This window comes from Humulus lupulus, chromosome 1 (genome assembly GCF_963169125.1).
Source record: "Humulus lupulus chromosome 1, drHumLupu1.1, whole genome shotgun sequence".
Classification (NCBI taxonomy): Eukaryota; Viridiplantae; Streptophyta; class Magnoliopsida; order Rosales; family Cannabaceae; genus Humulus; species Humulus lupulus.
The window spans coordinates 308,114,032-308,238,100 of record NC_084793.1 but is presented as its reverse complement, the minus strand read 5'-3'; the positions used below and the strand labels follow the sequence as shown (position 1 = coordinate 308,238,100).

Sequence of the window (124,069 nt, the reverse complement as noted above, 5' to 3'; positions counted from 1 at the left end):
CCGTACTCATGGCTGGTTGACTTTTTCTTTGCCCTTACCTGCAAAACAGAGCACCCGTGAGCTGAAGCCCAGCAAGAAAACTCATACAACACATAACATATGCATATCATATCATCAGTATATCAGATAATCCATAGACAAACAAACAGTCCATCAGCACATACGGCCATGCCGTCCCAGAAGCATTACCAGAGTCTGGGGTCTTAAATTAATCTAAATTTATAAAATAAACTAAAATATAAATTAAATAAAAATAAAGATTTAATAATTTTCAAATATTTTTAATAAACAATGAAGGATCTATTTGAGCACAATTTTATAACAAATTCTTTATATTTAAAGATTTCTCTATTTTACAACAACTATTGTGTGTGCTCTAAGTTTGGAGGGTAGAATCGCCCATCTTTTTTTTAATTTTATATGTAAATTATTTTAAAAAAATTATCCAATTTTAATATAAAATTATGGGGAAATTACAATAAAGCCATTCTCAACAAACTTACCATGCCATTTTTGCTGGCTTATATATATATATATATTAGGTAAAAATATTCTGCAATACATGTTTACTTAGTCTCAAAATTATAAACATGTCTATTCAAACATATATTTATTTTTAATTATCATATAAATTTTAATTAAATAAACAATATCATAAAAATAAATAAAATATGTTTAATATAATGTATGACAAAAATGTATTAAAAAATTAGGACAAAACATTGTCTATAATTTTAATTAAAACCGGTTCATTTTTTTTCTTCAATATATAATAGAAAGAATTACAGTTCTATAGTACATATAAATATTTATATCAATAATATCTACATATATGACATCCAAACACAACATTGACATAGATATATATTTATATGACTACGTGATATATATATAAATTACAATAATATTTAAAAAGAAATTAATAATAGAAAAAAGTCATAGTGTAGAGTAGTATACTGATAACTCTTGAATAAAGAGTTATTTCATGTTCTTTTGAGCTTATAATTGTGGAAAAATCGTGGGTGATGTTAGTGTATTTTTAGCTTTTGCAGCTAACTTTGGTGTTTTTATGATCTTAGTTAAGTTTAATTATTTTTGTAGTTTTTAATAGCTAATGGTTTGAAGATAATAGTTTCATGAATAAATATTGTATAAAGAATGAACTAACATGTGAAACTATCTAAATGAAAATTTTGATGGCTGAATTATCAGGTTTTGCTGCAGCAAAGCAGATTTGGCTGAAGCATTTTGATCAGGCAGTTTTTGGGTACCTAGAACACGTGGCAAGTCAATGGGTGAGCTGGAATATTGGCTATGGTGGCAAGTACAGAAAACACTTGTGAAAAATTGGGAGAAAATGACAAAAGAAAATAGGAGACTCACATTTTTTACAAGGAGGGCAATATTGTACTTTTGAGGCAAAAATGAGAAAACCTAGAAGATACTTAGAGAAGCATCAGCCAAAAGAAAAAGGAGGCAGCCATTTTTTGAAAGAAAAACCAGCAAGAAGAAGAAAGAAAACCCAGAAATCAGCTAGAAGGAAGGGGGACGAAAAAGGAGAAGCTCAAGCATCAATTGGATTTGTTCCTTCTTCCATTTCTATACTTCATTTTTATATTTTCTGGGTTGATTTCTAAATCTGAATATTATGGGCTGTTTTGATTGTGGATTAATTTTTATTAACTCAGTCATGAACTAATTTTTAGGTGGCTTGAATTGTTGATGAACCCTATGTTATAGTCTATTAACTTCTTGCACTTTATTTTAGTAAAATCTCTCTTGTTATTCAAGTGTGCTTATATTAATTTCTTGTTGTTGGTTGGCCAGTAATAGCAAAATATTTAATTATGTTTAATGTTGGAAATGTTAAATGTAATGGGAAGAACTTGGATGACACAAGTCATAATCTAGATTATATTATGTTAGTTAGTAACATAGGGATGTGTTATTTGCCTTGTGTAACTTTTGAGAATTAAACTTTGAATTTGCATTTTTAAATCTGGTTTTGCATAGGATTATGTTTAGTTAGGTAAAATAATTAATGTCATAAAATTTGGGAAAATTTTATGAGTGTTTAAATGAATTATTGTTAACCTGTGAGTTTTGCTAGATGTAATGACCCAACTATTTCTAAGACCTTGGACCATTAGATCTACTATACATAGCTACTATTTTGGGAAATGTACATAAGAAATAATATAACTTTATTAAATCTCAAAATATTGTATCAACTACATAATAATAGAAAATATGGCATGGGTACCCATTGTTTAAAACATAAAACATAATTTTAAACTAAAGAAAATTATTTACAAAACTAAATGCGGAAAAACATGATTTAAAAGAATAAAAAAAAAAAAACTTCATCCTCGATCGACACGCAGTCCACACATTCCATCCATCCTCAACACACAAGCCAAGCTACCAAGAATCCTTCCGTCTTCCATATTCATTTTCCTGCATCACACTAAAAAATAAAGGAATGAGCCTAATGCCCAGCAAGGAAAACATACTAAAAACATACATTATATATCATAAGCATAAAACTACAACATATACTATAAAACACAATACTATCTAAAACATATGACTATAAAAATATATACCATATATCATAATCATACACTATAAAACATATGGCTATAAGAACATATACCATATAGGACTACAATATTAATGGTCATTAACTCATTAACATGGCATGCGATAAACCATCTAGGTCCTCTGTCTAATATCTGAGGTAGGGTAAACCATAACTCTAAACCATGAAAATGATAAACTAATATTGGGGCTTGCTATCTAAGCAAGTCATATGCCCAAGCGACTAGAAACATAATCTTGGGGCTTGTTATCTAAATAAGTCATATGCCCAAGGACTACAAAACATATTATACATATACATATTATAGCATAAACATATCATAACATAAACTTATCATAACATGAACATAACATATTATACAAACATACAAGATCTATCCTATTTTCCTTACCAAAATACCGGGATGATGAGAATAAAGTCGGGATTTTGGAACACTCCTAAAAACCATTAATAGAGAGGTGAGTTTTCTAAAAGAAAGAGATGGAGAGGAATGAACTAAACCATCGAGAAGATACTTACCAACAAGAAATCACAAGTTCGAAGAACTTAGATGCCTAACCAAGAATAGAGAAGATTGGGTTAGGAATTGAGTAGAGAGAAACTATAAGAACTAACAATACAGAAAATGAACTAAGAATAGGAATACCTTTGAAATTGCTATGACCGAACTACACCTCAAAACTGAAATACACTCTATGAACCTTACTTCCCAAGTGTCTAATAAGCTTAGAATGACAAAGCTTATAACTCCAACCCAAGTGTTTATCACTCTATAGTCTCACTAGCACCTAGAAGGCTCTGATCAATGCTTGAAGAATGAATGAAAAAGCTTGGTGCTAGGTCCTATTTATAGAGTTCTAGGAATAAAAATCTTCTAATTATAATCCAAATTTAAATTTTGTAAAATCTTTTATTGGCATATTTGACAATAATGACAAAATTAATTAAAAGGGTATTTTCGAAATTAGTAGTTTCCTGTTTTGTAATATTTTGGTACATTTAGAAAAATGGTTAGTTTCCTGTTTTGTTGTGATATGTTTTCTATAAATCAGATTATTCTATAGATGATTATAAAATAAATATATAATTTCCCATAAAAGAATATCTTTTCTTGAAATTAGTTTATATGGAAATTATTAGTATTTATTTTTATTTGTTGATTTGATTTGGTTGCCCAGAAATCGTGTACAGCTTGTAGTGATAATGTATATATTGTTTCCTTATTTATTTTAGGAAACTGGGTTGAAAAACTGTCCAGGTTCAATGAATCTGTTTGAACGGATTGCCAGTCTGTTTGAACAGATTCTGACTTTCCTGTTTTGGAAGATTTTCCATTTATTGGTTGTTTGATTTCTGATTTTTTTTCCACGACCTAAAGGGGTTCTAAAAAGTATATAATCATCCTTAGGTCGTTGGTTTTTAATCATCTCTCTTGGTGTATTATTTTCCAAATATTTTTCAAGTTTTAGAGAGACTTTTTATTATGTGAAGAACTTGAGTCCAGCAAGTTCTTAGTGGTTTATTACAGTGTACTTTTGTATTGTTTTCTTTGTGTTAATTGTGCAGGTTGAACACACTTGGACATTGGTCATCAAGCTTCGGGAGAAGTCTTGTTCGTGAGTCACTTTTCGGGAGGAAAAGTGCAAGTGTTATGATTTGAAGGGAGTTCAAGATCTTAGCACTTCAGAAATTTGATTAGGAGTTTAGATTACAACAGTTGCGACAAATTCAAGAGGAAGTCTTAATTTGTATAAGTCAATTTGGTTTTGTAATCGTTTAGATATTCTTCTAATAAATTCCATTCTCTGGGCGTGGCCTCGTGGACTAGTAGCAATCTGCAAAGATTGCTGATACCACGTAAAAATTCGTGTGTTCTTTACTTTATGTTCGTTTTTATCTTCTGGTCACAAACTGTTTAAACATATCTGGTTTCTGTTCAAGCAGTCTTTGTGTCTGTTTAAACATTTCTGTAACAGTTCAACAATTAATTATTTAATTTGAATAATTAAGTTGGTAATCTTAAAAAACGGAATTACAAATTTAAATATAAAATAGAATCCTAACTTCTAACTTTCTAAATCTCGTAACTCTAAACTAACCTACAGTAAAATTAACATATCTGGAGCTGTATGACTCTGATTTAGAATATCTTTATACCGTTAGAAAGTTAATTAAATTATCTACAACTTTTTAGAAATACTATTTTTCGAAATTCATAATATAACTAGGTCAAAAATAGGTCGGAAGTTACAGTACCCTAAAGTTACGAAAAAACTATTTAATTATCTAAATCACATATAAATAAAATATCTAAATCACAAATAAAATTGTGACAAATGTCAAGCTCCTAACAAATTCTCGTGAAGACTAAGTCTTATATTTTCCTTATTTTATCATTAAAATAATAATTCCTTAATAATCATACATATGACAAGTGTCATATTCCTATTAGCTCTATCTAAACTTTAGGAATAACCATGCTCATGACAAGTGTCATATTCTTATTAGCTCTATCTAAATCTTAAATTATAATAATTATCATATTAATAACAAGAAATATTAATCAAACCTTATGTTATAATTAATATTCTTAAACTATAGGTTAAACTTATAAAATCCATAACTATTGCTAGGAGTTTCCAACTAAGTCCCGGCTTTAACCAAAATCCACAGTAATGAACATACTATAACTAATACTAGCTATTACTACTACTACTACTACCACTACTACTATCTAACTAGCTAAGTAAATTCTGGGACTCTACACTAGAATATTGCTGCCGCAATTTGTTCGCAATTTGTTCAGGATGATTAATATAAGGGAAATCAATAATTCAAGTCCAATTTGCAATCCAGATATCTATTTCAATTTTCTTGTTTGATTCAGTTTTAATTTCAGTATTTCCATCTTTTTAATATTTTGTTCAACCTATAAACAACTCATCTGATTTTTAGCACTTTTAAGTTGTGTAGTAATTATTTTGCTTATTTTTCTATTTTACAATCCATGTGGAGACGATTTACTTATCATTGTATTACTTGTGTGACTACGTGCACTTGCGTATTTAAAATCATATATTAAATTTATCACAACATGTTTTTGGCGCCGTTGCCGGGGAGAAACATTTGATTTTAAATACGCAAGTGCACGTAGTCACACAAGTAATACAATGATAAGTAAATCGTCTCCACAGAGATTGTAAAATAGAAAAATAAGCAAAACAATTACTACACAACTTATAATGTAGGCAAATTGTTAACTGGTCCGAGGCTTGGTTTGGTGTAGACTTGGCTGTGGCTAAGAGGCGTTTGAACAAATCAGGCACCTGGGCTCGGACAAGTGGTGAATGGGCGAGACCAACAGGACTTCAACTTGCCAAGAAACAACTTCAAGCGCGAGTTGAAGAGTAATACTTTCTGCCCCTTTTCAAAGTTAATATATGATTAATTAATATATGATTTTAAATACGCAAGTGCACGTAGTCACACAAGTAATATAATGATAAGTAAATCGTCTCCACGGGATTGTAAAATAGAAAAGTAAGCAAAACAATTACTACACAACTTAAAAGTACTAAAAATCAATTGAGTGGTTTATAGGTTGAGCACAATATTAAAAAGATTGAAATAATGAAATTAAAGCTGAATTGAACAAGAAAATTGAAAAAGATGTATGGATTGCAAAATGGACTTGAAGTATTGATTTCCCCTATATTAATCATCCTCAACAAATTGCGAACAGATTGCGAAAGCAATATTCTAGCAAAATTCCCAGGTTAACAATAATTCATTAAACACTCATAAAACTTTCTCAAATTTTATGACATTAATTCTTTTACCGAATTAAACATATTCCTATGCAAAACCAGATTTAAGAATGCAAACTCAAAGTTTAATTCTCAAAAGTTACACAAGGCAAATAACACATCTCTATGTTACTTACTAACATAATCTAACCTAGATTATGACTTGTGTCATCCAAGTTCTTCCCATTACATTTAATCTTTTCAGCATTAAACATAACTAAATATATCTTGCCATTGCTGGCCAAACAACAACAAGAAATTAATATAAGCACACTTGAATGAACAAGAGAGGTTTTACTAAGATAGAGTGCGAGAAATTACTAGATTATAACATAAGGTTCATCAACAATTCGAGCCACCTAAAAATTAGTTCATGGCTGAGTTAATCGAAATTAATCCACAATCAAAACAACCCATAATATTCAGATTTAGAAATCAACTCATAAAATATAAAAATTAAGTTTAGTTATGGAAGGAACTTGATGAGCGCGACATCCCGCTGTTTAGCGTACTTCTAGTAGTTATGCTGCTGAGTTTCCAGGGACACCAGTTGCCCAGGAATTTCCCTCTGCTGAGCAATGAGGTTGGTGAGAGCAGGAGCAAGGGGCGGAGCTGGTGGAGGCATGGTGGATGGCCCAGGTGCTAAGGCATACGCACGACTCTGACCAATGATAGTGAAGTCGATGTCCCAGCGCTCAAAGAGTACATCCTCTGCGGAGGCAAAAGGCACCCTAGCTCGAATGCACAGCTGTGTGATGAATGATGGAAATAACAACTTTCCCTTTTTCTTCTTGTCACAGCTAACAATCTGTCTGGAGATCAACTGGCTTACATTGATACTCAAGCCAGTCAGCATACAGTATATTAGAAGCACCCTCTCCTTGGACACTGTAGTGTCATGAGTGGTGGGTAGCAAGCGACATTTGAGAAAATTTAACCACACTCCAGCTTTAGGCAAAATAGAGGTGTGCAATAAGATGCGCACACCACCAGAAGAGATACACCACTGAGCGCGGGGGAATACGACATGTTGCAGCGCCTTGTCAAAGTTTTCTGGTGAAGGGGCCAAAACCTTCTCATTATATGCAGCACACTCAACACTGGCCAACCCAAAGAGTGAATTAATTGCCTCACTAGAAAATGAGACAACCTTGCCTCAAAAAATCACTTTAGAATTCTCAGAAGAGGCTATATTGGCATAAAACTCTCGCACCAATGGGATGATATCATGCTCCGGCTTTTGACAGAAAACCTCCCAATCGTGCTGCTCAATGACACTACTGATAAATTATGGCACCTCAATAGTGGTGGGTAAGAATTCTTTTTCTGGGAGACACTTTGTAACACCCCAATTTGCTAATAAGGTTTAGGGCCTTGATTAGCATGCCTGGAGGGAAATAAATGAAATAGCGTGTCAATATATGAATTTAAATTAATATGTAATTAGAATGCATGTTTAGGTGGAATAAATATGCATGTGGGCCCCGTTTGTAAGTCAGGGGTAAATTGGTAATTTTAGCCGCTGATGGCATAAATGTAATAATAGTGTTATGTGAATTAAAACCACATGTGGGTGGTGATATTATTGTGATGCACGTGCCGAGACGGTCCTAGGGAGCTAAATAGTTTAAAAGACACAACGGGATTAAATACCCGGCTCGGGAGGAGCCTAGGGGTATTTTGGGAATTTTATAGTTTGAGTTTGTGAGTTAATGGTTAATGGTAATTGAGTAACTTGAGTAACCATTGGTAATTGTTAAGGGTAACAAGTTTAGATGAGAGAAATGGTAGAATTGTAAGAAAGGTGAAATGACAAAAAGGCCTTGAGGTTTAGTTAGGAAATGATCTTTATAGAGGGGTATAGTGGTCATTTGGCAAGGGTTAGACAGCTTTAGCTGAGGAAAAGGGGTCATTTACGTTCAATACTTAGCCAAATTTAGTTCTTGCTGAAATTGGTTGGGAGCCTAGAGGAGAAAGAGGGAAAAAAACTAAAGGCAAATCTCTTGGGATCAAGAAGGGAATTAAAGCTAAGAAACTTGGAGGATTATTCAGTGAATTGAGGTAAGGAAATTCTGTGTATATGTTGTAGAATTTAGCTAAGAATATCATGGAATTGAGAATTGAGTTATGTGCTTTGTTTGGTAAATTCTTGGGATGAATTGAGGTTAGATTCATCAGGAGGTTGTGATTTGAGCTTGGAACTTGATTGGGAAGAGCAGCTCAAAGTTGAATTCTTGATTGAGGTAAGAGTTTTAAACATGTTTGAATTTTCGTATCTGATGTGGTTTAAGAATCTAGAAGTCTGGTTTACATTTTTCAAGCCCTGGTTTAAGTTTTAAAAGCTATGGTTTAAGTTTTTGAAATCTGAAACTCAAGTGTGGATTTTTGGTGTGATTGTGTGTTTGAGCTTGTTGTTGGTGTTTATAGGTTGTTAAATGGTTCATTTGGGGTTTTAAATTGATTTTGGGGTTTAGGTATGTGTTTGGGTTGAATTGGAGGTGTTTTGGCTCGGGGAAAACCCAGAATTCTGGGTTCGCGAAGGGGCGCCGCAGCCCTGTTCTTTGGCGCCACGGCGCGAGGTTGTATCAGGAGCTGGGGGTCTTTCTGACTTGCTGGGCACCACGGCCCTTAGTGGTAGCGCCGTGACGCTAGGCTATTTTCAGGACAGGGAAATTTTGCATTTTTGGGCATTTGTCCCAAGGGCTCGGGGGATGTTTCCGATACATTGTTTTACGGAAATAGGGGTCCCGAGAGTACGGGATTGGTCCCGAGAAGTGGTTTTGGATTGATTAGTATTAAAGAGTGTTTTATATGTTTTGTGACTAGGTTTTCGGAGAGGCTCAAGATAGAGGACCGTGCTCGTAACTTTGGTGCATCGGAAAGCTCGGGATACAGGTAAGAGAACTGTAGTACCCGTAGAGCAGGGCATGGGCCCATAGTGTTGTTGCAGAGCACGACCCTAGATTGAATTTCTTGTTAGGGTGTAGCCCTTGGTTAGGTTATTAGATGCTTAAATGTTGTTTAAGTTATACTATATGTGATTATAGTTGAATGAACGGCAAGGAGCCGAGAACGGCATAAGGGCCGAGAATGGCGAAGGCCGAGAACGGCAGTGGAGCCAAGAGTAACACTTAGCACGTGGAGTGCATAACGTTAGGGTGAGACCCCAATTGATACATAGGATATCCTTACGGTGGGGACCCTCAGTGGTACCCCAATATAATTATATAACTTTATATATGGTTATATATTGTAAATATTAAAAGATATGGAGATATTATTGATATTTAGAAAATATATTTGAAATAAATAAAATATATTAAAAAATATAATATTTAAATGATATAGGGAAAAATATAGAGAATCTGATGTGTGGTGCAATGTAAAAATTTGATGTAAAATAAAGAAAGTAAGGTTTTGGTGATGTATTTTGAAAAATAAAGTAGAAGAACGGCTAAGAGTGCTCTTAATGACTCTCTCCATCACTTAATATATATTTATGGAATTCTAGAGTTCTCGTAAAGCTAAGCATGGAACACAAGGCCTAAAGGATACCAAGCTCGTTATTAAGAATATTCACTACAAGAAAGGGAATTTTTAAAAAATATAGCTTTTATACCATCAATTGGAAAAATTATGGGAATTATACTTTTCTTAATTTGTATGGGAAAATTTATTAAAGAAAAAATTAAAATATGAAAAACACAATTAGTAGCTAACTAAAATATGGAAATATCACATTTTTTATCATAGTTATGTTTTCTTTGATTTTGAAGGTAATTTTTTTTTCAATTTTTTATTTTTTCCTTCATTTTTAAATTAGTTTTTCACTTATTTTTTTCTTTTTTTCCTTACTTATTTTTTTTTTCTACCAATTTTTTCTTTCATCTTTTTTTTCTTTCAATTTTTCCATTCTTCTTCTCATCTTTATTCATTAATCTATTTTTTTTTCTTTCATTTGTATTGTTTTATTTTTTTATTCATATTTTTTTTCAGTTTTCTTTCTTTTTATTTTTTTTCCTTTTATTTTTTATTCATTTTTGTATTTATTATTTTCTCATTCCATTTTTTTTCACACATATGAGCTTTTTTTCCACAATTTTTTTCATTTATATTTTTTTCTTTCCATTTTTCATTATTTTTCTTCTTCTTCTTTTCATTTTTATTCATTCATCTGTTTTTTTTCCTTTATCATTTCTTTTGTTTTGTTTTTTTTTCCTTTTTTTCTTCATTTTTTGTATTTATTTTTTTCCCATTCCATTTTTTTCACGCAAATTTCAACATTACATAATTATTTTACTATTTTTTTATTTATTATCTTTTATTATTGTAATTTTTTTTACAGTTTTTTCCACTAGTAAAAAAATTCAAATCAATTTTTTCAGCATTTTCTTTTTACTGTAACCCTTATAAGAACACAAAAATTTGGAAATAAAACTAATAAAAATATGAAATGTGAATGGGTAACCAGTTACCATGATGGGAACATTCAAATCTAGAAAAAAAATTATATGAAGAAGATGAGAGAGAAGAAAAAGGGGGTGGATCTAATTTTTTTTTCCTATCTTTAGATCTATGGTTACTGGTTACCTTCTCATTCTTTGTGTATATTTCTAGGGGTAACTAGTTACATTCACGTTCTTTGTGTGTATATTTATGGGGGTAACTGGTTACCTTCACGTTTTGATGTGTGTGTGTATTTCTGGGTTCTTTATGGTAACTTGTTATCTATGTTACTAAAATCATAGTTACTTCTTCTCCCTTTTTTAATGAAGCGTTATTCCTCTTTTTCCTTCAAATTTGATGTTTCTTTTTATATTTAATATAGTAACACGTCACCCCTTTTATGGTAACTGATTACCCCTCTTATGACAGAAAGTTACTCCTTTTAGGATAATTGGTTACCCTCTTGGTACATGTTATTTAACTTGCTCTATGATTTTTTATTACATAATTGTTAAAGATCAATCAAGTAACTAGTTACTTTACCCAGAATTTGAAAAAATAAACTGTAACGACCCAAATTCACTAATAAGGTTTAAGGGCCTTGATTAGTGTGCCTGAAGGGCATAATGGAGATTATGTGTGAATTTAATGATTAAGATGCATGATTATGAGTTAAAGCATGTTATATGAATCTTTGAGTATTTGAGATGCATGACTATGTGTATTAGTATGCATGTAGGCCCTGATTAGGTTAGAAGGGCATAATCGTAATTTTGGTCAATATGGGCATGATTGTATTGATATATGTGATAATTGTTGAGACCACATTATTATGTGGATATATCTGAGATCTGTGACTCGAGACGATCCTAGTGAGCAAAGTAGCGGAAAAGTCATGGCGGGGATTTATACCCGGCTCGGGGTGAACTTAGGGGTATAAATGGGAATTTAGCGAATATATTGGAGTCTATTTGGACATTGAGGAACATTATTGGTGGTTAATTAGGTATCGGAAATTAAGTGGGAAATATTAGAGACACTCGAGGAGTTAGCGGGAATTGGGTAAAATGACTAAAATGCCCTTAAGTAGACTAAAGGTTTAGAAATAAAGGGAAGGGCATTAGGGTCATTTAGCATGTAAGGAATAGATATGCTGAGGCTTTATGTTAGTGGGATTTGTAGAATATTATAGAAGTCTAAAAAAGAAGAAAAAGGAAGGAAAAGAAAGAGAGAAAACAGAGGGAGTTTTCTGAGTCGGTTCATGTATTTCCTTCACCTGTTTCTTGAGGATTTATGGAGTAAAGCTCAGAGGAGAGCTGGGATAATTAAGCATCAAGGATCATAGTCTAAGATTGAGAAATTGGCAGAGGTTTAGCAAGGATTCATCAGCACTTGAGGTAAGACTCTAGAGTTCTTCAATTTCGGTTTCTGGTTTTTGAGCTATGGTGCTTAAGGCTGAGGAGAAGCAAGCCAAGAAGGTCTAGAGACAGCTTGTGGTCGAAATTCTATCAAAGGTATAAAGCCTAAACTCTAACTTTGTTGTTCAGCTGGTTTTTACTGAGTTTTGGAGCTTGGGAGTGGTTATGGTGAATTCTGAGTTTGTGGATGCATGTGCTTGAGTTCTAGGTGTTTGGGGTGCTTGGGATGAGTGGAGTATGGTCATGAGGTTGTTTTTGAGTCTGGGAAAGAGTTGGAAGAGTTTTGGTTGAGGTTGGTTCGAGAAAATCGCAGAAGAGAAAAATTGGTATTGGGCTGTCTGTGACTAGCGCTACAACGCTAGCCTTTGGGCGCTGTAGCGCTAGGCCATAATGCTGAGGGGATTTTGGCTTCTGTCTGTAGCGTTGTAGCGCCCTTCCTTGAGCGTTGTAGCGCTACCCTGCATCCTGAAGGGGATTTTAGGGTTATTTGCAAGGGTTTTTGACCTAAGGTTTGGGGTTTGTTTCCACCACCTTGTTTGGTGGAACTAGGACTTCTCGGGGGCTCGGGATTAGCCCTGAGGTTAGGTTTTGGACTTGAGGTTCGATAATGACTTTGGCCATGATTGTGTTTAGGTGAGCACTAGGGCTCGAGGGGGATCGTGCTCAAGGAGTCAAGGGATCAAAGCTAGTGAATTGAAAGGTAAGAAAACTGCACCCGATTATATGTTTGTGATGGGACTAAGTGCTCCCGAGAATTGTATCGTGTCAATGATGGTATTACGCCATGGGACATGTAAAGCGGCCTAAGAGTGTCGTACATAGTACTTGCGCACAGGGCGCGGCTTGGCCACTGGTAGTCGAGAATATTCCCTAAGCTCGGCTTAATTATGCCGGAGTCAGTGGGATAACGGAGGGAGCAGCCTGAGAGCGCTAGCCCTAATTATCATTTGTGCAGTGATATGTGGTGTGAGTTGATATGCTTAACATGTTGAATACTTGGTCATGCTGAATGATTACATGGTTGAGAACTTGTGACGCAATGTGGGTTATGGATTTGTCTGTTGATTGCTTATGCTCTGTTGTTGTGTTTTCTTGCTGGGCCTTGGCTCACGGGTGCTACGTGGTGCAGGTAAAGTCAAAGGCAAGCTGGACCAAGCCTGAGATGGAGAGCTCCGAGGTGGAATGTACATGGCCAACCGTTCGATCACCATGGTCGAGTAGTGGATCAGGACAGGGATTACCTAACCGCTTGTTTTGCCTTAGTATGGTTGGTTATTGTATCTAAATCTTGTGACTTTTGTAAACGATCTTTAAACTTGTATTTTGGGATCCCGTGTAAACATATAACGTTTCTTAATGTAAAAATGGCTTTTGAGACCAAACCATTTTAAACCCTAGTTCCTTTATAGTTTTAGTAACACGATTTTAACTAGACGGCTTGATTAGCAAGTCTGGCAATTCATAAACACACAGTGTAACGGTCTTGGCTATCCAGGGCGTTACATAAACACACAACCTAAAAAAAAGAAAAAAAATGTTTATAATAAATAAAAATAATTTTAAACACAATTCATATTACAAAAAAAAATTATAAAACAACTAAAGAAAAATTTATTATAAAATTACTAATATAAAAATAATATAAGAAAAACAAGCTAAAAAAATAATAATCAAATTACAAATATACCCTTTAATGGACCCAAAACGGGTATGTTTTAAATATTTATACTCGCAAGCGCACGAATCGTATATGGAATATAGTGTTCGTGTAAACACGAGATTGAACCCAAATGAGTTGTCTAAAATCGAAAAGAAAACTATTTTAAACCAAAATTAATAAATTCTAACCTAGCTCCAAAGATTGATGAGATTTAATGTCATGAACATAAAATAAAAGATTTAAAATAAAGATATTAAAGACAATATATATTACTAAATTAATAATTGTAAACAAGATGTTAAAATAAAGATTATTAGGGATTAGAATCCACAAAATATAAGTTCAATAATATTTATAAGTACATTGATTCCCAAGTTTTAGTGATAGTTAAAATAAATCAAACTATCATTTCTCAAATAGATTTATAATTTTAATCACAAATTACTTCTAAAAATATAAGATTTTTCTTCACTTTTCAAAATTATAATTTCAAAGCATTTAGTGTAAATCAATCTAATGAAATAACAAATAAATCAATGAACATTATTTAAAGGCAAAACATAATATTTTTGTTCTAAGCATGGATGTGTACAATTTAATGACACATCTTACACAAAGAATATTATGATTTTGCACTAATGAAGAACAAAGTGTAAATATGTGCTAACAATTCAAAATACATGATATTTAAGATGAAAGAAGATATTTGAAGAAGAAAATTTCATAAACTTTGTTGCACAAAATGAGAAATCAACATACAAAATAAATACTATCTAGTTACAAATTATTTCATCATCACCTTAATAATCTTAAAAAGATTAGAAACTCATAACTAGAATAGTAAATACAAACTAAAAATTACAAACATAAATAGGAAAATTTGGAGGAGAAACCCCCAAATTTTTCCTCTAAAAATACATAGAAAATCACCAAAAAGAAGAAGAAAATGAAGAGAATAGAGAAGTTTTGAAATGTGTAGAATTTATGGTATGGTAACCTCTCCCTCAAATTGACACCCTAAATGGTCTTCAAAACTCCATATTTATAGCCAAAATGAGGTATTAAAATAATCAATTTAAATTAATTAAATTGATTAAATTAATTTAATTTAATAATAATATGGAAAATATGGGTAAATTATAGGGTGTAATAATGATGTTTTGGGGTAAAATGTGTAGAACAGTGGGGGAAAAATATTGGCATTTTTGACAAAGGGGACAATGGTATATTTTGCTTTTGTTGAACTCAAGAAAACATTGCTTTGTGGCTACTTTGCTTAGGGGCAGTTGTGCTGTGCTGGGTCGAATGGGGTGCATAGGCCTGGCTTGTGGAGAAAAGCTGCTGGAGGTGTGTTAGTTGAAGCAAGTTGATGGTTGGCGTTGACAGATGCTTGGGAAGGCTCGGCTGGGAGGATGGCTGAGTGGATTGGTGTACTGAAGGAGACCTTGGGACTGAGGAGTGATATGTGACTTGGGTGGAGAGAAGCTTGGACGTGGCTGAAGAGGTAGGGAGAAGCTTGGTGTCTTCAATTGGGCCTTGGTTGTGGGCCTTTTCCTAGGCTTATGGCATTTTAAAAATGTCATATTTCCTTTCTTTCTTTAGCTTTTTATCATTTTTCCAAACACAAACATACCCCAAATTCCTTAACAAAATAAACATAAAATAAATCATAATAAAATATTTTTACTATAAAATAAATCAAGTTAATTCTTTGAAAATATTAATTATAACTTAATTTATATTTAACATTTAAGCTCAATAATACAACATTTTTTTTACCTCAAATTAAACTACAATAATTCAAATAATTAACTACAATATTTTACAACAAAATAACTATAAAAACTCACAAAAATATATAAAATCAAAGTAAACCCAATAAATTCAAAATTACTTTAAAACTTAATAAATCAATTAAAAACTCAATAATTAAGCAACAATTAGCACATAAAAAGTGATAAAATAACTCTATTTTGTAGAGTTATCACCCTTCAAAATTAATAAAACCTTATTAAGAGAAAGACTATAACATAAACTAACTTTTATACAAAAATATGGACAAATAAACCTATAAAAGTAAAAATTCTTAAAAAAAAATAATAAATAAATTAAAAAAAAAACTATATTTTTGCATACTCTAGTAAAAATCTCATATAAAATGTAATTTTCTCTGCAAAGAATCTAGATAATCTCGACATCTCTATCAAAGCGGACTTAGCGGGCTCTATAAGCCCGTTGAGATAGATTGTGGAATATTTTATTCAATTTTTTTTTATATATATAAATTTTTATAGCGTAAATGGTGATGTAATTTAAAACATATATGGGATAAAAAAAGTCATTAAAAGTGCTTTTACACCAAAAATTGCTTCTTAGATTCTTTGCCTACTTGATTAATAAAAGCACTCGAGATCCCAATCAAAGATATTCTGTTGGGTTTCAATCAATCAAAGCCTTGAAGTGGGCAAAATAACTGGTTTTGAGCAACTATTTTGGATTCAATCACTGCTGTGAAATCTTTAGCTGAGTTTTAATCCTCTAGATTGGAGACCATGGAGTATATAAGTCCCTAGATATTCTTCAATCAAGGAGACAAGTTAATTACTGTTTTTTCAAGTTATATTATTATAAACTGTTTATGTTTTTTTGGACTTTGTATTTTGACTTATTATTTATTTGGATTTTGTGTTTTGACAAATTATTTTTTGGACCTCATATTTTTTAAAATAGTTCAAAAAGACCCATAAACCCGATTTTGATCAAAGTTTTTTGAACTAAAATCACAAATCAAACTAACAACTCAAAACAAAAATACAGTCATTCTGCCTAAAAAATGTGTTGTTATATTCAATTTTTTGTTCATCAAAATCAGGTTTAGGGGCTTATTTGAACCATTTTACAAAACACAGGGTCCAAAAAATAATTTGTCAAAACACATAGTCAAAATAGATAATGAGCTAAAACACAAGGTCTAAAAAGTATAAACCCTATTACAAATACTATTACTACATTTGTTATAAGTTCTTCAAAATAGTTTTTATTATTATTATTATTATAATGGGGAGTGAAATAGAAATAACATCATTCTCTGTAGAGTAAGTAGTTGATGAGAATGATTTTTTTTAAAGCTATTTTGTACTATGATCTAGTTTTGATAATATTTTGTAAAATGACCTATGTCTAAAATTTCGATCAGCTATTTAAAAAATTTCAACTAACTGTCTAGAGTGTCATATGTTATTTTGCAAAATATTATCAATACTCGATCAGAATGCTTAATATTTTAAAATATATGTCATTTTGACAAAGGAGGATTTTCAGTATTCTCTCTCCAAATTATTTTTATTAATTTTTTTATATAAATTTGATCTTTTTATATGAATTATTTAATAATAAAATAGAAATTCAAATTTATAAAAATAATTATAAAATTAAGCTTATGAGCTAAAATAAGGAGTATAAGTAAAGTTGAGTTACTTTCTTTTTTAAACTATTTTAATTAAAATTTAGTTAAAAATAATAAATAATATTTTTGGAGTTAGCTCTTGCACAAAGGGAGAAACCCTCTTTTCTAAATTATTTTTCGATTTAATATAATCAGACAAGGCATTAATTTTCATATATTCTGTGGATGAAACTCTTAAAAAAAATAATTATATAAATATGTAAATACATATATAAATAATTAAATATATATGACCAATGGAAATCTTTTCATTATTGGTTCCAATCGTCAGTAAAGTCGGTGGAATTGTCTTTTTTTGTAAAGTCCATAAATTGGGCTTCTCTTGTCTTTAAACAAGAATATACCAAACAGACCATATATTATAATAATAATATTAATTAATTATTATTATTATTATTTATGTATTATTGTTTTTCTTCTAGAAGCTAATTATAATTATGTTCTAGAAGACAAGCTAGGTAAATGGTCTATTTTTCTTTTTCATTTTTTTTGGGATATTTTAATTTTCCTTAGGTCACACTATAACAAAAAGTTGAGACCATATTTATTATAGGAGCTTCTCCATTGTACCTCCTTTGGTGTTTTTTATTGGAAAAGTATTTTTATTGAATTTATTTTTTATGATTGTGTATATTGTAGTTATTTAGAACATGCTGTATATTTTCTAAAAATTTCTAATAATTTATAATACCGAAGATAATGTTCAAATAATTTGTTGCACACGTGACTGTTATTTTAATGCGTGTGAAATGTAACATGTTTGAACCTTATTTTCGACACTGTAAATTATTCAGAATTTTTTAAAATTTGTAGGATGTTTTAAATAACTACAATATACAAAATCATATAAAAATAATTTACCAAAAATATTTCTCGAGTTTAAAACACCAAAAAATACACCAGTGTGCCTCGGAGTCCAAATCCAACTCCAAATCTTCTACTATTTGTGAATATCACTTTTGGGTGTATGTGAATCTTAATTTTCCATTTTCATTTTCACCTAAAAGAATGAAAAAGTCCAAACAAAGCTTCTAGAAACCTATAATGGAAATTTAGAAGAAAGTGTGTATAACACTCACACCACAATAACATTAATAAATAAATCAAATAAAAGTCACCAACTTGATGAGAAAATTATAAACGACAATGTAACATTTTTTAAAAAAAAAAAAAATAGTGCCTCCACGTAAACAATTTTGTGCCCATCTCAAGTGGGTTCTACAAAATAAATAAATAAATAAAATGTTTTAATTATTTGTGGTTCGAGTTGGGCATACTTTTAATGAAAAAAAAAATACTAAAAAGGAAGACAGACGAATCAAAATTATTTGGGTGTATTAACGTTTGCCTTGCCTCAATAAAAAAATCAAATGTTTAATATTAATTAATTACATAAATAATGAAACTGTCTGGAACATTAATTTGTCTCTATATTCTCTTTTAAGAATATTTTTTTAATCGACCAATCAACTTGTGATTTGTTACATAAAGTTTGGTCATGATCACTATTTAGGATACCTAACCTAACATTATTTTTATTTGTCTATGATTCGAATTTTCCATGGTAACATGATTGATTTATCTATCTGTATTCCTAATCCAATAATTTTTTTTTTAAATAAATTACATTCCATTTATTGAGGGAGCTTAACGACCTAGGTCAACTCAAACCAAAAATTAATTTATATATAATTATTAATTTACCCCAATTAAGTTAGAGCATCTCTAATGAAAATATAAATTTATAATGCATTATTAAAATATAACTCATTCCAAAAAATAATTTTTCTAATAATATGTTAAATTCTATACTGAATTTGATACATGCTAAAAATTGATCTAAATTTGAATTAAAATATAATATGATTCAAATTTTTATTACTAATAAATATTCACTTTTTTGTTAGTACTTATTGTTTTATTATATTTTTTGATATCTTATTTGATATTGATATTAAATGTTCATTTTTTTATTATTTATTATTTTATTGTTATTATTAGTATATTATTTTTTATTAGAATTCGTGCTAGATATGTCATTAATTAAATTTTTAGATTAAATTTAGTATTATTTTTGCATCTTCCAACGAAATGGAGTTCATATAATATGTAATTAATCAACCAATTAATAATCATATATAAAATATTTCAGACCATTGACTTTAAGTACTAATTATTTTGTTATCTTGATCGACAACTAGACACATGTATCAATATTATCAGAAGAAGAAGAAAAAGAAGAATGTATAAGCTAGCTAGGGTTTATTATTATATAGATGGAATATTCGTTATAGTAATTAATAATTTATTACTATAGCTAATAAATTCTAATTAAATACATAACATATTTGAACATTGAAATAAGGATAAGAAGAAGGGGGAAAAATTGAAGAGTTCAACACAAAGATAGACTTTTCTTTTCTTGATCAATATATTTGTGTCATTTTCTTTTATTTTCTTTCATAATTAACTAGAAAAGACCTCCATCTTGGATTATAACACGTATACAACAAAAAATATTTATATATATATATTTGAATTGGAATTGGAATTTCAAATATATATATGTGATAACTTTTAGTAGAGGAAGATTTTTAATAGAAGCTTAGAGCACCGAGCACTTCCGACCCATACTTTAATCTATTTTTTTAAATATCTTACTAAAACATCAACTTTTTATTTTACCTCTAACTTTTACATTACACCATACATCAGTTTCTTTATATTTTCTCTCTACATTATTTAAATATTATATTTATAAATATCTTTATTAATTAAAATAATAGAAAATGAGATAAATAATAAAAAAAATAATTAATTTACAAAGAGGGAGAATAAAAAGGACTAAAATATAAAAAATGTTTGAAGAAGAGGTAAACCTTAGCTACATATAAAGTTGGAAATATGATGAACTAAAATAAATGAGTGGTTTAGCTCATCCAATGGCATGTGTTTTTTATGATTTTGAGCTAAATTTTATAACTTTAGCTATTAGAACTCATTCATTGTGAGTGTTGTGGATGAGGTAAACTGACTAATTTTGTATAATATAGTGAAGAATAATAAAATTGAGTTTCCATTGAGTGAGTTAAATTTGAGTTATTTTATATATTTTTTATCTTAATGAATAATATTACTCTACATATCTGTAGAAACAACTATTTATTGAGTTAAAATTATTTAATTATTTTTTTCTTTCTTTCTCTTTCATAGTAATTATATTTTATTTTGTTTATTTCACTTTCGTTTGTTAGTATTTTAATGAATAAAAAAATTTAAATTTAAATGATGAAGAGAAAATATAGAAAATAAATAAAAAAGCGGATGTATGATATAATGTAAATGTTTGATGTAAAATATAAAAAAAAATAAAATTTTGGTGATGTATTTGAAAAAATAGAGCAGAAGGACAAACACATCATTCAAAAGTTGCTATTTTAAGTTGGCTATTTAGGATTTTTACCCCTCCGAACTATTACCACTACCGTATCGTGCCCCCTAATTTTTTCAGGCCGTTAAAAATTCTCCCCGAAATATTCACAATAATGTAAAGAATGACTTCCGTTAACTTTCAACACATGTGGCTAACAGAATGTTGACATGACTCTTTACATGATGATGTGTCTTGGCCATGTCAGCGCCATGTGTGTAATTTTATTGTTTTTAAATATGGTTTTTATTTTTTTTAATGTATAAAAAATGGTTTAATTTATTAATTCTATTTTTTAGTGTTTAATTCATTAATTTTTAATATGATTATAGATTTTTTAATTTTAAAATTATTTTTAATTTAAAATTACACACATGGCGCTGACATGACCAAAACACATCAGCATGCAAAGAGCCATGTCAGCCTTCTGTTAGCCACATGTGTTGAAAGTTAACGGAAGTCCTTCTTTATATTACTGTGAATATTTCGAGGAAATTTTTAACGCCCTGAAAAAATTAGGGGGCACGATACGGTAGTAGTATAGTTCAGGGGGTAAAAATCCTAAATAGCCTTTTAAGTTTGACGGACATCCAAAATAATTATCGTATATATATAAATTTATAATTGAGATTTCTTCGTATTTTTTAAACGATGATATATATACCCTCAAAAAAAAATATATGCACCCTTAATTTTAATCATTTTTTTTATCTTACCTTCTTAATTTTCTAAAAAATAATGTATAATTTTTTTTTAATTTTTATTCTAACAAGTTTTCATATATATTTTTTTGTCTTAATTTTTTATGTACAAATATTAAAAATATATATTGTTTATATGTATATATTTAGAATATGAAAAAAAAGAAAAATAGAAAAATGTGAGCATTAGTTAAAAATATATATTTTATGTTAATTTTTAATAATATTTTGGGGTGTCTTAATAAAATTTTAGTTCTTAAAAAATACAATTTTTTATTACAAAAATATATATCTCCTAAAAAAATTGTAACGTCCTATACTTCAGGGACCGTTACGGTGCGCATTTTAAACAGTGTTAAACTCGCTAATCAAGTCATTTGGCTATAATCGTGTAACTAAGTATGATTAGCGGTTTAGGGATTAAAATTTTTGGGTAAGATATAACGTTTCATTAGAACGGTTGCTGTATACATTAAGATCCCAAAAATATAATTTAAAGGTCTGTTACAAGAAAATATTTACAACTAGCCGATCTAAGCGGTAAAACAGGGTTTAACCCTAGTTCCTTTTTCAACCCTCGGCCGTGGCGGTCGAGCAGTTGCATATGTATACATTGTCACCTAAGCTTTCCAACTCAAGGATGGTCCAACTTTCTTTTGCCTTTACCTGCACCACATAGCACCCGTGAGCCGAAGCCCAGCAAGAAAACTCAATATGCTCATGAACAGTAATAACATGTCATCAAATCATAAGGTGCATGCCTAGCAATAATATCCTTAATCACGCATGCAAATAAGTTTTGATAATGATGGGTATATAACATCAACCGATGATCACAATAATCATCCAGGGCTTTTAGCCCCAAATAGAAGAGTGACAGTTGTAGTAGTCACTAAGGTGGGTTCCGTTCCCATTAGCCATGTGACGATACGGTCACCTGGGCTTTACAAATAAGTGATCCTTTCACTAGCTTTAACAAGATAGGTATTTGATGAAATAGTCACCAACATAAACCTACCGAGTGACCATAGAGTCACTACTATGGGTACCGCTCCCTTAGCCATGTGACGATAGTCACCTAGGCCTTTGGCCCTAGCTCTGAGTAACTAATCATAGACTAGTTAAGCGCATATAATTTTCATCGAACTTAGGGTCGGTCTGGCATCAATGCTCCATATCAGTCATTCAATGCAGAAGTCGATTAGATCTAATCTTTTATCGACTCTACGTTCATGACGTTTATGTCGCTCCTGACTCTTAGGTTAGTAACACACGACCAGTGGTCAGTACCGTTGATGAAATTGACTAGTAAGTCAGTGCTTCACAGACGGATCTGACACCATTGCCGATTCTGACTGGTAAGTCAGTGCCACGCACAAGTAAGCAATGCTACCAGGCATATATCATATGTCAAATATCATAATATAGGGCATTTAACATGCTTACTTAATAATTGCTAGCATAATTAGGATCATGCACAAACACAGAGAATCAAGCTCTGATCAATCTCATATTTAACATTCATGGCATGCCCTAACCACATATTTTTCGTGCATCACAAATAAGCAAGATTTGCTTAGCATTTAATATGCAATCAATGTCCACATTTAAATGTTCAACATGTCTCAATAATAACCACGCGTGTCATATATATAGGGTGCAATTTTCTTACCTTTGGTCCAAGCACAGATTACCAATAAACGAGCCACAAGCACGATCCTGATTTCAAGCCCCTAGTGATAACCTCGTCATAACCATAAACGGTGATCCAATGAGTTCAAGTTCTAAAACCAATCCCGGAACCATGACCTAGCCTCCGGGGCATCGAATCCTACTAAACCGAGTAGTAGGAACGATCCCGAGGCCTAAGGTTTGAGTTCCCATGCTTAAAACATTATTTTGGCCATAAATGGTATCAAGTGCCGCGACCCTACTAACCAAGCGTCGCGGCCCCCAGGCCTAACAGAAACCTCCACCTGCTTCATCAAGCCTGGGCCACGGCACCCAAGAACAGGGTCGCGGCCCAACCACAAACCAGCCATTTTTCCCCGATTTTACTATTTTAAAATCTTCCAAATACCTATCAAAACATCTCCAAACTCAAAAATCAAAGTTCACAAACATCCCCATGATCCAAAACCAACAAAACCCAAGCCTCAAACTAAATCAAATTCAAAAACTCATCAAAATACAAAATCCAATTTAAGCTTAAAAACTTAGAACTTAAAACTTGGATTACCTTCGATTAAGTCGTTTCCCAACTAAATCCTCAAGCTAATAAGCTTCTAATCTTCCCTAGGATTCCATGCCTCGATCCTCGCTTGAATTTGAGTCCTAGAACTCAAGTTTCATTCGAAAATGCGATTGGGAGACGAAAATGGAACTTAGAGGGAAAGAGAACTTACTGAACATTCTTTTTATTTCTTAATAGGTTACTTCAAGCTTAAGTAGCCTCAAACAAATCCTAACGTTCCTGGTCCCGAAAACGTCCCCGGGGCAAAATAGTCAAAACCTCCAGAATTTTCCCCTGATCTTATTAACTCCCAATTTATCATCAAATATTTATTCTCATTGCCCAATAACCCAGTAATGTGCTAAATACCCCTTAACTCACTCCGAGTCAAGAATAAATCTCGTTGTGACTTTCCCACTAGCTTACCTCCTAGGATCGTCTCGTGTTGAGTAACCCTAGCATAACCAAATAATAATAAAACACCACACACATATCATATATATGCCAAATATGTCCGAAATGGCCAAAATATGAAAATCACCAAATTAATCAAAAATGGGTTCACATGCATATTTAATACACCTAGGCATGCATAAAATAGTTTAATAGCATAATAAATCAATTATGGTCCTCCCGGCCTTCCAATCAAGGTCATAAACCTTATTAGAAAATTTTAGGCATTACAAAAATATACATAACCTTATGTATATTTTAATACATATCCAACATTTACTATAACATATACTAAAAACTTAAACAATTTATTTTTAAATAAAAATTATTATGGAGGTAAATTACACTATATAATATAGAGTGATGAAGATGAATAATAATATGTTATATATATTTATATATATATACATACATGATGAGTTTGATACCTTGGGAATCACTAACATCCCTATCTTTCTGGGCAGGGCCATGATTATGATAGCTGATCTACTGTTTTGTATACACATAACATATTATATATAATTTTGTTAAATTAGGAGGAAAGAGTTCTAATTAACAATAATTAAGATAATAAATAATTAATATTGCTGTCTTTTTGTTTGTTTAAGATTAATATCATAAAAACTATTTTCAAGTTTCTATAACTTATAATTAATTTCCATGGACGTGCTTGCACGGTTCATATAATATTGGCACCGATCTAGATCTAGATCTATATCTTATCATCATAAAATTAATATAATCTCTCTAATTTTACAATAGGGACATGCATTTTGTCCCACCGATAGGGGTGTTTCTGTTTTTAGTACGTGAATAAATTATAACTCAAAAAAAATTTATATGACGATGTTCACTGTAGTTATGGTTGACATCTATCAATTTTCAGGAAGTTCTGAATAATTTACGGTGTTAAAAAATACTTCAAAATAATTTGTTTCACACGCATATAAAACATGCTAAAAAACAACTTGTTTTCGTATTTCAATATATGGATAAATTACAATTCAAATTTTTTTTATATGACAGTGTACAATGTAGTTATTTAGAATCCCCACAAATTTTTTAAAAATTCTAAATAATTTACCGTGCTGAAAATAAGAAATAAGTTGTTTCGAAGTTTGTTTTATATGTGCGTGAAAGAAGTTATTTTGAATCTTGTTTTTTGGTATAATTAATTATTCGAAATTTTTTTAAAACTGGTGGAAGGTCGTAAATAACTACAATATACATTGTCATATAAAAAAAATTAGATTATAATTTTTCTACATGCCAAAAATAAAAATAACCCTAATGGTGGAGGTAAAAGACATACCCCAATATAATTGTCCCATATAGATATATACACAGAAGGGGGAGACTTCGGTGCAGCCAAGGCACGGTTCGGGTATTTAGATAATTTTTTTTCTAATTTTTTTTATGACAATATATATTGTTGTCATTTAAGACATCATGCAAATTTTCAAAAAATTCCGAATAGTTTATGGTGCCGAAAACAAAGTTGTTGCACTCGTGTCTGTTTTTTATATGCGCGTGTAAAATTCAACTGTTTGAACCCTGTTTTCGGCACCTTAAACTATTCGGAATTTTTTGAAAATTTGCAGGATATCTTAAATGACAACAATATACACTGTCATAAAAAAAATTGAAAAAAAATTATCTAAATGCCCGAACCGTGCCTTGGCTGCACCGAAGTCTTACCCTATACATATATATATATGACAATTCTCACATGGGCTTCACTTTGAGGTTTATCAGTGAGGCTCTTTAGTGTTCTCGACCCATAAACAGTTTTTGGCATAATTTTTTATGACCGTGTATATTGTAGTTATTTAGAACATTATGTAAATTTTCAAAAAATTCTAAATAATTTACAGTACTAAAAACTAAATTCAAACATACTATTTTCCACGCACATAAAAAAAATTAGTCTCGTGTGCAAATCATAAAGTTTATCGATAGAAGAAGAAAGGTAGCTATGAAAGTCCCTAGAGTAGAATTGCCCTTTATATTTATATAAGCTTTTGGTATTTTGTTTTAGTGTGTCGATCGCTTTGACAAATCGTAAAGTTTATTGATAGAAGAAGAAAAGTAGCTATGAAAGTCGGGCACGTGACCCTCAAAATAAGACTACTAAAGAGATACCATTTTCTAAAGGGTCTCTTGTCAAAATACTTTTTTATTTTATTTTTTCATAATTTTTTGAAAATACATTTCAAAACTTTAAATAGTTTGTCCAAATTTTTAAATAATTAATCGAAATTTTTTAAAAGCCAGTCAAATTATTAGCCAAAGGATATTTTGTAAAAAAATTATTAAAACTGAAGTAAAGTGCAAAATCACTTTAAAAAAATAATCATTTTATCAATTAATTTATTCCTAAATATATTCTAGATTTATCTTCTCCTATGCTTATTCTCTCTTACACCACTCATGGATCTATTATGGTTTATTTTTATTATTAGATTTATAATTTTCTAGTCAAATATATATCAACAAAGAATTATAATTACTTATTACATGAAATTTCAACTCTAGTAATATGGTCGTTAAAATTAATGACTGATCTCAAGTGTCTATTGTGATATGGATTGAAGAACTCAACTATTAGTCCTGGTTGGCAGGGCTTTTAAAAATTGTTTTTGGGCGTATGAAGCAGTGCTGGTTGAATAATCACTGAGTTTCAGCTTTTGTTTTTAAAAAACTCTTTTAACAGTCATTAATTTTAGCAGTTTTTTCAAGAAAAGCATCCTAAAATGTTAAAAAGAGAAACTCAGCCAAACAGGGCCTAAGCTCATTTCAAATAGATTTTTTTTGTTAAGATGAAAAATATAAATTATATTGTTGTGGGATGTAGTAAGTACTAAGCATAAGTTTATATATTTGAATATTATTTACATCTCTGTAAGCAAATCAAAAAAATCAATATTGATAAGCTTGTTAGTCTATACAGTTAAATAAGAAAAATGTTTTATACAATTTTAGACCATGTGATTTGTAAAATAATTCAAATAGATCGTAATCTAATTTTAATCAAAGTTTTATGAACTAAAATTACAAATAATTTACTAAATTAATAACTCAAAATAAAAACACAATCATTCTTCCTAAAAATTATGTTGTTATATTAATTTTTTTTTCTTTATCATAATCGAATTTAAAGATCTATTTAAATTATTTAACAAAACACCGAATCTAAAAGGTAATTTGTCAAAAACACATATCCAAACAAATAATAAGAAAAAATACAAAGTACATGAGAGTATAAACCCAAATAAAAATAAAAATAAACTACATTTAATTTTTTATAAATAAGAGTATAACGATTTTTTTATATATGTATATATTGTTATTCTCCATTTTTGTGAATAAAGTTTGATTTTTAGACCGAAATACGTTTAAAAATAATTATTACAAGAATAATTTACATTTTTCTATTTATGTTAATCATGTTACAAAATTCTAGTTGATAAACCTCCATCAACAATCATTAACTTATTATTATTATTATTAATCATTCGTCTTAATTTTGTAGTACTTGATTAAAAGATGCATCTCAAAACAACACGTTATGTGAGAAAACCAAAATCATTTATTTAATTTATTTATACAAACAACAACGAAATAATAATGAAAATATTCTCCCAACCAGTTCTAAATTATGTTAAACAGCTGTTTTTGAGAGTATATGTAGATAGAGCCAGAAATATCATTATCTTTATCACATATATCTTTCTCCCAAAGAATAGAATATATATATTGGGAATTTTTTTGATGCAAATTATAGTGTACAAAAAGCGATTTTTTTTATAACTATGTATATTATAGTTATTTAGAGTATTTTATAAATTTTTCAGAAAATTCTGAATAATTTAAAATACCGAAAACAATGTTTAAATATATTGTTTTCTACACACATAATAAAATAGTCACGCATGCAACAATCTGTTTGAACATTGTTTTTTGTATTGTAAATTATTTAGAATTTTCTGAAAATTTGTAGAATGCTCTAAATAACTACAATATACACGGTCATAAAAAAATTTCATACCGAAAACTGTTTATGGGTTGCAAACAAAAAAAAGTGCACCGGTAAACCTCTTTTTGTGTTTATGCGATTTTATTTTTATAATTATGTATATTATAGTTATTTAGAGTATTTTGTAAATTTTTCAGAAAATTCTGAATAATTTAGAGTACCGAAAGCAATGTTCAAACATATTGTTTTTTACGCACATAATAAAATAGTCACGCGAGCAACAATCTGTTTAAACATTGTTTTTAGTACTGTAAATTATTTAGAATTTTCTAAAAATTTGTAAAATGCTCTAAATAACTACAATATACACAGTCATAAAAAAATTCGTGTCGAAAACTGTCTATGAGTTGCAAACAAAAAAATGTGCACCAATAAACCTCTTTTTGTGAGTTGCACCGTATAAATACCCTTAATATTATAATAATTATCTAAAACTACTTTTAAAACACTAAATATAACCAAATGAACATGATTCATATAATGGCAATAGACAGAAAGGAACCCACTTTTGAACATTACACTACAAATAATATTATATGAATATATAAATATCATATAATACAAATGAGATGACATAAAGTACTAATCTTTAGTTTGCATGAAAAGAATAATAGGTATTTATATATATATATATGTATATATACATATGGGAGACTCACTGTATAAATAGAATTTCATTAATGTTAGTTGCCTTATATAAAATAAATCATAGGTCATGACACCACCAAACTAATTATTTTATATTGTATGGTTTTATTAGTATAATGAAATATATAATACATTAAGATTGCCGTAGAGCAACAAACATTGGTACAGATACTTCTTCATCTTCTTCTTCTTTTAAGTAAGGAATAACAAACATCCATATTATACAAATATACATAAGGTTTATATTTTTTTGACAATATATTTTGTCTCTTTACCTGTTTAGATCTTATATTTTGACAAATTATATTTTTGATATTATGTTTTGTAAAATAATTAAAATAGAATCCTAAACTCAATTTTGACGAAGAAAAAATTGAATATAATAACACAATTTTAAGCAGAATGCTTTTATTTTTGTTATGAATTGTTAGTTTGGTAAATTATTTGTAATTTTAGTTGAGAAAACATTGACCAAAATCGAGTTTAGAGTTCTATTTTAATAATTTTACAAAATATTGAGTCCAAAAAATAGTTTATCAAAATACAATGTCCAAATAGATAAAAAGAAAAAACACAAAATCCAACCAAAAAATATATATATATTACCTATATATAGAGGGTATTTGACAGCAGTGCCTCAAAATTATACTTCTTTTTTTTTCTCAAGATTTAGTCCTAAAGCTTAATTAATTTTAACAAATAAGTCCCTCTCTCTAATCATCAGTTTCTTGATTAGCTTAATTTTCTATAAGAAGTTCAATTTTAAGTCTTTTATTTGAAAATTTAAATTTGGAGGGTATAAAGACTTGATATTTTGAAATTTTTTTTTGAAATTTTCTGAATTTAGGACCAAAATTATGGGTTTCTCCGAGTTCTAAAAAAATTGAAACAAGCCAATTGTAAAATTTATAGGAATTGCACAAAATAAGCTCTCAATTCTCATAAATTAATTTTAGTCATTATAGATCATATCAATTATGTGTAAATTCCAAGAATCTTTACAATTACTCATAAAATAATTAACACTTAATTCGAAGCAAACAAGAGTACTTAATTTTTGAGTGTTAACTAAAAAGCCATAAATGAGTGTCTTTTTTATAACTTAATAAGTTAAGGACTTGAATTACACATAAAAATTGAAACCCATTAAAATACTGAGCCCCAATTTGCTAAATATTGTTAATTAAAACTGAGCCGAAAAGTAAAAATTATACAATAATTTGTATTTTTAATATTGAAGAAGAGATATTTTTTTTGCTGTAATTACGCAAGGAGACATAATCATAGAATTTATGCATAATTTAAGCCTTTTGACATTTTCGCGCGATTTTCTTTTCTTTAACGGTAATACTGACGGCGACACCAACGGAGTTTCCATCTCCGGCGAGGGATGATGATGATCTTGATCTCGATCTTGATTAAATTGAACGGCTCCGATCGCTCCTCCTTGGCGCGTGTTAAAAACACTCTTAATATGTACATACTTCAATCATTTCTGATTCTCTGTAAAACTCTCGAGTTTTTAGTCTTAATCTTTTTTCCTAATTCGAAGCACGAATCATCGGCTGAGTTCGAAATCGGAATCGGCCGAATCGACTCGTTACCAGCACTGATCGGTCTCCCAGTTTCGGCGAGAGTAACCGTTGAATCCAGACGCCATGGTGAGCGGACTCTGACGCCTCAGAAACCTCCGATCGTAGTCGGCGCGTTTCGTCGGATCGGATAGAGTAGAGTAAGCGGCGTGGATCTTCATAAACTCATCGGCGGAAGAATCCTTCCGATCTATCGTCGCCACGTCCGGATGGCAAACCCTAGCCAATTTCCGGTACGCCGCTTTGATCTCCTGACAAGTTGCGGCGGTAGGGATGCCGAGGATCTGGTAGAGCGACGCCGCCGTGTTTCGTCGCGCGTTCAGGTACGATGTCGTCGTCTCGCTCTCCGCAGAGGCGTAAGACGTGGAAGCTGCGGAGGCGCGTGTGGTGGCGAACCTAACGGACGTCGGAGAAGGCGGTTGAGAAGATCTCGGTGAAAGGCTCGAAGGGGAGAGAAACGAGGTGGACGACGGAACAGAGAGCATTGTTGTACGGTCTGGTGTGATTGTGAGGTTATGGTCGAAGAGAAAGAGAGAATCATTGGGTTTATATGGAGTGGGCTTGGGCCCACTTTGGGCTTCTTTTTTTTGTAAATAAAAAAACAACTAACCATGGTTAAGAGTGCGGTGCGTGCTTCTTCTGTCATTTTATATTGTTTTATGTGTTTATGTTAACCATGGTTAAGTTAGTGATGAGGTTGAACTTGAATCTGACTCACTTGTGCTGTGTAAATATCAGATGTCTATCTTATTGGGTCGACATGGTGATTGATTCGGACAATATCCTAAACTTTTGCCATATCAAGATTGAAATTTATATTTTATTACTCGAAACTATTTTTTTATTTTTTTATTATTTGGCCCATGAAATTATGGAAATTGAGACATAAAGTGCAATCCAAATCATCATCATTATTATTAATATTAAATGATAATTATGGAATAAAATTGATACAAAAATATAGTTTAGATTAGCATGTTAATATATTTAGGAATAGTAATTATACTCTTAAACCTATCTATGTGTGGGTATCATATTCTAATGGGTAAAATTAGGGTATGGATATAAAAATCTCTTACTTTACTCATTTCGCTAAAAAATTATATTTTTATGGACTCATAAAGTTTTTTTTTTTCAATATTACGATTTTGCATATTTTTCTTCTTTTGTGTTAATTTGTGTAGAGGTTAAAATTTGGCTCATGCCTAAGCTCGATTAGGCCCAAAACTATAGCGTCAAGTAAGACACACTAGCAATACATGCAACTCGACATCATGTCATCTAAGATCCGACGCATATTCAATATCAAGTCTCGTCAATTATTAACTAACTATTAAAGGTCAATAAAGTGAATCACAAAAATAAAATAATGAGTAATAAGGTAAGGTGTGAGTAAAACTTTTCTAATAAAGTAAGTTTGTGGAAAAATCTACCTATACCATACTTGTGGCCATCTTGTAATATATTTTAAAGTTTATGTCTCAAATTAAGATTAATCTTTTATTTAGGAAAAAAAATGTAAATAGGATAGTATTAAGTGAAACAATGTTCATATAACGCGAACTAAAGCGATGGTATGTTGTTGTTAGTTTATAATTTCAGGAAAATTCTGTAGTAGGGGTACTAGTTTTGCTCTTACTGGTAGGAGTGTTTCAGTTTTTGGCATTTATGAAATTATAACTCAATTTTTTATACGACGATATACATTGTAGTTGTAGTATGCATCCTACCAGATTTAAAAAAAAATTGAATACTTTACAATGTCGAAAACAAAAAATCAAAATGGTTAACGTGCATGCAATTGAATATTTGAACCCTGTTTTGACATTGTAAATAATTCAGAATTTGCTAAAAACTGGTGGTATGCATGCTATAACTAAATATACAGTGTCATATAAAAAATTGAGTTATAATTTCTCTTCTCATGCCGAAACAGAGACGCCCCTAGCGGTAGGGCCTAAATTGGCACCCCTATTATAAAATTGCTCACTTTCTAATCAAGTAGTTTGCACATGGTTAGCATGTAATACTGTTAATATTAAGTATAACCTTTTTTTTTTAGTAAAACATTAAGTATAACCTTGATTCTATGTAAAAAATTGAATTATATAATTGAAGTTTTGTGTAATGTTGGTATTATTAGTAACACTATACAATTATAATTTTATGAGAAAATATTCATAATTTTTTTATCTTCTTAATAAATATATTTCTTGTTTGTATCTTTTTGCCCTATTTTCTCTTGTTTGATTAGTGGGGATTAATTATTTCTTTCCTATTTAGTTATAAGAAACTCGTTGGTCTGTGCTACTGATTTATCTTTAATTTTTGTGATTAAAAAATCATCTCCAACATTACAAAGATGAATTTAATCTTTTTTTTTAAATATATATATAAATTACTTGAATATTTTGGTAATAAATATTTCAAAGTCTTATGTGTTTGTAACGCACTAACATAGTGTTATAGACCTTTTAAAAAAAACATTATAGTGTCGAACAGAAATAAATTTGTTAGTTTTAGATGGTGATTTGATCAATGAGATTGGTTGACTCTATATATTGATATTCAATAAAGTGTCATTAATTTAACTTTTTGTTTTAATAAAAATCATAAACAGCAACAGGTGTTAATGGATGCCGGCCTATATATGTCCACAAAATTATAATAGGTGATAAACATAAACAATACTCTTTATGTGTATTCACAAGTTTTTTGATAACCATTTGGCTCACATGGGCACCATTTAGCCTTATTGGAATGACTTTTTTTTAAAATAATAATAATAATTGCTTAGGAGGACTAAATCTAGATATTATATATGTGTTTTGGACTATGTGTTTTGTTTCAATGGGTGTTTGTTTAACTATGTGTTTTGACCAATTAATTTTTCGACAATGTACTTTGTAAAATGGTTCAAATGATACTCTAAACTCGATTTTGGTCAAAGTTTTCTGAACTAAAATCACAAATAATTCACCAACCTAACAATTCATAACAAAAACAAAATCATTATGCCTAACAACTGGGTTGTTATATTCAATTTTTTCTTTATCAAAATTGAGTTTAGATGTCTATTTGAACAATTTTACAAAATACAGAATCTAAAAAGTAATTTATCAAAATACATAATCCAAAAATGTATAAGCTCATTTTAAATATCTTTTCATAATAATGGAGACCAAAACCTTATTACATGTTGGTGCTGACATCATCACTTTTTTGTCTAATGATGTATAAATGTGTGTTTTTTTATGAAATATATTTATAAGTTCCTTTCTTTTTTAATATGTACTTAAGGAGAAATAAAAATGGTACACAATGTAACGTCACAAATTACCTGATAATGCTTAGGGCCTTGAGTAGGGCTAAGATGATAAATTATGGAAATTACATGTTTAAGTGTTTTATATGCGTGTAATTATGTGGTTATGTGAGTGATATTATTATATGACTTGATATGCATGTTTATGTGTATTAATTAAGCATGTGGGTCCGTTTCTTATTTGAAGGGCAATTTTTGTAATTTTGTCTGTTATGGGTATATTTGGCATATATGTGATATATGTGTGGGACCACATTATTACGCGGATATATTTGGGTTACTCGGCACAAGGCGATTGTAGGGAGCAAGTTAGCGGGAAATTCACAACGAGACCAATACTTGACTCGGGGTGAGTCAAGGGGTATTTTGGGTATTTAGCACATTACCGGGTTATTGGGTAATAAGAATGATTATTTGATGATACATTGGGAGTTAGTGAGATCATGAGGAAATTCTAGGAATTTTGATTATTTTACCCTTGGGGGCGTTTTTGGGACCCTGAGTCTTGAGATTTACTTGAAGTTACTTAAGCTCAAAGTAACCTGTCAGAAAGAAAAGTACGTTCAAAACACTGTTTATCTCTCTTTCGTTATCCCTTTTTATTGTTCGTCGAATTTTCGAAAGAAACTCGAGTTTTAGGACCTAGATTCAAACAAGGATCGAGTCATAACGATTCTAGGAAAGATTAGATGCTTATTAGTCAGATGATTTAGCGAGAAACAACACAACCAGAGGTAATTTAAGCTTTGAATTTCCGAGTTTCCGTTTCCTGAAATTTCTTAAGTTTTGAATTTGGATTTTACGTTTTGAAGAGTTTTTGAATGATTTAAAGTTTGGGTTTTGAGGATTTGTGCCATTGAGGTGATTGAGAACTTTGTTTTTGAGATTTTGGTATGTTTGGATAGGTTTTTGGAATGATTTCAAGTGGGAAAATCAGATTTTTGGGTTGTGTTCGTGGTTGGGCCGCAACCCTTTTATTGTGTGCCGTGGCCCAAGCTTGAAAAATGTGGTTTTTTGGTTGTTGAGGGCACCTTTGGCCGCTGCCCCTTTTTGGCAGGTCGCGACCCACGGTGGAGGTAGTAAAGGGATTAGCCCCTATTCTTGAGCAGACCGCGGCTTAGGTTTTTGGGGCCACGACCCAAAAGGGCAGAAATGGCCAAAATGAGTTTTTATTGATGGGAACTTAAACCTAAGGGCTCGGGATCGATTTTACTACCCGGTTTGGCAGGATTCGACGTCCCAGAAGCTAGGACTTGATCTGGAAGCCTTTATTTACTCATTATTGACGGGATTCTATACTTGGTTGTGACTAGGTTATCGCTAGGGGCTCGGGGTCAGGATCGTGCTCGAGGGTTGTTCTTATTTTTCATTACACTCGGACTTGAGGTAAGAAAACTGCACCCATTATGTGACATACTTGATTAGGCCTTGGCTCGAATGATGAATATGGTTTTGATTGGGCATTGGCCCCTGTAAATGCGCATGATTATGATTATGCCTATGATTATTGATGAAACATGTTAAGTGCTTTATATATGGATATTTGTTATATGATGAATGCTTGTTTGCATTATATATTTGAGAAAAGCATTGACTTATCAGTAAAGGATGGCAATAACACTGAGCCCTGGTCGTAAATCATTGACTTATACGCTCGTTCCACCCAATGGTCGTAGAAAACCAAAGCACTTGACTAGCTCTATGGCTAGTTACTCAGAGGTAGTGATTTATGGTCACATGGCTAGGGCAAAGGATCTCAGGTTGACTCTATGGTCATTTGTAACGCCCCACGTCACTATGGCTGCTTCATGGAATGACGACTAGCCCTACAAACCAACACGAGTCTTTCCAGCGTGCTTTGTCCTCACTCGCACTCTTCCTGGGAAAACTTCCCAGGAGGTCACCCATCCCTAGATTACCCCAGGTCAAGCACGCTTAATTTTGGAGTTCTCAAGTGATGGGCTACCGAAAAGAAGATGAATCTTGTTGATATAGGTAGTACCCATCAATCTATTTAAGCCCTCTTCAACTGTGTAGTCCCATACCTACACAGTCTTAGAATCATCACACTTGACCTTCCCCAGGCGGTGTGGGATTGCACAACTTACCCGGTCTTTCCCCTTACGGATCACGGGATTTTGACTGTCACATCATCTATTCAGGGCAAGGACCCCGGATTAACTCTATGGTCATCTATTCATGTCAAGGACCCCAGGTTGACTCTATGGTCATCTGATTAGGGTTGCGAGCCCCGGAATGATTCCATAATCATTTATTTGTACCTGTATGCAAGCATGAGTAGGTTATTACTACTAGGCATGTTAGATATATATATATATATATATATATATGAATCTGTATATATTGTTCATGCACTTGTATTAAGTTTTCTTGCTGGGTCTTGGCTCACGGGTGCTATGTGGTATAGGTAAAGGGAAATGAAAGCTAGACCAACTATGAATTGGAGAGTTTGGGTGGTGATGTGTATATATGTGGCCGCTTGACCACCACAGCCAAGGTTTCTCAGAGGAACTAGGGTGTAACCCTATTTTTGCCGCTTAGGTCCACGAATTGTAACTTATGAATTGTGATGACCTTTTTGGAATTGTAAATAACTTTGTAAACGTTATTATGAGATCTCATGTACAGTTTAATGTTTTTAATGAAACATCCATTCATTTTGACCGAAATTTTTAATCCTGGACTAGTAATCACACTTAGATGCACGTTTATGGTCTAATGACTCGTTTAATGAGTTGAGCACTATTTAAAATACACAGTGTAACGGTCTTGGCTAATCAGGGTGTTACACACAATATTTGGCATTTGCTTATGGTTGCTCAAGATCACTATGAGGTTTTGATTTGTACTGTTGTACATGTTTAATAAATACACGAAATATGTTATATTTAATTTTTTTTTCCATTGAAAAATGCTAAATATTATTGACAAATAAAAATTCAATATTTACTAATTCTACACCGTGTCAAGCAAGTTATATTTTCAACCAGACTAATCACAAAGATAGAGTTCTAAGAGTCGATCCATTAATTCAACCAGACTTGTTATTTTATAAAATAAAATAAAAAATCAGCAAAAACATATTTATTTATTCCTTCCTCTGAAAATGCTGCTCTTGCTTCTCTTTACTCTTAAAAAAAATTAGAGTTTGTATAGAATAAAGCTCTCAATTTTTGCACAATCAATCACTCAAGTCTTTATTTAATATTTTTTGTCACTTAAGTCTACTAACAGTGTAACGTCCCTAAGGTAGGGTACGTCTGCCACATACTCGTAATTCTAGGGTTTACGAGTATGTAAGGCACTTGACCAAAAGAATTAAATAAAATGATACGAAGAAATACAGAAAAATTTAAAACTTTTATATAAACTTATTAGAAGAAATTATTACACGTATGAATACTTTTAAATTTAAGGCAGCCATATGAAAACTCTAAACCATTATTGCATTGCTACTGAGTCCGTGCTCCACAAGTTGCTCAACAGCTAAAGCCACACCTGGAAAAATGTTGGAAAATAACATAATGAGCTAACGCTCAGTAAGCAAATCTCATGCATACACATACACATGAATGTCGTGAGTTTGTAGTGCACATATACTAATATGCTGACTTATATACTTATGCATTTCATTTATTGCTCATGCACTTTCAAACTTTACTTTTACGCTCTTTCTTTTAGTTTCACATTTTTATGGGCCCAATATCACTTGTGCACACTGTTTGATTCAGCCAATGCCTGCAGGGCTTGTTACACATATCATACAGAATCCCATGGGTTCTCCTCCGGCTAGCCATCATCTCAGCTAGGCTCATCATAACACTCATTTCATCGTTGCCATAGCTGCCATACTTATTACACATATGGAGGAGAAAGACGGAAACATGGCAAACATATCTGAATGGTCAACTCTGACCTAGCCCACACTAGTGGGCAGCCACTATAAGTCTTATAGACTTCCGTCTTCTTTACTGAACTTACTTGATTGCTTCATCAAAACAGTGGCACCCTTTTTAAACATCTTATTATCACTTTGCTTAAGCCTTGTGTCATTAAAATGTTTAACTTTACATAAGACTTTTCAAGACATTTCATAACTTTTCTCATATTCATATGCATGGTCTTATATCACATAATAATGTATCACATAACTGTACATGCCATGCATACATGCTGATGCTGAAATGCCAATGTTCGTGTTCATGACTGATGTTGATGGTATTCAATCAAGGCATTGTATCACATCTCATATAACTCAAAACATCTTTAGTCATAATACATGAAGCTTTGGGTTGGTGGCGTTGTTATACCTTATCGTAGAGCTATGGCTCAGGTCTAAGGTTTCCAGCCTAAAAACTTAAACGCTTCATATATCATAACATATAACAAATCATGAACATAGAGTAATCCACATATCCATCAACATAAGAACACATACTTGCACATAATTCATATCATTCTTAACCAAGTAAGACATCTTTCACATATCACTGAATTCATCAATTACATATCACACAACACCCTTATGGTGTTCATATAACCATTCTTCACATACTTATCATATGCATCATCATCATACCATACTTAACTCATCAGATGTACACAATCAATGTAGTCATGCATCTTACACTTAAGCACAAAAGGTGAGATTTACTTACCTTAGGTCCTTAGCTTATTTTAAAATTCCTCACCAAGAGTCAATCAATCAAATCCATACAAATCCTATTCAAGGCACATCATTTATTAAATTCTATCAAAATCATAAATATACACTATTGATAGTGTATATTAATAATACCAGAAACTATATAAATGATAATAATAAATTATTATCAACGTAATGCAAATAACTCTTCATATAAAACCATGCTTTAAACCTTGCTCATAAGATAATGTACCCTTATGATAATAATAATAATAATCCCAACAAAAATAATAATTATCGTCTATAATTAAACTTATTTCGATATTAATAACAAAATACTTCAATAGCAATACGTATATGGATGTATATATTCAAATAGTCATTTTATAAAAGAAATCATATTTGTAACATAAAGTTGTAATAATCAATATAATGATAATAATATAAATATAAATATTTATATTATTATTAATTAGTCATAATATCAATTCCAGTGATATAATAAATATACTTTCTCCAAACTTCACTGGTCTTACAAATATCAATAACTGTAGGAAACTAATATTTGATATTATTTTAATATTCAAATATTAATATACAATAATAATGGTTAGATAATAGGTTTACTATAAATCATACTTTTCATATATATATATATATGAATCTGTATTCTTGATTTACTTAACAAAATAATAACAATAATAATTAAAATTACTTAATCATAATAATTTCCATATTAATATAAAATCAATTAAATATGTATTTTTATACTTGATTTAATATCTAATATTTTCTAGAAAATTAGACAGCACAACGGCTATAAAGTGGACAATTCCAAAATCAAAACCTGTATCAAAAATATATATAATCCCAGACAGCCAGTAAATTACAGAAAACATTCCATATATCAATAATATATAATTATATACCATAAATACACATAATAACAATTACTCTAATCAATCACAATTAAATCACAATATATAGGTTAAAGAAATTATACCAAAATGATCGGGTTCCACAATAAGTCAAACGATGATTTTCTGAGACTCAAAACGTACTTCGGAACCTCGAACACTAAGTTTCGACCGTCGGTCTACGGTGGATCGCGGTGGCACGTGGTGGGCCCACCACCCAACTATGGTAGATGTAGGAACAAGTTATTGGGTTTTGAAGCCCACAACACGAGGAGCACGATGGTGGTGACGGATCGGCAAACGGATGCCCGAGGTGGCCGAATCGCAACTTTGAAGTCGCGGGGTGGCCGAACTTAAATCGAGTGGTTGAGGCGTTTAATCGGCGAGTGAGCTCTAGATTCCCGCGTGGGTCGATAGTTCGGAGGCCTCTGAATCCAACGGTCCGGCGCGTGGCTAAAAATGGTGGCCGGAAAGTACTCCTGCGTCGTCGGCAACAGTAATACGCAGAGGAGAGAGAGAGAGAGAGAGAGAGAGAGAGAGAGAGAGAGAGAGAGAGAGAGAGAGAGAGTTTCTGAGGAGAGAGAGAGAGGGGCTCGGGTAAAATGAAAGGCTGAAGCCTTTTATTTTATTTTATTTTATTTATTTATTTATTTTTAAAAATTACACTTGGACCCAAAATACTAAAATTCTTTTCAAATAAGCCCTTTAGCCAAACTTTCTTAATTTTATAAAAATCCCCAATTAAAATTATATGAAATTTGGGTCCAATACTTGACTACTCAAGTTTCTCTTTATTTAATCTCATTAAAAACATAAAATCATATTTTAAACACTATTTTTCCATTACTATTTCTTAAATTTGTAAAGTTGTACATTTTATGTATTAAAACTTTGATTTATAATAAATAAATGTATTATGAAAATGTTGGATATTACAAACAGATTTTGTTCAAATCAAATGTTAAAAAATGCCACCTATATGGGGACTATACAAAGAATATGAATTATTCTTGATAAAATGTTTTTTTTTTCTTCTAAAAACAATAATGCAAATATTTTTCTTTTCTTTTCAAGAATAATTTTTAGCCAAAAGACATGGGTTTAAAATAGTATAAATTTCACTTTATAATTCTTGAGTGTGTATTTGATTTTTCTTTTTGTAGATTTATCATTTTAAAACTTTTTTTTATAATACAAAATGGGAATATCTATGGCACCATATATTTTTTTGTTCGGTATTATACCAAATTATGTATTTTTACGCACATAAATAAGTTATGATCCTAATTTTTTTACATGACTATGTTCATTGTAATTACAACAAACCTCATGTATATTTTCGAAAAAGTATAAATAATTTAGAATACTAAAAATAGGGTTCCATGCTATTAGTACCACTACGCACGTAATATTATATTTGTACACTACTTTCGGTACCCTAAACTATTAAGAATTTATTGAAAACGTGTGGGAGGGTTGCTTTAACTACAATGAACACCACCATCTAAAAAAAACAGAGGTCATAATTTATCTACATGTGTGAATTGAAGCGTGTAGAATGGTACTGGTTCCATACCATAGTCGTTCCCTAAAAAATATACCCAAGTTATAAATACAATAATATAATTAAAACTATTTTTGTATAATTTTTATCATGAATTCCAATGATTTTCTATATATATATATATATATATATAAAAGCTTCATTTTTTTTTCTCTCTAACTTTTTATAAGAAATATTTATATGATGTACATGTATCCTAAAATACTATACAGTAAAAAATATTATTATATAAAAAATCATTCTTATAAATAAAAGAAAAATATGATTATTTTTTATGATGAAATAGTAGAGATTTTAGTGGAGTAAAAATAATAAAAGAGAAAGGAAAAAAAACCTATAACGGAGACTTAATATTATGAAAAGAATGATGATTGCATTGCACAAGTTAAAAACTTTGTGTGTGCTTATATAATATATATATATATATGTAATTGGAATAAGAAGCAATTGGAGTAATGGAGTATGGAGTCCTAATCATGTTTATGATCAAAAGTCAATTAAAAAACAAATGGATTAATATAGAGAGCCTGCTAATTAAGGTCTAAATGGTATTAATTAACTTACCCCACAAGGCACAAGTAGGTGCATGCAAAAAAAAGAACAACACTACTGCCATTTGGGCAATTTGGTAGCAAGTGACTCACTAAGTCTTCTCCATCTTTCGTTGACCTTATATAAAGTTGTATATATTTATCAATAAAAAACAATTATAAGAAAGAGGAGCAGGTTGATTTATGAGGTGGTCCTCTCATTTGGATATATAGTTGGTTTTTTATTATTTTTGGGTTTCTCCTATTCTAAACTGCCATTATTATCTCAGCAGTTGAGAAGTTGAAGCCTTCAAAATCATACGTTACATCTTATTACTACTATTTATCTCGGGTGCACAAAAAAAAATGAGTTCATCGGTGCACTCTCTTTTTAGATTTTGGCTCGGGAAGTATTTTCGGCGCAAATTTTCTTATTACCTCGTATATTGTAGTACCGAAAAATAATTTTTTTTAGTTATTTAAAGCATCTTGAAAATTTACAATATACTTTAAATAACTACAATATATACTACCATAAAAAGAATTACATCAAAAATACTTTCCGAGCAAAAAAACTAAAAAATAAGGGTGCACCGATATATCCATTTTCACCATTTATCTAATGCTGCTTATTTTAGTTTTTATAGCTCTAGACACAACCAAAGGGCCATACTGATAGCGACTACAAAGGTTCTAGTCCATTGGTTATTTTATTTTTTATTTAAAAAAAATGAATTATAATAATAATAATATTAAAAAAAGACTAACGCAAAAGGAAGTGTCTGGCCATAATGACTACATTTTATTTCATTATTTGAAGTACTCTGCTCTAAGCACTCTCATTCTTTTACAATTGCGCCTCAAAAAATATCTTCAATTGTATTAAGACGACAAAGTTAATGCATCCAATTTGCCAACTTGCTTTGTGAACTCTTACATAATCGAAATCCAGGTAGGCCCCTTACCCACTCCAACACTATCCAATATATCTATTTATATAACATCTTCTATGTAATTTTATTTATTACTAAAACGATTTTTAAATTATTTATAGCATAAGCATGCAACATGATCAATCCAAAAGTGGGACTACATTTAAAGGCTATATTATATTATTATATAGAAAAAATAATACAATTACAAAATATATAAAGGATTCATTATTATTTTTTAGATTTTATTATCATCTATGTACAATACATTCACATATATATATTTTTTAATGTTGTTATCACCATAAATAAGTTTCAATATATATATATATATATATATTCATTTTAGATTAGAAATCTCAAAGTGCACTCAACACTATCTAATAAAAGTAAAATTTTCTTACAAAAGGTGATATGTTCAATTCTTTCTAATATTAATATTTGAGTATTGCTAAGAGACACTTGTTGTGTCCATCATCATAATAAAGTATCATATTGCTATTGATACAATTCAATATCAAATCATATATATTTTAACTTAATAAGTGTTATGAGATGTTGCTAACCAACTAAATAACAACACTCTTAGTATACGAGACAACTAGGACAAACCCCCCGTTACACCAGAAACCTATGAAATTCGAACAAATGTGAGCAAATTAGGGTTACCCCAATAAAAACAAAATTAAAGAAAAAAAAGACCACCACAATGAAGTGATAACACTTCTAGATACCAAATAATTCACAATCCGATTAGAGAGTTAAATTCACGTGGGTAGCATTTTGGGACTCTGTTAGTTTTAGTAGCTATCACTGTCTTAAATGAGAACTTTCATAGTTCATTGGCCAATGGATAATAACGTTTGAGAGTCTAAAATCGTGTGTACTTCGCTATCACACCATATTTTCTTCCACAATGCTCGGCTGGTATCAAAATGAAATATAAAATAAAGATAAGTATCTATTGGGTTTCGTTATCTTCTTTTTGACAAAGACACCAATAAATAGTCATAATTATAAATTGCCTAATTGACGACGATATGAGATTAAACAAAACACCTCACGTTCATAGTTCTAGAGATTTAATCTTTGCCAACTCGACAACACGTTTTGACATTATCCTTTGAAAAAAGAAAAAAACAATTAGAAGACTATCTTTAATTACTTTTAGTTATTTGTAAGATAACAAAAAATTTAGTGCATGAACCAAAAAGCATATTAAATTAGGAAAATAAAAACAATGAGTTAACACTTGAAGTGACCATTCAAGGTGGTGAAACAATACTTCATAATTCATCCTAGTGGTTTATTATAGCATATTCTTCTATTAGAAAATGGAAACATTATATAACATTTTTTATTGGTAATGCTTCTTATATGATTACGTTGATCCAACATGCGTAGTCGCATTCATAAAAACTGTATTATTTTCTTTGAATTTTTTTATTGCACTGTTCAATTCAAGTTACGATATTGAAAAGGAAAGCTAAGCAATGCCATACCCATATCCCTATTTTTGGCCATAATTGAAGCAAATCAACGACATTATAAATTACAAGGGACCCACCTGAACCTAAATCAATCACTAGACTAAATCTTAAATTTTGGTTCACCTCTCCTACGTATGATCTTCTAAGACTTTAGCTGTTTGAGATGAAAACTAAACAAAAGTGATTGGTTTACAGATCAATTTTGAAGGTTCACTTGTCCCTTTTTAAAAAAAAATTTAAGATTTCTTGTGTTGAAGATCAATCACTTTCACTTCTTTAACTTGTATATTTCATATACGTGAATAATTTACTCCATAGAGAATACAGCAAGAACAAATTTAAAAGTTAATGTATTCATTATATAAATATATATAATGTGGTCAATTAACAAAGTTTAAACTGTCAATGACCAAATAGTGAAACACGCATACTTGTGAGAGTTATAATAACACAAATGGGATTATTATAAACAACAATGACATCAATGACGGTTGTAAATAATTGAATTCAAAGCATGTTGTGTCTTAACTACGAGTATATTACTTGAAAGAAAGAGCTAGTAATATAATTACCAATTAGATTATTCCTGTTTATTTTGAATTTAGACATGAATAAGTCGTTAGAAGTATCTGTAAGAATTTAAAATTGATTTTCTGGCCTTAGAAGATGCAAAAAATTTCATAGTTTAAACTCATATTTTAATATAGAAAATCTTACTTGAAATCTTCAAAATTCTCTGTGAAAAATGTAGAGGGTATGCTGGGGTTCATCAAAGTGTCTTCTTCCTAGGATCAATTAAGGACAACAGTCAAAACTCATATTTTCGATGAATCATCTCATAAACCTTGCTGAAAAGTATTTAAAATCTTATGTGCTTGCAAGAGATATAGTATCATAAATCAAAAGGGTATGCTAAGCTTTGCCAAAGTGTATAAGATCGTTAGATAACCAGTGGAAATCTATACTAGTAATCTAGCTCTGCACAACTTGAAACAATTTCATCAATTAAATGGCTTTAAAATTGACTTACCAGAAAACATTCCCAGCAAGTGTAGTCCTGGATGAAACTGAGTCGAAGGTAAGGTACTTGATAAATGAGAGATGAGCAATGAATGAAAATCGAGATAATATATAATAAATATCACATTTACAGAACATGGTTGTTAGCATGAGTAGTGCACCGTAAGAAATACTGAAAAATAGAAGACAAAAAAGAGAAAAACAAGAAAGAGAGCAGCTTTTAGTAAAAATGAAAACTCAAGTTATTAATCACTATCATCATTTTCCTCGTGATTTTGAAGCAGCCCATTTAAAATAACCACAATTTGCTTCAGGATTAGATGCAGGTCCCTGCAGAAGAACAAAAACAGGCCTCTGGTTAATGCATGTATTATTCAGGCTCTTCTTCAATTAGTATGTAATGGAGACGAATTCAATTTGTGAGTAATCAGTAAATAAAACAAGTGCCAAATCCTACATCTCTAATCTATTGTGGCCTATGGCTACTAGCTTCTCCCACACAAAAACCTCTCATTGCAAATAAAATCCTCACAATTTCCTTTTTTCTTTTCTTTTTCCCCATTTTCTGAATTGTATTACAAGCAAAGGCATCACAGACGTGGAATACAATACCTCAGCTCGTACGCAACAATAAAATCGATGACCGAAATTTGGCCCTTGTTTCTTCACAACTCGAGCAACACAAGGTTCCTTGTGACCCTTGCAAAGAGGTATGCTATTCTGCATCCTCTGCTGTATCCTTTGCCACTCCAATAGAGCAACACTATTCTTCTCTGAAGAACAAGTATTCACTTCAATCTGATCCAAAGTTGGTTCATTTGACTCCAACTCAATCTGCTGAGGACTATCACTCTGACTGAGGTTCTGAGTTTGACCATCCCCCAACAGAGACTCATTTGACAGATCACTAGTCTCAAAAATATCTTCCTGATTAGTTGAACTATTTACACCAACACCATTGCTAACGATTGAAGTTTTATGGAAAAATGACATAATTGAGAGTTGGGAACGCTGGTTTTTCTTCGCTTTTTTCTTTGTCTCGTTATTAGAAATTGATCTGATGTATTTACTCCCTGGTGTAATTGAGGTAATAGAAGCAACTTTGCCACCAGGAACTCTTTGAATCTTATCTCCTTTTGAAATGAGAACTTCAGATTCTTGGCTTGAAGAACAAAGGTTTCCGCAGGGTACACCAGGTACATCACATTGATCAAAAGATCTTTTCTCTCTATCAGCACAGCTTCCAAGAATATTGTCTCCATCTGGAAATGAACTTGATACTTCGGAAGGCTTAATTTCTTTTGCAACTTGTCTTTTCATTAATGTGGACACTGCACAAGGCTGAGGGCTCAGTCAATTTGGAATATTGTAAAAAAAGCAAGATGCAGGAATCAGTAGGGCCAAGTCTTCAAAACTGTACAAATTGAATATATCAGAGCAAAGAATCGTGTAGAAAAATTAAATTCCTCGTACCAAGAGTTTGCTGGATACCGTAAACCATAGGTATGTATCTGGCAGATAAAGATGGGGTGCTGTGTTTAGGAATGTTAGGTAGTTGCAGTAAACTTGTATAAACAGGAGCATGATCAGAGCCTTCTAGCTTGATGCGCTGTCCCCCTTTCCATCTGTCATTGGGAAGAAATATAATATCACATCCTAGCATTTAGGTAAATATGCATTTTTACAAAGTGAATCTACGGATAATGCAAATTTGAGACAATTAAAGTGTTGTGCTGCTCTACCTGAGTGTATTTCCCGGTTTCCATCGTTTATACTGTGTCAATATGTCACACTCCTCGAAGTGGCAAGTTACAAAGCTGTGGTCTTGCCGGTCCTGCTGTTGGTGCAAGCATGGTCCAGCACAAAGAATATGGTCAATTCTTGTCCCATAATTGAATTCTTCTGCACCCGTATTCTGTGGCCAGCATGTGTATGCTTCCGTCCTGCAGAATAATCAGGATAAAGAAAAGATCAACATAGTAAAAACAACCATACTTTTAAATATAGATATGATGGTGGAATTATAACCATGAGATATTAAAGTGCAGAAATATTCACATTTCCACTTTCTTACAAGTTTCTTTGATCAAAAAATAAAATGCAAAGAAAGAGAGAACTCATGTTTTCTGAGTCAAATCCAACTTCATTTAAAATGTTGCATGGGAGGCTATATGTTAAAAAAGAGGCAGGCGTCGTCAAGGTTTAAAATTATTCACAAGTTATGGCCTCAAAAGTAAAATCAAGATTTAATATCACACAAGAACAGAATTTAAAATTATTCACAAGTTATGGCCTCAAAATCCTATAATCTAAGTTTTATACCTATCAGGATGTTTTGCTCTGAAAACATCAGAGAAAGCGCCTCCATTATCCACTAACATGGATCGAAACCATCTTCTGAATCTACAAGTCAGTTAATATCTAAACATTAGCCTCTTCCATAAAACTGTGAATAAAATAATTGTGCACCACTAGACAGTTCAAAACTTAATCATGATCACATCAGACACCACTCCATAGAATTTGGGCGGCAGCTTACTCATTGTTTTCAAAATCTGGTCCTGCTTCACAGCGATCTAAAGAAGTGGGTGCAATGTTTAGATCACCAACAACAATTATCCTCCTTCCCTCACACAGCAAAGACTCCCATCTTTTCTAACAAAAAGAAAAATAGTTCACCAATATCATAAAACCAAGTATAAAACTAGAACCACATTATGTTAAAGATAGATGACATGCCAAATCCTAATTGCACGTAATTGTACTTATAATAATCTAAATAAATATTCGAGTACCCCATAGCAAAAGTAGAGATTACCCACAAGAAAGTAAAATGGGATTGGGAACACTTCAGATAGGAGGAATACAATAAAAATAAACTTAATGCACACAAACACATTTTCTCATAAAGAGAGAGAATTTCATAAACAGGGAAAAGAAACCTACGAGTGCAATCAAGAATATCCAATTAGAAAATAACAAGGAAGATAGGTTTTTCCATACTTATGATTAAAGGTAGTCTTTATTATAGATCACATGTAGTAAACTATATTAACTGTCTTTCAATAGCCTATATGCAATAAAAAAGGTCCACAGTCTATACAACATAATTGATCTTCTTCTAACATAATTAGGTCAACCACTAAACCCAATCCAGAGGTTTCTCCTACCTGCAATATCTTGTAGAAGTTGAGCTTAAACTCGATCCTTTCCGCATCGTCACATTGAGCTCGAGGCCCATACAAATTGAACAGAACTGACCAAAATCACATCGTAAATCCCACATTCCAACGCCATAATCAAACGCAAGAAAAAGTTTCAAATTTCTCCCTACATATTTCATAGTTGGTAGAAGTAGTAGTAGTAGTTAAAGCCTAATCAACGTCAAAGGAAGTGATAAACTCACCAAAATGACCATGATCAGTCATAACACAACGTCCTTCGCCATCAACCTTAAGAAGCTCATCTTTCTCAAACTCCTCAAGTCCAGCAGCAACCACGTGCGTCTCTCCTCTCCCCAAACGAGAACCCCCAAGAACACCCGTAAAACCTTCCTCGGCCGCTAATGGCAACGCCACTTCGGTACTCGAAAACGCCGAATTCACGCGGCAAAAAGTAGCAACACCTGAAGGAAAAACAAAGTAAAATTGAGACAATGTGCGAGCTGGTGTTGGTTGAGGCATTTCATCAAACACCTTACCGGAATAGCCAGTTCGGCCTCGTTCGGAGGTGCGAGTGCAGGAAAAGAATGACTCGTAACCCTCGGCCATAACCAAATCGGCAGTGAGTTCCTGCCTTCGGAGCTTGGTCTCCTGGAAGCATATGATGTCGGCGTCGAAGGAGTCGAGAAGTTTGAGCAGAGAACCATATTGTGAGATTCGTGGCCTCAGGCCATTCACGTTGTAGGTGACGATCTTCATATAAAATACATATAATTATATATATATATATATACACGGAATTTCTCCGATCTAAGGTCGCCGGATTAGAAACTTTTCCGGGCAGATGAAAGAGTAAAAGGAGAGACTTTGATCATCGCCTTCGCCGTAGTGGTTGGTTGGTTGGTTGGGGACTTTTGTGTTCTCTACGCAAAGACCTTCATGAACGACATGTCGTTGTGCCGTGGTGGTATGTGGTCCGTACTCGATTACCTCAGTAAACGACAGGTCGTTCTGATTTTTAAAATAACACAAAATTGATTTTTTTTTATAGACAAAATTGATGTCGTTATTAATGTTTCCTTTTAAGAATATAAATACATAAAATGATATTCCATCTTTTATAATTAGTTATAATTTTTATTATTTTCATAAGGATTAGAAGAAGAAGAAAAAAAAATCACATTTCTAGTATAATCTTGAGAACATGTGCAACCTCCTATTTGTCTATGTGACCATACTTAATTTATTGGTGTTGGAGATAATCTAAGAATTGAGAGCAATCTCACGATTTATCTATAATAGGAGCTCAATTATCTTATTTATTTCAAATTGAAGTTTAAAGTTTAAACTTTCCCAATTTTTTCTTTAGGAATATTGGCGACAAATATACTCAATTTTTTTCAATTATTACACTTTAATAATAATTTTATTTTTTATAGTAATAATACCTAAATCAAAATTTCATTGCGACAAAAAAAAAATTAGTGTGACTGTTAGTATGCAATGTTAACTGCTCGTTAAATATCTACGTGTCACATTTTCATTTGGTCTAAGTAAGGTGTTACGTAGATACTTAACATATAGTTAACCGTGAGTACCAACATTACATCAAAATGTGATATTTAGATTTCATTACCATTAAAAACATTGAGTGTTAAAGTATAACAATTAAAAATGTTTGATTATGTTGGCTGCTAATAAACTTTTTTTTCTTTATAATTACTCAATTTCATTATTATCTTTAATTTTTTTTATCAACTAGAATGTTGAAAAAAAAAAATTTGTAAGACAAATGACATATCTATATTGTAAATACATATCAATATTTCTTCTAAAAATTCAAAATCAGAATCATACTATTTGAATTATGTTTTCTTGGAGGACAATTTTGAATCGTTCTTGATAAAAATAAATAATTAAATAAAAATGACATGATTCTTTAATATAATCTCAAATATAAATTTATTAAAATGTATATAATAAAAGGATAATTTTATAAATACATATTTTTTATAATTTTTTTACTTTTTTCGACCCCTAATTTTTTTTTTTGCAATTTAACTAATTTAATTTTTCAAAAATACTATTTTCAAAATTTTTTATTTACAAAAATACAGTATAAAAAAATTTAAAATCAACGAGATATCAACCTCAGAACAATTGTAAATCAACTCGACATGAACACATTGTATCAATCCAAAATCAACGAGACATCAACCTTACAATAACTACAAATTTACAAATTAACTCGACATTAACACATTGCATCAATCCAAAATCAACGAGACATCAACCCCACAGCAACTGCTAATCTACTAAACATTAATATTTGCATCAACCCAAAATAAACTAATATATATATAAACCACCTCGAAAAACTTATGGCTGCATTTTAAAATTGATGGACCCAAAATAGGTATGTTTTAAATATTTATACTTGCAAGCGCACGAATCGTATATGGAATATAGTGTTCGTGTAAGCACGAGGTCGAACCCAAAGGAGTTGTCTAAAATCGAAAATGAAACAATTTTAAACCAAAATTAATAAATTCTAACCCAGTCCCAAAGATTGATGAGAATTTGTGACAAGAAAATAAACTAAAAGATAATAATAAAGATATTAAAGATAATATATAAATATAAATTAAAAGTAAAAATCAAGATGACAAAATAAAATTATTAAGGATTAGAATCCACAAAATATAAGTTCAATAATATTTATAAGTACATTGATTCTCAAGTTTTAGTGATAGTTAAAATAAATCAAACTATTATTTTCCAAGTAGATTTATAATTTTAAGTACAAATTACTACTAAAAATATAAGATTTTTTTTCACTTTTCAAATTATAATTTCAAAGCATTTAATGTAAATCAATCTAATGAAATAACAAATAAATCAATGAACATTATTTATAAGGCAAAACATAATATTTTTGTTCTAAACATGGATGTGTACAATTTAATGACACATCTTACACAAAGAATATTATGTTTTTGCACTAATGAAGAACAAAGTGTAAATATGTGCTAACAATCCAAAATAAATGATATTTAAGATGAAAGAAGATATTTGAAGAAGAAAATTCCATAAACTTTGTTGCATAAAATGGGAAATCAACATACAAAATAAATACTATCTAGTTACAAATTGTTTCATCATCACCTTATCTTAAAAAGATTAAAAACTCATAACTAAAATAACAAATACAAACTAAAAATTACAAACATAAATAAGAAAATTTGGAAGATGAACCTCCAAATTTTCCTCTAAAAATACATAGAAAAATAACAAAATAGAAGAAGATGATGAAGAGAATAGAGAGGTTTGAAAGTGTAGAAAATTTGTTGTATGATAACCTCTCCTAATTTTCACACTTAATTCACTTATTTATAGCCAAAAAAATGTGTTTAAAATAATCAATTTAAATTAATTAAATTGATTAAATTAAATTTAAAATAATGAATAATATGACATATAGGGGTAAATTTGTAGGGGTGATGGGTAAAATGTATAAAAAATTGGGTAAAAATGTGGTATTTTTGGCAAAGGAGACAAGGGTACAAAAGTGAGCATTTGTTGGGCTCAAGGATAAAAATGGCAGCTTTGTGGCAGTGGCTGGGCAAGGCAAGTGGCGGGCCTGGTTGGGCCTAGCTGGTGTGGGCTGGGTGAAGGACTTGGCTGGTGCGGCTGGAAGGGAGCATTAGACGTGATTGCTGAAGGAGTTGGAGCGTGGAGGAGCATCAGGTGCTTCGGATGATGCTGAAGGAGGCAACCGTGTGTTGGCTGGAGGGAGTGGAATGGTGAAGCTGATTGGCATTGGGCCTTGGCTGGTCGTGGGCCTGGCAGCTGAGGCAAGAGGCTTGGGCATGGGCCTGGCGTGGGCCCAAGGAGAAAAATGCCAACTTTTTTTTAAAATGTCACATTTTCTTCATTTTTCTTTCTCCTCGAGAGCAAAAATGCATTATTTTTCCTACAAAATAAATATAAACTAAATCATAATAAAATATTTTCAACTATAAAATAAATCAATTTAATCCTTTGAAAATATTAATTAGCATTTAATTTTAATAATACTGTTGGGCCCAAAATGCTCGGCCCGAAAACACTTGCCTCATTTATCAAATATTCAAAACGGAGCGTTTATACACAGGAATGATCCGAAGGCAAAAGTTGTAGGTCAGAGGCAATCCGCGCCTTTGACCTCTGAGCGAGACATTTTAAAAGTTGATATTTTTGGAGGGAAATATAGTTGTTCTCCTTCCTCCTTTTCAGGGTCCACTTGAACCAACTAACTGTTTTGTATATTTCATCCTATAAATATGAGGTTTTAAGAGGAAGAAGGGATCGAACTTTGAACTGACTTAAGCATCGGAGTGTCTTTCTTGCAGGAAATCCCGACGAGTCAAAGGCAGATTTCATCACCGGAGAAGGAGCAAGTCGCCAAACGTTGTCGGGTCTTTACCTCCATATATAGAAAGACAAATTGTTGCCCCAACAATTGGCGCCGTCTGTGAGAAACGATAAACGTATCGGCCTTAGCCACGTCTTCGAACCAAGAAATCAAGATCCACTGCAATCCCAGAAGTTATGCCACCCAAAGGCAACGGAGTTTCGGGCCCAGTTGCGCAAAGCGTCCCTCCGACGGACATGAGCGACCAGATCGAAAGGATGTGTCGTCTGTTGGAGGCAAGCCAGCAGCGGTCCGACGAGGCAATCAAGACATTAACCGAAGCCCAAGCTAGGCTCGAAGCAGAGATTGTTGAGCTGCGCAGATCCTCTACAACTCGCAACACCCAAGCCCACGAGAATCTTGATTCTAACAGATCTGACGTTCTAGTCAACCGTGTTAATTCCCCACCTCACAACATGAACCCGGGTAACGGGCAATCACAAGCCATCCCCCCATCCTCTGGGACCGACGGGCGACAAGCCCCAACCTCTGGCACGCAAGGGTGGGCCGAAGCAGAACCCACTGGACCCGCTCAGCCAACAACCGACGTCCGGCCTCAACACACCATACCTCAAGTCGCACACGATTCTCCCTCTGAAGGTCGCGTTCCCTCGATCTGTTTCTTGGACAGCTGGAAAGAAGACATGATGAGGGAAATGATGCAGAAGTTCTCAGATGGGCGATCCGCCTACGCCACCGACCATTTGGATCTTGTATCAAGAACCACTGAAAAATCGCCTTTCTCGGAATGGATTCTGAATGAGCCAAAGCCTCGGGACTTCATCATCCCTTCCCTGCCTGCATTCAATGGAAAGGGAGACCCGCTAAACCACCTATTTCAATTTCAACAAAAGATGGCGTTAGAAGCTAATAACGAAGCCATACAATGCAAAGTCTTTTCAACAACTTTCTCTGGGCCGGCTCTGTTATGGTTCCGAAAATTAAAGGCTGGATCACTCAACAGTTTTAATGATCTCCGACGGTCCTTCTTACAGCAGTACAGCGCGAACCGAGAGGCTCCCAGAACAATGGTCGATCTCTATCGAATTGAACAAGGGGAGAATGAACATCCAAAGGCATACTTACAACGTTTCATTGACCTCGTGCATCAAATCCACGACGTCGACCCACTCACCGCAGCAAATCTCTTCGTCAAAAACTTGCAGGTAGGGTCACTCTTGCATGAGAATCTCACCATGACACCATCATACGACATGGCAGACGTGCAGACCCGAGCCGAGGGCGTCTTCAGGGTCTTAGAATTTCGAGAGCGCGCACAGAAGAAGACTGCACTCATTTCTGCTCCCCCAGCGAATAACCCTCCACCACCTGCCAGGGATGACAAGAGGAAGCGGAACCAAATAGATCATACAAAGGAAGGAAAAAGGCCAAGACAGGATCGACAGCCATCGCGGTACCCATCCTTCGAATACACCGTCCCGCACGAAGTCATTTATGAAGAAAATAAAGATAGGCCTATCTGGCGAGAGCCCTGCAAAATTAACACTCCATCTGACAGAAGGGATAAAAGCAGATACTGTCTCTTCCACAAAGATCACGGTCATACGATCGCTGAATGCCACAATCTGAACAATCAGATCCAAGCCCTCACGAGGAGTGGACGACTTACCCAATACATCAAGGAGACAGGCAGACCAGGCGCCTCGCGGCAGAACACAGCTTCTGCCCCCACTCCGCCGGCGTCAGACCCCGTACACACAGCCTCTAACAGCACCCCGGAGCCTCTTAAACAAGTCCCTATGATCCACGGGATCGTAGAACCCACCGATAATCAAGAGCACGCGACTAAAATCCATAAGAGGATGGAAGAATGAGTGAAGCGGTACAAATCATTAGGCCACGTAGTCAATCTCGTCACTTCAGAAGAAAGAAGCTACACAGCCTCTGCTATCACCTTCATTGACGAAGACCTGAAGGGCGTCCACCTGCCTCATGACGATCCACTCGTCATTTCCTTACAAGTTGACCACTGCCAGCTGGGCAGAGTTCTGATCGATGGGGGCAGTGGGGTCGACATCCTCTTCTGGGAAGCCTTCCAGAAAATGGGACTAGAGGAGAATCAGATCCGACCCTCCACCATGCCCATTCTAGGATTCAATAGCCACAGAGTCTATCCGAAGGGCGTCGTTCGATTAACTGTGGTAGCTGCAGAACGCGCCCTTCCAGTAGACTTCCTCATTATAGACTCCACCACAAGCTACAACGCCATCATGGGGAGAGGTTGGATCCACCGGATGCAGGGGGTAGTATCCACTCTACATCAGGTGATGCGGTGTCAATCACTCAACGGCCGATACACCGTCGACATCAAAGGCTGCCAGAAGCAGGCCAAAAAGTGCTTCCTTACCTTAAAAGAAATAAATAGCTCTGCCTCCCATGAAGACTCTCTTGAAAAATAGCAATTACAGCAGTACCTACCAGTGTGCCTAAAAGGAATGAATCTAGAAGAAGACCAAGAAAAACCCCAAGTTACACTAGATACCTTAGAACAAGTGGGTCTGGACGACGCTGACCCTACAAAAACGGTCCTGGTAAGTACCAAGCTCTCTGAAGATGAGATGCAGACCCTCGTACGATTTCTCCAAACCAGAATGAGAACTTTTGCCTGGACACCACACGACATACCCGGAATAGACCCTTCTGTCATGAGCCACAGCTTGAATATCTCCAACTACTTCCCACCCGTCAAACAGAAGCAGAGGAGATTCGCTCCAGAGGTGAATCAAGTCATACAAGAGGAGGTCCAACGGCTCCTGAGCACGGGGGCAATCGAAGAATGTTTATACCCCAGTTGGCTTGCCAACCCCGTCGTGGTCCCAAAGAAGAATTGGAAAAAGAGAGTATGTGTAGACTACACAAATCTAAACAAAGCCTGTCCCAAAGATAGCTACCCTCTACCAAAGATCGATCAGATGATAGATGCCACGGCAGGATATGAAAGGATGAGCTTCCTCGACGCCTACTCTGGATACAATCAGATCCCCATGAAATAAGAGGATAGGATTCATACAACATTCATAACAGAAGATGGTTTATATTGCTACAAAGTTATGCCCTTCGGTCTAAAGAATGCAGGCGCGACATATCAGAGGTTGATGCACAAGCTGTTTTCCTCATTACTCGGGAGAAATATGGAGATTTATATTGACGATATGGTCATCAAGTCCAAACAAAGCTCTTCACATATAGACGACTTGACGGAATGTTTCGATATCCTTGATGCTTATAAAATGAAATTAAACCCCACAAAATGTGCCTTTGGGGTGTCCTCCGGACAGTTCTTGGGATACATCGTCAGTCAGAGGGGCATCGAGGCGAGCCCAACACAGATTGCGTCCCTCTCAGAAATTAAGGAACCCCGAACCATCTGAGACATACAGGCTCTGACCGGCAAAATAGTAGCATTAAGTCGATTCATATCACGAATGTCAGACCGCTGCCAACCCTTCTTACAGTGCATAAAGAAGTCTACAAACACCACCTGGGGACCAGAACAACAAAAAGCATTGGACGAGTTGAAGACTTATTTGAGCTCTCCTCCTATATTGAGCTCTCCTATTGCTAATGAAGATTTATTCTTATATTTGTCTGTCTCACGATTCGCTGTAAGTTCCGTCTTTTTCGAGAAGAAGCCAATCGTCAGAGGCCAGTGTTCTACTGCAGCAAGATGTTGTTAGATGCTGAAACCCGATACAGTATGATGGAAAAATTGGCACTCGCACTCCTCACGGCCAAAAAGAAGTTACGACAATACTTCGAAAGCCACACGATCATCGTATATACGGACTATCCATTAAAGCAGGTACTGAGTAAGCCCGACCTTTCTGGAAGATTATCTAAATGGGCCATTGAGCTTGGGACATACGATATTCAGTTTTTGCCACGAAAAGCTAAAAAGGGGCAGGTACTCGCTGACTTCCTGGTTGAAATTCAGTCATTCACTCCTGACGCCCTGCCAGAATTACTAGAATCAAAAGATCAATGGCTGTGGACAATGTACACTGACGGAGCATCCAATTCCCAAGGGGCTGGTATTGGCGTTGTATTAGAAGCTCCCCCAGGACTCAAAATTGAAGAAGCTATCCGTTTAGAGCAATCCGCAACGAATAATGAAGCAGAATATGAGGCACTAATCTATGGTTTGGAACTCGCACGAGAAATGGGAATCCAACGTCTGAACGTCAGAGGCGATTCGCAGCTTATGAAAGAACAAGTGGCTGGAAATTTCGACACCAAAGCACCCCATCTGGCTAGCCTTCTACAGAAGGTAACTGACTTACGATCGCATTTTCGCCAGTTTGAACTCATACTAGTACCTAGGGAGCAAAATCAGAAGGCCGACGCTCTTGCCAAATTAGCTTCTGCAGGAGGATGCACACGCCAGTCCTCCATATCCATAAGCCGATCAAGCAAAGATATGGAAGTCTATTCCACCTCGTCAGAACCTGAATGCTGGATAGATCCGATCATCAAGTACTTGACCACCTCCGAGCTCCCACCCAATCCAAAAGATGCAAAACTTCTGCGACTTCGGGCACAACGCTATTCCATGATCCATGGAACGTTGTACCGAAAATCCTTCAATGGCCCATACCTACGATGTTTGCGCCCATCAGAAGCTAAAAAATTGTTAGAAGAAATACATGAGGGGACATGTGGAAATCACACAGGGGGACGGAGCTTGGCACACAAGGCACTTACAGCAGGGTATTACTGGCCATACATGATGACAGAAGCGCGGGATTATGCCAAAAAATGCGACAAATGCCAACGATTTGCACCCACCATCCATCAACCTGCTCAAACCCTACACTCCATCGTTGCACCTTGGCCATTTGCAAAATGGGGTATGGATGTGGTAGGTGAACTACCTAAGGCTGCTGGAGGACGACGGTATGCTCTTGTAGCCACTGACTACTTCACAAAATGGGATGTGGCAGAGGCGTACGTCATGGTCAGCAAAACAGACACTATGTCCTTCATCTGGAAGCATATTATATGTCAATTTGAAATACCCTGGGAGATAGTCGTCGACAACGGCACTCCATTCCAAAATGCAAAGGTGCAAGCGCTATGCGACACATACAAGATCAAGCTAAGCTTCGCCTCTGTCACTTACCCACAGGGCAATGGTCAAGCAGAGGCTTCCAACAAAGTCATCTTTGCCAACATTAAGAAGAATTTGGAAGACAAAAAAGGAGCATGGGTAGAAGAATTACTGAAAGTGTTATGGGCTTACAGAACAACAAAAAGATCCTCCACGGGGGAATCTCCCTACGCCATGGTTTATGGAACAGAAGCTATCATCCCAACAGAAGTCGGTCTGCCTACACTTCGGACAGAGATCGCATCTGACCCAACAACGAACACCATTCAATTACTGCACAACCTAGACCTTCTAGAAGAAACACGTACAATGGCACAACTGCGACTGGAAAATTATCAGAAGGTAGCAGAACGCTACTACAACAAAAGGGTCCACTTACGCACATTTCGAGAAGGAGATTGGGTTCTGCGTAAGGTCACAGGCAATAAAAAGAAGCTAGAGCCTAACTGGGAAGGGCCTTTCCAAATCATTAAAGTATTGGGCAGAGGGTCTTACACTCTAAAGAATGTACGTAGTGGGAAAATTGTACCCCGTACTTGGAATTCAATGTCTTTAAAGCAATATTATTGCTAATAGTTGTACTGTGCAATTCAAAAGTAATACAACAACTTTCCATTTTTTCACATTCTTTTAAATTTCTCTTATGTACTCAATTCCTTGGCATTATTGTCAACCATATTTCACCAAGTCAGACGCGTGACAATTAACTTTTTATTCGAAAGGGTTCCTCAATAATATCCTCACCTAACTTTGTAGCATTATTCACGTGTACTCAAACACCACCTACCACAATGACTATAAATAAACAATCATCTAATGTTTGAAGTTGCCAACACACCCTGGCAATACACCGTATGTCTTTGATCTCAAAACATACACCTACAATTCAGTAGACAAAGAGCAATGATGAAATATAGCGAGGATCACGCCCCACACGTTGGAACCAGGCTGAATCTCAACAGTTCGTGGCAACAAGGCCACTACACATAGTCTGCGTGCAAGATCCTATCGCTTCTGCATGCACGTTTCATTGGGTTTTATACCGCATTCTAATCTGACTTGACTAAACTCACAGGAAACTACGGCCAGCCATTTTGCAGTCTAATATGCCCTGACTACACCGATCTGGCCGTCCAACGGAGGTGCACTGCAAACCCTACCCTCTTACCCGCATAAGAGGACCACCTCCTGCAGTCTAATCTGCCCTGACTATCACAGCAGAACCATCTGCTGTCATGCTTCGGATCCCCCACCGATGTACACCAGCTGGTTTGGCAATCCAAGGCTGGGAGGAACTTTTCCCGCAGTCGCACCCATATCCTGCACAATGGGTGCCTCTGAGAGAATGCGTGACAGCCCAAACGACCCCCACCATACTATACGGTATGGGTGCATTGGAAAGATACCTGCCTCACAACCCTCAGCTCTTTGCATCTGCTTCGATGCCCTGCTCTACGCTTTGTCCTTCGCGTTCGGTCTGGATCACATCAATCCCTCTACCCTAATGGAAAAATTTCCATCCCCGGGGGTCGGACCAGTCCCGAACAAGACCACTACAACAACTCCACGTGCGTAAGAAGGACTGCCACCCAGCAATAATGGCAACATCGCAAGAGTAAGACACACCTATCACAGCAACTTAAATTGACGGATGCTAAGTACGCACACACATATTTACTCAATTCCTCTCTCAATATTTGTATAGTAACTTAAATTGACAGATGCTAAGCATGAATTAAAAGGCAATGTATACTAAAAAATAGCAATAAATCAGAAGTTGTTATTTATAAGTTATATTACATTGATTGATTTTCACTCCTGATTTTATAATTGATCTATTTTCTTGCCCATAATTAATTCCACTCAATACGACGCATGTACTCTGCCATCGCACTCTCTAGCTTCGGATAACCCAACCCATAGCGTTCACACGATATATAGTACGGGATGCCGCTTCTGATAAGCTCTTCCATCGCCCACGTTGAGTAAAGCCACTGTGGGTTGTCAAAGATTCTCCTCAAAAAAGGAACTTTCGTCCACTCACGGTGCTCACCTGCAACGACAATGTTGTCAGCCCCAACCCATCACCAAAACACAAAGATGGATCAATCATACAACACTTAACTGGGCATCCTCTCCCACCATCTGTATAATCTTTCGCTGTATTTCGCACGCAAAGGCCTAAAGGATCTATGAAGCTTCTGATCCAAGTACATCATACGACATACACCTGTCATCACACGTTCAATTAAGCCCTAAACGACAACAAACCCATACAGTACACACACCAAGACAACTAACAGGAAACAAAGTTCTACTTGTATTAACAATGTGTTCTATTACAATCAATTACAAACTAACGGCCTGAAGAGCCCAAAGAATTTATATACAAAAGTTAACAAAACAAAAGTGAGTCGTTCATTCTACAGCACCTCTTTCACCCTCTGACTTGCCCTCAGCTACAGAGGCAGAACCTGATGCTTTTTTATCAGAAGCCACGTTGGCAACAGTATCTTCAACGGCTTCCCCGTTGGCATTATACATCGATCCCAGCGTATCGCCCCTCAGCTTCAACTTCTCCAGATGACACGGCGGATAAGAAATCTGCAAATCCCCAAGCTCGGTCAAAATACTTGTCGACGTCATACTCTCCTATCTTTACATCAACGTTCTTACAATACATCTCTAGTTTTGCCCATTTCTCCTCTGGGGTCTGCTTCTTATTACGTAATACCAAATCTAGATACTTGGCGGTATCTACCTCAGCCACTCTCGCAAGCTTGCGTTCGGTGATCTCTCGATCTCGAATACGCTGCCTAGTGGCTTCAACAGCTGCCTCTGCTGCCCTCTGCAAAAACAAAAACAAAAAATCCATCACGGAATCAACACACGTGTTTTATGGGCCCATTAACTTTCTAATGCATTAATAACAAAAGAAGAGTCACATACCTCTTCTGCTTCTTTCAACTTCTTCCCTAAGAGGAGATCAGCCTCCAAATTTTGCTTCTTGGCCTCCGCTGCGCTGGCCTCAAGACTGTTCGCCCTTTGCTCCAGCTCTTTTTTCTCCTTCTCTAAGGTCTCCTTATCAGTCTGCAACGACACAATATCTTCTTCAAGGTCGCTCATCATACTGCTAAGCTTCTCCATGCGGGCTTCATGCTGAACGCAGAATTGGCTTTTCTCCATCCACTTATTGGTCATATCCACCAAGTCAGCTTTCAGTTTGTCTCGCTCTACTTCAAGCCCGACAGTGCTTACCAGCTTCTCCTCAGTGGCGGACACCCTCTTTTTCGCCTCTGCCAACTCTGTTTCTAACCTCTTGATGGCCTCCACCAGCACATCTCGGTTCGCCTCAGCCATCTTTCTCCCTGACCGCTCCTCTTCTAATTTCGCCATCTGCTCTGCCAGTTTGGCTCCATTCTGCATAGCCGCCGCATACTCTCGTCTTGCAGCCGAAGCACATACATAGCTCTGTGAAAAATCGATTATGCCCATTACAAATAACATTACACACATATAACGAAATGCAAAAAGAGCCTAATTTTTTAATTAACTTACCATCCAGATATGGTCTGATACTTGCTGCAACAAATCGCCTTGTCCACTTAAAGATCTAATTGCTTCCGTAGGTAGATGAGGTCTGCTTATACGTAGCATTTCCTCCATAACTTCATTAGACGCAGAAGGGCCATATTCCAACATTACTCCTGTTCTGTCACTTGCTTCTCCTCCTGCAGATGCAGCCGCAGAAGCAACAGGGGCAACTGGCTTCTCACCTTCTGCTAACATCGATACCATAATGCTATCAGACGCCAACGCAACTGTCCCCGTGCCAGAAGAATATGTCTTCAAAGGGCGTACAAACAAGCTATCATCCTCACCCAAATCATTAGGGAGGTACACTGACGTCTGCACGGCAAAAGACGTGAGCTGCTCCAAGAAAGCGCTAGGAGATTCAAAAGAGTTAGTACCCTTCGGAGACACAGCAGTGACATCTCCTGGATGAAACTCAGAAGCGGTAGGTAGCAATGAAGAAACGTCAACACTAAGACTGTCAACACTTGTTACTTTGACAGCCCCTGATTCCTGGCCCCCAGGGATAGTTTCGGGCTCAACGACCTTACTTGCCTCAACTGGCAGAGGAATGATATCCGCAGATTCAAAACCCTCCCCGAAGGCATCCTCTAGAAGCTTGTTTTTACGAGAGGCAGAGGAAGGGCGTCTCCCCTCTGAGCCACGTTTATGGCCAACGGCAGACCCTACAGCTAAATCAGAAGCAGAGGTCAATGCCTCTGACAGCTTCGCGCAGATAGCAGAAGACTTCACCTCCATCGGTAAGCCATCCTGCACTCCTTCTCCAGTCACCTCTCCTGGTAATTTGGAAGGAGAAAAGGAAGCGCCCTCTACATGAGCCACCCCTTCTGAGCCCGTTGCCAAGAAGGATCCAATTGCAGGAGTAACAGAAGATGCCCCAGGTAAATGCCCAACAGAGGCAAATCCCCGTGGCTTTTTGCACAACGAGAGGGCCTGACCTATTGGTAATTTACCGGGGGAAATTTTGGGGATTACTAGAGCAGATCTTTGAGGAGTGGCGGCAGAGCCTTTCGGGATCCGAAGCTTCGACGAAATGCACTTCCCGTTGTCCGAATCTTCGGAAGAGGACTCCTCACGCTCCTTTCTTTTTCCCAAGGCATCTGTAGGCAAAGGAACTTGCTGAAGAGGCTTAATTTGCAGAGCGTCAGAAGGCATGGAAGATCGCCCTTGGATGCGAGAAGACCTGCGCGATAAGCCGGATTTGTCAGGGGAAGACTCTGCAGCCAGGCCAGAACCCTCCTTCTTTTTACCCTCTGGGACCCCTTGACGCTTGGCACATGCAGCGAAGGTTTCGGTGCACGCCCTTTCGAACTCGGCTTTCGTCAGTGACAGAGTTGAAGGAGTAGGAGGAGATTTCTTTAGGAAAGCTCCCAGCTGCTTCGCGCATGCTGCAGTAATCTTGCCTAGGGTCATATCACCCTTCTGCGATCTAACCCGCACAGCTCCAGGATCGACTCGATCCACGAAGCAAAGCCGAGTCATAATCTGCATACAGTAGGAGTTCAGTACACCCCTGATGCTAATGGCATTCTCCTTAGATTCATGAAGGAGCCCCTTCTCTGTCAGCTTGATCTGTCGCTCAGAACTCATGCTGACCTGAGGCCAAGAAAAATCTGGTACGAAAAACCGAAGCAGCAGTTCAGAAAGTTAAACTACTCGACAATCATCCAGATATGATTAATTCACATTAAATTTACTGAAAAACATGACTCACCTTTTATAAACACCCTGGCCATAGGAAAAATTTCTTGAGGCACGTACTCAGGGTACCATGCTCCTCCAACAGCAAAGAAGTATTTATCCCAATTTCAATGGGAGCTATCGAAATCGGCGAAGATTGTCCGATCCTTTTTGGGAGAGAGGTAGAAAGTTTTCCAAGGCTTTCCCTCTATCACCTTGTTCGTAGACTTGGTGAAGCATGCATAAATGTCATCCGATTGGATATTGACATTCCTAAGGCTCCCTATCATTTGAGCCCCGACTATAGACTGAATGGCATTTGGGAGAAATTGCGAAATGTGAGCCCCGGAGTTTGAAATTATCTGAACAAGCAGAGCTGGGAGAGGGAAACGAAGCCATTCGATGTGTCTCAAGCTCATGACTATCTCAGTAGGCTTCACTACGTCCTTAAATCGCCATTCTCGAAGTTCGGCCTCCGAGAGCATCCTCACTGTGACATTATCTGGAATGTCGAACGATTTACGCATGCGTTCGAACGCATTTTTGTATCCATCGCGATCCTTAGGGTCAGGAGATGAACGAGAAGACATTATCAAAGGTTTGAGCTGAAGAAAATCTCTAGGGTTTCTTTGAAGCTTCTCTATGGAAGATGGAACAAAGTTTGGGAATCTGAATGAGAATTATTTTGAAACGGAAACTATTTAAATGAGAGGTGAAATTTTGAGCCAAACATTTTACTCGATAATTGTGTACGCATTAAGTATAACTTGTCAGGTAATCAAGTAATCATGTACCTACGGATTGCCTCGGTTTACGGAGAATGACGGCTTTAGCCGAACCTTTTGGTATTGAAGAGTCGGCCCAAGATTCTAACAGGTTAACATGCCACACTTGTCCGAAGCTTGGGCCAGGGGGCATCTGTTGGGCCCAAAATGCTCGGCCCGAAAATACTTGCCTCATTTATCAAATATTCAAAACGGAGCGTTTATACACAAGAATGATCCGAAGGCAGAAGCTGTAGGTCAGAGGCAATCCGCGCCTCTGACCTCTGAGCGAGACATTTTAAAAGTTGGTATTTTTGGAGAGAAATTTAGTTGTTCTCCTTCCTCCTTTTCAGGGTCCACTTGAACCAACTAACTGTTTTGTATATTTCATCCTATAAATATGAGATTTTAAGAGGAAGAAGGGATCGAACTTTGAACTGACTTAAGCATCGGAGTGTCTTTCTTGCAGGAAATCCCGACGAGTCAAAGGCAGATTTCATCACCGGAGAAGGAGCAAGTCGCCAAACGTTGTCGGGTCTTTACCTCCATATATAGAAAGACAAATTGTTGCCCCAACAAATACAACATTTTTTTACCTCAAACTAAACAACAATAATTCAAATAATTAACTACGGTATTTTACAACAAAATAACTATAAAAACACACAAAAATATATAAAATCAAAATAAACCCAATAAATTCAAAATTACTTAAAAATTTAATAAATCAATTAAAAACTCAAGAATTAAGCAACAATTAGCACATAAAAAGTGGTAAAATAACTATATTTTATAGAGTTATAAAAAATATGTCAAAACTAAACTAAAATATACATCATAACAACTGAATATAACTCATAAATTAACTGAAAAACAACTAGATATTTATCTAGTGTAATTCGATTCATAAAAGCAACTACAAATAACCTAGATATCAACCTCACAACAATAAAGTGTTAAAAATACAACTTAAAATCAACTAGATATTAACACTATAACAATACAATGTTGAAAAAGCAACTTAAACGATATCAAAAATATACTTGAATGAAACTTAAATCTACTATATAAAAAAAATACTTAAAGTATACATTAAAATAACTACACACTTACCCACAATAAATTTAAAAACTTAGAGCACTCCCAATCGGTAAGACATATTACAAAAAAACATGAAAAAAAATAACTAAAACTAAGAAAAAGATGTATACATTGGATGATTCATTTTACAAATATTTTTAAATTGCTATAGTAAAAAGTTATATCTAATATATATTATTCATCCTTCAACACAATATTTTATTAATTTTCACTTCTCCCATTTTTCTCAATCTTTCCAAAAATATTATATTTAAATATTTCCAATGAATACTCTCAAAATATACTTTGATAATAATAAATTTCTTATTTGTAATTTTTTTTAGATTTATTGATATTTTAGTTTATCTTATAAAGTTGGATAAATTTAAATTATAATATAATTACGTGATATTACATATGTATAGATATTGTAAACATTAAAATATATAATGATATTATTGATAGTTATAGAAAATATTTCAAATGAATAAAAAAATGTTTGAAAATATAATATTTAAATGATATAGAAAAAAAATATGGAGAATTTGATGTATGGTATAATGTAAAACTTAGAGATAAAATAGAAAAATATGTGTTTTGGGAAAGTATTTTAAATGATGGAGTAGAGCACCCATTTAGTGATGCACATTTTTCCCATAGGGAGGGGCCTTGCGGGGACCCACCCCTAATGGGGCAGGGAATCCCCATCTAAATGGGGAATGGGGCGGGGACGGAGATAACTTTCAATCCCCGAATGTTAAATGGGGCGAGGACGGGGATAGCACCCCTCGTTCTGACAGGGCCCGTTTAAATTTTTATAATATTTTATATGTATTTTATATATTTCTTTATATGTTTTTGTAGTATAGTAGTAATTTTTTTAATATTTTAAAATTTATTTAGGATAGTGTTCAATATTTTAAATAATAAATATTGTGCAATATTTTAATTTACATATAATTTAAAATTTTATTTTAAAATTGATTTATTAAATAAATGAGTTTCCCGTATGGATTCCCCACTCCATTCCCGACGAGGAATAAGCAGGAATGGGGCGGGCAGAGACAGAAATTAAAAATATAAATAGGGACGGAAATGGGAGGAGCACTCCCTGCTAATTCTCCGCTACATGTGCATCACTAGATCTATTAGGTGTGCTCTTATACCCTAAATTAACTCTAATTCATACGTGATTTATTGGTGCTAAAATGATCTAACCGTTGAGAGCACTTTCTTGATTTTTCTACAATAGGAAGCTCAAGTATGTCATTTATTTTAAGTTGAGGCTTGAAGTTTAAACTCTTCCAAATTTTATTTAATCTCAAACATTACATACAGTGACATTACAATTTTTTTAAATAGTAAATATTAGTTTTGATAAATATAATTAAATAGACTAAGATGTTATCACATGAGTGAGTTTGATGTTTAGTAAAAGAGAATTGCTAAGGGGCACCATTGGTGCCCAACACCATAAGTAGGTGGCATACCGCTATTGGTGTAATCCAATATCGGGTCCCACTTATTTGAATTTAATAAGGGTTATGGGATATCGCTAACCAATCATGAGGTGACACCCCATGTAGTGTTGGACACCTTAAGGTGCCAAATAACAACACTCTTAGTAAAATGACATCGGTGAGATTGCGGCATAATAATGAGTTTTCCAAAACTCATTGGATAAGAGGAAAGTGATATGGTGGTCCACAGACCACGAGATCACCTCACTCTCCACCCATGACTCAAGTCCCAATAACTCTCTCTCTCTCTCTCTCTCTCTCTCTCTCTCATGACCTCATCTCACACTGACATTTTCACAAATAAATAAATAATTATGGGTTTTTGTTGTTCTTCTTGTTCATGGATCATCCAAAACCTTTAAATTTAAATAATAAATTACTTGCTTTCGCTTTTGGGTTTTGCTTTTTCCCCAAATTTTTCTATCTCAATTCTCAAATTTGGGAGAAGCAAAGCCCTAGACCCCTAACAACGCTGGCTATGGAGCAATGGAAACCCGGTGATTACTCTGCTCATTCAGCTCCATCTTCATCTCATCTTCTCTCTGTTCCTACCTCCCACTCTGATTCTAGGTTTTTCTTTTTATTTATTTATCTATCAATATTATTATGCTTTATGCCTGATGGAATATACATGATTAAACTATAACTTTTCAAGTTTTACAGTAAAGATGAGATTTTGGTGAGTGAGTTTAATTGGGTGTGCTTCTTGTCACCCGTTTTCTTTTTGGGTTTTTCTTAGAAATGAATAATTGTTTTATGAGATTTTGCTATTATCTATAGTAGTTCCTTCTCACTGGGTTTTGATGGTCCTACACTAGAGTGAATTATTTATGTGAAATTGGTTTGTTTTGATTAGATAATTGAATTTGCTGACACTTTTCTGTAATATGAATTTATGTGGGCATGTGAAAGTTGTTAGGTAGGATGATGATGAGAGGGACTTCTTTGATTGTTTTAACAGATAAATTTCTTGGTGAAAGTGAATACAAGGCAAAGTTTAGAGACTGTTAAAAAGGGAGTAGTAATCACCTAGTTTTTGAGCTTTCAATTCAGATGAAAACTTGTTGATGATGACTGGAAACAAAAGGCTTTAAGTTAGATCATTGTGTAGTTACATACTTTTTGGCTGGTGTTGTTGATACAGACAAAAGACAGATGTGGAGGTGGATCCAGTAGCTGCAAGAAAAGTTCAGAAGGCAGACCGTGAAAAGTTGAGAAGAGATAGACTAAACGAGCACTTTCTTGAGCTGGGAAACACATTAGGTATGATACAACTGAGGCTAAAATAGTTTTTTTGTATGCTGTTGAATAATGCATTGTGAAACAAGGGTGAATAAGGATATTAACTTTTGGTACACTTTTTTGGGACTTTGGTACTAGTGAAGGGCTTGTTGTTTGAATATTTACTTTGTTATACTTGAAATGAAGATCATGATAGGCCGAAGAATGACAAGGCAACAATCCTTACAGACTCAATTCAAATGCTAAAGGATTTGACTGCTGAAGTTAACAAACTGAAGGCAGAGTATGCATCACTCTCGGAAGAATCACGTGAGGTGAAATTCTTCTTCTTATGTATTCTCTTTCTCTTCATGGTTGCTGAGGCTTTTATCTGCCTATGTCATCAATTATTGTTTGCCACAAACAGCTGACTCTGGAGAAAAATGAGCTGAGAGAAGAGAAGGCATCTTTAAAATGTGATATAGAAAATCTCAATGTTCAGTATCAACAGAGAGTCAGGGTTATGTTCCCATGGGCTGCAATTGATCCTTCTGTTGTTATGGGTCCAACTTACTCATATCCAGTGCCTGTACCTGTTCCCCAGGGTTCAATTTCCTTCCATCCGTCATCGCAACCATTTCCATTCTTTGGAGCTCAGAATCCCGTTGCTATTCCGAATCCCTGCTCAAATTTCATCCAATATCCAACTCCAGCCTACCTTCCAGTTGAACAGCCCACATCTCAATATGCATCTACTTCACATATTTCAAGCAAACAAGATTCCAGAAGCAAATCATCCGATCAGCGAAAGGGCAGCAATGCGGAAAGAGGTGATGGTTCCACCGATGTAGCAACAGATCTTGAACTAAAGATGCCAGGTTCTTCAACTCAACAGGTTTGTTTCTAGAGTTGTTGAAAACAACTATCTGAAGAAATGAAGAGCACTTTAAAGATGGCGACTTGACTGAATGAGTATTTGCAGGACTCGTCTTGTGGAGTTAGTAGGAAAGGCAAGCAATCGCAGAGGAAGGAAAGAACTACCACAAATGGAAGCTCTACAAGTAGGTATTCATCCCAAGTTCACCAGGATAGCTCCTCCAACAGCGTGGGCGACGTTCGGAAATCTAACAACTGAGGATATTCTAACTGCCTCTTGCTGCTAACCATATAGAAGAATGAGCTTCAACACCTATCTTGAAGTTGTGTTCTAACCAAATTCCAGTATAGGAGAAAGGGTTTCTTCGTTGCCATCAAACAAAGGCAAATTGAGGCTCTTGGCTTTCGGTTTCCTTAAGAGGAACATGAGAGGTGTCTAGCCCAATTTTCATTCAGTTAGCATGTCTAGTTGTTCTCTCATTCATTCCAGGTTTGCATGAAAAAAAATGAATTGCCATGTCAAATTTATATATGCCCAAGAACCATCTAATAGTTGGATCTCTTTGTAAATTACCTGTACGATAATGTTTACTGATCTAGCTGTATATTCCTCTTCCAGGTCATGATTAGTATATAAACTATCAAAATAGCATTTTGTCTTCGTTTAGTTCAGATGATCCCAATAACTAGGGCTCACACAGCCTAGTTTGTAACTCTAAATTGTTAACAAAAATTTAAGAAAGAACTAGTGCTGAACATGAAGCATTTCATTCCAATTTTCACTTAGAGACCATTTGATTGAAATTCTAAGAGAATAAACTATATGCAGTACATTAAATCCATCGCATTTTCATTGTACTTTTTTTTCCTTTCTTTTTTTCTGTTTTTTATTTATGTCACACATTACAATTTGTACGGTACAACAAGAAAAACCCCAACACTCCAAAAAGATGTATACAAGTAATAACCACAACACATGGAGTCACTCTCTGTCAAGATCCATCTGCATTCCACACCAGCCCTAAATATAACCGATGGTCTGTCAATTGGATTCACAATCCAATTCAGAAGAGTCCTATCATTGAATTCCTAGCATTTGACAATGTTCCATGGCAGAAGAAGATAAGGGCCTTTCTTGACTTCAAAAGTAGATAACGAGGGATGGGGAATTAACTTCCCATCTCTTTTACTATCTTTCTCATTTCAAGTTCCAAAAATTTTCAATTTTAATCTACAGCTTTTTAAAGTTCCGAGGACCACCGGAGGAGGGGCTAGGAACATTTCGCGAACTCAGACTTGCGGTTCTGAGAAGTCTGCGGAATTCAGATAAGCTTATCTTCCCATCTCTGTCAATATCAGCCTCCTCAAGAAGGGGGTCAATGGAGCCTCTTAAACCAGTGTGCTACAAAAGAAACAAAGGAAAACTTAGGGGGTGTTTGGTATGGGGTAAAGTAAAGGTGGGAATGAGAATCTAAAACCATTTTTATGTTTGGTTCAAATTTTAAGAGGGTAAAGTGATTAATTTGTGTAGGTCTCACATCTATTTTAAAGGTAAAGTGAAACACTTTGTACACAAGAGTTTAATATTACTTCCATCCTAAACCCATCTACACTTTTCAAGGCAACTCAACTACTCAAAACAAACACCCCTTACTAACAGCAACAAAAAATAAACCTCTAGATTCGAGTCATATGCTAGGCAAGCAAACTATCTCCTCAGATACAATGGCACTTACCATTCTAAGTTCCTCTGTAGTTATAAACCCGTCTTTATCTAAATCAAATTTGTGGAAAGCCGCTTGCGAACGTTCCTGCCATTTGTCAGAGTCATGTTCTTCCAACTGATGAACATGGAGCGTGGCAGCAACGAACTCGGAGAAATCCACAAGCCCATCTGTGTTGCTGTCAATCTGCATCAAAAATACAAAACAAAGAAACCTCTTTAACAGCAGAAAGGAAACATCAATCATAAACTGAATTCTAATACAATTGAACAGGTAAACAAGGGAATTTGAAAAAATAACGCTCACATAAAAGAAACAATTAAGCATCTTGGAAATATCAAAATAAACCAGTATTACTCATGGCAAAAAATTTACAAAACCTACAGCTTGCAGTATCTCTAGGACACGCGAGTCTTTCAGTTTCCAAGGAAGATCTTTCGCAAGGGCCTGCAAGAACATAATATTTGTTATAAAAACAGTACAGTGCATGATAGTGATTGCACATGTTTTATCTTGAAGAGATCTAAATGTGGCAAAAAATTGTACCTGTCTCATTTCTTCCAGACTAATAGCACCATTTTTATCCACATCAATTGCATCAAATTGATCTTTGAGATCCGAAAGCTCCTCTTCATCAAGTGTGCTAGCCAATGCCTGCAAGGCCATTAAACACAGTCAATACCGAAAGAGCTTTTCGTCGTCTTCTTTACTGAACGAATAGTTGACAAAAACGCCTTACCCTTAGAGCAAACTGTTTCAAACGACTGTACTTCACAAACTGCCGCATGTTATTCAGAACAGATATATCAATTGGTATATCTGATGATGCAGTTCCTCCTTCTCTGACCCAAGGGTGAGCTGTAAAGTTGAAACAAATCATACCAATCAGATCAAAATACTATAATTTTAACCTATTTTCTCTCCATTAGATCACTAGCTAAAAAATCAAAGCAAACACCATGTTTTCTAAGTTGGCCATTTCTGCTAGCCAAGCCTTAAAACTGAAAGAAACAAGAGGAAATCACAAGCAATATTTGTGTTACTACCATTAACCCAAAATGTTTGGAAAATAGCTTAGCATTTCTGAACCACCAAAACAACCAGCATCAATTTCAAAATGAATAAATAGAGAGTAGGCACATACATAGGGCCTGAGCAGCAGTTAGTCTTGCTCTAGGATCCTTCACCAATAACTTCTTTACAAAATCTTTAGCACTGCTACTTATACTCGGCCATGGCTTACGGCGGAAATCAGGCTTGTTTCTCAGAACCTAAATAGATGAAAAGCAGTGGATTAAGTATAAAATAGAAACAATTACGAGCAAAAGGTGCCAACAAAGATTGGAAATCCAGTAAATGATGATATGCATGTACTTTTTTTTCACAATAAGGGCTTTGAAGAGGGTAAAAAAAGTGTCTAGCTCTAGCTCTCCTGTTATGAAAATTGGAGTTTTTTGTTATCAATTCTTTGGACACAAAACATGAAAACTATAGATTGGACAAAAATAGTAGCAACCCTCTAAAAGAACAAATAAAACTTTGGTATATTAATATTGGTGGCTGGCAAGTGATACACAGTCCGAACATGAGCAATTGAAAGAAAAAACGAAAAATAAGGGTTGCGATTGTAACAAAATTAAGAACGTACTACACCTCCTTAAATATACCATCCTCGGTCTTATCCCAGAAAGGGCGCCTCCCACAGAGCAAAATGTAGGTGATCACACCAATACTCCAGACATCAGATTCAGGCCCTGACTTGCGTTTCAATACTTCAGGAGCAACGTAGTAAGCACTGCCCACAATATCTTGGAACTTCTTTTCTGCATATTATTCATGAAAACACAGTTATAATGGCTTCAAATGTGAAAGGTCAGAAAATCCTAACACAATAAAATCAGACTAACCTGGTTTGATGAAGTCTGACAGACCGAAATCCGTGGCTTTCAGAGACGAGTCTTCTCGGTTTGACTTAAATAGAAAATTCTGCAAGCAAAGAAGAAATGTCAGGGAACCATTTGCCTAACAAGAATGACTCAAGATTGTAACACTTGACATGCTAAGCATTCCAATAAGTATGAAAGTACCTCTGGTTTCATGTCACGGTGTACTAAACCATGTAAATGACACTGCGCAGCAACCTTAAGCATTTGACGGACAACTACTGCTGCATCCTTCTCAGTATAACGGCTATCCTTCCTGATTAGGTAATGACATAATAGCAATTTGTGGTCATTACAACTGTTCTAATCAAATGATGGAGACAGAAGAACTACACCATATAAGACAGAGAGTAATATTTTATCAGGAAATGTTCTTACTTGGCCAAGATACGATCCAGCAATTCGCCACCCTCACATAACCTAAAAACAGATTAGTCAAAAGAACTTGCATGAGTACACGAATGCGAGAGGTGCGTTAATACATAAGAACAAAACTAAGCAGAACATACAGCACAAACTAGTTTAACACTTACTCCATAACTATATACACGTAAGAATCATCCTCAAATGCGTTATAAAACTGAACCACATTCTCATGGCCGGTAAGTTCTTGCAATATCTTGACTTCTCGCTTAACATCCTCAACAGCTATAGGAAGAACCATCTGCCACCAAATCCACTCGGTTAATTTTAAAGACTCCAAAGACTATTTGAAGAGACAAAATAGAAACCAATCATCCATGTCATGAGTATATAAAATGATAAAGCATATAGGTAATAAGACAACAATCCCTGTTCAACGATATGAATCACTATTATAATAATTAAGCTAGTAAAGGGTATCCTATGCCCCAAATTGAGAGTGGGAAATCTACAGGAAAGTCAATAGAAATTTGGGTTAAAACATTCATTTCAAAAATGCCAACTTTTAGAAGTAGAATATACAGTTGGAATCAGAAACTCCTAAAAAAATTCAATATTCCCTACCTCAAAATTATTCTAAACTCGTATCTTAAATCATTTAGTCAGCTCATTCGCAACCCAAATAATCACCAGAAACCAAAACAGATGAGATAAAACGAAACAAGATAACATCCCACAAACCCAAATTTCAAAATGATATGAAAATAAAATACAAAATCCGTCAAGAAAATGATCCAAAAAAAAAAAAAGCTAAAAAACCCAACTTCACAAATAGAAAGAAGAAACAATACCTTGCTCTTCTCAATTCTCTTAACCGCAACTCGATCCCCATTAGCCTTGTCAGTAGCAACAAAGGTATACCCAAATTGACCATGACCCAACAATTTCCCGATCGTGTATCGCTCATCGAAATTCTTATCGTACCCAAAATCCGTACGCTTCCCACACGGAATCAGCCCCCCTGGTCGCCTGGTACTCTGCTTATCTTTAGGGTTATTATTATTAAGCTGCTGGGGATTCCTATTGTTCTTCTGGGTCTCATTCCGCTTGTTCTGTTTGCGTTGCTGATGGTGGCGCGTGGCTCCTTGTACGGTGGTGGCAGCGGTGGTTTTGGTTTGGGCTTTGGTCGTCTCTTTACGATTTTGATTCACGGTGGTGTTATTGTTGCTGTTTGAGCCACTAACTCTGGTGTTAGATAGACAGCCACCCATGTTTGGAAGAAAGGAAAATAAGCAAGAAAAATAGATGAAGCTGTAGAGGTTTTAGGACAGAAAATCATAACATATATCTAATAAATACTGATAGCCATGGAGACCCATGAGAGAGAGAGAGGTAAGGAAAGACTGGAGCAGATAGGAGGAAGAAGAGAAGAAAGAGAGGAAGGATCAATGGTGGTCAAAAAGAGACTTTTGAAGAAGAAGAAGAAAAAATAATAAATAAATAATTAAGAGAAAAATAGTAATAATATTTTGGTAATGAAATTGTGAAAATTGAAAAATTCAGAATCTCCTTCTCAACCCAATCAATCAATCACTCTCTTTTTTTTGTTTTGGGAACGGGTATTTCTGTTATTCATTTTTATTAATGTCAAAAAATACTTAAATAAATAATTACGTGGAAAATAGAAGTGAAAATATACAAATGATTCTTTATATACATTTTTGGCAAAATAAATTTATTTTTATAAGAAGATTTAATAATTTTTTTGTAAAATGATATTTCACACCACAAATTTATAAAAAATCATAGTAAATACATATAATTCAGACACAAATTTATAAGAAATCATAGTAAATACATATAATTTTTTTATAGTAGTCATTATATATTAAATATATATGTGTATATTTTTTAAATATATATATATAAATTTTAAAGTGAAGGAGAAGAGTTTGAGGGGGTCATGATCGCCTTAGTTCTCTATCTCACTTAGTGTAGATACTCTTGATAGGGCTGCACATCGAGTGAATTTTTAGGTTGTCAAGTTCGAGTTCGGATGCACGAAAATGGTGTCGAACCCATCCGATACATTTTCGGACTTCGGGTTTGGGCCTTAAATGTGGTTTGACAACATTTTTTAAGTTTTTTTTTAAACTTTTGTCATGTATTTTTACTAAAATAAAATAATTTATAACAACATGTCAACATTCAAAAGTATAATTGTTGAATTATTTTTTGTTAGACAAGTGTTTTATTTCACACAAAAATTATAAAACAAAAATCTATAAAAACATAATATCAAAACATAATTTTGGGTTCTCTTTTAGGTTCGGGTTCCTACACACCATAAGAAGTTTAAACCCGAATCCGAATGTATTCAGATCGGTTCGGGTGCACCCGAAATTTTCAAATTTTGGCTAAAAACGAGTTTTGCGGGGTCGGGTTGATCGGGTTAGTCGGATTTTCAGGTTTTGTGGGTTAAATGTTCAGCCCTAACTCTCGATACTAATTGTCATATTGTCAAAAAATTTCAACATCTCTGTAGAGATTTTTAATTTAAACATTTTCGATACTATCATTTTGAAAAAAAATTATCATTTTATAAGTTGAGATTATAAAATGATACATTTTTATTAATTATTCTTCTTTTTATAATTATTGTAGTAGAGTGTACTTATGCCAATGTGGTTAGGTGTTGTATGTAGAATTCAATATGTGGGGTTTGGTTTTTACTTATTCAAGACATTTCTATCATATATACCTAATGGTCACATGAGATTATTCAAACTTATATAAATAAGTAAAACTAAGAAATGTAATAAGAAAAATATTACACTTATAAATGCAACCAACCCAAATAATTTTCATAAATAAATAAATAAGATTGTGGGGTTAGATTATGTGAGACTTCCAATGTTCAAAAGGCAAGTTGTCTAATGATAATGCATCAAAATATTATCCTAACGTGGCATTGTTTTTTTAAATAATAAATTACTGTAATATTTTAGTCCACATATCATTAATCATTTATATAACACATTTAGTATTAATTTAATTTTTCATGACCAAATAATTAGTTTTTTTTTTCTTGTTTAATCTTTCATTTTATATATATATATATATATATATATGTAAAAATCATAACAATTTCATTATGTGTAGTGTAGATCTTAAATGTTTTCATGCATATTCTTCTACGTGATTGTGTTCAAATGAAATGTTGGCCAAAGGACAAATTTTTTTTGGTTTTCTTTCATTTTTATTTTAATTTTAATGCAAACAAGAGAGTTGGTATAAATTGAAGCATGCATTAATAATATTCAATTGAAAATAATAATAATAATAATAATAGTAGATGGAAATTTACGGAAGTGATGAAGTAACTATTGTTGTGGTCCAAATATGAAAATAGATTGAAATAATAAAATGGATATATAAATAAATAATAATATTAGTATATTTTTTGGCCCCTTGGGTGGGGAATTGTCCTCTTCAAAATATATATATGTAAATTGTATGAATTTTGTATCCATATTTTTCTTAAAACATTTATTTTATATTTATTTAAAATTTTAATTTTCGATTTATGTCCCTACTCTTTTTTTTTAAAATAAATAAAAAATAGATCCCCTAAATATTGGTCCTAAATCTGCCCTTGATATTTTTTAGAATAGCTCAAATAATTTGTTTGAGTTTAGATATTTAGAAAATTAATAATCTTATATTAATTCTATTATCTTTAACAATATGTCAAAACCAAAACTAAACATATGAGGTAATAAAGACATTATTATTGACTACCATATAAATTAAAAATTAGGAAATGTTTTTCAATATAATTTCTTGATATAATATATATAAACCAACCAAAATGTGGAAGAATTAAAGAGATGTATGTGTAATTTTTATTTACTCAAAAATTTATTTTAAATAGAAATATTATTTTATTAATTTTAATAATCATGACAACGGATAAAAAAATTAAAATACATATAAAATAGAGTACTTTGGCAAAATTATTTATTTTTTAAAATTATTTTGCACTTTAGCCTAGTTTTAATAATTTTTTGCAAAATGACTTCTCATAAGCTAGTCGAAAACAGGTAGTCGAAAAATTCAAATAGTCGGTCGAAAATTTTAGACAGCTAGTCGAAAAATTTACACAACTAGTCGAATTTTAAACAGAGATCATTTTACAAAAAATTATTAAAAATAAATCAAAGTACAAATTCACTTATAAAAAGATGTCATTTTTTCCAATTTCTCCATAAAATATAACTATGAGAAGTTCATGAATCAAATATATATATATATATATATATTAATTAATGGCCATACACACAAAAAATGCACAAAATGTAAATTACGTGCATGCAAAAATTTATGATAAAAATTAAGGTCAAATCACCCATACCACTAATTAATTAGCTTTTATTTATTTATTTGTACAATAGATCTTTTATAGTGAGTTATTTTTAACAAATCTAAGTAAAATAGATTATCGACAAAAACAAACAAACAAAATATATTCACACTCATACAATTATGTCGGTCGTTGCAATAGACTACTCTTACTACGTACTCTTATTTTTTTCCTTAAAAAAATACAAAATTAAAAAAAAATGTAACAAATATATCTCCCTTTTTTCCTCCTTTTTCTTCTAATAAACTTTGTATTTTTATTCATATTGTCTCATATTTAAACAAATAACTAATAATTATAGTAGGGGTTGACAAAAATTTTATTTTATTTTTTAATTAATTTATATTTAAAAATCAATTTAATATAATTATTTTATTTATTTTTTTATAAATTTTTAATTTAATAGCATTATATTAATATTACTAAATAAATTTATTTATAAAACTATGAGTATTTTGGTCATATTAAAAAATAGTTTGATCGAAATTTGGCTTAGAGTATTAATTTGTTTTATTTTACAAAATACATGGTCCAAATTATCATTTAACAAAATATAAGATCCGATCAATAATTTTTACAAAAATACAGTATCCAAAATAGTATTTATTCTTAAATAACTGCTTATTAAAATTAAAATAGCTTGAAAATAATAAATAAAAAGTTACCCACCAAAAAAATTATCGTCACACATGTCCACATATATAGAATTTTATACAATTCTATGTTGGAATAATGATGTTATATATACTGAAGATGTGATTAAATTTTAAGGAGAAGTTAATAGTAAATAATTTATTTTATAATTAAATTTAGAATTAATTATATTGATACAGAGATACTAATCTTGGTAGTAGTAGTGTTTTTTTTTTTTAAAAAAAAAAAGAAAAGCTAATAGCAAATAATATTATAGAATCTCTAAATTTTAACAAAATATTTTGTGAGATTTTATGCTGTTTTTAAACGAATATATATAACTAACTTTAATACTACACCATAAACATAATCTTTTTATTTGTCAGTAATCAATGTTCTTGATTATATTGTCATTCTAGTATTGATTTTCAAAAACAAAATAATTTTGTCATTATATCATCTCAAAAAAAATTGTTATTATTTTAGGTTATCAATTCAATATAAAAAAAATTAAAATAAAAGAAAGAGAGTTGTCTAGTAGTGTCAAGTGTGTGTGTGGACACATAATCAAAAGTCGACGTCAAAGGTTCCCAGTGTTGACTTGGTCTTTGGATATTTTACAAGAAAGTCAAATATTAAACTGCTAATATGCCACCTAGTATTGAACAAGTATTTAAATATATTTATTAACACGTTGTGAAAAAAAAAATAGAGTTATAATTTTTTCAAATACTGAAAATAAAAAATATTCTTACGATAAAGGCAAAAACGATGTCCTTATCTAAGAAAATTACTAGGGAGCTTCTTAGGTAGGGACATCATTTTTGCCTCTACTGTAGGAGTATTTTTTATTTTATTTTTTGTATTTGAAGAAGTTATAACCCAATTTTTTTTGCATGATGTCGTATATTATAGTTATAACAAGTACCCTGTCAGTTTTTAAGAAGTTCTGATGAATTTACGGTGCCGAAATTAGAGTTTAAATAGTCTGATTTTCACGCGTGTAAAAAAAATCAAGCATGTGTGCAACTGATTGTGTTGAACTCTAATTTCAGTACCGTAAATTATTCAAAATTTCTAAAAAATTGACAGGATGTCTGTTATAACTATAATGTACGTCATTATGCAAAAAAATAAAATTATAATTTCTCCAAGTACCAAAAATAAAAAAAATACTCCTACGATGGGGACAAAAATGATGACCCTACCTTAAAAAATTCATATAAATATTTATATATATATATATGCATTTATACACATTCACATCTCCAACTGCTTCCTCCTCTACTAACACTCCTCAAACAAACATAACTTGTAATTTAAAAAATATATATTATATTTTTTTCTAATTTTTATTATTATAATTTTAACTTGTAATTTTGGTCACCTAAATATATTGTAAAGAAATTAACAACTCAAAAAGATAAAATTTAGAACATATATTAAAAAACAAAAGTGTGTTGTTTCTAGTAATGTTATTGAAGAAAAAAAATAATTGTTTCAACCAATTTAATATTAGTTATTTATGAAGTTTGTTTAGAAAAATCCAAAACGTACTAATTTATTTATTTAAAAAAAAAAAAAAATAGGACATATACCAAACCCTAGAACATAACTAAAAAAATAAAGTCTTATCATTGATATTGTAATAACATTGGATTTATTGCGTAATTCAATAATGATTTACAACAAATAAAATAACAGTACAATTTATTTTTGTTAGTTAGTTTATTTATTTATTTATTTTTATTTTTAATAATAAGTTGTCTATCAATATCAAACTAATAATTAAATAGTTTTTTTCCCAAGATTGTAGCCCTTCTTAAATGAAATCAAGTTGACACACAACCCTTAATCAATTCTATAATAACAAGCCAACATAAGCAATAAATCATAAACCAAGACTTCAAAATTGGCAATCATAATTATGATTAAATTAAAAAAAAAAAGACTTTAAAACAATAGAACTTTATTTGAAACATCTAACAGTTTACCAAGTAATTATGTTTGATTTGTCTAACATATAATAATTTCTAAAATAGTTTTTAGGGTTTATACTATTTTATACCTTTCAGTATTTGTAAAGATACGGAGCTTTAGTTTGAATTTTTTTTTATTAAAATCTTAAATTAAGTTTTAATCGAATTATAATTAAATGATATTATGTATTTATATAGGGAAATTTCACTTTTTATCTCTAATAATACCTAATATTACCAAAAAATCCCAACATTAATAATATTTTCAAATTAATGCTAAACTTTCCTCCCATACCCAAAATACCCCTCCCATTATATCAAAAATTCACAAAACCTTCTCTTCCACTCTCCTCCCTCTCTCTCTCTAATTCTCACGAAATCTCCATAAAACCTACAATTTTGTATAATTTTCTTGTCAAAATCATTGTTAGTTATCTCCATTGTTTCTGTGAATTCGTTAATATCAAAGGCAACATCTATTTTGAGAGTTTTTGGAGGAGAAAAACCATGGGTAATGAGATTTTACATTTTGTGTTGGGTATTATTTGTTTACATTTTTTTTGGCTATTTTGAACAGATCTGAGCCTATATTGGTGTATTTTTCGGGATTTTTTTAGAGATTCCGCGATCTGTGTTTTTCTGGGTTTTCTGCAATTTTTTTGCTCGATAGAAGCTCGATAACGGTTCGATAACGGTTCGATGGTATGTAGAAGAAGGTCTTTGTAAGAGCTCGATGTTAGCTCGATAATAGCTCGATAATAGCTCGATAGGTTCGGTTTAGTGCTCGATGGAAACTCGATAAGGGTTCGATAAGGGGTCGAATGGATCTATAATATGTGAGCTCGATAGTAGCTCGATATGAGCTCGATAGGGTTCGATTGAGGGTTTGGTTGTGTTTTATGGTCGGTTTTGAGAAATGATAGCTCGATGCTAACTCGATAATAGCTCGATATGGGTTCGATGGAGGGTTGGTTAGGTATATGTTCTGTTTTGAAAAATGGTAGCTCGATGATAACTCGATAATAGCTCGATAGGGGTTCGATGGAGGGTTTGGTTAGGTTTATGTTCTGTTTTGAGAAATGGTAGCTCGATTCCAACTCGATAATAGCTCGATAAAGCTCGATAATGTTATTTTTTATTGCATTTCTGGAAAAATGACAGTTTTCCTGACAATGTTAATGTTTTTTTTTCCAACACAGGCTCTATTGTCTACGTTTTTGTATCCTACAATGGTGTTTGGGAATTACAAGGGAATAAGTGGATTTTCAAGGACCCTCAATGCACGGTGATACCGATGGAGGATACTGTAACGTACTTGCAACTTCTTGACATATTGCACAAGGAACTTAAAGTTGATAAACAGATGTATGAGTTGAAATTGGAGGTTCCTTACACTTGTGGCGACCAACCGTTTACACCCGTTCATGTTGAAAGTGATCTTGGTGTCCGTGCATTCATAGGAGTAACATCTAAAGAAAGGTTGGCCTTGTGTGCCACTCCTGTTAAAAAGATTGTCATTGCAGACCCATATTCCACTCCCGGACCTGAGGGAGCAGCCAGTACTTTAGGATTTCCTATTGGTGACCTGAGGGACAACCAGTATGAGTACAACCCCTATGTGAATGACGATCCGGTAGCCGAACACAATGAGGAATTAGGAGACAATTCGGTGGATGATGATCTATTAGCTGAACATTTGCTAGTAGAAGAAGCACAAGAACAACCAATACATCTTATTGCACGGACGAACCCACCAAGTCAAGGACGCCGAACACCTGGCACCAGCTCTAGTCGTCATGGTGGAACAGAATATAACTATACAGGGAACATTTCAATATGTTCAACAGAAGATCACAGAAAATGGAGTGCTCCCATGTTTACAAAAGAAGATATCATAGCTTGTAGTCGTTCTGAATCACCCTCATCCGGTATAGCGTTGGGGGAATTACATCTTGGGAAGACATTTGAGAACAAGATGGAATTGAAAACCAAAGCGGCTCTCTTTGCAATGAAGAATAATTTTGAGTTTATGGTTAAGAAGTCTGGTACTGATGTGTTGTATATCACCTGCAAGGATCCTGATTGTGGTTGGAGAATAAGAGGGAAAAAAGTAGCGCGATCAGAGATGTTTGAGATCACTGTTTATAATAGTGTACATACTTGCTCACTAGAATTGCGACAAAAAGACCACCGTCAAGCAGCACCTTCTGTCATTGGGCACCTTATCAAGAACAAATATGCTACTGATGGCACTAGCTATCCACCAAACAGCATAAAGGAGGATATGAAGAATAATTTTGGGATCGATATGAGTTATATTAAGGCTTGGAGATGCAGAGAGAAGGCACTCGGTTATGTTAGGGGGACACCTGAAGAATCGTACTCCAAGTTACCTTCTTACCTGTACATGCTGCAGCAAAAGAATCCAGGTACAATTACTGATTTTGTCACAGATGACGGTCGCTTTCTTTACTGTTTCTTCTCACTCGGAGTTTGTAGAAGGGGATTTACATCATGTCGTCCTGTTATATGTGTGGACGACACTTTCTTAAAGTCAAGGTACGGTGGCCACATGTTGTGTGCTGTCGCATTGGATGCGAATAACCACATTTATCCAATTGCATTCGCGATTGTTGACAGTGAGAATCATGCTTCTTGGAAGTATTTCATGATGAAATTGAAGGAAGCCATTGGAGTTGTTGATAATCTGTCTTTTGTTTCAGACAGGCATGCTAGCATTATTCATGCTCTTGAGTTGGTCTTCCCCGATGCCTACCACGGCGCATGCTACCATCACATAAGTATGAATGTAATCGCTAAGTTCAAGACCGATCACTGTCACAAGGAGATGTATAATGCGGCATATGCATTTCGGAAGTCAAAATTTCACAGGTTCTTCAATAATATAAAGCAAATGGATCCTGCCATAGCTCAATATCTCGAGGGTATTGGCTTCGATAAGTGGACTCGTGTATACTTTCCTGGGAATCGATACAATGTAATGACAAGCAACTACGCTGAAAGTTTCAACAACAAAACCAGAGACGCAAGAACCTTCCCAGTCACTACTTTTGTGGAATTCATTCGTTTCACAATTCAGTCATGGTTTGCCGCACGTCGTGAGGAGGTAGAGAAGTGCACATCGAAATTAGCAACAACATATGAGAAAGATGTCTCAGGCATTGCGGATGATGCAAGGTACTTGAAAGTCCATCCTCTTGGACAGTTTGAATTTCATGTGGTAGACCCAGAAGGAGATGGTGAGGTGAATTTGATGACCAAATCATGCTCTTGTGGTCAGTTTCAAATAATGGGTTACCCTTGTGTTCATGGTGTGGCTGCGGCCATGTTGCGCAATGTCAACATTTACTCACTGTGTTCACCATATTACACTACTGAGATGTGGAGGGAGTCTTACAAAGAAACAATTTACCCAACTGGCAATGAGGATGATTGGGAAGTTCCCGAGAACATAGAGAAAATGCAAGTTGGGGTTCCCGTTGAAAAACAACCAGTTGGTCGACCGAAGAAGAATAAGGTGGGAAGAAGGAAGACAAACCGCACTCCATCGAATGGAGAAATCATTCCCAGTCATCGCAAGTGTAGCATGTGTGGTGGTCTTGGCCACAACAGGGCTACATGCAAAGCTAGGCTTTAAACTTTTTTTTCCCATTTGAACTTGTTGTATTAATAAACTCTTTTTATTTGATTTTTCTGAAAAGTTATGTTTATGGCAAAGCTAGGCTTTAAACTCTTTTTTCCCATTTGAACTTGTTGTATTAATAAACTCTTTTTATGAAGGTAACAAATTTTGATAATTCAATAACAGTTCGATATAGCTTGATATTAGCTCGATAACAGCCCATGAAAATTATAAAAAAATGTGAACAACAAACTGTACATGTAAAGACCCTGTATATATACAATCATCAAGGTAACAAATTTTGATACCACAAGTCTGTGGTCCACTTGTTCCTGAACACCTCCATATTTTCATCGCAGATAGCTTCCAATGGAAGACCGACCATTAGATGCTCAATATACTTGATAGCATACACACCACAATCCCCACTGTAAAAAAAAAAAAATATATTAAGTGCACATTACTATAAATTTAGTTAGAAACAAAATTAGTATGAAGATGATGTTTGTTACCTTCTCTTTGACTGAGGGAGCTCGTGTTTCTGTTTGCGACGCAATGTGAACTGATGCGGCCTATTTCCTGCTGATGGAATCTTCAACATCAAGCTATCAGTAAACAGTTTACTCTGCATTAACAGAGAAGGTAGCATAAAGCACCATGGACTCATAATATCCTCAAGCTTTGCGTCACTAATCACCGAGTTGTCTGAATCGTAAACAGTCAGAGTCCAACTAGAAATGGAAGCCTCAATGGCAAACCAATGTTGTTGTCCATAGTTCTGGCACCAATATACATCCTCAACTCCTCCCCAAGATGCCAGAAACTGCTGCTCGATGCCGGTCAACATGGACATAATGTCAGCATCCCAATAATACTTTGTTTTGTCGGCTGTTTTCTTGAACTGATCATATCGGGCAGGTATCACTTGTGAGAAATAACTGTTCATCACAACTGCATTCTGTCGATATATATTGGGAAAATACTTGCGACGCATACGAAGCATGTGTTCTGCCGCATCAATATGCTGCAAAAGAGAGTACGATAAAAAAATTAGCAAAAACCATCATAAAATGCTGATGTCGAGCTCCATCGAGCTCACATCGAACTCATATCGAGCTCATATCGAGCCAGTATGAAACAGTAAAAAAACAAACTACTTTAACATCCCTATCGAACTACCATCGAACTACTATCGAGCTCACATCGAGCCAGTCTGAAACAGTAAAAATAACCTACTTTAACATCCCTATCGAACTACCTATCGAGCCATCATGAAATAGTAAAGACAACCTATTTTAACATCCCTATCGAACTCCCTATCGAGCTCCATCGAGCTCATATCGAACTCACATCGAGCTTTTAACATCCCTATCGAACTACTATCGAACTAATATCGAGCTCACATCGAGCCACTCTAAAACAGTAAAAAAAACAATCTATTTTAACATCCCTATCAAACTACCTATCGAGCTCCATCGAGCTCACATCGAGCCACTCTGAAACAGTAAAGAACAACCCCTATTTTAACATCCATGTCGAACTACTATCGAACTCCTATCGAGCTCACATCGAGCCAGTATGAAACAGTAAAAATAACCTACTTTAACATCCCTATCGAACTACCTATCGAGCGCACATCGAGCCATCATGAAATAGTAAAGACAACCTATTTTAACATCCCTATCGAACTCCCTATCGAGCTCCATCGAGCTCACATCGAGCCACTTTGTTAAGGGAATTTTCACTATCGAACTCATATCGAACTCACATCGAGCTTTTAACATCCCTATCGAACTAATATCGAGCTCACATCGAGCCACTCTAAAACAGTAAAAAAACAATCTATTTTAACATCCCTATCGAACTACCTATCGAGCTCCATCGAGCTCACATCGAGCCACTCTGAAATAGTAAAGAACAACCCCTATTTTAACATCCATGTCGAACTACTATCGAACTCCTATCGAGCTCACATCGAGTCAGTAAAAATAAAACATGTAAAATTGAAAATAGTCCATAATTAGGTATAAATTGCTTACCCCATCATTGAGCCACGACTGGGGTGTCTTCAACGTCAGAAACCATGCTGGACCGTGACTCCCAGTCTTTACATCCCGCGGGGTCTTGTTGGGCATGTCTCCAAGAAGCCACTTGCACATTGTCCTATACTGTTTGGGATCTGGCTTCTTGAGAGGGTCCAGCACATGTGTAGCCTCTTGTGTAGCCTCGTCTGCTGGTGCAGCTGCAGCAGTGCGAGGTCTTTTCCTCGTGGGATCCGTATAGTCCTCAAACCAATCTGGCTTGCGTCTTTGGCGTCTAGCCCTCTGAAACTGAACCCCAGCAACATCCTCAGGGTTGACAATAACGACTCCCGGAGTCTCAGCATCTGGTGTCACAATGATGGTAGGGGGCGTCGTTGGATCATCAACATAGTCTAGCGGAAGATCCAATGACTCTGACTCTGAATCTTCATTGGACCCCCTCGGTTTCTCCTTAACAAATGTCAGGATCTGACTGAGTACGTCCAAGATCACTGACTGGTTCTTCAAGAGGGTCTCCTGTCGACCCTCGACTCTGTCCAACCGCTCAATCAAGTCGGCCAGCTCAGGGGCTGAGGCTGAGGCTGGTGGTGGGGTTGGTGTTGGGGCTGACACTGAGGCTGGGGCTGATGTTGGGGCACAGGTTGATGCTGGGGCTGAGGCTGGGGCTGATGTTGGGGCACAGGTTGAGGCTGGGGCTGAGGCTGAGGCTGGGGGAATAGGAGGGGTGGGACCTGCAACCTCCTCCCCCGGGGCAGCATCAATAAATATCTTGGCTGCCTCGGCAGCCTGAGAAACTTTCTCTGCCATTTTCTCAAAAGTCGCATCCTCCTCCTCATCAGTCTCCGAGGGATCCTGGCCAAGCCCAGGATAAAGGGGAAGATCTCCCTCAGTCAAAGACAAGTAATAGTCTTTTTCTGCTGGCCGAGGCTTCAACATCGGAAGAACAATTAACTGCAAACAACATAAAACATTTGGTTAACTCAAATAATGATAAAATATAAGCATATAGATAAAAAAAAACAACATAACTTACATTCTTCTTCAATAATATCGGTGCGATGACGGACTTGGTGAAATCCTTGTTCTTCCGATGCGACCAGCTAAGCATCCTCGGGAACATGTTTCCCGAGCTCACAACAAGCTCCACCGCAAGCTGTTGGATAGCCTCATATGCCCAGTACTGTAAGGCGGGGGCATAACCATACATACTGTATTTGGACTCTTGCTGCACCTTGGCATCCTTCTTGGCATCATAGTTGGCCTTTTGCTTCACCATGTCCTTCTTACAAGAATGCAATAGCCTCCTATAAGAGTACTTCCCCCATGGATAGCTGAAGAAGTACTCTACATTCTCAACAATTTTTAGAATATCTCGCCAAATGTGCAGTTTTCCCTCAATGGCATTCAGAACCCCCTCAACAAACAGACATAGACCAAGCTTGTACACATCTTCCACAACCGTACAAGTCTTGAAAGCATGGTCCACCTGTGACAGCTTTACTTTCTCAGCATCGTTGAAATACTCCTTTATCAACCGATCGCTGAGATTACGCCCTTCCAACTCTTCTGGTGACGGGAAGGCACTGAAATCCAACCCCGTCACCAGGGCAAACTCTCCCATGCCGAATCTACAAGACTTCGACCCCAAGAAAAAATGCACCTCATCTTCGTTGTTGCTGGCGATTTTCCTCAGCAACAGTTGATGCACCAAGACTCCGGAGAAATTAAACTCCGAAGCCAAAAAGAATTGCTTAAAAGGGGATTCCTTAGCCCTTTCAAGCAGCCCGAGCTCCAAAAACCTGGTCTTGATGTGATTTAAAGTACTACTACCCCGATATGTCACTCGACCAGGAAAGTGATCACTGAACGGAACAAGCAACTTAGGCATCTGTAACAACACATGAAATTTTTTTTGTAAGAAAACAGAATAAAAAAAATTTCAAAAAAACACTGAAATAAGTTGTCATCGAGCTCTATCGATCTCTATCGAGCTATCATCGAGCTGAAACACACCCTATCGAGCACTATCGAAAAACTATCGAGTTCCATCGAGAAATATCAACAACCTAAATTTATCGAGCCTATCGAGCCAGCATCGAGCCTATCGAGCTAAGAAAAATCTGTCTGTCTAGATAAATAACCATCGAGCTACAGTCTAGTCTCATATCGAACCATTATCGAACCTATCGAGCTATGAAAAATCTGTCTGTCTAGATAAATAACCATCGAGCTACAGTCTAGTCTCATATCGAACCATTATCGAACCTATCGAGCCCTTGTAATATAATACAACATATCCTACCGAGCTCTTATCGAGCTCATGTCGAGCTCATATCGAGCCATAATCGATCCATCATCGAACTGTTCAAACTACCTTATCGAGCCTACTATCGAACCATAATCGAACCTATCGAGCCACTGGTTCAAACCCAGAAAAATTTCCCACAAAATCGGACAACCCATTCCACAAATCACAGATTCAACAACGATATAAAGCAAATATGGACTTGGGTTCAAGATTTTACCTTAGTTTTTTAAACTTTGAAGGAAATATGCTCCGTGGGTCTCGGGTTTGACAGAAAAATGGGAGTTTGCAGTGGGCTCGAGATCGCCGGAGAAATGGGAGAAGGTGGGGGCTCGACGGAGAAGGTGGGAGCTCGACGGAGATGCGGGCTCGACGGCTCGACGGAGATGGCGGCTCGACGGCTCGACGGAGGTGGGGGTTCGATGGTTTTTGGGGGATTTTTGTGAGACTGAAAGAGAGAGAAACCGAGACTGAGAGAGAGAAGGCTGAGATTGAATGGGAAGGGTATTTTCGGTAGGAGGGAAAAGCTTAGCATTAATTTGAAAATATTATTAATGTTGGGATTTTTTGGTAATATTAGGTATTATTAGAGATAAAAAGTGAAATTTCCCTTTATATATTAAAATTTTAATTAATTCATAACTTTTTAAATAACGTTAAAAGTTATTTCTGGTATATTTTAGTAATCATAAGGTATGTGTGAAATTTTTAAGAACATAAAATTAAGGGTATAAAATGATATAAACTAGTTTTTTTTTTTTTTTGTTTCTAAATGGAAATACACAAGAAAATAAGGAATTTTGTTTTAATATATGAATGAGTACTGTACCAGTATATACCTGAACTAATTCTAAAGTAGTAAGTAAGAATATTTCAAAAGCAGTACATATTAATTAACCAATAAAAAAACTATCAAGAAAGACTTTGACTTGACTAAAGTAATTATTATTATTTATTTATTTTTATTTCGACACAGTGATAATATTTTTTATTATTTACTATGAGCTAGGCAACAAAAATCAAAGACGTATAAATAATGCTATGTAAATAAATTGACCAAAATGTAATTTTTTTAATAATTTATTATTTTATTTGGCAAATACTAAAGCACTGTTTATCACATGCAACAGCGAATGCCAGACCCACACTTCTCACCCACTCTTGGACTCATAACAGTTTATTTTTTATTATATTATTTATATATAAATTAGCACTTTATGGTAATTAATATAATAATATACAATTTGTAGTGGCCAAACCAAACATTAATTCTAATTTCCCAAGTTTAATATTGTGATGTATGTGTAAGATAATCCATCTAGATACATAACAATCTTAATATGTGAAATAGATCGTATATGATTGTCACAAAATAAAGAGGATCGCTAGAGTAAATCTCTAGTCATTGCTTTTGATAATCTCGATCAAATAGATTTAGATCTACAAAAAGAAAATAAAAGAGTATTACTGAGGGTTTTGGACTTACAAACTCTCACTAGCTCATTAGATGGAGTATAAGAATGAGCGTTGTGAGATTGAAGACCAGGACCTTATATTTATATTTGTTCGTTTTAAAATGTAAATCGCAAACGCACGAATCGTGTATATAATAGGGTTCGTGTAAGCAAGGATGTCGAACCCAATAGAAATGACTAAAATAAAAAAAAAATTAAATAAACTCTAACCTAGCTTCGAAGATTGATAAAGATTTTGTATCAAGAATATAAAACAAAAGATAGAAAATAAAGATATTTAAGACATGAAAAATAAGCAAGTTAAGATTTGTAAACAAGTTGTAAGAGAAAGACTACAGAGCACTCTCAATGAATGTTCTACTCCATTATTTAAAATATCTCATCAAAACATACATTTTCTATTTTACTTCTAAGTTTTGTGTTATACCATACATCAACTTCTCTATACATTTCTCTACATCATTTAAATATTATATCTTTAAACATATTTTATTAATTAAAATAAAATAAAATAATTGAAAAAGAAAAAAGAAATAATAAATAATAAATAATAAATATATACTAAATATGAGAGAGAAAATTTATAAAGAAAAATAATAATATTAAAATATTATATAAATGATATGTAAATTTAGATATGAATTAATTAAAGTTTGTGCATAACTATTATAAATATATGTATAAATGAGCTGATGTAAGATGTTTTTGTAAGTTTTAGCTAATATAATAGAGAAATTGTATTACAAAATACATCACAAAAACATATTTTTTTATAATTTAACTCAAACTTTTATATTATATCATACATCAGCTTCTTTATTTTTCTCTACATCATTTAAATATTATATTTTCTAAAAATATTTTGTTCATTTTAAGAAATAAAATAATTAAATATAATAGTATCACACTCATATATATACAAAAGTTTATAAAAAAAATAATAAAATATTTATAGCTTGGTGAATAGTGTTTCACTACATATAGAAAAATAATATTCATTTAGGTAAAAAAATATAAGTTTACATCACCCATTGGAAGACTATTTAACTATTTTTTTCTCTATAATATAACGAATAAGACATTTTAGCTACTCCATTAGGAGTGCTCTAAAATACTAAAATCCATAAAATGTAAGTTAAATAATATTTATTAGTATATTGATTATCAAGTTTTATTGATAGTCAAAATAAATCAAACTATCATTTTCAAAATAGATTGATAATTTAAGCACAAATTATTTATAAAAAAGATTGGATTTTTTTCTTCACTTTTCAAAAATATAATTTCAAAATATTTAATATGAATCAACTTAATGAAACAAAAAAAAAAAATCAAATAACATTATTTATAAGACAAAACATAATATTTTTGTTCTAACCATTGAATGTGTACAATTTAATGACACATCTTAATTAAAGAATATTGTGTTTTGCAAGTCGAAAAATAAAGTGTAATATTATCTAACAATCAAAAATACAAAATATTAAAGATGAAAGACATATATGAAGAAGAAAAATTCCATGAACTTTGTTGCATTACAAGAGAAATCAACATACAACAATAAATACTTTATAATTACAAGTTGTTTCATCATGATCTTAATAATCTTATGAAAAAAATTAGAAGCACGTAACTAGAATCCAAAACATATTACAAAAAAAATACATACTTGGCACAAAATGGTCTTCCTGAAGGAAGTGTAGATAAGATGATAGTTGTAACGTCCCTAAGGTAGGGTACGTCTGCCACATACTCGTAATTCTAGGGTTTACGAGTATGTAAGGCACTTGACCAAAAGAATTAAATAAAATGATACGAAGAAATACAGAAAAATTTAAACTTTTATATAAACTTATTAGAAGAAATTATTACACGTATGAATACTTTAAATTTAAGGCAGCCATATGAAAACTCTAAACCATTATTGCATTGCTACTGAGTCCGTGCTCCACAAGTTGCTCAACAGCTAAAGCCACACCTGGAAAAATGTTGGAAAATAACATAATGAGCTAACGCTCAGTAAGCAAATCTCATGCATACACATACACATGAATGTCGTGAGCTTGTAGTGCACATATACTAATATGCTGACTTATATACTTATGCATTTCATTTATTGCTCGTGCACTTTCAAACTTTACTTTTATGCTCTTTCTTTTAGTTTCACGTTTTTATGGGCCCAATATCACTTGTGCACACTGTTTGATTCAGCCAATGCCTGCAGGGCTTGTTACACATATCATATAGAATCCCATGGGTTCTCCTCCGGCTAGCCATCATCTCAGCTAGGCTCATCATAACACTCATTTCATCGTTGCCATAGCTGCCATACTTATTACACATATGGAGGAGAAAGACGGAAACATGGCAAACATATCTGAATGGTCAACTCTGACCTAGCCCACACTAGTGGGCAGCCACTATAAGTCTTATAGACTTCCGTCTTCTTTACTGAACTTACTTGATTGCTTCATCAAAACAGTGGCACCCTTTTTAACCATCTTATTATCACTTTGCTTAAGCCTTGTGTCATTAAAATGTTTAACTTTACATAAGACTTTTCAAGACATTTCATAACTTTTCTCATATTCATATGCATGGTCTTATATCACATAATAATGTATCACATAACTGTACATGCCATGCATACATGCTGATGCTGAAATGCCAATGTTCGTGTTCATGACTGATGTTGATGGTATTCAATCAAGGCATTGTATCACATCTCATGTAACTCAAAACATCTTTAGTCATAATACATGAAGCTTTGGGTTGGTGGCGTTGTTATACCTTAACGTAGAGCTATGGCTCAGGTCTAAGGTTTCCAGCCTAAAAACTTAAACGCTTCATATATCATAACATATAACAAATCATGAACATAGAGTAATCCACATATCCATCAACATAAGAACACATACTTGCACATAATTCATATCATTCTTAACCAAGTAAGACGTCTTTCACATATCACAGAATTCATCAATTACATATCACACAACACCCTTATGGTGTTCATATAACCATTCTTCACATACTTATCATATGCATCATCATCATACCATACTTAACTCATCAGATGTACACAATCAATGTAGTCATGCATCTTACACTTAAGCACAAAATGTGAGATTTACTTACCTTAGGTCCTTAGCTTATTTTAAAATTCCTCACCAAGAGTCAATCAATCAAATCCATACAAATCCTATTCAAGGCACATCATTTATTAAATTCTATCAAAATCATAAATATACACTATTGATAGTGTATATTAATAATACCAGAAACTATATAAATGATAATAATAAATTATTATCAACGTAATGCAAATAACTCTTCATATAAAACCATGCTTTAAACCTTGCTCATAAGATAATATACCCTTATGATAATAATAATAATAATAATCCCAACAAAAATAATAATTATCGTCTATAATTAAACTTATTTCGATATTAATAACAAAATACTTCAATAGCAATACGTATATGGATGTATATATTCAAATAGTCATTTTATAAAAGAAATCATATTTGTAACATAAAGTTGTAATAATCAATATAATGATAATAATATAAATGTAAATATTTATATTATTATTAATTAGTCATAATATCAATTCCAGTGATATAATAAATATACTTTCTCCAAATTTCACTGGTCTTACAAATATCAATAACTGTAGGAAACTAATATTTGATATTATTTTAATATTCAAATATTAATATACAATAATAATGGTTAGATAATAGGTTTACTATAAATCATACTTTTCATATATATATATATATATGAATCTGTATTCTTGATTTACTTAACAAAATAATAACAATAATAATTAAAATTACTTAATCATAATAATTTCCATATGAATATAAAATCAATTAAATATGTATTTTTATACTTGATTTAATATCTAATATTTTCTAGAAAATTAGACAGCACAACGGCTATAAAGTGGACAATTCCAAAATCAAAACCTGTATCAAAAATATATATAATCCCAGACAGCCAGTAAATTACAGAAAATATTTCATATATCAATAATATATAATTATATACCATAAATACACATAATAACAATTACTCTAATCAATCACAATTAAATCACAATATATAGGTTAAAGAAATTATACCAAAATGATCGGGTTCCACAATAAGTCAAACGATGATTTTCTGAGACTCAAAACGTACTTCGGAACCTCGAACACTAAGTTTCGACCGTCGGTCTACGGTGGATCGCGGTGGCTCGTGGTGGGCCCACCACCCAACTATGGTAGATGTAAGAACAAGTTATTGGGTTTTGAAGCCCACAACACGAGGAGCACGATGGTGGTGACGGATCGGCAAACGGATGCCCGAGGTGGCCGAATCGCAACTTTGAAGTCGCGGGGTGGCCGAACTTAAATCGAGTGGTTGAGGCGTTTAATCGGCGAGTGAGCTCTAGATTCCCGCGTGGGTCGATAGTTCGGAGGCCTCTGAATCCAACGGTCCGGCGCGTGGCTAAAAATGGTGGCCGGAAAGTACTCCTGCGTCGTCGGCAACAGTAACACGCAGAGAGAGAGAGAGAGAGAGAGAGAGAGAGAGTTTCTGAGGAGAGAGAGAGAGGGGCTCGGGTAAAATGAAAGGCTGAAGCCTTTTATTTTATTTATTTATTTATTTATTTATTTTTAAAAATTACACTTGGACCCAAAATACTAAAATTCTTTTCAAATAAGCCCTTTAGCCAAACTTTCTTAATTTTATAAAAATCCCCAATTAAAATTATATGACATTTGGGTCCAATACTTGACTACTCAAGTTTCTCTTTCTTTAATCTCATTAAAAACATAAAATCATATTTTAAACACTATTTTTCCATTACTATTTCTTAAATTTGTAAAGTTGTACATTTTATGTATTAAAACTTTGATTTATAATAAATAAATGTATTATGAAAATGTTGGATATTACAATAGTAATGAAGAATAACATGACATGATTAGTAAAAATATGTCTCAAACCATGTGAAGGTGAATTTTGGGGTGTATTGATGAATTTTATAGTAAAATACGTAGAAAAATTGGGGGAAATATTGTATTTTTGGACATCCATGCCAGCATGTGATTATAATTAAAATTCTAAAAATTTTAAGAATTAATTAGAAAAATAGATTTTTAAATTTTTATAATTAAATGTGAAATAATTTGGTAATTGTCAAAGTATGAGGAGTAAAAATGCTAAATATTTTATGCAAATCGTAACAGGAGCACGATATAATAATATCAATAATTCAAAGAGAAATTTAACAGACTGTATATTTTAGGAAGCAATATCTAATAGTATTAAAAATTTAGAAGTAAAAAATGTTATTTATTCTTTTGTTAAATTATGATAAGAAAAAAAAAATTATTCAAAAAAAAAAAAAAAGATAAGAAATTTTTTTTTTATTTTAATTAAAAAAACGAGGAGAGAGAGTGTAGTACTGACTACTGAAAGCTACTCTTGTTGAAGAACTCAATTATAGTAAAATAAAGAATAGCAAGTACCCAAAAAATTCATTGGCAGTCTTTCTCGATAAACTAATACGTTCACACATAACTTTCCCATTAGATTAAAAAAAATTAGTACAATATTATGTACTATGTTCATGGTGTGTTTTCTTTGCTTTATTTATATATTATTATTTTTATTTATTTTTATGAAAATCAAACACGTTTCTCAGACAAAGTTAGATTGAGATTTGATTGATAATCTCACAGCTTTGTACAATTGCCAATCCAATTATATATCCTTTTTCAATTACAAACGATTAATTATTAAAGCTTATATATATAATGTTTATTTTAGGCATGTATATCACATTTTTATATAAATATAGTGGATTATTTTTATTTGTATAGAACAACACACGTAGAATTTTTTATTGAGCATGATTTAATAATTTAAGAAAAATGATTTTCATTTTTTTTTTTGAAATAATATATAAGGTATTTTTGTATGGGAAATTTTAGTTTCTATGCATTAAAGAGGTTTCAAATTAAAAAAAAAATCATTGGTGTATTCACATTACATTTTATTGCTATTATTTCCATTGTTTGCAAAAATACCTCTTTCATTATTTTTGAGCTCAACTCTTCTTAATAATTCCTATTCCTTCTTCTCTATCTATTTTCTCTAAAAATGGCAACCACAATACCAATATCACCACATACTCGCATCTATCTCTCTTTCTCTGAAAATGGCAGTCACACACCACTTCTCTCTATCCCTCCGAATCTAATATCTCTTTCTCTTAACTTCTCCATGAAAGCTACACAAAAGAGACCCATAATAGTTTTAAATAATTTAGAACTTAAACTCATGACAAGTATCACTTATTTCGAACAGATCCGGACATTATTTTGAGTTTTTTTTTTTTTGCGATTTTTTTTATATGAAACTCTGAAATCTGCAGAAAATCAACTTTGCTTGATGGTTGCTCTATGGTGCTCGATGCCAACTCGATGGGGCCTTAAAAATCAAGGTTTTCATGAAAACTTGACATTTTTCGATGGTTGCTGTAATGCCCCAAATTTCCTAATAAGGTTTAGGACCTTGATTAGGAGGACGGGAGGGTCATAATTGATTTATTATGATATTTAATGATTATATGCATGTTTATGTGAATTATATTTGTTGACGCGGCTCTTCGGCAACAGGTAATTAAGAGAAAAAGAGAAAGAGATTAGTACTAAAAGTAGAACCGTCACAGATATGAAATCTTTGAGAAAGAACTAGGTGACTCAAGATACGTTTTTAAGTGGTTCGAAGGTTAAAATCCTTCTACTCCACTAGTCAATATTATTGATATTCTCTGGGTATTTGATTTACAAAGTATATAGTTCTTCAAAGACTATTTTTTCCAACCTCTATCAACTCCCAGGGTCTCCCTATTTATAGGAGAAGGCACCTGGAAGTTGGTAGGGAGGTCATCCCGTGACCTTACCATTTGTCATATCAATTTTGTGACATTCATGATTAATTCCTAAACCTGACACACAAGTGTGGTCTAATCAGCATGGAAGGAGATAATGGGCCGCACGTTCCTGCTGCGTGTCCGAGAAGTCAGGGGGATATCGGGCACGTGATGGCAGGAATATGCACGTTTATCTTGCGTGTTGACTTCCCATAGGGTCAGAGCTTCCTGAGAAGCTCGTGACCTGAGCAGTTCGTAACCCGAGCTGCTCCGTCCGTGGCCTTCGGATGGCACTCTCAGCTCCTGGGCAACAAATGTGAACTGGAAACAGGACCCCCTCGAGCTGATAAGGGCCCGTCCTGGAAATAGGACCTCCGGCCTGCGGGAGCCTTGGACTAAACCTGATTAGTCCGAGGCTCGTCCTGCTAAACAGCCCGTGGGAAAACCAGGGCGTACAATATTATTATATGATGGTAAACGCATGCATATGGGTTCATTTTTAATTATAAGGGCATTTTGGTAATTTGGTCCGTTGAGGGCGTGATTGTGTATTTTCGTGCGTGTGGGTGAATTATAAATAATATCACATTATGTGTGGATCGGTTCGAGCCATTCGGCATGAGACGATCATGGAATGCAAGTTTTCGGTCTAGTCATAACTGGATTAAGTTCGGGGCTCGGAGTGAGTCTCAGGGTAATTTGGTGGTTAGAACGTTGTCGAGAATTAAAGGGTAACGGGATGTGAATTATTGGTATTTGAGAATATTGCGAATAATGAGAATTGGAGGGTGTTAATTATAATTAACGATATAGGCGGGAAATGACGATTTTACCCTTGGGAGTCTTTAGAAGCCTTTATTTGACCTAGGGGCAAAATAGTCTTTTCACCCGTAAGATATATATCAGCCCTTTGAGTTTAGAAGGTTGTGGAAGTGTAAAAAAACAGAGCATCATCATCCTCCTTTCTCTCCCTCACCCGTACACCATTTCTCCTATTCCCTCCTTTGGAATTTTGAAGCCATCTTGAAGAACCAAGCTAGGAGATCAAAGGTGGGAGCTTAGGAACTTGATTCAGCCATTGAAAGGGATTCAAAATCAAGCTTGAGGTAAGGAAACTCAGCCATGAAAGTCTTGTTATACCCTATTTTATTTTAAGTTTCAGTTTGTGATTTCTTGGTGGCTAGTTGGAATTAATGGAAGTTTGGTTGGTGTTTAACTTGGGTTTTGATGAGGGTGAGTTGTAGATGAAGTTTAGGGGTTGAATTGGGTGTTAGGTTGATGTTTGGGATTGGATTGAAGGGTTGGTTTCAAGGAGAACGCAGGGGAAGAAATTCTGGTTCTTGCTGTTTTGCATAATGAGTCGCGGCCCACGTTGCTTGGCAGAGAAGGGTCGCCTCTGTTTGAGGGGCGAGCCGCGACGCAGCTAGGAGGGGGGGGGGGGGGGGGGGAGGGGCCGCAACCCATAGGGAATTTTTGGCCAGAAATGAGTTTTTAGCTTGGGGATTCAAGCCTTAGGCCTCGGGGTCAATCCTACTACCCGGTTTAGTAGTGTTTGATGTCTCGGAGGCTAGGTTTTGGTTTGGGAACCTTTGTTTTCATTTTCATTGATGAATCCTATATTTTTGGTTATGACTAGGTGACCATTAAAGGACTAAAAGTTGATCGTTCTCAAGGGTCGTTCTTTTAATCATTCTAGCTCGAATCTGAGGTAAGAAAACTGCACCCCATGTGTGACGTGCATGGCTATGATTGATGCATGTTGGATGTTTAAATGTAAACATTGATAGCATAATGAATGATTAGCAATCTTGCTCACTTGCATATGATTATTATTGAGGCATGCTGGATGATTAAGTGTGATGCATGTGATGCACGAGAAACATGTGATTAGGGCGTGCCATGGATATTGAATATGAGATTGGTCAGAGCTTGAGTCTCTGTGTTTGTGCATGATCATTATTATGCTTGCAAATGTTAAGTAAGCATGATGAATGCCCCATCTTTGGATGTTTGACATATGATATATGTTTGGTAGCAATGCTTACTTGTGCATGGTACTGACTCATTAGTCAGAATTGGAAAAGGTGTTAGTATCAACTGTGAAGTTGTAACTTATTAGTCAGGTTCGGCAGTGGTACTAGGCACTGGTCACACTGTGTTGACTCATAAGTCAGGATGGCCTTAGTATGTTTAATGCAAGCCAATAAAGATTAGATCTAATCAACAATCTGCATTGGATGACTCAAAGAGCATTAATGCCAGACCGACCTCAAGTTCGATGAATATTATAAGCGCTTGTGTGGCTTACCCAGCAGTCACTCATTTGTTAAGTTAGAGACTGACCCATCAGTCTCTCATTTGTTAAGGCTAGTGGCTTACCCAGCAGCCACTCTTCTGTTTAGATTAGTGACTTGCTTATCAGTCACTCAGTATGGTTTAACAGGACTTCAAAGTGATATTCACTCATCTGATCAGAGTTATGAGCTCTGTATGATCATTTTGATCATCATATGCATAGCTTTGGGTGCTGAGCCCCGTAGTGACTTGCTTGTTGGTCACTCAGTATGGTTTATCAGAACCTCAAGTGTCGAAACACTCATCTGATTAAGATTAACTTGATAGTCATCCAATCAGAAGGGCAGGATTTCTCATCCTGGATACCCCAGCATTGCTTGAACTCATTTGCATGCCTGGATAGAACTATGTTTGTCAGGCATGCCAGATATGATTTGATATCATGATATGACTGTTTATGAGCATATGAGTTTTCTTGCTAGGCTTCGGCTCACGGGTGCTTTATGGTGCAGGTAAAGGCAAAAGGAAGCTGGACCATCATTGAGTTGGAGAGCTTAGGTGATGACGTGTACATATGCAGCTGCTCGACCAATACTTGGGGGAGGTTTGAAAGAGGAACTAGGGTTAAACCCTGTTTTGCCGCTTAGAACGGCCTGTTGTAAATATTTTCTTGTAATAGACTCTGAAATTATATTTTTGGGATCCCAATGTATATAGTAAACGTTCTAATGAAACGTTGTATCTTAACCAAAATTTTTAATCCCTAAACCGCTAATCATACTTAGTTACACGTTTAGCATTGTTTGCAATATGCATTGTAGCGGTCCCTGGAGTTGGGGTGTTACAGTTGCTCGATAGTGGCTCGATGCGATTATTGCAAGATGCGTAATTTTTCACTTGGGTGTCCGTTTGGGATGATTTTTTTTTAATTTGGGTATTTTTTCAAGATATACACGTTTGAGATGTATTATACACATTTGGTAAGTGTAAAGCTTAAAAAATAAAAAAATTCAAAATATACCTCACGTTTAAGACATGTTTTGGTATGTTTTCAAGCATTATTTTCTTAAATGTGTATAGAAATATTTCAAACGTGTAGATATCAATAAAATACTCAAATTCAAAAAAAAAAACAAAATTACCACAAATGGACACCCGAGTGAAAAACTATGCATCTTGCAAGAATTGCATCGAGCAGGTATCAAGCATGCATCGAGCGCCATCGAGAAAAAACATTTTTTTTCATAAAAAAAACTTGATTTTTAAGGCCCATTGAGCAACCGTCAAGTAGTATCGAGCAACTATCGAGCAACCATCGAGTTTCATCGAGCAAATTCGATTTTTTCATGAAAAGCTTGATTTTTAAGGCCCCATCGAGCTGGCATCGAGCACCGTCGAGGATCATCGAGTTGGGCATGAAAAACATGAATTTTTGTTGAAAATTTGATGAAGCTTAATGCCTTGCTCAATATTTGTAATGCCCTACGTCACTATAGCAGCTTCCTAGAATGACGGCTGACCCTGCAAACCAACACGAGTTTTTCCAGCGTGCTTTGTCCTCACTCACACGCTTCCTGGGAAAACTTCCCAAGAGGTCACCCATCATGAGACTACTCCAGGTCAAGCACGCTTTACTTTGGAGTTCTCAAGTGATGGGCTACCGAAAAGAAGATGCATCTTGTTGGCATAGATAGTACCCATCAATCCAATTAAGTCATCTTCAACTGTGCAGTCTTATACCTACACAATCTTAGAATCATCACACTTGACGTTCCCCAGACGATGTGGGATTGCACAGCTTTTTACCCAGTCTTTCTCCCTACGGATCACGAGATTCAAACAGTCACAATCACCCCCTCTTAAGGGTCCGATGTCCCCACCGGCCACACTTCCGGCTAGGTTAAGACTCTGATACCATTTGTAACGCCCCACGTCACTATGACTGCTTCCTGGAATGACGATTGGCCCTGCAAACCAACACGAGTCTTTCCAGCATGCTTTGTCCTCACTTGCATGCTTCTTGGGAAAACTTCCCAGGAGGTTACCCATCATGAGACTACTCTAGATCAAACACACTTAACTTTGGGGTTCTCAAGTGATGGGCTACCGAAAAGAAGATGCATCTTGTTGGCATAGGTAGTACCCATCAATCCATTTAAGCCATCTTCAACTGTGTAATCTCATACCTACACAGTCTTAGAATCATCACTTGACCTTCCCCAAGCGATGTGGGATTGCATAGTTTTTACCCGGTCTTTCCCCCTGTGGTTCACGGGATTCTGACTGTCACAATACCTATGCCAACAAGATGCATCTTCTTTTTCGGTAGCCCATAACTTGAGAACTCCAAAGTTAAACGGGCTTGACCTGGAGTATTCTCATGATGGGTGACCTCCTGAGAAGTTTTCCCAGGAAGAGTGCGAGTGAGGACAAAGCACGCTGGAAAGACTCGTGTTGGTTTGTAGGGGCAGTTTGTTGGGTTTTATGCCCTTATAAAACAATGTCGGACATGTAGCACGATTTCATATTATCAATAAAAGTAGTAGAAATCATTTAGTTTGACAACTGTGTTGCTTGCTTTTTTTTATTACATGATTATTGAAATAATACAAACATTTATAAAATCCTGAACATATGGATAGTTACAATTATAGTGATTAGGTCACAGTGGATTATAGTTGTAATTATATGTTCAAAAGAACGAGTCCTAAGATTAGATCAGTGCATTGGATTTTCATTGATTAGGCAATCTACGATATGATCTACTTACACATTCAGGGTGTGATGTCTTGTCCAAGGCTTCAACCAAGTAGATAAGATCGGATGTATTTAGTTACATCGGACTAGGACCGATATTGATTATTGATTGATAAATAAGTATCGTTGTTATCAAATCTAATCAATGTCACAACGTTGACCATATATTAAGTCGATCTTAATTCTGAGTGATAATATTCTGCTAATTATATTATTTAAATCTTTTGACTTGTTCGTTACCAGCTTACCCTACGGTCTAGCCCATACTTACATCTTGGTGATTTATTAGTGTAATTGAGTGGGAGTATTATTCATAGATACAAAATCTATAACTTCTGTATGAGAAGTGAAAATATGATTTATTTAATTGCTTTGTTCGAAAGGTTAAATGATTGAGATCTCATTTCTGTGATTAAGTTCACGGAAATATCATTTATAAGGAACTTAGTGGGAGTTAAGGATAAAATACTGATGAGGGGTAAAACGGTAATTTGCACCCAGCTCGTTAGTAAGTCATCGATAGAGGATTGACTGATTATAATGGTTATAAAAATGGATAACGTATTTATGGTTTTGAAAATACGTTCTATGAATTCAAGAGTTCAATTCCGAGTCTATAGTGGAGTCACAAGGAATTAATAAGGTAGTGAAATTATTCGTAAATAAATTCACGGTAACTTGTTGGAGCTTGATTTCATGGATCCATGGTCCCCGCATCACCTTTGAGTAAATCATCTAGAATGTCTCAATTAATTGATTTAATTATCAATTATGATTTTTAAAGTTGACTAGGTCAATTTTGGAAAATTTACAGAGATATGAGATTTAGAGAATAAAAGAGAATCTTTGGGTAAATTTATTAATATTAATAAATTGGTATCAATATAAATAAATAATATTAAATCAAGTTTCAAATTATAATTAGTTAATTTGAATAAGGATTTAATTAATTAATTATAAATAAATAAATAAAAGGTTTTGAATTTAGACCCAGTTAGGATTTAAATTCAAAACAAAGAGATTGGGCCCAAGTCCATTTATGGTAGCCCAAGGCTTTTATTTTTGTTTATTATTTTTAATTAATTTAAATTTAAATAAATCTCATTAAGTTGCCTATATAAGGAATATGATATCTAGGGTTTTAAAAAGCAAGTCAGTCTCAGTTGATTTGGGTAAGTGAAAACCTAGACACTCTGATCCTTTCTTAGCCACAATCTCTTCTTCTTTTCTAGATCTCTATCTCATGTGTTGAGAACCAACTCACACTAGTTCTAGGTTGATCAAAGGCTTGGTGAGGAAGACTGTGTTGCTGATCTTGTTCAATATCTTAATAATACTCTGCTACAGAAATGAATCAAGGGTTAGAGAGATTGAAGGATGGAGTTGTTCCAGTTCTGCTGCGTAATGTAAGTTATTACTTTACTCTGTATTTGTATCAATTTGCATGTTTGTTTGATAATATGTAAATTGCATGAAAATAAATAAAGATCCTGCAATGAGTTTTTCCAACACAGTCGTCATTCCAGGAAGCAGCCTGTAACGCCCTGGGTAACCAAGACTGTTACATTGTGTGTTTAAAATAGTGCAAGACTTGCTAAATAAGTCATTTGAACATAAATGTGTTACTAAGGTCAACTGACATATTAGGGTTAAAAGATTTTGATCGTAAAATTGTTGACTTTCATTAAAATAAGAGTTTGATACATGGGACCCAAAAATGATTTTTACATGGTGGTTACAACCCTCAAAATTTAATACAACAGTAGCCAGTCTAAATGGAAAAATACAAGTTTGAACTCTAGCCCCTGTAATTTCCTCAGTCGTGGCGGTCGAGTAGCTGCCGATGTACACTTCGCCCCCAAAGCTCTCCAACTCATGGCTGTTCAAGCTTTCCCTTGGATTTACCTGCACCACGTAGCACTCGTGAGCCAACACTAAGCAAGAAAACCAAATTCAACAAGCATAGATAACAACAGATTATACATAGTCAACTTTAGATCAATCAGTTCAATTAGCAGCGGAATACAAGTGCAAAACTAGGCAATGATAATCGTTCAATCCAAACATATAAATCCACCTTAAAATAAATAAATAGGGGTCGGCGCCCTTAGGCCGAGCACTCTACTTATTTAGTTGATCTCGGCTTGCTTAGGCCAAGCTGCGTTCAGTACGCTCAACATCAGCCCCGGCTCCCTTAGGTCGTATTTTCACATCACACATAACAAATATATAGGTTACAGAACACATATGTTCATTTACAAGGAATCCCAGTCCCACTCACAACTTGGGTGCAATTTTCTTACCTCGAGTCCTGAGCGAAGGATGTAAAGCGGTCCCGAGCATGATCCTCAATCCCGAGCCTAAAGATTAATCTTGGTTATAACTGCCTAGGCGGGCCGCGACTTGGCCCTAAGAGTCGCAGCGTGTCCCAAGGCAGAGGTGCCAGCCTCTTGTCCTAGTGAGAGGCGGGCCGCGACGCGCCCACAAATCAGCAAGCCCCCAAGGCCTTTTGGGTCACGCAGGCCGCGACACCCATGAACTGGGTCGCGGCGCGCCCCCGTGAACCCAGAAATCCCTGGGTTTTCTACATTTTCCCCTAAACTCAACTCATCAAAAATCCCTTGAAACCTTAAACCAAATGCAGAATTGAGTCCAGGACTCTTAACCAAATAGCTTAGGCATAAAAAATCACCCAAAAACCTACTGAAATTACCACCCCAAGTCAACAATCATTCAACACTCAACAACCTAGTCAAAACTCATCCTAACAATCTGAATTCCCGAAAGAATCAAGACAGAGTTCTTACCTCAGTTTATAGCCTCAATCCACAGCGATTCCTTAACTGGCTCTATCTTAATATCCGTAGACTTCCCAGCTTAAAACCAAGTTTTTCCCTTCAAGAATTCCTTCAACCTCAAAGCATAAGAGAGGGAGAGAGAGAGAACGTGCGAGAGAAAAAGAGAGAGAGAGAGAGTTTGAGAAATTTTGATATATTCTAGCCTAAGTCTGATTCTTTCTAACTATATATCTTTAATAAAATGACCAAAATACCCTTTATACTAATTCAACCTCCTCTATTGCCCATAAGGGCAAAATGATCATTTCCATGTTTCCCGCTGATTCGTCGAGTCATCCTACAAATTCTTGATTAATCCCGATATGCCCAACTAATCACCAAATACTTACCCGTTACTCGATAAATCCCCAAATATTCTCTAAGTTCCCAAAATACACCTAGGCTCACCCCGAGTCAGTTATTAAACCCTGCTGTGATTATCCCGCTAATCCGCTCACTAGGATCTCCTCGAGCCAAATACTACAAATATATCCACATAATAATGTGGTCTCAATCATTTAACACATATAATCACATATATGCCCTTAACAGGCCAAAATTACAAATATACCCTTATAACCAAGAACGGGCCCACATGCATGTTTAATACATATAAACATGCATATAAATATATTCACATTATCATATAAATCATGCATGCCACATAGTCACACATTAAATCAATCAATCACACATATATCCAATTATGCTCTCCTGACACACCAATCAAAACACTAAGCCCTATTAGCATTTTTGGGACATTACACAACCATAGTGATGTGGGGCGTTACAATAGTTGATCAATACTGTTTGATGGTGCTCAATGCGATTATTGCAAGAGACATAATTTTTCACTCGGATGTCCATTTTAGGTGATTTTTTTTGTTTTGGGTATTTTTTCAAGATCTACATGTTTGAGATGTGCATATGGTTTGATGTTATATTTTTTCATATAATATAATGTTAGATTAAATAATGTTACAAATCTGATTTTTCACGCCTTGTAATTTGGGACGTTTTTGGAAAAACTGAAATTTGGATGCTAAAACAGCCTAGTGGTTGCGACCCCAAGCTTCCCAAGTCGCAGCCAGGCATGTCCCAGGCAGCCGCGGCCTGGGGTGTTGGCAGCCAATTCCAATTTTTAGTTTTCTTTAGATTGAAAGGTTTTAACATCCCAAGTAACTCTCAAATCTTCATTTTAATTTCATAAACATCTAATTAAACATTGGTAACAACCATAGGGGTTGGTGAAATTTGAAATTTAAAGGGTGTCTTAAAACTCTATAAATAAAAGCCTAATGCTCACTTGTAAGACACACAATTTTCCATCCAAAAAGCACTTGGCTGGAAAATACATCATAAAGGCTTGATAATTCAATATAGTTATTTCCTTGTGAGATATCTTAGTGCTTAGAGAATACGTAGAAATAAGCTTTTGGACAAAGGTCTTAAACCTTGTTCAAGTTGGTGATCCACACTACTCTACACTTTGGTTGTGTGAGAGTTTATGTTCTTTCTATTGTTCCTATTTCATTCTTCTTGATTATTATGGTTTTTTGAGTTTGTGATATTCTTCTTTTACATCTTTCTATCTACTTGTATTTTGTGCAATTGAGTTGTAACATTACTTTAATAACACATTGTCTATTGAATTTTTGCATAGAGTTGTATTTTGATCTTCCCTATTTACATTGAATAATATATTTTCCAACATTTAAAACTAGAAAACATACCAAAACATATCTTAAACATAAGGTATGTCTGCATTTTTGTACTTTTTTTCTTCAAGTTTTACACTATCCAAATGTGTATATAAACATTTTAAACGTGTAGATCTAAAAATAAATACCAAAATTAAAATTTTTTTTACCTCAAATGGATACTCGAGTGAAAAATTTACGTCTTTTGCAAGAATTGCATCGACCACCATCGAGCAACTATCGAGCAACCTTCAAGAAAAATTAATTTTTCATGAAAATCTTGATTTTAAAGGCCTCATCGAGTTGGCATCGAGCAAAGTCGATTTTCTACAGATTTTAGAGTTTCAAATTTGAAAAAAAAAATCGCAAAAAAAAACTCAATATTCATGCTCAGATCTGTTCGAAATGTAGTATTTAATGTCTTAAGTGAAAGAAACATACTATATTTGAGAAACAAATACTTACCCATATATTTATACTCCAAAAATCCTCAAACTGTATATTGTTATGGGTATTGTGTTGATTTCTACAAGATGACCGAAGTTATAGAGGCGTGGTAGTGGCTGCCGTGGGACAAGAATGGTGTGATGGTGGTTGCCGTGAGAGTGAACCGATAAAGAGAGAGAGAGAAAGAGAGAAAGAAGAGAAGAGGAAATGAGAAGGATATTTTGGGGAAGTTGGGTTAGTTTAGCATCATTTTTTAATTTACATAATGTCTAGTATCATTTCTAATTAACAACACCATTAAGCATAGAAAGTGAAATTTTCCTTTTGTAATTTATAGATGAAATAAATTATATTAAAGTAATAAACACTTTAATAAGATTATTGATGATTTTGACCTTTGATTTTTGTAAAAAAGATTCTTTATAATTTGATTAGAAGCTTATCAACTCAATTGTAAACTATTATGATAAGTAGTAAACAAATACACCATAATAGTTGATACAACTTGATAGAGTGATACCAACAACTCTATTTTTTTTATATGTACTTTTCTTATTTGAATATCGAACGTGTGAAATTTATTAAAGTACTTTTTCTAGAAAAAAATCTTAATCATATTAAAAATATTTTTTGAAAATCAAACAATCAAATAAATAAAAAAAAGAGGTTGTAAAGTACAAAAAGTTAGATATACAACTTTTATTATATATTGGCTTTTGCAGAATTTTTTTTATGATATATAGTTAATATTCATTCTATTATCCAATACTAAAATGACACGTCAACTTGGGATAGATATTCAATTGTGATTATTGACTAATATCATTTTTGAGCTTTTAACGAATAAAATTTATCTCAATTGAGTCTTATCATTTTAAAAAAAGTAATGATTGTTTGTGCATTTAACCTATTAATTTTTTTTATTATAATATTTTGTTTTTATATTTGGGAGTTAGCTTTTATCATTTTTATTATTAAGAATGATTATTTTATAATTATGTTTTCAGTATTTTCTTTATTTCAATTATATAGGTATAATGCATAAGAATTTTAGTTTTTCTCTTGGATATTGTTAAAGTTAAAAGATATGTATTTCCTTAAATCATAAATTGAGTATATGCTATCTTTCATATATCTTGTGTCTCTTAGGCATGTGTTTTTGTGCCTATTTATAGGCTTATTTTTTGTGCATGTTTGTAGGCTTGTTGTGCCTGATTGTAGGCTGGATGAATTAGTAGTCAAACATACAATATTAACTATTAGAAAACTATAATCAGGTTGCTAGTGACTTCCTTCAATTCTCTTTCGATCAAAATGAATTTTAGCTATCTTAATTGATTATTTTTAATTATTGGATACGGTTGTTTTGTTACTTTATTACTCTCAATCTCACTAGACAAAATTAATGGGGTTTAACCAAAGAGTAGCCTTTGATTAGACCCCCAAACTTAAAAATTAATTTTATTTTTAAAATTTGAATCGCGAGAAAACCAAAGGATGGAACTTTGGCTTGATTTCCTATATTATAAAAGAATTTCTTTTATTTTACTTTTAAGAAGTTACTTATATTTGTTGGTTTATGTTGTAGGTGTACTTATCAACTTTTCAAGCATAAATTCTGGTGGCACTAAAAGAGACTTTTCTATGCTCACGATTCGATATTCTTCTTGCGGCAATTTCTTTGATTTTTCTACAATTGTTTTTGGTTTAAAACAATATTCAACCTATTAAATTATCTGGGTATTAGTCATTTTGATTTGAAAATTCTTTTGTCTAATTTTCAGGAGTATCTTTGCATACTCTTTGGCTAGACAATGAGTTTTGTTGGCAAGATGAAATTCCTCTCCCAATTTGTACTCCCTATATTATGCATTCTGAATAAAATAAATTTATTCCCCACAAAAAAAAATATGCACCAAAATATTTAGCATAATCAATCACACTTATTAAAATTAGGACTCACTGTTTTAAAAAATAATAATATGTCACTATGTGTAATATTTAAGTATATATTTTGAATCCACATATCATTACTCTTTAAAGAAAAGTCACATCATTGTGTGTAATATTCATCTCAACTCTAAATATATATACATATACTAGATATAAGAAACGTGCAATATGCACGTTTGCTTAGTTTTATTTATAGAATTTATTAATTATTTTTATTAAATTTATATTAATTTCAAATAAATATTATATTTTAATTAAATAATTTATTTATTTTTGTTTAAGTTTGTGTTTGTTCTAGTTTTTGAATTTCGGAGTAACAACAATAGATTATATATTGTATGTTTAATGTAATATTAAATATTATATATGGATTTTTAATATAAGTTTCTTAATAGTTTTTTTTTAAAAGCAATTTGTTGCTAATTGACAGTAGATTATATTATATGTTTAATATGGTATTATTCTAATAAGTGAGTTTAAGTTTAATTAAATTTTATTTAAGTTATAAAACGTATGATTGATTATTTTTAAATAATTATCATTGTAAAATATATCTAAAATATATCGTATTTTAATTTGTTTAATTATTTATTATTTTTAAATAATTATCATGATAAAATATCTAAAAAATATCAAAATTTATTTTTTTAATTATTTATTTTATTTTATTTAAGTCTAAATATTTACAAACTACTGTTAAACATAAAAATATTTTGTTAAATATAAGAATATTCCGTTAAAATTAACATTAAAAAAAATAAAAAATTGTTAAAACTAATAATTTTCACCATCTACATACTTATTATATAAAAGAGATATAAATTAAAAAAAGAAAAATTATGTGGGGTTATTCGAATATTCGTGAAGAACGTGTTACACATAATATAAACAATATATATATATATAAAAGTAAGATGTAATAATGTTATAGTCCCAAGGTATTGGGTTATGATGATCCAAAAGTGAAGATTACTTATATATTATATATAGAAATGTTGAGAGTATATATAGTAGTATGAACACAAAGTCACGCTTCCCATGATGATTTATCATAATATATATAGCAGAAGAAGGAAACTATACAAGGACAGATGGACCATCCATGAGAAACTATACACACTTGGACCACTCATATACATATATATATATATATTCAAATTATATCATGTTTTGATGCCTTGTTATATTTTTAATATTTGCATTAGTGCACCAAACAAGGGTCTCCACTAAAAATATAAATAAATTGCTATTATCATTCTTAATTCCCATTTGTTTTTCCACGTTTAATATATATATATATAAATATTTCTATTGTTATATTACCTTTCCAATATACTCCTACTTTCTTTTCAATAACTCTAAAATAACGATACTTTAGTCTTTGTTTCGTGATTTAGCAGTGTTTTTTGTGCTACTAATTTAGCGATAAATGCCTTCAATATTATTACTTTCGTTGTGCAAATCACTTATTTGGTGTTCATCTTATACTATACATTACTTCAATACTCTAATTGATACTGCAAAATGGTAGAGATGAGATGTTGTACTGTTTACCACGACAATTTTTTTTTTGTATTTTATAGAGTAGGTAACTATTTGGTACCTTGTGTTTTTGCAAAATATCATTTTGGTATCCTCTATTTTCAATAATGCTTATATGGTACTCTATATTTTAAAATCGTACATATTTGATACCTTAAACTTAAATTTAATTAATAAAATTTTACCAATTTAATCAAACTGCTGTTAATTATGTAAGTTACAAATTTAAATTTAATTATTGAATTACATATAACTGATGACAGTTTGATCATTGACAAAATTTTATCTATCAAATCTGAGTCTAGGGTATCAAATATTTATAATTTTAAAATACAGGGTACCATATTAGCATTATTGAAAATTGAAAATAACAGAGGGTACCAAAATGATACTTTGCAAAAACATAGGATATCAAATGAATAAATTCCCTATTTTATATATATAAATATATGTATATTATTTAATTTGTAGAGAATATAATAATATTGAATATATTTTTTTGTGTAATTTTTAGTGTTATGATTGGATTGGAAAAAAAAATAGTGTTAAAATTACCTCATTTTGATGTTGGTTCAACACAATTTTAGTGTTCATGGTTGTAGTTGCCCTAAGTAGAAGTGGAATACTTTGCGAGGATAACTTCGTTCAAAAAGTAAACTTTATTTGAATCACTCTGAAATAAAATTACTAAATCATTTTTATTTTAGTTATTTTTTAATTGTATCAACGAATTTTTTTTTACTCAATTTTCAGTTTAGAATAACGAGTGATCCAGTAACAGAGCCAAAACTAAATTATAGAGGGAGCCAAAAAAAGTTTTTAAAAAAATTATACTAATACACATACAAAATATATACTAATTGTATAATTTTTTCTTTAATTTATGGGAGTTAATATACATTTTTACTATGGGTATTCATAGGTCGGTTTGGTTGTGTTATAACATATTTTAATAAACCCAATGTAAAACTCGGATTACAAAAATCCAACTCTAACTTATTCAATTTAGAAAAACAAAAGTTTAACCCGTCCAATATTTTAAGCGGTTTTGTCAAATTACCAATCTTAAGTTTTTTTTCTTTCTAAATGTTCAGATAATTAGATTCAACAAACTAAATGTATAGTATATATTTTCCAAACTTCGACATATTAGTCTCAAATGAAACTTTAAAACATTATACTAAATTCATTATTAAAAATAATATTTAATAGGGTTTATACTTTTTTTAGATCCTGTGTTTTGTCTCATTACCTGTTTGGACCCTGTGTTTTGACAAATTACTTTTTGGACCCTGTGTTTTCTAAAATAGCTCAAATAGACCCCTAAACCTGATTTTGATCAAAGTTTTTTGAACTAAAATCACAAATAATTCATCAAACTAACAACTCAGAATAAAAATACAATCATTCTGCCAAAGAACTGTGTTGTTATACTCAATTTTCTGTTCATCAAAATCAGGTTTAGGGGCCTATTTGAACCATTTTACAAAACACAGGGTCCAAAAAATAATTTGTCAAAACACAGGGTCTAAACAGGTAATGAGGCAAAACACAGGGTCTAAAAATGTATAAACCCTATTTAATATTACTGTAATAATCTACGTAATTTATGTATGTATAAATAATAAAAAAACTTTTAATTGGCTTATTCGGGTTATATTGGATTGGTTCGTATAATTCACAAACTGCCTAATATAATAATTTGACTGTTTGAATTTTGGTCAGGTTATTCTGGTTATATTTTTTGTCGGTTTTTTCAGTTTAATTTTGGCAATTTATTTTTGCAAAATCTTTTGCACGACTCTAATTTTTACATATATTTATAATAATTTTTTTTTCAAATATACCCATGACCACAATCCCATTAGTTGGAGGTGTCTAGCAAATGATAGATTATAGGTTCTATTATTGGTATTATAAGAGTTTAGCATTCTATTCCCAATCATATTCATGATGTTATATCTTCTAAGATTATTTGATCATATTAATCCTTTGAGAAAACTTTTTTATTTTAAAGAAAGCCATACTTTGTTGATTTTTTTACGTTATTATGAACGTAAATGTATGTATATATTGATTCACATGTTTGAAGAGGTAAGAAAGAAGAAGTTATTCATTTATGAGTAATGATATATGCAATATATATGCACTTAAATATTATACATAATAACGTTATATAGTTTTTTAAAATAGTGAATCACAGTTTTAAAAAAGAGTTTATACTTTTTTAAACCTTGTGTTTTGTCCCATTACCTGTTTGGACCCTGTGTTTTAACAAATTACTTTTTGGACCCTATGTTTTGTAAAATGGTTAAAATAGAACCCTAAATCAGATTTTGGTCAATGATTTCTCAACTAAAATCATAAATAATTTTCCAAACTAACAATTTAGAACAAAAATAAAATCATTCTGCTTAAAAACTGTGTTGTTATATTCAATTTTTTCTTCATCAAAATTGAGTTTAGGGTTCTATTTTAACCATTTTACAAAACATAGGGTCCAAAAAGTAATTTATCAAAACACAGGGTCCAAACAGGTAATGAGACAAAACACAGGTCCAAAAAGGTATAAACCCTTTAAAAAATGTGATTGGTTGGACTAAACTAACACATTATTGTGTATAATGTTTGAGTATATATTTTGGATGCAGTTATTATTACTCTTTATTTATATATTAGGATGAGTAGTGATATGTGCATCTAAAATATATGCATAAACATTACACACAGTAACGTGGCAGATTAATTTAGCCAATCACATTTATTAAAACTGAGACCTATTATTTTAAAAGATACTATTACATCACATTGTGTAATATTTGAGTGTATATTTTAAATCGGGATATTAATATTCTATTATGATATATTTATGTCTCGCACGTCGGTGATATATATATATATATAGTTAGCAATTTTCTAGATTTGAGAAAATTAAGACGTCGGACGGAGTAGTACTACATTGGGAAAGTTGTGGCTTTTTTTGAATTAATTAACATTGTCACATGAAGAACACGTGAATTCTCAACTATACCATTTGCTGCTGTCAATGAATGTAATTAATTCTTTGGACCTTGATAAATAATTTTTTGTATTTGGTGTTTTTGTCAAATTGTTCATGTAGAGCCAACCCTAAATTCAATTTTTATTAAAGTTTTTTTTTTTTAAGTAAAACTACAAATAATTCACCAAATTAATAATTCAAAACAAAAACAAAATTATTATGTCTAAATTAAAATTGAGTTTAGAGTTTTATTTGAATAATTTTACAAAACACAGATCATAAAATGAATTTGTCAAAACACAAAATTTAACTAAGTAAACAGACAAAACACAGAGTCCAAAAAAATATAAAATCTTTTAAGATTGTCTTTTTTGTTAATAAAAAACAAATTAAGAAAGTGAAATTGATGGTTTGAGTGATAAATAATAGATGAATAGTACCAAAATATGATACATATGATTCAACTAGTTATATTTATAGGACAATTTTCCAACAAGAGCTTTATTTTAAGTCCTATCGGTGGGTTCTCAGTGTTCTCGACCCGCGAACAGTTTTCGGGGCGATTTTTCTTTTATGACAGTGTATATTGTAGCTATTTAGAGCATCATGTAAATTTTCAGAAAATTCTGAATATTTTACAGTACCAAAACTAACTTCAAATATATTATTGCATGTGTGACTAATTTTTTTTATGCACATGAAAAATAATATGTTTGAACTTAGTTTTCAGTACTGTAAACTATTCGGAATTTTTTAAAAATTTACAGGATGTTCTAAATAACTACAATATATACGGTCATTAAAAAAAATAATACCAAAAATTGTTTACGAATAAAAAACACTAAAAGCTCTACCAATAAAACTTAAAAGTAAACGACTGGAAAAAAATTCTCCAATGTATTAAAAATATTTATGAGCACATAGTTTAGAACATATTAGTGTCATTGGAAAGGTATGCCTTTTGGGTTGAAACATGAAGTTGTCGGTGGTAAATTGAAAAGCTGAACAATATATTATATTGTGTTGAAAATGTCGGTTGACAAATTGGTGTTTTCCCAATTCCCAAGTTAATTTTAATGTCAACATTTCGAATCAAGCTCACTACAAATTAATTAATAAAAGGGTTTATCTTTTTTTTCGACACGTATTTTTTCTTATTATTTGTTTGAACTTTGTGTTTTAACAAATTATATTTTGGATCTTATATTTTATAAAATGGTTAAAATAGAACCCTCAATCCGATTTTGGTCAATATTTTTTCAACTAAAATCACAAATAATTTACCAAACTAATAATTCAGAACAAAAATAAAATCATTTTGCTTAAAAACTGTATTGTTATTTTCAAATTTTTCTTCATCAAAATTGAGTTTAGGGTTCTATTTTAACTATTTTACAAAACATAGGATCCAAAAAGTAATTTGTCAAAATACAGGATCCAAGCAGATAATAGAAAAAAATACAGGGTCTAAAAAAATATAAACCTTAATAAAAATAAGAAAATCCTTGGTCGGACCGACACAACAGTGTATTATTCAAGCAATTATTTTGGGCCACCACTAGCATCCATTAAAAGCCCAAACACATGTTCAAAGAATTTGGGCTACAAATTTTCAAATGGAGTTTGGTGCAAAATGATAAAAAAATTGTATGTGAAAGTAAATAAATGGATATATTTTTTATTTTGTAGTAAAATAATCTAATCACTTTTTAAATATTACGTAATACTAAATATGTCTTTTAGTAAATTACTATTTTATTCTAAATATTTCAATATTATGGTATATGTATATTAGTTTTGTTTAATTAGTTTTTATTTTTAAGTTTTTTTTTTCGTTTTTTATGGGTTGTTAAATGATATATCATACCACAAAATATATATATTAAGTTGAAAAATAATATACCAACAAAACTTACAAATTATTACTAAAAAATGTATATATTATGCTAGCAAAATTATATACTACCATTAAAATATATATACTATCATACAAAATTATATACTACTATTATGTAAAATAAGATAGAAACTAAATATCATAAACAAAATATTATACCATACCACAAAAAATATATACACTGGTTGGAAAATAATATACCAACAGCCTATAAAAATTAAAAAATCAATATCAAACTAATTAAACAAAACTAATATACATATACTACTATATTAAAATCATACGCTCCTAAATAAATAAATGATAGAAAATGACAATTTACGCAATCAACAATGTAAAATGGTAATTTTTCTACAGTTTTAAAAATGAGAATATTAGCTTCTTGATGTCATTGTTTTGAGTCATTTACTATAATTTCTCTTTTCAAAACATGGACAATATATATATTTTTTAAAAATTAGTTTTTTGAAAGTACAATTATTTTTCCCCCAAACTATAGTATCTGTAGACTTTTGCTCCCCAACTTTTTTTATTTGGCAAAAATACTCCGAACTATAACACTTGAAGACTTTTGCCCATTTCGTCCAAAATAGTAATAGTTTGCTAACATGACAGTTAAAAAAATATTTTAAAATAAATTTTTAATTAGAGAAAAAATAAATAATCATTTTAAAAAATAAAAAATGATTTTTAAATTTATGAAATTATATAGAATCCTAAAAAAAACTAATAAACATAATTTTTTTTATTCCAAATATAATTTTGAAAAAACTAAAATTAATATTTTTAAACTAAATTAAATTAAAAACTCAAACAAATCTATATTTCAAATGTAAATAATAAAACACATTTAGAAAACAATCAAACAAACAATTAAATTTTTTAATTTAGTTTAGTTAAAAGTATAATTTAGGTTAGAAATATTGATTTTAGTTTTTTTTAAATTATATTTGGATTAAAAATTATTTATCTTTATTGATTTTTTATTTATTGGATTTTATATAATTGAAAAATTAGTTTTTATTCAATTTTTTATTTTTAAAAATATTTTAATTTATTTTTCTAATTTAAATTCAATTAAATATTTTTTTAACTGTCACGTCATCAAACCATTACTATTTTAGACAGAAGGGTCAAAAGTTTACAAATAGTATAGTTCAGGGGTATTTTTGACAAGAAAAAAATTCGAGGGGCAAAAGTCTACAAATGCTATAATTCGGAGGGGGAAACAAGCATGTCCTCAAAATATTATACGTATAAACATCCAAAGAAATAGGCTTATCCTCCAAAAAACAATAAACCTACAAATAGGTCCCCCTTTTTGCAAGCACCCTTTTTTTAAGCATCTCCCAACTTTCCATGGGATCCCTTATTACCATATTTTCTCTAAGATGATGTTCGATTAAGGGTAATGAAATAGAAATGAATCAATTTACATTTCATTCTTTTGTTTGATTGTATTTTAGAGTATTATAATGTCATTCTAATGGATTTTTCCACTATTTTTGTAGAATGACTATAAGAGGAAAATTGGAGGAAGGACTATTCCAATGCAAGATTGAAAAAAAATTAATAATTTTTTTAGTTATTCATATTAATTTTAATTATAATTCCATTATATTCATATTCCTCCATTTTCATTATCGCCAACCAAATGTCACCTAAGATCCATCTTTTCTTTGACCATCCCAAGTAAGGATGGAAAAATAATCCAGCAGATCGGATCCTTGATTCGATGGGGTGAACCCCGATCCGGATATAAGCGGGGTGAAAACGGAGTGGGTCAAGATCCGACCTGACCCGGTTGTTGCTATTGTTTTTTTTTGTTTGTAATTAAATAAATTAAAAAAAACAATTACTACAATTACTTTTTTTTTGCAATTTTCCTAAAAACATGACAACATTCATAAAATCGACTAATTTTATCCACAAACTATGATATTTCCAATAAACGACAATTTTATAAAAAATGACAATATTGATAAGAAGCAATAAATTTATAAAAATGACAACAACAATAAAGCTACAACTTTATCAAAAAAGACAACATCTCTAATAAATGACAATTTTATCAACAAACGACAATTTGGAGAGCGACTAAAAAAAACGACAACTTTCATTAAAAACGAAACATTTAATAAAGACGAAGATCCTACGGCTGACAATGACACAGCCTAGATCCAAATACTTCTTCTTTTGCTCTTGAACATCATTGTAGGGGGCCCCGACTAGTGATGCACATGGGGTGGGAAATTGGCGGGGAGTGCTCCCCCCATTCCCATCCCCACCTCATCTCCGCTTATTCCCCGTCGGGGATGGGGTAGGGAATCCTCATGGGGAACCCATTTATTTAAAAAATTAATTTTAGATTAAAATTTTAAAATAAAAATAGTAAATTATATGTAAATTAAAATATTACACAATATTTATAATTAAAATACTAAATATGATCCCAAATAAAATTTAAAATTTTAAAAAAGCTACTAATATACTACAATAACATATAAAGAAATATATAAAATATTAGAAAAATATATAATAATTTAAACAGAGCCTTGTTGGGGCAGGGAATGTCATTTCTGCCCCCGCCCCATTTAACATTCGGGGATTGAAAATTATCTATGTCCTTGCCCCGTTCCCCATTTAAACGGGGACTCCCCGCCCCATTACAGGCGAGTCCCCATGGAAAAAATGTGCATCCTTAGTAGGGTGAAATCCGTCCGACCCGAAAAACTCGCAAACTCGTCTGACCCGCAACCCGAAACCGCGATTTTTTTGCAAAACCTGTTGACTTCGAGTGAAATCCGACCTGAACCTGACGGGTTCAGGTTTTAAAATTGAGGACACACAGGTTTGGGTTACACTCGAACCCGAACATAACAAAAAAAATCGAAATAATTAATGCTTTTTTTTTTAAATTACTAAGGTGCAATTTATAAAAAAAAATCAACATTACCAAACTACAACAAAGTTAAAAAGAGAGAATTTACTCATTTGGTACCCTGTATTTTTTCAAAGTATTGTTTTGGTACCACATTTTTTCAATAAATCTTATATGGTATCCTGTATTTTAAAATCATACATATTTGGTACCTTAGACTCAGATTTGATAAATAAAATTTTATCAATATGAGCAAATTGTCATCAGTTATATGTAATTAAGTAATTAAATTTGAATTTGGAACTCATATAATTGATAGCAGTTTGATTAAATTGGTAAGATTTTTAATTAAATTTGAGTTTAAGGTACCAAATATGTACGATTTCAAAATATAGAGTACAAAATATGTAAAATTTCAAAATTCAGGGTACCATATGGACATTATTGTAAACATAGGATACCAAAATGATACTTTAGAAAAACACAGGGTACCAAATGGCTACCTACCCTTAAAAAAAACATGTGTAAAAAAAAAAAAAAATTAAAAAAGTCTAAAAAAATGGTATTTTTGAATTTTTTTTACCAATGCCCATTTTTGGCCTAAAACCAATTTTTGGACCAATCCACCCAAAACCCAAAATCACCCCAAAACCAAAAAATTTCAAACCGGATTTGGTGTCACTTTCCTCCACCCAAAACACACAAAACCCGAATCCGATGCACCCGAAACCCGACCGGTGTCCACCCCTAATCCTTAGTCCCTAATACACGGTGATCATGTTCTAACTCTCGTTCTTTAAGATCTACACACGTGGCACCATAAAAATAAATAATAAATACAGTCAAATTCCTCTTGATAATAAAATATAATTATTAGCCAATAATTTATAAAAACCCAATCAGTTACTAAAGTCACAAGTCAATTCCATCGATTTGGTAGAATTTTTGTTTATTTTGGATGTTTCGGACAACCATTTTGTTGGTCTCTCGTCTCTCCGAGCAGTTTGATTCCGACGGTAATTTCCCCTTCTCGCTCTAATTTCTAATTGTTTGCCATGATTTTTTGTGCTGCATTCCAATGCGTTTTGTGTATTATTTTTCATGAATTATTACTGGAATTTGCATATCTATTGTGTGTGATTTTGATGAACCCGAACCCTAGATTTTGGGCTTTCTTATTTCTGTTCAAGGGTTTTAATTTTTGGTTTGGGATTCTTCATGGTTGTATCTGATTATCTTTATTTTCTGGTTGTGGTTTTTGTTGTTATAGCTTTGATCCTATCTTTTTATCAGAAACTAACAATTGATTTGTTTCAAAGGATTAGGTGATCAGTTATGGAATGTTATAATTGATTTCCAACAGAAACTGGATTGCAGATCTCTAAACTAAAGATTGAATTAGTATAAAATCTAGTGTTGTTGATTGTAGATTCTAGTTTTGGTTTTAGCACTTAATTTGTAGATGTTATCTGAGAAATGTCATGAACCAACTCATTTAGCCAAATTTGAAACAAACTAGTTAGAGGAGAAACTTAAACATTATGCAAAGAGCAATACTGATTAGTTATATCAGAAGAAACAAAAGAAAAAAAAATACATTTTCAACACTCACTTAATAACAATGTTCTAGACCAATGTGAAGTACAATTGTTGAAAGAAAAGACCCATTAGACTGATTAGTTTGAATGAAATCTCAAAATTTTGATCAAGTGAAACATAAAACATTCTTGACTTGTTTTGAAGTTGCCAATCTAATGTGCATGCCATACTCATTCTCTTATATCAATTAGCTCTCCAGACCACATCACACATCCATTGTATAGTATATCTTCATTGACATATTTACTATTCATTTGTTCTCTCTTCCCTAACACAGATAAACAAGGGGAAAACAGAAGAGAAAAATGAATAAATGACAAGCTCTTAAAGAAAGAAAATGGGAAAATATTATAACTTTCACAACAATTTGTTTCTTGAAAGAGTTTCATAGCTGGACTTTGCATGACATACTTGTTTGGTTAAAGGCGTACTAGCTTCTAATTTATTTACTTGCTAACTCAAATCTTTATTTTTCTAGCGTTAATATTATAAGCTACTCAATATCTCTTTCTTTGGAACGTCTATTAATTCTTCCATAGTGTTGTTCTTATCGGAGTAAGTAGCAAGGTAGTACAATATGATTATTAGTTCGTATGAAATATTAGGATGAAATCATTAATTTGAGGTGATAGTATATCTGCAAGTAGGTGGGTGATCGGAGAATTAAGTTTAAGGTCATAACAATGAGTGTGATTAATTATATGCACTTATTTATTTTCTTAGCAAAATATGGATGTTGTGAAGCTTACAAGATAAAAATTTAAGCTAAATATATACAAGTACAAGTAATAGATCGTTGCATAGGTGCCTTAGACCTTGAAGAAGGTTGGTGGTGAGGCATATCACCTTAAGAAGCTACATGATCATGGTCAAAAGTGAGTGTCCCAAAGGGAAAGTGCCTCGGGAGAATTGAGAACAGGGCAATTTACAGGGAAAATGAGAATTTTGAGACATATTCTAAAAATATGGAAATTTCTAGAGATAAGTTCTATATGAGATTTTTTGAAGTTATATTTCATTGTTATGGGTTAATTGATTTTGCTAAAAAAATAGATTCTCATATGGGTGTCGATTCCATAATTGCAGATTACATAAGTACTTGACTGATCTCTGAGGTCCGTATTTGGTCAGAAGCTGTTAAAACCACAAAGTTGCCATTTGTGACCAAAGTTCTAGAGGAAAGTCTCATTTTCAATCGATCCAAGAAAGAGGAAGAACAGAAGATATTCATATACGCCATGGCTAGACCTGTGAGCTCTGCCACCAGAGCAGCCGTGGGGTCGTTGACTGCCACCATTACGTTGGAGAATCCAGAGGGATCAACATCTTCTTCTCTGTCGTCTACTCAGCCACAGAAGTCGGAAACTCTAACTATTCGCCTTAACCGAAAGAAGAAGCAAGTATCGTGGAAAGAGGGGACTGTGGACAATGAGTTTATGCAGAAGAAAAGTTCCAAAAAGTGTTGTATTTTCCACAAGCAGAAGCCGTTTGACGAGGACGACAGTGATCAGGAAAATGAAGATCACCGCCATGACAAGGACGACAATAAGGGATGTTGCTCCAAGGATCATGATTAGTTGTAAGGATCACAATTTGGTGACCGATTGATTAATTTTTGGGATTTTGTGTGTGGATACTTTAACTTTGTACCGGAAAATAAAATGAAAACAAAAAGAACAGTTATTGCTGCATTGCACTGTTAGTAATTGGTTTGACAAAAATATAGTAAATAAGTTTTACAAAATTTTAGTAGCAAGTTTCTAACTAAAATAAATGATAGTAACAAATTTCAAAACATTTAAAATAATCTAGCAATCGAGAAACTAGTAACTAGTTTTGTCATAATTTAGTGACGACTTTTGTAAAGATTTTAATAATTTAGGGGGAGATTGGGTTAGAATTTGGATATGATTTTATAAATTCAGAAACTTTAAATGTGTGGACTCATTAGAATCAAATTTATATAGGCTTTTCCATTATAAGTATTGTAATGTAAATGATGAAAAGAGAGAGACTGTTCATTCTGCTCAGAATCAAATATATAGATGTTTTCCTTAGTGCCAAACACCTAGAAACTCCACTCTTAAGAGCCCTAAAATGTAAATGTAGTCAAAATTTCCAAACTTATACATCAATAAAAATTAGGGATGTCAATTTAATCTGCCGGGTAGGATCCCCGTGAGGACCCGCCCCTAATGGGGTTGGGGCGGGGAACATGACCCCAGTCCTGAACCCACTCTGTTTACATTGTAATTTATATTTTTAATATAAATATTATTAAAAATATATAATATAATGATTCATATAAAAATATATATATTTATTAATAGTATAATTTATTGTTTTTAATTATTTTATATTAAAAAGTAATAATTATTTTAATTTATTTTATCAATTTTAGAAAAAAAATTAAACATTTTTATTAAACGGGTACTTGATGGGGTCCCGACCTCGAGATGGGGCAGTGATGGGGGAGCCATCCCGACCCCATCCTGCCCCATTTACATTTGCTAATAAAAATGTGGATATAGGTAGGTCACTTTTTTAGATCGAACGGCTACATAATACTCTCTTCATTTAGTATTTTACTATAATTATCATTTATTAATCACACATTAAATACTTAAGCTTACTCTCACAAATTTATTCTTAATTATTCAATAAATGTTTGACAAATTTTATGAAAAATCGAGTCTAACAAAAAATAAATTAACTAAAATTCTAAATATACTATACATTGTAAAGTGTTTGGTGAGAGGCCTTCCAAATTGAAGTGATTTGTTATTCAATATAGGAGCACGGTTGGCGTTTCCCCTAATCACTAGCTAATAATGACATGCCATCAATACTTCTTTATACATTTTATTAATAAGAAGGGAATTTACTCATTTGTTCCTCTATGCTTTTGCAAAGTATCATTTTGATACTTTTTATTTTCAATAATACTCATATGGTACCTTGTATTTTAAAATTATACATATTTGATACGCTAGACTCATATTTGATAGATAAAATTTTGTCAATATGATCAAACTGTCATCAGTTATATGTAATTAAATTAAGTAATTAAATTTAAATTTGGAACTTACATAATTGACAGCAGTTTGATTAAATTGGTAAAATTTTATTAATTAAATTTGAGTTTAGGGTACCAAATATGTACGATTTTAAAATACATGTACCATATGAGCATTATTGAAAACAGAGAGTATCAAAATGATACTTTGCAAAAATACAGGGTAACAAATGATTACCTACCCTGTTAATAACTTCATAAGTACTTTGTAAGCTTCAAAATTTAAAATGCATTACATACTTTCAAGTAAAACTTGTAAAATTCAGGATCAACTTCAACAATTAATTAAGACAACACATAAATTTATAAATATAGATATATAAATATGTTCAATTAAGCTAGCAGCTTATCAATGGCCTTGGATTCAAGTTGCGAAAGGTGAGACTCCTTCTCCTTAGCCAACTTTTTGAGCTTAGCAAGCTCAAGATCCTTGCTCATCTTCCTCCTATACATCTCCATGAACGTCATAGGCTCATCCAGCATTGCCTTCTCTCCTTCTCTCACTTTCAGTGGATACACCACCGCTTCCGGCGCAGGGTTTTGGAATGTCGCTATCGATAGTCGGCTATAGTTTGAGTTCACCACCGCCTGATGATCCGCATTCTTGAACCTTCCATTGCTCAGATACTGCATCCATACATAGATATAAAAATCAATATTCATTTGATTAATGTTATAAGCCACCAAATTAAGTGCGGTTGAATTTAAAATGAGACTCCAACTATAATAATTTAATAATTAAGTAGTATAATTAAGCCCCAATAATTACGTTGTAGAAATGTATCTTTGCTAAGTTGGTTTATGTCATTTTGTTCTCGTGAGGGGAATAAAGTGGTTCTTTTTTTTTTGTTGCAAAAATTAATCTACAAAATAATTATTATTGGTCATTTTGGTGAGGTGGATTATTGATTTCTATATAAATTGAATTTCCTTAAAAAAAAAAAAGCACTATAATTAAGCACCATTAACTAAATATATAAAGCGTCACCTCTTATAACAATACTCATACTAATTAATCGTGTAACCTAACTTTTTTAGGATAACATCAATTTAATCTATTGACACCTCAAAATCTATAGATCTATTTGTATAATTTTATTCTTAATTTAAGCTGATTTTTAGCTTTCAAAATTAAAAAAATAGGAATATTAATTTGAGACAAAAATACTGAATCTTCATTGATAGTTACAATTAAAAACCAATTATATTATTTTGGCCACACTAATACTAAGTATTTGTTAATAATTACTACCAAACCAATTCAATGTAATTTTTTTAAAAATAGAAAAAACTTCTAATCAATTTTTCCCCTAATAAAGAAGAGAATTGCTAAGAGCATCTCCAACGCTTGTAGCCACAGAAGTAGCTTGACCATATTTGTCAGATAAAATGTCGTGTTGTCATTGCCAAGTGAGATTTCTATTTGTTGTAGCTAGAGAAGTTGCTGCTGTAAGGCAATGTTGCCTATTCTGTTTTTGAAAAATTAATAATATTTTATCCTGATTTATGTACTTTTGGCAACATACAGGGTTGTTTGTACTGCTGATGCTCTATGGGACACTATTGATACCCAACACCACAAGAATGTGGCATACTGTTATTGGTGCAATCTAATATTGGGTCCACTTATTTGAGTTTAATAAGTATTATGAGCTAGGGGTGAATATTTGACCCGAAAAACCCGTCCGACCCACAACCTGAAAACTCATTTTTTGGGAAAACCCGTTGGATTCGGATTAAATTCGACCCGAACCCGACATGAGTCGGGTCGAGTTCTGGTTTGAAATTTGTTGAACTCAGGTTCGGGTTCAGACCCAAAACCCGAAAAATTATGGTATTTTTGAAATAAGTGTAAAAAAAATGGTATTTTTGCAAAATTAGGCTTTTCGGCCCAAAACCCAATAGGCCTAACCCAACCCAAACAAACCCGAAACCTCACAAAAACCCGAATTTTTCGGATTGATTTTGGTACTATTTTTCTCTAACCAAAATCCGCAAAAATACGACCTGTGTGCACCCCTATGATGAGGTATTGCTAACCGATTATGAAACTTATGTTTTGACAATTCAAGGTGCCAAATAATAACATTAATGATATAATAGTATAGAATGAGTAGGAGGGTAGTACTCACATGGCCATGATCGCCAAGATTGACAACGAAAGCTCCTTCAACAGGTTGAACGGTGATCCAGGTGTTGCCGTCGTCG

General features: G+C 33.3%; 7 protein-coding genes and 1 long non-coding RNA gene across 11 annotated transcripts in view; 2 read left to right on the top strand and 6 right to left on the bottom strand.

Moving 5' to 3' along the window:
- Positions 1–29,968: 29,968 nt before the first annotated feature.
- On the bottom strand, positions 29,969–31,026 carry LOC133812775 (chaperone protein dnaJ 11, chloroplastic). The gene has a single exon (XM_062246594.1). The coding sequence runs from the start codon at positions 30,974–30,976 to the stop codon at positions 30,500–30,502; it is 477 nt and encodes a 158-aa protein (XP_062102578.1). The 5' UTR covers positions 30,977–31,026; the 3' UTR covers positions 29,969–30,499.
- A 6,152-nt stretch (positions 31,027–37,178) lies between these two features.
- LOC133812774 (uncharacterized) lies at positions 37,179–92,310 on the bottom strand. The gene is made up of 2 exons (XR_009884025.1): positions 90,989–92,310; positions 37,179–38,495 (listed from the first exon to the last, which is right to left on the bottom strand). It is a non-coding gene; the product is annotated as an uncharacterized LOC133812774 (long non-coding RNA).
- Positions 45,025–49,010, bottom strand: LOC133812772 (DNA-(apurinic or apyrimidinic site) endonuclease 2). Of its 2 annotated transcripts, none has more exons than XM_062246592.1 (9): positions 48,636–49,010; positions 48,342–48,560; positions 48,106–48,265; positions 47,475–47,585; positions 47,258–47,338; positions 46,678–46,878; positions 46,409–46,560; positions 45,548–46,266; positions 45,025–45,265 (listed from the first exon to the last, which is right to left on the bottom strand). In XM_062246592.1, the coding sequence occupies exons 1-9, from the start codon at positions 48,853–48,855 to the stop codon at positions 45,194–45,196; spliced, it is 1,935 nt and encodes a 644-aa protein (XP_062102576.1). In that variant the 5' UTR covers positions 48,856–49,010; the 3' UTR covers positions 45,025–45,193. The 2 variants fall into 2 exon arrangements, with proteins under 2 accessions (XP_062102576.1, XP_062102577.1); XM_062246593.1 differs by having other exon boundaries at positions 47,475–47,590; positions 48,106–48,191; positions 48,636–49,006.
- On the bottom strand, positions 59,438–62,990 carry LOC133812771 (uncharacterized). Its single transcript, XM_062246591.1, has 3 exons — positions 61,236–62,990; positions 60,627–61,148; positions 59,438–60,525 (listed from the first exon to the last, which is right to left on the bottom strand). Exons 1-3 carry the CDS (start codon positions 62,859–62,861, stop codon positions 60,214–60,216), a joined length of 2,460 nt encoding a protein of 819 aa, XP_062102575.1. The 5' UTR covers positions 62,862–62,990; the 3' UTR covers positions 59,438–60,213.
- On the top strand, positions 66,568–69,079 carry LOC133812770 (transcription factor bHLH121-like). Of its 3 annotated transcripts, none has more exons than XM_062246589.1 (5): positions 66,568–66,885; positions 67,460–67,578; positions 67,744–67,871; positions 68,141–68,431; positions 68,519–69,079. In XM_062246589.1, exons 1-5 carry the CDS (start codon positions 66,656–66,658, stop codon positions 68,669–68,671), a joined length of 921 nt encoding a protein of 306 aa, XP_062102573.1. In that variant the 5' UTR covers positions 66,568–66,655; the 3' UTR covers positions 68,672–69,079. The 3 variants fall into 3 exon arrangements, with proteins under 3 accessions (XP_062102573.1, XP_062102574.1, XP_062102572.1); XM_062246590.1 differs by having other exon boundaries at positions 66,569–66,812; positions 67,964–68,431; XM_062246588.1 differs by having other exon boundaries at positions 66,569–66,885; positions 67,964–68,431.
- Positions 69,159–73,937, bottom strand: LOC133812769 (calcium-dependent protein kinase 28-like). Its single transcript, XM_062246587.1, has 12 exons — positions 73,294–73,937; positions 72,613–72,743; positions 72,458–72,499; positions 72,224–72,335; positions 72,044–72,122; positions 71,790–71,959; positions 71,281–71,407; positions 70,876–70,994; positions 70,683–70,790; positions 70,521–70,583; positions 70,149–70,322; positions 69,159–69,814 (listed from the first exon to the last, which is right to left on the bottom strand). The coding sequence occupies exons 1-12, from the start codon at positions 73,711–73,713 to the stop codon at positions 69,644–69,646; spliced, it is 1,716 nt and encodes a 571-aa protein (XP_062102571.1). The 5' UTR covers positions 73,714–73,937; the 3' UTR covers positions 69,159–69,643.
- A 25,736-nt stretch (positions 92,311–118,046) lies between the features above and the next one.
- Positions 118,047–120,476, top strand: LOC133812768 (protein phosphatase 1 regulatory subunit INH3). Its single transcript, XM_062246586.1, has 2 exons — positions 118,047–118,202; positions 119,872–120,476. The coding sequence occupies exon 2, from the start codon at positions 120,024–120,026 to the stop codon at positions 120,360–120,362; it is 339 nt and encodes a 112-aa protein (XP_062102570.1). The 5' UTR covers positions 118,047–118,202; positions 119,872–120,023; the 3' UTR covers positions 120,363–120,476.
- A 1,532-nt stretch (positions 120,477–122,008) lies between these two features.
- Positions 122,009–124,069, bottom strand: part of LOC133812766 (naringenin,2-oxoglutarate 3-dioxygenase-like) — a 3,010-nt gene continuing 949 nt past the window's right edge. Inside the window, exons 2-3 of the mRNA XM_062246585.1 lie at positions 123,994–124,069; positions 122,009–122,488 (exon numbers count right to left, since the gene is read on the bottom strand). The exon at positions 123,994–124,069 is cut by the window's right edge and continues 353 nt beyond it. Coding sequence (XP_062102569.1) covers positions 122,195–122,488; positions 123,994–124,069 — 370 coding nt within the window. The 3' untranslated portion in view covers positions 122,009–122,194. The remainder of the gene's footprint in view (positions 122,489–123,993) is intronic.

Bases quoted from the DNA above. Each gene is read 5' to 3' on its own strand.
- LOC133812775 (XM_062246594.1), bottom strand. From the start codon at position 30,976: ATGCTCTCTGTTCCGTCGTCCACCTCGTTTCTCTCCCCTTCGAGCCTT.
- LOC133812772 (XM_062246592.1), bottom strand. From the start codon at position 48,855: ATGAAGATCGTCACCTACAACGTGAATGGCCTGAGGCCACGAATCTCA. The intron at 46,879-47,257 runs GTATAAAACTTA...ATTATTCTGCAG, and splicing joins AGAGCAAAACATCCTGATAG to GACGGAAGCATACACATGCT. The intron at 45,266-45,547 runs GTATTGTATTCC...GTTCTTCTGCAG, and splicing joins ATTGTTGCGTACGAGCTGAG to GGACCTGCATCTAATCCTGA.
- LOC133812771 (XM_062246591.1), bottom strand. From the start codon at position 62,861: ATGAGTTCTGAGCGACAGATCAAGCTGACAGAGAAGGGGCTCCTTCAT. The intron at 61,149-61,235 runs GTAAGTTAATTA...GATTTTTCACAG, and splicing joins TATCAGACCATATCTGGATG to AGCTATGTATGTGCTTCGGC. The intron at 60,526-60,626 runs GTATGTGACTCT...TTGTTTTTGCAG, and splicing joins AGTTGAAAGAAGCAGAAGAG to AGGGCAGCAGAGGCAGCTGT.
- LOC133812770 (XM_062246588.1), top strand. From the start codon at position 66,656: ATGGATCATCCAAAACCTTTAAATTTAAATAATAAATTACTTGCTTTC. The intron at 66,886-67,459 runs GTTTTTCTTTTT...TTGTTGATACAG, and splicing joins ACCTCCCACTCTGATTCTAG to ACAAAAGACAGATGTGGAGG. The intron at 68,432-68,518 runs GTTTGTTTCTAG...GAGTATTTGCAG, and splicing joins CAGGTTCTTCAACTCAACAG to GACTCGTCTTGTGGAGTTAG.
- LOC133812769 (XM_062246587.1), bottom strand. From the start codon at position 73,713: ATGGGTGGCTGTCTATCTAACACCAGAGTTAGTGGCTCAAACAGCAAC. The intron at 70,791-70,875 runs GTAAGGCGTTTT...ATGGCCTTGCAG, and splicing joins TGAAACAGTTTGCTCTAAGG to GCATTGGCTAGCACACTTGA. The intron at 70,323-70,520 runs GTAGGTTTTGTA...TTTTTGATGCAG, and splicing joins TCCTAGAGATACTGCAAGCT to ATTGACAGCAACACAGATGG.
- LOC133812768 (XM_062246586.1), top strand. From the start codon at position 120,024: ATGGCTAGACCTGTGAGCTCTGCCACCAGAGCAGCCGTGGGGTCGTTG.